This window comes from Coregonus clupeaformis, chromosome 29 (assembly GCF_020615455.1).
Source record: "Coregonus clupeaformis isolate EN_2021a chromosome 29, ASM2061545v1, whole genome shotgun sequence".
NCBI classification, from domain to species: Eukaryota; Metazoa; Chordata; class Actinopteri; order Salmoniformes; family Salmonidae; genus Coregonus; species Coregonus clupeaformis.
This window is the reverse complement of record NC_059220.1, coordinates 61,598,674-61,742,852: the sequence shown is the minus strand read 5'-3', so window position 1 is coordinate 61,742,852 and position 144,179 is coordinate 61,598,674. Positions and strand designations below refer to the sequence as shown.

General features: G+C 44.0%; 4 protein-coding genes across 7 annotated transcripts in view; 3 read left to right on the top strand and 1 right to left on the bottom strand.

The window, feature by feature from the left end:
* LOC121535968 (rho GTPase-activating protein 6-like) overlaps positions 1-9,988 on the bottom strand; it is a 69,623-nt gene extending 59,635 nt beyond the window's left edge. Inside the window, exon 1 of the mRNA XM_041843211.2 lies at positions 9,213-9,988. Coding sequence (XP_041699145.2) covers positions 9,213-9,731 — 519 coding nt within the window. The 5' untranslated portion in view covers positions 9,732-9,988. The remainder of the gene's footprint in view (positions 1-9,212) is intronic.
* Positions 9,989-13,119: 3,131 nt separating this feature from the next.
* Positions 13,120-22,687, top strand: LOC121535967 (male-specific lethal 3 homolog). 2 transcript variants are annotated; one of them, XM_041843210.2, is made up of 12 exons: positions 13,120-13,349; positions 14,051-14,133; positions 14,591-14,686; positions 14,781-14,878; positions 15,003-15,103; positions 15,253-15,372; positions 15,655-15,815; positions 16,106-16,264; positions 16,523-16,848; positions 17,145-17,354; positions 17,473-17,557; positions 21,670-22,687. In XM_041843210.2, exons 1-12 carry the CDS (start codon positions 13,251-13,253, stop codon positions 21,767-21,769), a joined length of 1,638 nt encoding a protein of 545 aa, XP_041699144.1. In that variant the 5' UTR covers positions 13,120-13,250; the 3' UTR covers positions 21,770-22,687. The 2 variants fall into 2 exon arrangements, with proteins under 2 accessions (XP_041699144.1, XP_041699142.1); XM_041843208.2 differs by having other exon boundaries at positions 15,250-15,372.
* Positions 22,688-32,048: 9,361 nt separating this feature from the next.
* On the top strand, positions 32,049-84,404 carry LOC121535966 (FERM and PDZ domain-containing protein 4-like). Of its 3 annotated transcripts, XM_041843207.2 has the most exons (16): positions 32,049-32,284; positions 64,701-64,817; positions 67,406-67,569; positions 72,713-72,815; positions 73,906-73,951; positions 74,076-74,180; positions 74,618-74,725; positions 74,962-75,093; positions 76,606-76,725; positions 77,096-77,232; positions 77,421-77,547; positions 77,800-77,889; positions 78,084-78,266; positions 78,736-78,871; positions 79,036-80,079; positions 80,324-84,404. In XM_041843207.2, the coding sequence occupies exons 1-16, from the start codon at positions 32,241-32,243 to the stop codon at positions 83,788-83,790; spliced, it is 6,123 nt and encodes a 2,040-aa protein (XP_041699141.2). In that variant the 5' UTR covers positions 32,049-32,240; the 3' UTR covers positions 83,791-84,404. The 3 variants fall into 3 exon arrangements, with proteins under 3 accessions (XP_041699141.2, XP_045065198.1, XP_045065199.1); XM_045209263.1 differs by lacking the exon at positions 67,406-67,569; XM_045209264.1 differs by lacking the exons at positions 32,049-32,284; positions 67,406-67,569 and adding an exon at positions 49,041-49,628.
* A 4,519-nt stretch (positions 84,405-88,923) lies between these two features.
* LOC121535964 (ribose-phosphate pyrophosphokinase 2-like) lies at positions 88,924-102,168 on the top strand. The gene is made up of 8 exons (XM_041843206.2): positions 88,924-89,210; positions 94,073-94,256; positions 96,111-96,209; positions 96,447-96,571; positions 96,895-97,068; positions 97,615-97,774; positions 98,042-101,118; positions 102,103-102,168. Exons 1-7 carry the CDS (start codon positions 89,089-89,091, stop codon positions 98,132-98,134), a joined length of 957 nt encoding a protein of 318 aa, XP_041699140.1. The 5' UTR covers positions 88,924-89,088; the 3' UTR covers positions 98,135-101,118; positions 102,103-102,168.
* The last annotated feature ends 42,011 nt before the right edge of the window (positions 102,169-144,179 follow it).

Sequence of the window (144,179 nt, the reverse complement as noted above, 5' to 3'; positions counted from 1 at the left end):
CAGACATGGACGAGTGTTGCTGAATCCAGGAAGCAGCCATGGACAAGCTTCATTCCCTCATCTACTATAAAAGTGTACAGAGAAGAACTGAATGATTCGGGCACGTAAAACATAACCTCCAGCACCCAAGAACGCTTTTTCTTTCTTCTTTTTAGGAATTATTGTATTAGGAATTATTGTATCTCAAAAAGTTAAGTACAAAATATGAAATTCTTGGATGTGGGAGTGGTAATCCTGTGCTAAAAGATATGTTTTTATTCTCCTTCATAGTGATACTGAGTCTCAGTAGGAACGGCATGCGAATGGAAACTAGATGCCAAACTTCATGTTCTCGAAAAACATGCACAAATCATTTCTGCTTATGCTGATCTTATCTCATTTGAGCAGAACTGTACCCATGTTAGAGAGTGCTAACACAGACAAATCCTAGATGGAAATTAAAGCACAAGGTAAATGAAGACTTATTGTTGTAATCATTTGCTAATGACACTTGTTTTTAGGCTTCTCTCTCCAAATAAGATATAATTCACAACACAAATAAATAAAAAAATTCACATATAAAAAGTAATTTGAAACTATATGTGAATCCCAACCAGCAGTAGCCTATAGTGAAATGGAAACTTAGCTGGACAAACAACTTGTGTGTCAAATAGAATGTCACTTATTAAACTCTACTGACCAATAGAAGTAGACCTGGCCTGTAAAACGCTTCCTTCCTTCAGGCTCATTCTCTAGCAGTGACAGGAAATCAAAACGGCTCGACTTACTCGGCCTGATGAAGTCCACAGGTCCCGCTGGCAGAAGGGCCGGCCCTATGGCCCTCTATTAGAGATGAAACAGAGGCACAGAGAAACAGTAACACCTCTAAACTATTCTCCAGGTGGTATGCAAGATGGTAATAACCATATAGCAAAATACGTGACTCCAACTCTCCATGCTTTGTGATCTTGAGCAAGTGTGTAGGTAGTCTATATACGTGTTTTACTGAACAGCCACAAACATGGTAATCAATGATATTGACTTGAGGGGAATGGAGGTCCTCTTACACAGCCACTCTTCTATTTCACATGGGCTGAAAGCCCAGGTCTGTTTGAAATCTATCACTCGTGAATTTCTCCATGTGAAGATTTAGCCTTTGTATATTGGATTGCCAAAGTCTATATTCAACAAAATGAATAAATACATTGAATTCATAAACACTCATATCGGAGGAGTGTGAGGGTTTGAAATGGCTTAAATCATATCCATGCTTTTCCCATGACTGACCACATTAATGTGTGAGTCCTTGTAGGAGAGACTTAATTGGCAACAGACACTGAGATTTGGCAACGGAAATTAATGTTTACATTACATGTGGTTCTATTTCAGTGATACCCCTTTTTCTCAAAGCAGAGAACACTTTCCATATAGACAAATAATAATCCAAACCATACCCAAAAATTCAATTTGTTTAGTGAAATGCCTGCTAATAAACAGTATACATTTCACACTACAGTGGTGAAACAAAGCACCCCAACAACGCTTTAAAGCACTGAAAATCGTACAAAAATTCAGCATTCAATATTACAAACTAACAAAATTATCACCCTCAGCCGGATCGTATTTGTCATGCAACCCTTTGTGGCATCCCACTCCTGTGTTTGAACAAACCCACAGTTTGGACTTGTCCCCAGTAAGAATGTTTTCCTCTCCTGACATGGAGATCAGATGGTGGTTATTTCCAAGCCGTAAAACATCATCCTAGTATGAGATGTGTGATATGATTTTCTACTGCATAAACATTCCACTGTTTCTCTCACAAAGACAGCACAGGAGCACTTCACTCTGTTTATTTCCTGAGGGAGCCATCTTGAGATAATGTAGAAACCAAAAGTCAGTAGCCTAGTGGGGATGATGGGCTAGCAGTAGTTGTATAGCCTGGCCCCAGATCTGTTTGTGCTGTCTTGCCATAGGATAAGAGTCGGAAGAGCACAAACAGATCTGGGACCAGGCTAGTAGTTGTAGGCATGGTTTGTAGATGTGTCGCCTGATAAAATAACAAATAGTCCCCTTCATACACAAATCTAATAACATGCAATCTTTATTTATAGGATTTTGTTTGTCTTAGGGTCCACTTTATCAGTCAGATAGCATCTGTAATTGACTGATAAATCATTGAGATATAAAATGCAAGCAACAACTCTAACCAACAATCTGACCTAGATAGGATGGTGTCGGTCGACAATAGCAACTACCACAACAAATTACATTCTGCGTGAAATTAGATTAGAACACTAGCAGCAGCAAATGCACAGTTGATTTCCCCAAGGAGAAGTATGTGAGGGGAAGAAATGCAAACCAGTTATTTCTGCTGGTGTGGCGTGCAGACGCACGGTCTTCTTTCTCCAATTAGCTTCATCATTTGATTGAAGTCCGGCCAGGGAGCAATAATTGTCAGATGACATTCACTGAGACTTCTTTTCGAGCTAAGACAGAGCTGTGATTCAGTGGACAAAGGGATGGCAGGTTGAACCAATCCAGACACTGCTACACACACTCTGAAAAACATTCCGGAGATGTCTCTGTCAAGGTCGTCATCCTCCGACGCATCTTTAAAAAGTGTGTGGGTAATGCTTGTGTGTCTCTGTGTGTGTGTGTGTGCAAAGTGTAAGGCGGGGCAGCTTTTAGGCAAGATTGAGTTGAAATCAAAACCCTTTCCAAAAAGATCCCAGTGTGATCTATCACAATGTGTTATCAATCAACTGGACTCGCCTAAACAGCGGTATAGCCTGAAGACAGACCTCACAATGACTATACTGAGGAGACAAGCTCAGTACACGTCCAGTACAGTGAGTCTACTTAACCTTCTTTGAACACATGCGTCCAGTTAGGCCTGCAGTCTGCAGTCTTTGAACAGGAACGGGCAGTTATCAATGGTCTTTGAACACATGCTCTTGATTGTTTTGACTGGAGGTCTTCTCTAGGTCACCTGACTGGAGAATGTCTCTCTGGGTGTCTGTCTACGCGAGCTAAACTAGAACATGTACATTATACTGTGCAAACTGTGTAAAGCGCCACTGAGCATCAACCAACCTGTAGCTCAGAGGAGTTTTCCTTATTCAATCTTACACTAACAGTGATTGCACAAACTTAACCTCCCCCCTAACCCTAACCTTAAACAATTGGGATTACATGTCTAAACTTAACCCATCACATTTCTCGCCTAAATAAACCATTTACATTTGTTTCTGCCCTAGAGACAGAGCTGCCATCATAACAAGATTGTATAAGGACAACTGCAATCTGCCATCCTGTAGATCAGTAATACACTGTTATCCTACTGTGACCTTATAGGAGTGGGAAGAACCCATTAGTTAACTGCAGCTAAATGGACCAAAGGGTTGCCAGTATAAATCACAAGTAAGGAGGGAAGGTGTAACTACATGGTGCCAGTTTGTGAATACCTCTTTGAGATAACGTCTAGTAACTAAATGAATACATTTTTATACAAAATGTGAGGGAGTATGATGTGGACATATCAGGGAAATGCACATGCTCCAACCAGAACTACATAAAGAGTAGAATTCCAAAACGCTATATAGCCATTTCTCTGAATGTTGGAAAATGAGCTTTTATTATTTTAAGAAATTATGAAAGAGATTGGTGTGTTTTTTTTCATGGCATAGGGTTGTTCAATGACAGAGATGTACAGTATTTGTTTAAAATCAGTTGATGGTTTCACTTCAGAGGGAGAAATAATCAATGTTCTTTTGCAAAATGCTATATTTCCACCTCACTCTCAGATAAATAAGTAGTTCTGCTATGTTTTACACAGTCAAATGTAACAACTAAGGCAAAGAAATTTACATCAATATTTTTTATATATAGAATTAAATACAGCAATATGAGATTTGTATGTAAAACATTTACATTTGACATTTTAGCCATTTAGCAGATGCTCGTATCCAGAGTGACTTACAGTAGGTGCATTAATCTTAAAATAGCTAGGTGAGACAACCACATATCACAGTCAAATATACAGGATACGAACGTTCCATTCCAGCTAAACAATGGCTATATAGCGTTTTGCCCCCCAAAAACAAATATATACACATCTAAAATCTATGAATTGAAAATCTGAGAACAGTAACATTTTACACACATACAGTATGAAGACACCCATTAGCAATCATTTCTGATGAAAAAACACAAATGTGAAAAATAGGTATATAGCGTATTGGAAATAAACTCTTCATATGCTATACTGTATGTGAATTAATTAAATTAAGTAATATAAGCCTGGATGAGTCTCAGGGCTACTTAGCAACAAGGGAACATAAACAGTAAACATACAGTATGTATTTTCTTGGTGTAGCCTGACTGAAGTTTCAAGCTGGCCTCTTTAGTAGAAGGACTCAATAAGATAAACTAAGACACCCTAGCTACTGCTTCTCTCCTTCTCTTCCCCCTTTACTTCTTTCCACTCATCCACACTTAAAACCATTAATGGAAGTGACGTCCAAAAATAGTTCCTGAATGTAAACCTTCTAGTTCCTCACAAACGTCAACAAACTGGTTTCACTTCCTGTTCGTGAATCAAATCGGAAAATAATAATTACTCTACTCTGAATCTCTTGGCTGAGTAGTTGGTCGAAATGTTCCATTCGGTATCTTGTGATTTCATTAGGCCTATCTGACACAGAATCAACGCAGAATCAACACCCACTAATCAACACCCAACACCCGCTAAGGGAATCCAAAGATAGACTGTCAAATGGCGATTTATGACAAGATAAGCAAGCTACAAAACAAAATATGATATGACAAAAACATGTTAGAAAAAACGGAATACACTACACCGTATATCCACCAGTTTTGCATGCCAGACTCATGGCATTCTATCGTCTGTAGGAATAGACTAGTGGGATACCACTACAGCATCTGAATCATGTGAAGAAGAGGAAGCAACCCTGCTTAATCTCAATGATACATAATGTATGCAGTGGTTGGATATCCAAAAACAGTTACGACCTTGTTAGTGTATAATATCATAGGACTTGAAAGTGATCCAAAAAACATAAATCCCAAACCACCTTTGCCAGTTTCGGTTTGCAATTAATGTTCCCTGAATTCTCAATAGGTGCCCCTTGGGGTTTTAGGCTGGGTTTCTGTATAAGCACTTTGTGACATCTGCTGATGTAAAAAAGGTTTTATAAATAGATTTGATTGATTGATTGATTGATTGATTGATTGATTGATTGATTGATTGATTTGATTGGTTGTACTGTCAGAGGAATTCAGGATGGGAAAATACACAGCCAAGGAGGCAACACCCAATTACACCCAGGTAGACAATTGATTGTAGACTTCAAAAGGAGCCTTCTAGAGATAATAGGTAGGAGATCAAACACATCATCACCCGAACTGAATCAGAGACCCAAAACACTTTATATGTTACATCATATCCTGTTAATGTCATCTAGTTTAGAACCTCTGCTAACGATGAACTACCTGTACTTTTTGTCGCCATATACCTGACAAACCCCATGGTGACGATGAACTACCTGTACTTTCTGTCGCCATATACTTGACAAACCCAGCAAACCTGACATGCTGGTTTTGAAATTGAATATTTTAAACTTGTTCAATAAAAGTACAAGTGTGCATATCACAACATGGCACCGTCATAGGATTCCACCTTTCCAACACATTTCTGCCCTGCTAGAGCTGCCCTGGTCAACTGTAAGTGCTGTTATTGTGAAATGGAAATGTCTAGGAGCAACAACGGCTCAGCCGCGAAGTGGTAGGCCACACAAGCTCACAGAGCGGGACCGCCGAGTGCTGAAGATTGTAGTCCATAAAAATTGTCTGTCCTCGGTTGCAACACTCACTACCGAGTTCCAAACTGCCTCTGGAAGTAATGTCAGCACACTGTTCGTCGGGAGCTTCATGAAATGGGTTTCCATGGCCGAGCAGCTGCACACAAGCCTAAGATCACCACACGCAATGCCAAGCGTAGGCTGGAGTGGTGTAAAGTTCGCCGCCATTGGACTCTGGAGCAGTGGAAACGCATTCTCTGGAGTGATGAATCACGCTTCACCATCTGGCAGTCCAACGGACAAATCTTGGTTTGGCAGATGCCAGGAGAACGCTACCTGCCCAAATGCATAGTGCCAACTGTAAAGTTTGGTGGAGGAGGAATAATGGTCTGGGGCTGTTTTCATGGTTCGGGCTAGGCCCCTTAGTTCCAGTGAAGGGATTCTGTGCTTCCAACTTTGTGGCAACAGTTTGGGGAAGGCCCTTTCCTGTTTCAGCATGACAATGCCCCCATGCACAAAGCAAGGTCCATTCAGAAATGGTTTGTTGAGATCGGTGTGGAAGAACTTGACTGGCCTGCAAAGAGCAATAATCTCAACCCCATCTAACACCTTTGGGATGAATTGGAACGCCGACTGCGAGCCAGGCCTAATTGCCCAACATCAGTGCCCGACCTCACTAATGCTCTTCTGGCTGAATGGAAGCAAGTACCCGCAGCAACGTTCCAACATCTAGTGGAAATCCTTCCCAGAAGAGTGGAGTCTGTTATAGCAGAAAAGGGGGGACCAACTCCATATTAATGCCCATGATTTTGGAATGAGATGTTCAACGGGCAGCTGTCCACATACTTTTATAGTGTAGCTCAAAGGGATAATACCAGTCTTCAAGTCTCAGGAAAGATACCGCCTCTACTCATGCATCCTAGCACATCAAAGTCACCATAGTTTAACTGTCAGCAAAAAAATGAAATAATTTATGTTGTCTCTGTTTAATGGATTTAAATATATATCACATTCAATTCTATTATATTCAATCATATTCAGGCTTGTAGGAAATTCCCACCATTCACACTGACTGAGTTTCCTGAATCATAGGTCTATGTCACATTAATTTCCCTGTTTGGGGAACAACAACATGATGGGGAGGGGTGTGCAAATCGTGAGAAAGCTTCTTTTTTTCATGTGTCTGTCTTTGACCCCATGACAGTTCAGTTCACACTCGTGAGAACCAACACAGCGCCATCAAAACTCGTCGTCGCGTGCTGCCAAAGCATCGTTACATGAGCTTAATTCTAATGTTAGTGCTAAACGGGATCCTTGGGACATCCCAACCCTAACCTTAACCCCTACATTTATCCCAGGGCTCTCTAACCCTGTTCCTGGAGAGCTATCGTCCTATAGATTTTCACTCCAACACCAGTTGTAACTAACCTGTTTCAGCTTATCAACCAGCTAATTATTTAGAACTTTACCCTTACCTCAACCACTTGAAATGTAAACTTCAATGGGGGTAGGAACGTCCTAAGGATTCCGGATAGCAAGGACCTTAATTCTAGGGAGTCCACAAGAGATGGGGAAAAACATCATCATACCTTTCAATTAGACTGGAGCATGTGGACAGCTGCCAAATATGCGGTCAATAAAGCCGCTACTAAAAATAGTCCCAAGTATGTTTTTGTAAGGATTTCGTTATGGGTCTGACTGCTGCAGACACCGTGCAGACCCTGCTACATGCACGCTTAATTTGGAAGGCCTAAAATTGCAGGCACTCTCTCCTTTATTACCTGTGAAAATATGAAACAAATCATCTCTAATTGTCAAAAGACAAGAAATGGAAAAATAAACACATGTAGCCTTTAGGTCTACACCAGACTGTTATACAGACTTCAGAAAGTCTTCATACCCCTTAAGTTATTACACATTTTGTTGTGGTACAGCCTGAATACAAAATGGATTAAGTCTTATTAAATGTTTTACCCATCTACACAAAATACCTAATAACGACAAAGTGAAAACATGTCTTTAGAAATGTTTGCACATTTATTGAAAATGAAATACAGAAATATCTCATTTACATAAGTATTCACACCCCTTAGCCAATACATGTTAGAATCACTTTTGGCAGCGATTACAGCTGTGAGTTTTTCTGGGTAAGTCTAAGAGCTTTGCACACCTGGATTGTACAATATTTGCACATTATTATTTTTTAAATTCTTCAAGCTCTGTCAAGTTGATTGTTGGTCATTGCTAGACAGCCATTTATAAGTCTTTCCTAGATTTTCAAGTCGATTTAAGTCTAAACTAACTAGGCCACTTAGGTACATTCAATGTTGTCTTGGTGAGCAACTCGAGTGTATGTTTGGCCTTGTGTTTTAGGTTATTGTCCTGATGAAAGGTGAATTTGTATTCTATTCCGTTTCTTTTTATCCTAAAAAACTCCCTTGACAAGCATCTCCATAACATGATGCGGCCACCGCCATGCTTAAAAATATGAAGAGTGGTACTCTTTGCCCAAAACCTAACACATTGTATTGCAGTTTTATTTTAGTGCCTTATTGCAATCAGGATACATGTTTTCGAATATTTGTATTCTGTACAGGCTTCCTTCTTTTCACTCTGTCATTTAGGTTAGTATTGTGGAATGACTACAATGTTGTTGATCCACCCTCAGTTTTCTCCTATCAAAGCCATTAAACTTTGTAACTGTTTTAAAGTCACCATTGGCCTCATGGTGAAATCCCTGAGCGGTTTCCTTCCTCTCCGGCAATTGAGTTAGGAAGGATGCCTGAATCTTTGTAGTGACTGGGTGATTGATACACCATCCAAAGTGTAATTGATAACTTCACCATGCTCAAAGGGATATTCACCTTTTTACCCATCTACCAAAACGGGGCATTCTTTGGGAGCCATTGGAAAACCTCCCTGATCTTTGAGGTTGAATCTGTGTTTGAAATTCACTACTTGACTGAGGGACCTTACAGATAATTGTATGTGTGGGGTACAGATATGTGGTAGTCATTAGAAAATCATGTTGAACACTATTATTTCCATGCAACCTATTATGTGACTTGTTAAGAACATTTTTACTCCTGAACTTATTTAGGCTTGCCATAACAAAGGTATTGAATACTTATTGACTCAAGACATTTCAGCTTTCATTTTTTATTAATTTGTAAACATTTCTGAAAACCTAATTCGCGGTATTGTGTGTAGGTCAGTGACACAAAATCTAAATGTAATCAATGTTAAATTCAGGCTGTAACACAACTAAATGCAGGAAAAGTCAAGGGGTGTAAATACTTTCTGAAGGCACTGTAATTGCTCAAAGAGAAAATTAGGTTGTTATTATGACATTCCTCTTGAATACCATGAAGTCTTATTTTGTATTGCGTGGAGTGCACACATCATCATATTTACCTCCGACTTCCAAACGATATAGGCGTGAGAACTGGACTGTTGCTGCTTCTTCTGAAGCCATCTCCGCGGTGAGAATAATGTGTTCGTGCTCCCAGTTGGAGTGACGCTGGGGCTCCTCACCAGAAACGGTAAATCCCACGCGGTATTCCGCTTTGCGCCCCTCACAGTAACGTCATAGTCAAAGTGAAAATTTGATATCGGGGAGAGGTCCGAGGGTGTGGAGGGACCAGATGAAGACGAGAGGGGTTGTTTTACCCTAAGATTTCTGGAACGGGGATCTGATTTCAACGCAACCGCGTGCTCAGGGGAGCTTGGCGAGGATGAAAACGCACCTGCGTCCTCAACGCTCAAACCCGGTAACCCCAAGCGGTCCCCATGGGTTCCATCTGTCTCGGTGCCACATTTCCTTATAATATCAGGGTCCAGGCTTCGAGTTTGTCGCAACTTCCTTTTGGAGATGGCTTTGGAGCCTGGATTGGAGCAGGAGAAGACGTTCAGTATTCCTTGACCAGATGACATCTCTATCTCCCCTCTGCACAAACGCAGAAGCGTTTTTTAAAACACTTTTCTCAGAAGTTTAGTTTAAGTGCCATAAAGAACCAAACCACGAGATAAGTCCCATCAATATACTCCTACAGTGAACCATTGGTCAGCGTAGCGCCATGGGCTACGTGTTTTTATGCTGTCATCGTCAGAATGCCTTGGTTCAGAAAAAGCGAGAGAGAGAGAGAGCGTGCAAATGTATTCAATTATCTGTGCAGTGCTCTTCTGCACGCAGCTCAGCTCATTCCCAAACTGGAGTCAGAGCGGACGGCAGGATGGGAGAAGTTTCGCAACTGATGACCCTCACCGCCGCTCCTCCAATCCGTCCAATGTGCTCTTGTGGCCGTTATGACTGCGCACTCATGTTGTTCCAATGAGCAAACCCAGTGCATAAAAGTGTCTTCCCCAGGTCTTTACCTGCATCTTTCAAGTTTGTATCATACATGAAATGTATAGCCTACATATGTTGGGCCTATGTGATGTATAGGCCTATAGCTGCATAGCCTAACTTTCAACACTTTGTTTAAATAAAGCACAACTAAAGCTGGACGATGGCATAAAGACCTAACACCATAATCCATAAATTAGGATTAATCCTAGTCTAGTCTATCCTGCTATAATTCACATGTTTGCATTACATTGGGGCACATGGCGCTTGTGTCTTACTCTTAAAATAAATATTATGGTATGATTATCTTGCTCTCTGCACCATGAGTTTCTCAGAAGTTGTGAGAAATACACAATGTTGCAATATATGGGTTAGCTGCTATGCAGCACATGTTTGGCCAGAATGAGCTCAGACTTGGCTCTTCCTTACAACTCAACTCTACTAGTGTTTACATTCTAAATGGACATTTCAAAGGTGTCTTCCTCTTTCTATCACTCTCTCTCTATCTCCTCCGTTCCCCCGTCTGTTTTTAGGCTGGTCAAATCTGACTGAGCCGTTATCAGTGTCATGCAGTGCAGCTTCATAAGCAGCTTTATCAGGGCACCCCCCTCCTCCAGTCTCCCATGGTGCACCATTTTTCCCATACCTTCACACACACATACACATGCATAAACGTACGCATGCACGTACGCAGAAAGGCACGTACGCACACTCACGCAAACACACACACAAGCAAGGCAATTATCCATCCCTTCTCATCAATGGTAAAAGCGCAGTAGTGTAGATAGAGGGATAGAGATTGTTGAGAAGGAGTTAGAGAGGAAGTCAGAGAGAAGCAATCTATCGCTGCTCTACCTCACGGCTGCAGGGGTTGTAAAAGGGGCCCCAGCACTGAAATCAGACACAAACACATGCAGCATATGACTATATGGCTGGTGTGTACCAGAGGTATAAATTATCACCACACATGTGAGCTCCCCCATGTTAACCCAATGAGTCCCACCGTGGACTTCTAACCCCTTCTAAACACCGTTGTAACATTAGATCCGCCTATTTCTTCTGGATCCATAGATACCAACCATTAGTCTGTGTGATTAATGGGGGCTGAGCTAGAGTGGTGTTTGTGAGACAAGGGCGGATCCCGATGGGGCCCTGAGCCAGGTCTTTTTACAAAAACGTCTGTAGAGTCCAAATTATTTGAGCTACAAACTATTAAAAGCTATATATGAAAAGCTGAGACTCTCACAAACACGCACATGTAACTCTATGACGCTCACAACCTACACAATAATCATTAGAAGGTAAGGGGTTCTTCTACATAGACGATCATAGGAAATCCCAGGACAGTGTCTATAATACTGTAATAAGCTCGCATAGTTGCGGTCACAAACTCCAAACAGCTGTCACTGACTAGTTGGATATTCATTTCCCACTGAGCAAACAATTTCTGTACTTACAGCATTCATATAAATTAATTTTTATCAGGTTTTTGCTGAGGCTGAGCGTTTATTTTATTTTTTGACATTTGTCAATAAAACTCATGAACGCAACTGTTTATGTCAAATTCCTTTGTGATCTACTTGTAGCCCTGTTCGTCCTGAAAATAAAATGGTAAAACACTTCATTGTGAGGCTAAATATAAGGGCTGGACATGCAGATAAATGAAAGTCAGATACATGAAAAGCCCATTTTTGCTGGGGTCTCGGGACTGATAGGGTTAAAAGCCACATATTTTATTAATAGAGGAATGGGGGTAAAACAGCCTGCAGGGGTTAAATTAGGCTGGGAGGGGTGCTGGGAAGGGACCACGTAGAATGGTTTCTAATATACTTTAGTGGGTATCAGCCACTAGAAACCAAATATGACAGAAAAAACTTGTATAAGAATGTGTTTATAGATAATAGCAGTCCAATTGGCTGTTATAGGAAGAGTAAAGATGTTTAACAAAGTAACTGTTCTGCTCTAATTCATTATACTTGGCGAACTCTGTCTCTTGTCTAGCCATATGACAAGAAACAGGTAGCCTACTTCATCAGTAACCTACTCTGGCCAACAGTAAACAAATGTAGTGTGTTAGGCTAATGAAGTAGGCTATGACATACAATCATGACCTTGTGAGTTGACTGAGCTAAATGTGTCACTCGTTAGAATTGCACTGTGAATGGAGGTCTTATTCATGTCACACATCGGTGTGGTGACAGATATGACAGCAGAGATAGCCTGATGGTTTCAGTCAGAATGGAAAAAAGCACACACTGGCACTGATAAGCGGTTTAGCATACAAGGCATCATACACACAAATGCATCTAGGCTATAAAAAGAGGGATTTCCTTCAGTCTCTCTCTCTCTCTTTCTCACACTCTCTTGCTCTCTGTTTTCTCATCTGAAAACGGAAATGGTGCCAGTGCAGTCTCCAAATTTAGAAAAGAATTAGCCTCATTAAGCTGAGTAAACATTCACAATCTGAACCTTTTCAAACTGTTTTTGTTTGCAATATGTAATAAAAAGCACGAGCTGGCGCACACCCAGAGAAAATTATTTAGTGTAGCGGTGCTGACTAATGGCAAATAAACTGTAAGATATACAAAATAAATAAAGAGAGTCGCACACTCTATATACATAAACTCCCAGTAATTTATTGGGTAAAACACCAACCATTCGGCATCACTGTGCCTTCCTCAGGGTGATGTAAACAGATATTCCTTGGTTTTAAACAAGCTCGGGTTGGAAAAAGCTTGTTTTTGTTGACACAACTCTTAATGGTTACTGCTTATCCTTTGTTGCGTTATTTATTAGCTACATGGACACACTTTTGATTTATTATAGGAGGGGCTACATGTCACCTCAACACCCTGGCACAGAAATATTAGTGGGATCATCTTTGAATAACGGGCGCTCTCTGCTGGTCAATTCCTGTACTGTTTATTTCTACGGCGTCCACGAAGGACCAAAGTAGAAATTCCCTATTACGCATTCGTTTGATGAGTTGTGTCCTAGCGCCATCTCCATATTTTTTTTCAGAGACCCCTTTGGATACAGCCCGGCAGGGAAAGGGTTAAGGAGCGGGGGGTCCAGATGCCTCCTCTCCTGCTCGCTATGACGAACAAATGAACTCCCGGGGAATGAAATTTAAATTCCACAAAGGAGAAAAAGTCCTCTGTTTCGAACCTGACCCTACAAAGGCTAAAGTACTCTATGATGCTAAGGTAAATGGCTTGTTGTTTAGCAAGAGTTTGTTTGCGGTCATAAGGCTGAAACTGCATGAAATTCCCAAACATTTTGATTGCCAGTTTTTATGGCTTTATTCAATACTGTAGCTAAATTAGACATTTTTATTTGATTTACCCGGATAGACCCGAAGGCCCGCCCGAGGTTGACATGCTAGTTAACTCCTAAAAGACTAACGTTTGCTATTAGGCTAACGTCACGTTATCACTGTGGCAGGTTTATGAAGATGAGGCCATCAATAATGGCTGCAGCCGTGTTATATGTTGCTAATCTCTGCACATGTTGTAGCCAAGTTAGCTCGGGTATCGTTTCTTAGCTAGCTCGTTAGCTGCTACATTTAGCTAACTGTCATAAAACAACAACTGTCCGCTACGTTGGAAGTAACGTTAAACTAGCTAGCGTTAACGTTAAACACTAACGGTGAATTAAAATAGGTAGCATGAGTTAACGTTAGCTAGCAACTGTGCAAGGCCAGGGCAACAAATTATAATCAGCCAACCCGTTGTTTACATAACGTTAGCTAGCTAGTGCCAATTAGTAATGTAACGTTAGCTAATTAACGTATTGTTACCTGTCTCGATGTGGTAATAAACATTTGCCTGCTGGCTGTGTTACACGCTAACTTGAGTTTAGTCGGCTACCGCTAACTAACGTTAATTTCTGGAATTGTACGTTTTAGGTCGTTGATGTTGTAATTGGCAAAGATGAACGTGGAAAGCGAGTCCCAGAATACCTGATTCACTTCAATGGTTGGAACAGAAGGTAAACTCACACACAAGACACAGTCTGGGGTGGTGCGTTTGAAGAAGGGGGGCTGGGCATCTCGGGTACTGAGGAGGATGGGTGGGACAGGTAGGAAGGTTCTCTAAAGGTGGTGCAGGGGAGGGGTGGATGGGATGGGAGGGTTACCCCTCCCCCATAAACAAAACAAATGCACCATTCCCTGTATCTATGAGTGGTTTAAGTTAATTTCCCATCCTTTGTGGGCTCTGCCTGTCGAGCAGCAAAATGGTTTTAGTGGAGCTGGGGGTCTCCTTGCCCCCCAGCACCAAATCAACATTTTATTGATAACGATCTATATGGTGGAAATCATTGAGTGTGGATAGCAACCTTCAGTGGAGCTTTGTCCTTGATATCACCTACACAATACTGTCATGTCGACTGCATGCAGCTTGAATTGGAAGGGGTGGGATTCATCATCTGTTGCTTTGTGTTACAGTTGGGATCGATTGGCTGCAGAGGACCATGTGCTCAGGGAAACTGACGAAAATCGCAAATTACAACGTAAACTGGCTCGTAAAGCTGTGGCTCGCATGTAAGTTTGACTCCATTGGAGAAGATCGGAAAAGCAAGCATTAGGCGTGACTGCAGAGTGTGTCGTGTCTAACTGTGTCCACTCCAACACACAGGAGGAGAAAGGGATGGGGGAAGAGACGTCGTCGTCTACCCGGTGTTGAGTCAGCTCTGAAGACACTTCCTGAAGAGAAGGAAGAGAGTGATGACGCATGTGAGTTTGACTGTTCCATCACATTCAAACTAGTGCTAGTGCAAAGTAGTTTATCGGAATGGCTTTTCATTGGAGATGGCTTGCAAGATAAAATTACATATACTTTTCGGGGGGTATCTTTCAGGTTTGATTTCGTCTTCAGACAACAGTGACGAGGACGATTCCGAGGATCCTGAATCTTTGAAAAGTGAGGAGAGCGACTCTTCCGAAGATTTGGACAAAATGGTAATGTGTTTTGAGTTAGAAAATGACAGACAACAATGTTTCTCAATACATAACCTATCAACTCGGTTGTTCTATTGACATTGTCAGAAATACAAATGTTGACAAAATGCCTGGATGGATCTGACTGTTTGCCCATCTATCTCCAGCAGGAAGAGCAGGAAGCTCACGCTAAGATGGAGAGTGAGGACAAGACCATCAACATAGACATCCCTGAGGTTCTCAAGAAGAAACTGGAGGATGACTGCTACTACATCAACAAGAGGAAGAAGGTGTGTCATTAAACAAAGATAACACCCGCTTTATTGTAGTGCCATATACCGATTCCTATTGCTCCAAATCCCTAGATATTGGTCATGTTCAGTAGGGAGAAAACTTATCAAAACGGGGAGGTACTAACTGAACTTGTCCAATAGGAACACAGATTTGTCATTTTCTGTTGCAAAACGTTTTGCCTCGATGTACCCTACTGAATGCAACCCTGCTTTTGACAGTTCAGCATCTCACTGCCAATGAGCTGTGATCATGAAGGGCTTTGTTCTTTTTCGCCCCAGTTGGTGAAGCTTCCGTGCCAGATGAACATATTGAACATCTTGGAATCGTACGTGAAGCACTTTGCCTTCAACGCAGCCTTCTCTGCAAATGAGAGGTACAGAAGTCACCAGAGCACCGCCCAGACCAGCCTCAGTCCTCACTATGTTCCTCCAGAGAAGAAGTGAGTCCCCAAAATACTAAATTTCCCATTAGCCTTTTCACCTCCCATGAGTCCCGTGGGCTACATAATGGTTTTGTTTGACATTGCAGCCGACATTGCAGGCGCCTGCCAACTGACTGATCTACAAATCACCTTGCATCATAAATAACTACACAATGTTATTTGTAGATCAAGTGTGTCAGTCACAATATTACCCACAATGCATCACAGATTTGATGCTCTCGAACACGGTCATCGTGGATGAAATTATCTTTGTGATAGTAAAGCTAACAGTCACCATTTTGTTTCAGTGAGGAGCTTTGCAAGGAGATGGTGGATGGCCTGAGAATCACCTTCGACTTCACCCTTCCCATGATCCTCCTGTACCCCAACGAGCACGCTCAGTTCAAAAAAGTCAGCTCCTCCAAGTTCTTCCTGCCTATCCGGGACAACACAGCCAGCTCCAACAAGTAAGACAGACATCAGGCTATGTATGCAATCCCCTTGAATAGTTAACATCGGTCATTTTCAGGCGGGAAGACAAAACAAAATGAAGTTGAAAAGGTTTCACTGTTGAAGACACTAAGTACATCAGGCCCTTTGTTCAGTTTGTAAGGTGAAAATGTCAGTGAGAAATTATTGTATGTTTCTTTGGTTTTGTGATTTTGGAGGTCATTGCCGGACTCTGGTCTTTCTTTGATCATCTCCTTCCTCCCTTCCTGTCCCAGGACCCTGCGTGAGCGCACCCCCAGCCCCTCGGGCCACAACCCCTCCACCCCCCAGTCTACGGACAGCCAGCCGGCCCTGAGCGAGGCCTCCACCACCACGGCAAACGCCGCCGCCTCCACACCCAAACGCCGGCGCTGTACCTCCATGGCCGACCCCGACGCCCCCCAGTCCCTGCGGCGCTCCACGCGCCACACCTCGGGGGGCGAGCGGCTGGCGGGCGAGGGGGGCAGCGGCAGCGCTACGACCTCACCCCAGCCCAAACGCCGCCTCGCCAGCCTCGACACGCCCGCCCAGCTGCCCAAGTTCTTCCTCAATCTGGAGAAGAGTGAGTGGCAAGAACACACACTCAAACACAGAATAAGTAGTTGATCGTGTAGTGCTTTACTTTATGCGAAGTGTCACTCGTGTCCTCTGTTGTAATGACCATATCCATTCACTAGATGGCACTCTTCCCTGTTGTCATACAGTACTCTCCCAAACACATGGGATATTGTCTATGCACAGCTTCTCAGTGCTACAGCACACTGTACATGTCTGTTGTTTCTGAAGTGTCCATGCAAATGTTGTCCACCCACTCCATCAGTTGATTAACCGCTGTCTGCCCTCCTGTCCCCTTCCCAGAAACCCCTGTCCACAGCGGCTCATCCTCACCGTTGCCCCTGACACCCAGTAAGGAGGGCAGCGGCATCTTCTCCGGCCTGGAGAGTCGACGGAACAACGAGCTCAACGAGGTCCTGAGCTGGAAGCTGACCCCTGATAACTACCCCCAGAGTGACCAGCCTCCCCCACCCTCCTACCTGTACGGCTCACAGCACCTCCTACGCCTCTTCGGTAGGTGTCCGCAAAAGCCCTTTCTGTGTGTGTGTGTGGGAAACTGGGATTGTTGTTTAGTTCAATGTAGCCTCCAGTCACTCATTCTCTTTCAATCTTGTTTATTCCCCTCATACAGTGAAGCTGCCAGAGATCCTGGGGAAGATGCACATCCCAGAGAAGAACCTGAGGGCCCTGGTCAAACACCTGGAGCTCTTCCTCCGGTACCTCCCATCTTATTATAGAAGAATCCATGTTTTCTTCTTTTAGTGATCAGCCACACATCATAACTAGGCTAGAACCAGGGCTACAATCATCTCTATTATGGCTGCCATAGTTCACCGCCATACGACCTAGGCCTGGAACGTTTCCTTGTGCTGCCATAGTAGCCAATGTCAGGTGGTTATTTTAGAAGAAAAGGTCTTCTCAATAACCTTCCTGGTTAAATAGAGGTCATCACGTTTTCTAAACTGAGCTCTGAATGCTGATTGGCTGAAAGCCATGGTATATCAGACCGTATACCACAGGTATGACAAAAAATGACCATTTACTGTTCTAATTATGTTGCTAACCAGTTTATAATAGCAATAAGGCACCTCGGGGGTTTCTGGTATATGGCCAATATACCACAGCTAAGGGCTGTATCCAGGCACTCTGCGATGCGTCGTCCCTAAGAACAGCCCTTAGCCGTGGTATATTGGTCATATACATTTACATTTTAGTCATTTAGCAGAGCGACTTACAGTTAGTGAGTGCATACATTTTCCATATACCACAACCCCTCGGGGCTTATTTCTTAAATAACCCCTCCTCAAGCCACAGTAACTCACAGTGGAACTGAAGATGCACAATTGCCAGTCTCCAGGATTAGTGACCCTGACTGGGCGAAGCCCGTCATCCCCCAGTCAATCACTGCCTGGTGTATTATTGGGCCGGCCGCCTCACAGGAAGAGACAGGCTGCCATTTAGTTGCCGTGCCGACGACAGTTCCATGATAGACTTCCTTTGATCACTGCAACACGATAATGCCCACGTCAGCATTTCTTTGGACGTACTCACTTAGCTAGCCTGGTGAGTGGTTTCCACTTGATGGGCTTATGACGTTGTACAAACATTAGCTTAGCATGCAGAAATGTTTGGACAATGCAGTAGCTTGATGGGCCTCTGTTGTAACATGAACATTGGCCTATAAAAAAAATCATTGGACAATGCAGTGGAGAATAGAGAGGTGGATTTTTCCCATGGGGCTTTTTGTATATCTTGGGGAGGGATGGGGGGTCCCTGTTGGGAGTACCTGGAGTGCAGTCCGCAGTGTGCGTCGATCTGCTGACGCACGCACGCGCACAATCCTCTCCGCCTATCCACTGTTAGCCCCGTTACCTGAAGTCTAGCTCATTCAACGGGGCAGTTAGCTGTGGTGTAAAACTACTAGGTAGCAACTCTCTCTGTGTGTGTGTGTGAGATTCATGCAGCTCACTGAGTGGAAAAAGTGCTCACTGACCTGTAAGCTGGCTCGCCCTGCCTGCCACGGTTATTTTAACTATAATATCATCTAACAGGATGTGATCAGACGATGATGGCTTGAGATGTTATTTATGCAGAGGGTTTGATTTGCTGTTTGTGTGTCTGTGCACGCGCCTCTGTGTGTGTGACCGTGTGTGCGCACGCACCTGCATCTGTCTGTGTGTGTGAGAGACTGCCAGACTACATTAAAGGGAGATGAGTGGGCGTTACACAAGCCTGCGATTCTAATCTTTAAATCCTGCCCAGCGATCTTCAGCTGGCCCCAAACCTAGGGGATTTATTCTCTCTCCTTTATTAATCAAACGCCTGCAATTTCCCCTCCAGCCACTACTCTGTGCTGTTGCACACAGAGGGACATATTACTTTTTCTTATCACAGCTGGGTACTTCTCAATAGTCTATTAGGGACTTCTTCCCCTCGTGCCATCTTTGTGTCTGTAAAATTAATTATGCAAGAAATGGCGTAATATCGAAGTAAACTTGGAGTTACGCGATGGCATTGTGTGTGGTCCTCCCAATGCAGTTTGTTAGGCTGTGATGAATGTGCACAGTATGAGCTTGATGCTAATTTCCAGTGAATATTGAAGGTCTTACTCTGGTGACATGATCGATGCTTGACTGCCGTTTGACAAATACAAATATTCTTATCATGTAGACTAACCTACCAGCACTATCTGTGAGCTGTTGGCTAAACCAAACGTGCCAAGACCAGACTAAGCACATTTGCTATTTAATGCAACAGTTTTTGTCATAAAACTATTGGTAGAGTTGAACATGCAATGAAAACACATTGAACTTCAGATTTTTATTAGATACATGAAAACGTAAGCGAAAAATTACATTTTGGTGCACTGATTTTTATCCGCAACTAGACAGTTTGGTGGAAACACCACTGGTGGGAAAATGCGCATATTGGCTTTGTGCAAATTCTGGAATATTCTCATGAAAATCTGTCGCTAATTGGATAGAAACCTAGCTACTTATCTGAAAATAAAGGAGAGGTGAGAGAAATAATGTTGGATGCTTTAAGCAATAAATTGATGCCTGCCTACAATGGGATTTAACTTCAGCTGTTCATGACCATTTATTTTAGTCTGTTACGGATATAAAAATAATATATTTAGAAAGGAGGTCTCTTCAGACTAGTGAGATACAGGAAGGGAAAAAACCTGAGTGGAGAGGTGCATGCCGGGATTGGGCACATGGACGGATCTCTGTAAGAGTCATGAATCGTGTGGTGTATTTCTGTGATACAGAGGGCGGGACAGTGGTGTAAAGTACTTAAGTAAAAATACTTTAAAATACCACTTAAGTATTTTGGGGGGGTATCTGTACTTTACTATTTATATTTTGGACTACTTTTACTTCACTACATTCCTAAAGAAAATAATGTACTTTATACTCCATACATTTTCCCTGACAAACAAAAGTCCTCATTTCATTTTGAATGCTTAGCAGGACAGGAAAATGGTCCAATTCACACACTTATCAAGAGAACATCCCTGGTCATCCCTATTACCTCTGATCTGGCGGAATCACTAAACACAAGTGCTTCGTTTGTAAATTATGTCTGAGTGTTGGATTGTTCCCCTGGCTCTCCGTAAATTAAAAAAACTAGGCAATTGTGCCATCTGGTTTGCTTAATAGAAGGCATTTAAAATGATTTATACTTTTACTTTTGATACTAAAGTATATTTTAGCAATTACATTTACTTTTGATACTTTCGTATATTTAAAACCAAATTCTTTCAGTCATTTACTCAAGTAGTATTTTACTGGATGATTTTCACTTTTACTTGAGTCATTTTCAATTAAGGTATCTTTACTTTTACTCAAATATGACAATTGGGTACTTTTTCCACCACTCAGGAGGGAGAGAGAGAGAGTGCCTATTGTGTATGAGAACGAGGATGCCTGTGTCCTTCCAGCTGCTCTCCCACAAAAATGTGTCCATATCTTATCTAACATCTGCAGAGAAATGTGGTTCAAGTTTACAGCCTTTGCTCTACATTTGCACTAACCAATAGATAGGACGACCAATAAATACGGACTAGTTCGGGGCTCCACAACGATGATGATGATGAAAATTTGTCGCCGGTTAAAGCGCCTCTTAATTTCTCCCTCTGATGAGGATAATTTGTTTGCAGTCAAATTAGAAGAGCCGGTAGAGTTAAGATGAGATGGCAAGATTTAGAGGATTTGGCTGAGCAGTGGATACTAAGAACATTCCGGATTATTTTCCCTACTGATTAGACGGGGAGATTTTCCCTCTCCAACTCTGGCGAATTGGGTTATTTAAGGCAAGTTACTAAAAGCACTGACTGACTGCAAGCCTGGAGGGGGGAATGGGCATTGACAAGCCCCCTGTTGGAAGGAAGACACCAGGATTGGGAGTGCTGAGTAACTAGTCTGGTCCATTACATTTTAGACATTTTAGTCATTTAGCAGACGCTCTTATCCAGAGCGACTTACAGTTAGTGAGTGCATAAAAAATGTTCATACTGGCCCCCCGTGGGAATCGAACCCACAACCCTGGCGTTGCAAATGCCATGCTCTACCAACTGAGCTACACGGGACTGACATCCACAGTAGTCGAGGGAGTGACATCAGCGTTTTGGTGCATTTTCCACAGTGGTCTTTGCTCCAAATGCATTAGCTAGCTGTCTGTTGATGGCCATGCTGTGTTAAGGCTAGTTCACTTCAGACTTCTACTCAGTGTGGTGAATTAGACCCTGTAATGGTGTCACATGTGTTATGTTTCTTGACCTCTCTCTCTCTCTCTCTGTCCCTCCATCCCTCTCTCTGCTCCCCAGGTTTTTGGCTGAGTTCCACGAGGACTTTTTTCCGGAGTCGTCGTACGTGTCGTCATCGGAGGCCCACTACTGCATGAAGCACCCGCGGGCTGTTTACTGAGGCCGTCTATCTCACCCTGCCTCGCCCCACCTCGCCCTGAACTGCACTGCTGGGAGGGGAGCTCCAAGCTGCTTCCCAAACCATCCCTTTCTTTCACTTGCTCTCTGAGACTGCGCTATTATGTCTCTCCCTCTCTCGGTGCACCCTTGCCCTCCTAAATCCAACCCATGCAGCTATTTGGTTTTGCCCGGCCTATCAGAAGGAAGGGTCTTGGCTTCTGATCGGCCAAGTACCTCTCTCTCCCCAGCCCCCAACCTGGCAGCCTGGCCTAGGATGCAATGATTACCTAATGGACGTCTACTTGTTATCCTAGGCTGTAGACCCTAACCCCCTGCTGGGGTCTTTCCCGTGATGCTGACTTTGTCTTGCTTTCTCTCTCTGCGCTCAAGGACCACGTTTGGCCCTCTTCTTTCTCTAGCACCATCTGTGTCCGATCCTTCTCTCTCCGTCCGCCTCAAGCAAACACAGAAAAGAAGAGTGGCTATTTGATATGTTCGCTTTATGTGTGACTATTGGAGACTAATGGCTTCTCCTCAGCTCGCCACGCTTGCTACTCCAAGCCACTCTTCAGTGTGTGCTGTCGATTAAGGTATTTCTAAACGCTTGTAGAATGCCCTTACTCTAGTAATGTCTACTGTCTGTGTTCTTCTTGCTTAGAGGGGCTGTGACGTTATGGCCACTGTGTGTTCATATTTATATTTGTCATGGTATTACCCTCAATGTTTGAAAAAGGTCAAGTGTATTGAATTCTGTTGATCAGTTGATGTATAAATTCCTTATTCTGTTTTGATTTTCTTTTTTTATACACTGTTAACTTGTAGACTCAAACAGGAACACACTGCGGAGGTGGAAATGTGAAAATATCAACTTTCAGTCTGTTTTCCATTAGTCTTATCCGAAATAAAAGTTGGAGCAATATTTTTTGCATGTGGTTTATGAGTGTTGCTCTTCTGTTGATTCATAAAGACCTAGGCCAGGATTCAATGCAAGGCGTGTTATATGGCAGCACACTATAAACAGGTAATTTACACTTTTGCCGAAGTGCGCAATGTTTACTGTGAATGCAATCTCTGCAAACGTTGTTGCCTTGAAAATATGCATTGTCGGCTGTATACATCGCTGTGCTATAACGCGCCATGCATTTAATCCTGGTCCTATTCTCTGCTGTTCTTCTCTCTTTCAAGTTGAGACCATTTCGTTAAAGAAACATTATTCACACTATAAAGGTTGTTCTAAACTACAGCAAAGTACAAGGGCAGATCGTTGGGTTTATCCTCAGGGTGAACCGGCTACGGTTTGAGATTGAACAGGGCCTTTGGTCTCAGAGGTGTGATATCAGAGAGTTGAGAAGGACAGGGGGGCAGCCCAGGGGAGGGAGATTGGACCAAAGGCAGTGTTCTGCAGAGGATGACTTCAGCCTCCTTTGATGGGCACACAGTGTTTTGGGTTGTGCCCTGTCCATCAGTCGCTGGACATTTGTGCTGCTCCATTGATTTAGGTGGTGCCAGATGTCCTGCCAACACGCTGTGCCCGTAGACCAGGGATCATCAACTAGGTTCAGCGGCGGGCCAATTTATTTTCTTGAGAGGATGGACAGGGGGCCGGAACATAATTAACAATTTGTAGACTGCAAATTGGCCGCAAGATGTCCAAACAGATCTAATATTTGACTAAAACATTCATTTCAAATCTTCCTTACATTTGTATGCGATCACATATACAGTATCTCTCTTATGAGTGGGAATACTTTGGAACTGATTTCCAAAAATAAAATCACTTGAAGCTGATTTGCTGGTGTCCAACAAAAAAATAAAATACATAATTTTTTGTGGGGTTTTTTAGAACTTGGGGGCCAAATAAAATCACCCGCTCGCCAGTTGGGGTACCCTGCCGTAGACAATGCCTCCCCTCTGTCAGCTCCCGATGTAGCTGCCTGTTGTAGAGTCCCTCTTAGCATTGACCAACACACACTCTGCCTCTGAATATGGTTTCTTGAGTGTAAAGGCCAATGTTGCAGTCACAACATACAGAATATTTTTGCCTCTGAACATCTCCAGTGGTACTGGTTGTTCTAACTGAAACCCCTCCCTCAAGCTATCACATTGCCTCTAGATCAGGGGTAACTCTTACCCTACGAGGTCCGGACTACTACTGGTTTTCTGTTCTACCTGATAATTAATTGCACCCACCTGGTGTCCCAGGTCTAAATCAGTCCCTGATTAGAGGGGAAGAATGAAAAAAAGCATGAACTGGCTTCGAGGTCCAGAATTAAGTTTGAGGGCTCTAGATTGTGTGTTTGGGGTTTTCTACTGGGGGGTTTTCTGAGGGAAAACGCTTAGGGTGGCCTTTGACTTGGGATTACAATGCTATCATGTGGTCAACATCGCTGGGTCAGAGGAAATGACTAGAGCCTCATCTCGCCATCAGCTAGCCTAGCCCTGACTCTCTTCAGAACAACCAGACAACTACACCAAGGTTCGGGGATCACTGGCAAATGTGATAGATTGTAATGATATGATACAGTAAGTAGGCTTAACCAACACAGTTTGCCTTGTGGTTAGTGTCTGCCCAGAGATTGGAAGGTTAGGGGTTCAGTCCTCGGTGGAGTCATACTTACAACTCAAAATGTCACAAGTTTGCTTGCCGTCCTTGCTGTCCTCCAGTGATACTTGTTGATGTATTTGTCCCCTGCATAGTTTTCATATCAGATTTCATTTAGAAAATACTCTGCTTTTTTTTCATCCCAATACTTCAAAGTGTCTCATACACTTTGACACTCACCAGTGAAAACAGGGACAAGGATATCGTCCACGTTTTGAATCAAACACATACTGTAATTTGTTTTCATTCAGGATTGCCATGTGGCTACAGTCGGTGCAGTACTGAAGCTTTCTGCTCAATAAACTAGGAGGATTTTCATAGCAAAACTATGCTCTTAGATCCCTCAGCCCTAGGGAGGTCAGCATTGCTACCATTACAGAGGCTAAATGGGTTTAGCGGTAAGTGCTAATGCTTTTTGGATAGAATGGAGTCCGATAATGAACCACTTCTAACTGGAATCCGAGATCAACACCCTGCTTCAGTGCTATCATATGGCCAAGATAGAGCTTCGAGTTCAACAATCTCCATCTCCCAGCCGAATAAATCGATTTCTGTCCCACCCTCTCGATATCCATTTGCCTACTGATTCAATTGGCTGGAGAGCTGTGTGTGATATCACCTGAAGAAGATAGCAACGCTCACCTCACAACTCCTCACCTCTTTCTTTAGTTTCATCTCTCCTCTCTCGGTCTCATCCCTCCATCTCACCATTATTCTCCAGTGTGGCTGTCGGGGCGTCATGGAGGGTGGTGATGGAGCACAGGCAGAGAAGATAGAGAAGATGGGTACTAACCCTGGTGTTGACGTGTCGGTGATGGATGTGGGGTGGCAGGAGACAGCCATTACCCAGCAGCCGGCAGAGTGAGTAGCCTCTAGCTAGCACTTGATGTTTGGTTTCTTCTCTAAGGACAGAGAGTGAGAACAACCCTACTTTCTTCAGTCTGTTTTCTCACTAGATGCTGGTTCCAAGCAAAGCTAATATTTAGGAGTAGAAATTGAGTGTTGAAGGACCTCATTGGTCATTATGGATGTACTGTACAGCAAGTATTGGTTCCATTCCTAATGTTGTAATGTCAGAAATAGTTTGGACCTAAATAACTGTTTGTCATCCACCAAACCATCAAACCTTTTGAATCTCAAAGTATTGTTGTGAAAGTTTTGTCCTCTGATTACCTGCTGTTGTTGCTACTTTTAAACACAAGTCCCTGACTTGATCCTGCTGGCTTAGCTAACTTCTCCCAGGGTGTCACTTTCTAAATCTCGGATGGGGGGGACCATCCTCCTCAGTGAATTTCATAACAATAGTGAAACATTAAAAAAGTTATCCTTTTTAGATAAAACTATACTAAATATATTCACGTCACCAAATAATTGATTAAAACACACTGTTTTGCAATGCAGGTCTACAGTATCCTCAGCAGCACTCTGTAGGGTAGCACCATGGTGTAGCCGGAGGACAGCTAGCTTCTGTCCTCCTCTGGGTACATAGACTTCAATACCAAACCTAAGAGGCTCATGGTTCTCACCCCCTTCAATAGACTTACACAGTAATTATGACAACTTCCGGAGGACGTCCTCCAACCTATCAGAGCTCTTGTAGCATGAACTGACATGTTGTCCACCCAATCAAAGGATCAGAGAATGAATCTAGTACTGAAAGCATAAGCTACAGCTAGCTAGCACTGCAGTGCAGTGCATCAAATGTGGTGAGTAGTTGACTCAAAGAGAGAGAAAGACAATAGTTGAACAGTTTTGAACTAATTAATTTCTTCCAAAATTAAGGAGAAGCAAGCGAGAGAGAGAACTAGCTATATTTGGCTGTATTTTTTTAAACTTTCACTTAGCTAGCAAATGCAGCTAGCTAGTTTAGCCTATTCAAACACCCGGCTCAAACAGAGAGGGATGCTATGTTAGCTAGCTGGCTATGGTTATCCAACACTGGAACTCTTCCAAGTCAAGGTAAGCTTTTAGTTTTATTAATTTATTGCCACCGGGGCCCGCCGGTGTAACTGACTGTACACTGTACTGCATGATTGTAGTGGGTTTACTAACTCGTTAGTTCTAGTTAACTATGACATGACAACGATGTAGGCTTTGTGTAGCGGTTAGTGGTCATGATATGAAGGTTTGTCTTGGAAAGGTTTTTTCACCTGGTCACAGACAGCTGATGTGTTGTGCACTGAAGTCCACAAGTGAAGGGAAAAGGTGAGAGGAGGAGAGGGCGTAGATAGTTGTGAGAAGGAATTATATACAACGAGCAAAGTGATCATGCTGTTTTTATGTGGCTGCTATTAAGTTAACTGTGTTTGCATGTGATCGGGGTGTATTCATTCTGCCAGAAGCAAACAAAACGAAACAGGGATAAACATACCTGAATTTGTCCAATAGAAACTCTAATTTGCAACTGTTGGACTAATGATTACATCCTAGATCAGCTAAATGCAGACAAGGGTGTGCAAGGCGGTATTGAATTTGTAACTGTCTGTCACCTTGATTACTAAAAATGATCTCGACCTGTGCACCTACGTTTGTAAACTTTTATCAACAGGCTAGGTTGTAGCAACCTCATGATGGGTACAGGGAAAATTAGATTATCATGTAGTAGCCTAAACCTATCCACGTTACATTGAACTAGGTGAATGGAATATGAATGACAGTCATCCAATTTGCTGTAATAGAAATAAGTCCATGCTCATAAAAAAAAGAATCATCCTCCCTCATCTTAAACTGCACTGACCGCCACTGGATGTGATATGTCCCTGAATAGTCGATACTGATCCAGTCTACTTTTTTTGTGTTTTTACTACTAAATTCCATTATAAAATACTTAGATTATTCTTTAGTATTATGGTAGTGATGGAGAGCATACTGAGTTGGGTGTAAGTATGGATATTGGGATAGAATGTAAGAGTTAAGGTTTGGCAGAGTCAAGCAACAACAATCGGGACATATAACATGATTTGAGAGCTATTAACGCTATACATCGAAAAGATGTCTCGCCAACTACACATAGTTTTGTAGTGTAAAGTAACGGATCTGGCGTCAAAATCTGACTTAGGAATCAGATTCCCAAGCCACCTCTGTAGGTAGTCCTGGATACTTCTACACCATATGCCCCCCTTATTGGGTAAAGCAAGGAGAGAAGAGCAACAATCAACCGTCACTCAACATCCTGCTCTACATTCCACCTCCAACGCCAATGTTTATTCATTTCATCTCGCTTTAATCACTCTTCACCCCACACCGGGCGCCAGTGATCATCATTAGAGGAGGCGTGTCCGAGCGTAGCCGCACGCCACGGGGGTTTAGATAGCCCATACATCACGGCGCGCTCTGTATTCGTCCACGTACGCCCCACTGCCCCATGGGAGGTCCCCACTCAGTCCTACTGCGACAGGAAAGCTGATATAGGGTAACGCGTTTGGCGTCGTTGAGTATAATACCGTATTTCATTGGACTCCTGATTTGACTATTTGTCATCCCTCTGACAGGTTATGACATGAAGCAGTGAGAAGGTGGTTTTAAATGTAAAGTGCATACAGTTTAAAGTGCTCTTTGGAAACAGAGGGAGAATAGGGATTGCAAATTCCTCTGGGTAAAAGTGAAGATGTCAATTTGTTCTGTTTACATCACAATGGTGTATTCATTTCAAAACGTGTTGACACAAAGCTTTCAAGAGATGTCTGTGAAGCACATTGCCGATCAAATTTGAACAACAACCTTTTTGGTTGTAGTCACCACCTTGCCACCACTGCTTATGATCGACAAGTACAGTAATTATTGACCCCTGAATGTCAAATGTCATACAACGATGGATTGTGTGAATGCAGTACACATATAGCTCCTTCAGAGCTCTGATAAATGGGGTCGATTCAACCATTGATCTCTCTTATCCTTTCAAAGTCTACCCTTATTGCAGTAATTCGCCCCACGCATGCTCACTGTCCATAACCTTGTAGCAGTCTTATCCTCTTCCTCCCACTACTCTTTCCCTCTCTCTTTCCCTCTCTTTCACTCACTCACCCCTTGTCCCACTCTTATGCTCTCCCAATCCCCCCTCTCTCTCTCTCTCTCTCTCTCTCTCTCTCTCTCTCTCTCTCTCTCTCTCATTCTGCACACTCATTCACTCTCTCTGAATTTCCTTGTCTTGTATCCAATGCTGAAACAGATCATGTGACGGAGCAGTATTCATTAAAGCCCTGGGTGGAGATAAAAGATGACTCTCTCTCTCTCTCTGGCTCTGTGTCTAAACCACAGCACAAGGAAACAGTTAATGTTCTTGCACTGTATTTAAAGTCTAAAGAGGTTACAGTGGTCAGGAGAGTTTAAAACTGATTGGGCCATCTGGAATGTGCCTGTGCCCGCAGCTGGCTGGGATGAGCCAGGTGAAGCGCTCCCACTCTCTCTCTCTCTCTCTCTCTCTCTCCAGATGTGTCTGTGGAGAGATACCGCCCCGCCTCACACCGCGCCCCTAACTTAATAGTTCCCCCTGACTCCCACCTAAGCCCTCCCAACGCAGCAGAGCCCCACCAGCTCTCACACAAACCGCACATTTTCTCAATCATACCCGTGCATTTGTTTTCCAGCACTTTTCGACATCCGTTGTAATTACTTAATCTCCCTCTTGGGCTCAAGCGGAGTGATTTTTCTGCTGTTGTTGTTTTGAATGTGACATGGCCTTTTGACCAGCCCTGAGGATCAGGGTATAGAAGCTGAGAGTGCTGCAGGATGATACTCTGAGTCATGAGGTAAGGATACATCTTTACTTGGAGTGAGGGATTTATGCTCTTTATTGATGTGAAAATGTGTGTGTATGTGTGTGTCTCTGTCTGTCTGGTTGTGTTCGAGACTGGAGAAAATCAAGAGTGGAGCAAATCGAGTCTGAGTCAAGACCGAGACGATATTAATGTAGCTTAAAAGGAGTGTTGATATTTGGCCTGGCCAAGCGGTTTTATGCGCTGACTGAATTGGAACTGATAATTATGAGTTATTGTACTCCACTGGTCTCGGCTGGTCTCAGGAAGAAATTAGTAGTCCTCATTGTCCAAGACCGAGTCAAGACTGAGTAAAAATGTATCCGACACCAAGACAAGACCTAGACAATAAGTGGTCTGGAGACCTAGAGCACTGCTGTCTGTGTGTGCATTTCTGTGAATGTGTGCCTCTGCACACGCAGGTCGGTCTCGCCCCCCTTCCGGGTCTTGGTCTTGACTTGGACTCGATTTTCTCCGGTCTTGAACCAGCATGTCTTAATGAGCTACAATGTATAGTAATTCTGGCTTGCGGGCGTAGGCAACACTTAATCACATCTAACATGTCACAAAGGTTAATTTGCCAATTAACCTGGGTGTAATCTACAAGCCTTTTTTGCCAGAAACTACCGGAGATTACATTTTAAATGAGGTGTGTAACTCAGATAATTAATGCAACAAACTTGGTCACATCCGTAGGCCACATCCTCTCATTAAACATTGTGTGCTTATAAAATATGGAGCAATTATTAAAAAAGAAAACAGTTTATTTCTGTAATGAAACAGCGGGTTCATAGCTCCTCCGGGTGTACTGTCTTTAGTTCCAGCTGAACCAACAACCCATTACCTTCCATAGAGATGGTAATTCATCTTTTAATTGGTTTTATATAACATTAATATTACATGAATACTGTCAGATCTGTGTCCTGTACACCAAATCAGGAGTAAGTTACATGCATGTTCTTTGAAACCATTTTGGAGGTAGTTATTTTCAGATAAAGGGCACAGTCATGGGCACTATCTTACTCTGAAGTAAAATCCATATACCTTTGACTATGTCTGCATGTAAATATTGATAAACGGTTCATGGATAGATGAGCAGACGGTTTGAGCTTGGTTAGTTTCAATGTTTCTGCATGTTGTCCATACTGTAGGGCTATCCTCTAGGTCTATGACATGTAGCAGAGTTCTCTCAGTTACCTTGTCTGTATTATACCTATATTAGCCTGCTGTTCTCCACACACACACACACACACACACACCATTCAATCTTGTTGTTTGTATGTCATGGGAAAAAAATGGGGCTTCTACCTCAGTGGTGATCCCGCCCCAGAGTCCTGTGGCAGGTCACATGACCAGATGAGTTCTGGTTGGAGCACTACATCCTGATGGATAGCATGCTATAGAATTCTGGCCTGTGCTCATTGGCTTTAAAAAAAATAATAATCTCAAGATGATGTCATGCAGCAGCAATGTCAGAGAGTAGAGAAACCTGCATGTATGACATTTGCTATAGACTGATTCGCTAACCTAGCATTTTAGATTAGAGGCAGTCAGCTTACTGCAGAGATGCCCAGCATCTGTCCCCTTAAGACAAAGCCCTTTACTACGCAGGAGCAGAGATCATCATACACACAGTGCCACCCACCATGCCATCACATCAAATTAGCATGGGCCATGAACTACAGTATGTTAATAATACTGTGTTAATGTTATCTACTCAACATGTGAGTCACATAAGAGTGAGGAGTACTTTGAGAAGTTAAAATAGATGTACTTTTTGACCCTGTTGGAATGAAGATCTGAACAATTAATGATAAATCGAGTGTTGATTGGTCAAGTCATTTAGGTTGCTGAGCGAGATATAGGCCAATCAGGCGAAATCAGGAAGTGCATTCCCAAGCCAAGCCACATAATGTAAAGTAGGCTCATGGTTAAAATAAGTGGATAAAAAATAAATAGCTTTTACTTACTAGACTCTTCATCTTGTTTTTCCTAGTAAACTGACAGTTACGTAAGGGCCTAGCGATTCCAGATGGATGCTGCCTGCCACAGACTAGAGGCACAGCAATCTGGTGAACAGTCAATGCGGCGTGTTGCATGGGGCACCGCTGAGCTGCGTTAAATGAGAGCTTTGCTCAGTGGGAGTGGTATTAAGCTACAGGGTCCATATGCAGGGTACTGATGTTCAGTCATCCTAGTTCACAGATCACAGTTTAGCTGCGGTTGACTGATGCTGTGTTGATCTTTTCACATGCAGATTTGTTTTAATTGGTTTTATACCGTTAGCAATAGCTGAAAATAGCCAACCAATTTAGTTGTTTTTCTCTTGTTCCTGGAGGTTTCAAATGGTCAATACAGTATGACCTATGCTTGATTATTTTAGGTACTGCGTGTGGGAGGGAGTCAGCGATAAAAAAGAATTGACACCCTAACTGTGAAACCAGTTATCCAGTCGTCGAGACACCTCTGGCATATTCAGGGTTAATAATACTGGCATCAGACAGCTGTCTCTAACTGCCGCTCCTGTCTCTGCCTCTGGTAGCGGAACGGTAGCGGATTTGGAGTGTGCTGGCTGGCACACATCTGTTCATGAATTGATCCTCTCCCGGTTTGTGTCGATCTCCCCATCCACACTCCCAACGTTCTCTCTCTCTCTCTCTCTTTTTATTGCTCTCTCTCTCTCTCTCGCTCTCTCTATCTCTCTCTATCTCTTTAAGCACTGGCCTGGAATGTGATGATGTTGTGTCATTATTCAGGGTGGGGGAGGCTGTCTCCCCAAGGGCACTGGCCCCTAACTCGCACAGCATGACACTGTGAGTGTTTCTGAATGTGTGTGAGTGTGTGTGTGTGTGTTGAACGTTTATCCTGGCTAGCCCAGATGCCCAGGCTAAATCCATCACCAGCGGTGCTGCGCAGCGAATGCTAAGCTGGAACATTTGGCACTGAGCTGAGGAGCAATACGGAGGGAGGTGAACAAAAAACACACACAGTTTTTCTCACAAACACCAGGCAGTGGAGGAAGTGGATTTTCAGAGGGACTCTCAGGGAAAGGCACAGGAGCACTTTCCCCTCTAAGCCTTTAGCGGGCTGGAGTGACCGTCCGTCCATCTGAAGGGATGGAACTGTGCGATGATGAACTGGGGGTATTCACCGTCATCCAGTAAGTACTGTACTCTGGTCTGTCTGCTTCACAGACATGCGTTGTTGTCCTCCATTATGCCTTGAATGATCTTTGTCCAACTACTGTCTTGTTTGAACTACTAGGTAGAGTAATGGGGAGGTTTTTAGGCCCTCTGAGGATGTGTGGCAGTGGAGACCAAACTGTCGTGCTGTATTCAGTGGAAGTATAATTGTTTTTCCTCCCGTTACAGAAAATACACATGATATCACGTGGAAAATCACGTTTCACATGAAATTTCACATGTGAAATCCTGTAAAAACGTGTTTTTAGAAATGTTTCACGTGCAGTTTCATGTTGCTTTACATGTTGTCAAATGTTATCACATTAACTTCATATAAGATCACAGGTTATCACAGGAAAACATGTGTTTTTGGAACACTTCACCTATTCACATGTGAAATTCATGTGGTTTTTCCGTACGGGTCTTCCCAAAATGTCAGGTTGTTGGGTTGGATAGTGAGCCTTCTGTTGCCTGTGTCAAGATGGAGAATGTTCTGTTTTAGCCTTGAGTTGGATCTCATAGTGTTGCTGAGCTTTGAGAAAGATCGCAGCAGTATTCCACATGCTTTAGGTACACGTCTTGAGAAAACAAACCAGCAAACTAAAACATTCAAAAACCTCAACCTCAACTGTCTCGAACCTCAGTCGATCTTTGAATGCCTTGTTAATCAAACTAATTAACAATCCACAAACCAATTTGCAATCCTTAGGAAGGCAGCATATTTTCCAATGTACTGTGGTGTATCGATATTTGATATCTGAGCGTTAACAGTCAGCATGGGGTACAATCCAAACCCTCAGTAGTCAATATCTCCCATACCAACAGTAGGACTTTTAAAAGCTTGTTTAGAGCTATGCAGTGGCCATCATTACCCAAAACACTCAGTGCAGGATTGTTGTTGCATGGCATGTTGCGCAAGCGAGCTGGTCTGATGGTAATTTCATATGTCATTGCGCTTTTCCTGAACTGCATTATAAGTGGCTAATATTGATCAATGACACTGTCCATGCAGGCAGATGGACACATGCCTTTCCTATTGGAAACTGAAAGTAAATGATAGGAACTGTCATGGAGTCTCATGTAGCTCCGAGGGACTACATACTAAAAGAAAGGAAGGTATTCTCAAGTAGAAGCTTAATAGTATGTAGTGTGAGGGGTGTTTTATAAAATTCTTAATTTGAATGTACCGTATTTTCCGCACTATAAGCCGCACTGGACTATAAGCCGCATGTGTTTTAATGTTTAATTACCATATGTAAGGGTTCGTGCACTGAGGGGATTGTCGGGAAAGAGACAAACTGTCTCACTCTCGTAATGTCTGTCTGTCTTGCTCTCGTTCTGTCTCTCGTTCTGTCTCTAGTACCACTCTCGGTTCCACTTTTACTTTTGCGCGCTACCTGTCTCACTCTTTTCCGGCCTCCAGCTTTTCCTGCTGGAGCCCGCCGCTTAAAGGTGTGGGGCGCGGACCGGTCATAGAGCCCATAGAGTTAAAGTTGGTGGACTGTAACCTGTAAAATCCATAGATTTAGGAGGTCTTCTAGTGGCCGTTAGCTGTAAAAATCCATAGATTAGCCGCACCGTTTAATAAACCGCAGGGTCGAAAAAAGGCGCGGCTTATAGTCCGAAAATTACGGTAGTAGTTATGTTAAGGTTTTGGTTACGTTGTTTTAAGGATAAAGATGAGTTGGACACCTACCACAACCTATCGCAACATTGCAGGATACAGAAACACAGATGCTCTCTTCACCTAAGCCAGAGAGTAACAATGGCATTAAAGTGTGTCAGTCCAACCTTGCTTCTTTTTTGGTTATTCAATTAAATAAGAAATCTCCTTCACTTTTTTTTTTTTTACCCAGGCTTGAACATCTTGAATTAATTGTATGCCGAGCTGCCACGGTACCACTAACCAGCATTTCCCAAACTGTTCCAGTTAGCCATGGTTATGTAACTGCCAGCTGAAAAGTACCAGTGGCCTGGCCCAGTGAGACACAGGTGCCGGCCCGCGTAGATGGAAACAGAGAAGTCTGAGCCTTTTGGGTAAAACACTGGGATAAATCCTGTATGGAAACATGTGCACATTCTCAGCAATTACGTAAGACACAGTAGTCAAAACCACAAGACTTGACGGCTTTGTAATTACTGTGCACACTTTTGTGATTACATCATGGCATTAGGGTTTAGCCCGCTCATCGGAAGCATGGACAGGTTACAGGGTCAGGGTTGTGTTGGCTTGGGTTCAGAGGGGCAGCAGTTTTGAGTTAGATTTACAGTGAAGTCACAGGTAGGATTATGGTTCCTCACATTGTTTTGATAAGAAACCAGTTGGTTTTGTTTACTGTAAGGGTGATGTCACAATGTATAAATCGCTCGCTTTGCATCTCAAAGCAGGGCTTCAAATTTGGAGCCAAAATGTAAGGGCATATGACATTAAAGATTTTCTCTGAAAAGTGAATAACACTCTTAACACTACTTTATGTTTGTGTTGGTGAGCATGTATATGAATCACTTTAGAATTAACATTTGATCAATTTGTAAAAACCATGTCTCCAAAGGTAATTGTATTTATGAAACATAAATTGGCAATGTCTAAAGACTTATCTTTGTCAATGAAGGGATCAAATAGAAATATATGAATATACTGTAGATTATTGGAATAATGCCACACCTTTCTCCCTCTATTCAATCATAACCAGTGACATATTTTGATTTTCAAGAACATTATTCTTGTGACATGTGGATACATCCGGTAGGATTGTGACTATAGGTTACATAATACAGGACAGACCAGTGTTCTTGATCACATGACTTTGAAAAAGAGATTGCGAGATCGCACATCGTTGTGGAGGATTACAACGATTGGGTGAAGGGTCACTCCCCATGAAACATGTGGCCTAGAAACCAGATAAATGAAATGCGCGTGTGGGTATTGGAATTGTTAGTGAGGATATTTTAAAGGTGTGTGAGGGCAATCACCAGCCAATGCTCTTTGTTTTTTCACTCCCCTCTACCATTGGTAGTTTCAACAGGAAATACAGATATGTGATGACACATTGATAACTCCTAAAAATTGATTGATAATTGATCGTAAAACGTGTCTTTAAAACATGTGTTATACAGGAGGGCATTCAATAGACCCAACTGTTCAGTGCTGTCTCCAGACACGTGTATGTCTCCACAGAGCTGGCAGGCATCTATAGTGCTACATCCTGCATCCCGTAATCCCATGTCTGTCCGGCTCTGGAGCCTGGTGCATTATGGGATCCTGCTTTAGATGTCGCTGGGCCAGGCCGGCGGCCAAAGCGGTCAAGGCCGATTGGTTTACACCGCAGAGGCTTCGACTCTGAACACGGTCAGCGTCTCTTTACCTCTAACTCCTCCCCCTGTTTGTGAATCGTCATGGTGTCTGGACCTGACGAGGTTAAAACTGCTGACCTCACATTGACCATGCTGACCACTGAATCACTAGGGAGTGCAGACTCTCGCAGAACTGTCAATACTATAGACCTGGCTTACACAGACAGGCTGGGTTCATGTTAGCCCGCTTGTCGCTTGTTAGCATGGAACACTTGTGGTTTTCTGCCCTACTGAGCTTTTTAGCACAGTTTTGCCTGTGCTAATCCAAAAGCTAACAGGGACGAGATACTGTTTTCTTTCTGGTGTGACGGCTGTATGTTTGACATAGCGAAAGTAATTTCAACATGGTGATTGCTGTGGGCAATGGGAAGGTGTTGGGAACATCTGACTCACTCATCATGCCCCAAAAAGAGAAGCGTTCCAGAGTTCATATGCCACAACAAATATTAAGTAGCCCCTAAAATGGCAGTTTTCCTAAACAAAAAAACAGCATCTCTATATACGTCACCAACAACATTATCATTTTAGAAGTGTGGCATTAGACAAATACACGATGTACTCGCCTACATCCCCGTAACACTGTGTACTCTCATCAGCCAATCATAGTCTTCTCAGTCCCTCATGGACGCAATAAGAGCGCCATTACAGTTCCTGTGATAAATAGGAAATAGAACAGATTCAGATTAATGAGGTTGGGTGAACACTGTATCCACACAATGGCAAGCAGATGGGTTCCTGTGTCCCGTGATAATAATCTGACAGTAAGAGGGTGTTTAGCATCCATGTCAGCCTCACATGGAGTCAATAGCATAAATGGGTCTACAACTCACGCTAGGTGGGGATTTACAGTGTCCATCTACAAAAGGCTCCTGATGTTTGCAAACTGTCAGAGATCTTTTCATAAGGCAGAGCAGACCATGTTTAGTCTGGTTCTCACACAACATATCATGGATAATATGGCCTCATTTCCCACCAATAAACCACACCAAAGGTTCAACTCCTGCATTTCTGTGGTTTTGTTGCCCTTACCTTTCTGATCCAGCTACTCCACAGCTGTTTTCAGTGTGTTTCAATGTGCAACCTGGCCACTTTTTAGTGTATAATGAATGGATCAGGATAGATAAGAGGAACATGTTCAAATACTAGCATGCTGAACTCTTCTCTGGCTCAAAAATAAGGTGTTTTGTTGGGGTTGTAGTTCAATTCATCGCTATCAAATGGGTCCAGCATAAATCTGTCCTTGACTAAGATTTGAATAAACACATCAAAACATTGTTTGGAGAACCAGCCCCTGGTGTAGAATGCAAAATGAAGTGCTCTGAAGTGGAGAGCTGACATGCAGAGAGAGCACCGCCAACTGGCTCTGAATACAGAGGATGTTTTTTTTTTTTACAGAATTACAATGTCTGACATTCAGATTCTGGTCTGGGGTCAGCATGTAGGGAGAGTGTCCACATGTTTGGTCTGGCATTGGTCTGACATACAGCAGGTCTAGATTCAGTATTTAGGGAATGTCAGTATGCGCACACATCTCAGAGTCTGTGTGTGTCCATGCATTTTGAATTAGTGTGTGTGTGTGTTCATGCTTCCATGCTTGCGTCCGTGTGTGAGCATGTGTGTGTGTGTGTGTGTGTGTGTGCATGTGCGAGCATGTGTGTGTTTGCGTGTGTCCCTACTTGCATGCATGGCTGTGTACCTGTGTATGTGTACCCTCTCTTCCTCTGCAGTGGTTCTGAATCTGGGGTGGCAAACAGACTGTGACCCTCTCATCCAGACTGTGAAGCGGCGATAAATGTCTGTGGCTCTGTGACTCTGTAGTATCTAAACGTGCCACATGGAGCTCCGCTATTGATGAGGCCATTTAGCATTCTGACAGCAACCGCACGTCACTGTTCTACACTCCTCGCTGTCACAGACCGCATGAGTCAGGGGAGAGAGAGAGAAGGCCCTGAATGCCAGTTATCCATTACTTTCCCTTCAAGAGGGAAATTCACAAAGTTATAGCCTTCGCTTGACTATACTGCAAGTCAGGATCAAAAGCTTTTCATTCCCTGCAGGTATAATTTATTGATGTGCATTTGCTTGAATAGAGAGATTAGAGAGATGAAAGTTATTCTTTCTTTCAAGACAGTAGAGTTTTTCATGTTATGATGTGTTTGGACTATCAATCCACAGAGAGTTAGACAAGAGGCCATAACTGGTACTGAAACATAACAGTATTACAGTATAGCCTATTTCTGGAGTGTTTTGTAACTTGAAATGGTCTCATTCCTTCCATTAGACAGCCTTGGTAGTGTTTACCGTATTCACAGAGCTCTGGACACAAATATATGAGCATATTTCTGTGCTCAGAAAGAGGTAATGGCATACATGACCCTTTATAGTCACAGGCCTATTCTTGAACCCAATCTACATTATATTACAGTAAAGTTGCTGACTGGTCAGATTCTGTTATGTCAAAGGCATGTGAGTTGGTCTTGAATAGGGCATCAGATCTCCCACATTAACAATGTTGCAGCATACATGTGTCCACAGGTACAGTGGCTTGCGAAAGTATTCACCCCCTTGGCATTTTTCCTATTTTGTTGCCTGACAACCTGGAATTAAAACTGCTTTTTGGGGTGTTTGGATCATTTGATTGATACAACATGCCTACCACTTTGAAGATGCAAAATATTTTTTATTGTGAAACAAACAAGAAATAAGACAAAGAAACAGAACACTACAGCGTGCATAACTATTCCCCCCCCAAAGTCAATACTTTGTAGAGACACCTTTTGCAGCAATTACAGCTGCAAGTCTCTTGGGGTATGTCTCTATAAGCTTGGCACATCTAGCCACTGGGATTTTTGCCCATTCTTCAATGCAAAACTGCTCCAGCTCCTTCAAGTTGGATGGGTTCCGCTGGTGTACAGCAATCTTTAAGTCATACAACAGATTCTCAATTGGATTGAGGTCTGGGCTTTGACTAGGCCATTCCAAGACATTTAAACGTTTCCCCTTAAACCACTCAAATGTTGCTTTAGCAGTATGCTTAGGGTCATTGTCCTACTGGAAGGTGAACCTCCGTCCAAGTCTCAAATCTCTGGAAGACTGAAACAGGTTTCCCTCAAGAATTTCCCTGTATTTAGCGCCATCCATCATTCCTTCAATTCTGACCACTTTCCCAGTCCCTGTCGATGAAATCATCCCCACAGCATGATGCTGCCACCACCATGCTTCACTTTGGGGATGGTGTTCTCAGGGTGATGAGAGGTGTTGGGTTTGTGCCAGACATAGCGTTTACCTTAATGGCCAAAAAGCTCAATTCTGACCAGATTACCTTCTTCCATATGTTTGGGGAGTCTCCCACATGCCTTTTGGCGAACACCAAACATGTTTGCTTATTTTTTTCTTTAAGCAATGTCTTTTTTCTGGCCACTCTTCCGTAAAGCCCAGCTCTGCGGAGTGTACAGCTTAAAGTGGTCCTATGGACAGATACTCCAATCTCTGCTGTGGAGCTTTGCAGCTCCTTCAGGGTTATCTTTGGTCTTTGTTGCCTCTCTGATTTAATGTCCTCCTTGCCTGGTCCGTGAGTTTTGGTGGGCGGCCCTCTCTTGGCAGGTTTGTTGTGGTGCCATATTCTTTCAATTTTTTAATAATGGATTTAATGGTGCTCTGTGGGATGTTCAAAGTTTCGGATATTTTTTTATAACCCAACCCTGATCTGTACTTCTCCAAAACTTTGTCCCTGACCTGTTTGGAGAGCTCCTTGGTCTTCATGATGCCGCTTGCTTGGTGGTACCCCTTGCTTAGTGGTGTTGCAGACTCTGGGGCCTTTCAGAACAGGTGTATACAGTGAGGGGGGAAAAGTATTTGATCCCCTGCTGATTTTGTACGTTTGCCCAATGACAAAGACATGATCAGTCTATCATTTTAATGGTAGGTTTATTTGAACAGTGAGAGACAGAATAACAACAACAAAAATCCAGAAAAAATCATGTCAAAAATGTTATCAATTGATTTGCATTTTAATTAGGGAAATAAGTATTTGACCCCTCTGCAAAACATGACTCAGTACTTGGTGGCAAAACCCTTGTTGGCAATCACAGAGGTCAGACGTTTCTTGTAGTTGGCCACCAGGTTTGCACACATCTCAGGAGGGATTTTGTCCCACTCCTCTTTGCAGATCTTCTCCAAGTCATTAAGGTTTCGAGGCTGACGTTTGGCAACTCGAACCTTCAGCTCCCTCCACAGATTTTCTATGGGATTAAGGTCTGGAGACTGGTTAGGCCACTCCAGGACCTTAATGTGCCTCTTCTTGAGCCACTCCTTTGTTGCCTTGGCCGTGTGTTTTGGGTCATTGTCATGCTGGAATACCCATCCACAACCCATTTTCAATGCCCTGGCTGAGGGAAGGAGGTTCTCACCCAAGATTTGACGGTACATGGCCCCGTCCATCGTCCCTTTGATGCGGTGAAGTTGTCATGTCCCCTTAGCAGAAAAACACCCCTAAAGCATAATGTTTCCACCTCCATGGTTGACGGTGGGGATGGTGTTCTTGGGGTCATAGGCAGCATTCCTCCTCCTCCAAACACGGCGAGTTGAGTTGATGCCAAAGAGCTCCATTTTGGTCTCTTCTGACCACAACACTTTCACCCAGTTCTCCTCTGAATCATTCAGATGTTCATTGGCAAACTTTAGACGGGCCTGTATATGTGCTTTCTTGAGCAGGGGGACCTTGCGGGCGCTGCAGGATTTCAGTCCTTCACGGTGTAGTGTGTTACCAATTGTTTTCTTGGTGACTATGGTCCCAGCTGCCTTGAGATCATTGACAAGATCCTCCCGTGTAGTTCTGGGCTGATTCCTCACCGTTCTCATGATCATTGCAACTCCACGAGGTGAGATCTTGCATGGAGCCCCAGGACGAGGGAGATTGACAGTTCTTTTGTGTTTCTTCCATTTGCGAACAATCGCACCAACTGGTGTCACCTTCTCACCAAGCTGCTTGGCGATGGTCTTGTAGCCCATTCCAGCCTTGTGTAGGTCTACAATCTTGTCCCTGACATCCTTGGAGAGCTCTTTGGTCTTGGCCATGGTGGAGAGTTTGGAATCTGATTGATTGATTGCTTCTGTGGACAGGTGTCTTTTATACAGGTAACAAGCTGAGATTAGGAGCACTCCCTTTAAGAGTGCGCTCCTAATCTCAGCTCGTTACCTGTATAAAAGACACCTGGGAGCCAGAAATCTTTCTGATTAAGAGGGGGTCAAATACTTATTTCCCTCATTAAAATGCTAATCAATTTATAACATTTTTTAAATGCGTTTTTCTGTATTTTTGTTGTTGTTATTCTGTCTCTCACTGTTCAAATAAACCTACCATTAAAAGTATAGACTGATCATTTCTTTGTCAGTGGGCAAACGTACAAAATCAGCAGGGGATCAAATACTTTTTTCCCTCACTGTATATACTGAGATCATGTGACAGATCATGTGACACAACAGGTGGACTTTATTTAACAAATTATGTGACTTCTGGAGGTAATTGGTTGCACCAGATCTTATTTAGGGGCTTCATAGCAAAAAGGGTGAATACATATGCACGCACCACTTTTCCGTGATTAATTTTTTTAGAATTTTTTTCAACAAGTTATTTTTTTCATTTCACTTCACCAATTTGGACTATTTTGTGTATGTCCATTACATGACATCCAAATAAAAATCAATTTAAATTACAGGTTGTAATGCAACAAAATAGGAAAAACGCCAAGGGGGATGAATACTTTTGCAAGGCACTGTACAATCATCGGTTGGGCCAGGTGGAAATGGACGTGCAGGAAACCCGTCCAGAGCCTTATCCATTTGTGCCCTGGTGTAAACATCCTCACCAGACACAAAATTGGTAGCTAGCTAGTTGGAGCTTGCGGAGGATATTTTCAATGAGTGTATTTCGCAAATTAGTGTGTGTTATTTTTATGCGCCATGACAGCTAACGTTAGCATTACAAGCTTTCAACCACTGACTGGCTGTGGCTATAATAAGTCTAGCTATCTGCGTCCGCATTGTGTCTGTCTCTGTCATGTTTTCAAGGGGATTATTTTTCAAGAGCACAATTCCCGCTCTAATTTTAAATCCCGCCTACCCAAACTCATGATTTGTTGGGAGTTGTCTTTCTGAAGAGCACCCTCCCCATGATTTTTTTTTATATCCCATTAAGAAGTGGTCCTTCTCCTTATATCTGTCAGGGGACCAGAGAATCACTGCAGCACTGTTTGGATCCCCCCCCACCCTCTCTATTTCTCTCTCCCCCTCTCTCCCTCTCCCTCTCTATCTCCCTTCCTCCCTCCATCCCTCCATCTCTCTGTAGGGAATGGCTGCATTGTTGTCTGGGGGATTAGGCAGCAGGCTTCCTGATAAGGAGAGAAAAATTGCTGCTTGGATTACGGGAGGTGGGGAGTGCAAATCTAGGATCTTATTGGTTAGACAGGACACAGAAGGCAGACATCCACTTTATCCCTAATAATTACAGCAGGGTCTTCAGAGAAGCCAGAAAAAAGGGTTCCAAAAGGGTTCTTTGGCTGCCCCCATAGTAGAACCCTTTTTGGTTCCAGGTAGAACTCTTTTTGGTTCCAGGCAGAACCGTCTGTGGAAAGGGTTCTACATTGAACCCAAAAGGGTTCTTCAAAGGGTACTCCTATGGGGACAGCCGAATAACCGTTTTAGGTTCTAGATAGCACCTACCATAGCCGCACCCTCAGCACCCCATGAACAATTATTTATGTATTCACAAAAGTAGTGCACTAGGCCTTCAGTAGTCCTGTATTAGCGGACTGATATAGCCGTCTGTAGTAACCCCCACCCCCAAACATCTTCCCACGGCTTTGACTACTACTACTACCACTACTATGACTACTAAAAAGGGCTTTATAAATACATTTGATTGATTGACTACTAATGTAGCCTGGTCGCAGATCTGTTTGTGCTGTCTTGCCAACTTCTACAGTCATTGTCATGCCAAACATTTTGCTATTCACACAGTCACCCAAACAGATCTGGGCCCAGGCTACTAATACAGCTGCTGCTACTACTTTGGTGGGCTTAGCTGTATAGTCGTTCTGGAAGACATTCTAAATCATTTGAAGTGTATTGTTACTATAAGGTTTAGAAAGCAAAGCAGTTACTCCAATACACTATCTATTATGTACTGTTGATGATCCAACACCAAAGAAACCAGTTAGTTAATGGAAAATTGGTACTACACAGTGCCCATCGCAGTTCCACTGTGTAGAGTTAGTCTGTGTCCCAAATAGCACCCTATTCCCAATGTAGTGCACTACTTTTGACTAGGGCCCATAGGTCTCTGGTCAAAAGTAGTGCACTATATAGGGAATTGGGTGCCATTTGGGACCTACAGTACAAAGTGTACAGGACACTTCAGTATAAATCACATAATGTTCCAAATAAAGCTCATTAATCATAAGATGGAGAGATATGTGATATGTACGCTAGGTGAGAGAGCGCTGCCAGACAGTCATGTAAGAGCAGAGACAAGGCGTCACTGATGATGAATTAGCCACATGATGTTGTGTTGATTCCTTTGTTAACATTCATTATCAGCACTGCTCTTTAATTAAATGCCACTATAAAGTCACACCCTGTAGGATGGTCATACTGTACCATCCAAAGAGTGGACCACCAACAATGTTGCAAATGCATCCCCCATGATATTTTCACTTGCAAATAGACCTTGACAACAAAAACATGATATGTTCATCAGTGGTGTAAAGTACTTAAGTAAAAATACTTTAAAGTACTACTTAAGTAGTTGTTTTGGGTATCTGTACTTTACTTTACTATTTATATTCTTGACAACTTTTACTTTTACTTCACTACATTCCTAAAGGAAATATTGTACTTTTTACTCCATACATTTTCCCTGACAACCCAAAGTACTCGTTACATTTTGAATGCTTAGCAGGACAGGAAAATTGTGAAATTCACGCACTTATCAAGAGAAAACGTGGTAATCCCTACTGCCTCTGATCTGGCGGACTCACTAAACACAAATGCATATTTTGTAAATAATGTCTGAGTGTTGGAGTGTGCCCTGGCTATCCGTAAATTTAAAAAACAAGAAAATGGTGCCGTCTGCTTTGCTTAATATAAGGAATTTGAAATGATTTATACTTTTACTTCTACTTTTGATACTTAAGTATATTTTAGCAATTACATTTACTTGTGATACTTAAGTATATTTAAAACCAAATACTTCTAGACTTTTACACAAGTAGTATTTTACTGGGTGACTTTGACTTTTACTTGAGTAACTTTCTATTAAGGTATCTATACTTTTACTCGAGTTTGACAATTAGGTACTTTTTTCCACCACTGGTATTCATACATTATATTATATTTCCTTTAATTGAAACGACTGGAAAGATTACAGACTGTGTCTTTAAATGTGATTTTCAATACACCCATTTGGAGGAAGAAGAACTGACAGACTATGCATAAAATGCAGGAGATTGGGCGTTGTTACGTAATACTGTAGAAGTGAATCAATCTAACACAGGCCTCTGTCAATCGCATGAGACACAATTACAAAGTCATCCTAATCAAACAATAGATGTCTCCTAAAGAAATGTTCCAAGTCTCTTTGGCATTTCAATACCCCCATGAAAAAAAGATTAACAAAAGGAACATTATTTGTTGCGGCTGACGTACTACAGTATTTGAATAGTTCATCTTGTGGTAGTTATTTTATCACTCATATTATTGAATTATATTACAATCAATGTGTGGCTATCTGACCTAGGACTGTATCCTCAAAACGTCTGAGAGTAGGACTGCTGATTTAGGATCAGGTTCATATAATGTTATTCATTATGACATCAAATGTGAAACTGATCCTAGATCAGTTTCACATCTGAGAGGCTGTGTTCATTTGTATCGCTATAACCTTCCTGCACATCATAGGACATCTGCAGGTTCAGCTTTTACTGCTACAACTACATACTGTGTGTCTGAACTGATATAATTCATAGTGCTATATAACCTTGCATGCATATTGCAGGAGACCTACAAGAACATCCAGGTCTTACAACTCCATCTAACTCTTTTCACAGGCCCATAGCCGTTTCACCTTGTGTTCAGTTTACACCATTCTGGACCATTCCTTGGGTCACAAGGAGAATACCAAAGCAAAATGCTAATGTCATTTTTAATAAAACACACAGTCTCCCGTTGTGACCTTGGGTATATTGGTTTCCCCCCCGTGGACAGTGTAGCCAATCACGTCTTCCTTATCTCCCTGCAATACAAAGCATCATTGACTTTATATCTAGACGAGCACCGCTGAGCACGTCCCTTGGCCCTATACGGTTTAGAATCAGTGCAGGTGGTCTATTAAACCCAAGCCCAGGGCTTAGTGCTAGAAGGTCTCTTGTGTCTTGTGTAACTTTGATGTAGAGGCTCTTGGCTTCCTGTATGGATGGATTCTTTGGTTCTCAGAAGTTCCAATAGCTGAGTTGACTTTCATGGCATGCTTATGGTATATGGCAGGGGCGCAACTTTGGTTTTAGAAATGGGGGGGGGGCCATATTATTTTATATCCAGTTTCTATAAACACTCCAAACAGCCTACCCGACCGCTCGGAGGCATCCGCATGGTCCTAAAGCACAACGTTGCCTTGTTTTGTATCACATTCCAATGATAAAACTGGGGGGACAGTGAAAGTTGTGCCCCTGGCATATGGTCTCTAAATATGCTTTGTGTCTGAATCCCTCCCATTCAACACAGAAAAGATAATCAAGAAGAATGTTGAACCTCTTGGAATCTACTTGACACTCTTGGTGTTGCCTATGTTTGAAAACATAGGAACAGGCTAGAGATGAGAGAAAGAGTTTCACGCTTCAGGCTCCTCTTTGAGATGGGTTGTCATGGCGACCCCTGCAGACAGCGCTCAAACACAGGTAGAGCTCTTTAGGAAACGCCGGGGTCCTCATAAAAAATGGATGTGACAGAAAATAACCTCCCTCTCCCACATCAAAGCTGTCTTCTCCACTGCCTGACTTAAAGCGCTGTTTAATTCAGCTTCCCGACACTGTTTTTAGAAAAGGGACGCTCCGTTCTTAGGGTGCCTTTGATTCACGGGGTGATGCAGAGAACGGCATAGAACGTTGAGCCATCAACCTCCATGGGATGAACGAAGGGTTCTGCAGCATTGTTTCCAGGAGCAGAGTTCAAAGTTCAGCAAGTGCTTGGACCTCTTGGCGTAACAAACCACGGACACTTCCTATGAAGTCACTTTGACCATAGACTCACTATAGACTCCAATACAGGTGTGGGTATCAGTTTGACTTTGTTGAAAGTAACCCCAGGTCAAAACAAGGTATACAGGTCTGAGATCAGGTTGAACATGTTAAGAATATACACTGACCCCAGGACAGTGGTGGGTGTGTGTTCTGGTGCTGAGGAGATGAGCTGTGTAAAGGAGCCGCTAATATAACTGACACATTAAGGGCAGACCTGAACCTGTGCATCTCAGAGTAGGAGTCCTGATCTAGGATCAGTTATGTCTTTTAGATCGTAATGAATAAGATGACATGGACAGCGGGGACATGTTCAGCCCTCTGAGACGCTTCATGAATACTGACCCTGAATTCTACCTAGGGGTGAAAGTAGAATCAAATTCACATAGACATGTGAGTTAGAGATCTGTCATTCTCATTGAAAGCAAGTCTAAGAAGCGGTAGATCTGTTCTATGTGCGCTCTTTCTATGCTTCCCGTTCTTAAGTTTAGGTTTTGTGCACTTCAAACAGCTGAAAATACAATAGTTTTGGTTATGGAAGATATATTTCACAGCGGTTTAGATGGTACAATGATTCTCTACGCTATACTTGCTTGTTTTGTCACATAAACTGAAATTAGGCAAACTATTAGAATTTAAGCAACCAGGAAATAGAGGAGCAATTTCTGCATAGTGCATCTTTAAAAATAAAATGATGGGCTTAATAATGGAATCACACATAGAATCCCTATTAATTTAATGAAAAGCTGTGAAAAGATCCAAAATGTTTCTGATTAGTATTTCAGTTCATCTTGGAAGCATACTTTGATGTGGTTGAAAATGAAATACTGTAATATTTTATGTCGTTGAAAGAAATTGCACGTTTAGGCTACACAACAGGTCCCTAAGCGCGCATTCTCAATCTCTTAAGATGCTCAAATAAATAAATAATGTTTCTCCACTCCTGTTCCCGAGACAAAATTAACATTTGGTTCTAATTCTGCCACAGTTAATATTATAATAGGCTACATGTGAGGCCTACAGTCAGTGTCCAGACATTTACTATTCCAACTATTAGGCTACTTCAATTCCAGCATCCATAAAGTGCCATTTGATAAATGCAAAGAGACCACTTACAAAACAACAAAAAGTGTTATGAATGACATTCAGTGATTGTCATTCATTAGACCTACACAAGTCTTCTAACCTGAATTGATGCGTACACTGCTGCGGTCTCGGTGGAGCGTATTCCACAAGTTTTCAAGTCTATTCGCTCATTTTTCAAGTTTTAATTATTGTGATAGGCTCATGTTTTACCTGTATGGGTTACCCCACTATTTATTTTGCCTGTACGCCATACGGGACTGTTCCATGCAACAATGTCAATGATTTTACTGAGTTACTGTCCATATAAGGAAATCAGTCAATTGAAATAAATTCATTAGGCTCTAATCTATATTTCACATGACTGGGCAGGGGCGCAGCCAGGTGCAGGGCATCCAGCCAATCAGAATGAGTTTTTTTCCCGCAAAAGGCCTTTATTACAGACAGATATACTCCTCAGTTTCATCAGCTGTCCGGGTGGCTGGTCTCAGACGATCCCGCTGGTGAAGAAGCCGGATGTGGAGGTCCTGGGCTGGCGTGGTTACACGTGGTTTGCTGTTGAGAGGCCGGTTGGATTCTCTAAAACGATGTTGGAGGTGGCTCATGGTAGAGAAATTAACATTACATTCTCTGGCAACAGTTCTGGTGGACATTCCTGCAGTCAGCATGCCAATTGCACACTCCCTAAAAACTTAAGACATCTGTGGCATTGTGTTTTGTGACAAAACTGCACATTTTAGAGTGGCCTTTATTGTTTCCAGTACAAGTGATTCTGTGTAATAATCATGTTGTTTAATCAGCTTCTTGATATGTCATATTGTCAGGTGGATGGATTATAACTTCGCAAAGGAGAAATGCTCACTAACAGGGATGTAAACAAATTTGTGCACAAACATTTGAGAGAAATAAGCTTTTTGTGTTTTTTTTATTTAACCTTTATTTAACTAGGCAAGTCAGTTAAGAACAAATTCTTATTTACAATGACTGCCGACCAAAAGGCAAAAGGCCTCCTGCGGGGACGGGGCTGGGATTAAAAATAAAAATATAGGACAAAACACACATCACTACAAGAGAGACACCACAACACTACATAAAGACAGACCTAAGACAACAACGTAGCATCATGGCAGCAACACATGACAACACAGCATGAGAGCATTATCACTCTTTGTCATGCCAAAAAACGCTTGGCATGACAATTCCATAAGGAGTTGGCAAGAGAGTTGAAACAGACACCCAGGCTAAAATGCATCAAAACCGTGAACAAAACACCATAGCACAGCAACAATCAGAGCAGAACTGAACAGACTTGCCTTTTGGTTGTGTTGATTTGCGTTTGTGTGTTGATTTGTATTACATGGTACGGTAAATAGACTTAGGCTGTTTTGCATTCGATTACAGTGTGTTGCTGCTGAGAGGCACATTCATATGGCTGCCATGTTCTGTCCCTGGCCCCTGCGGGCTCAATCACAGAAGGTAGAGCAGTGTGTGTGTGTGTGTGTGTGTGTGAGTGTGAGTGTGAGTGTGTGAGAGAGAGAGAGTTGAGCTACAATTATTTCTGAGACTCATCAAAGAGTCGTCAGGCATAGCTCTGTTTCAGGTTTGTAATTAGATGAAAGTTAGCAGTGTGCTGGTGTTCTTTCTATATGGTCACTTAGCAACATGAATAAACCAGAGAGACAGGGTCCTGCTCCCATCAGCCTCCCTCTCTCCCTCACTCGTTCTGCAGAGTCAGCGCTCCTCTCCCAACGCTCGTCACATGTCTCTCCTTCTCTCTCTCTCTCTCTCTGTCTGTCTGTCTGTCTGTCTGTCTGTCTCTCTCTCTCTCTCTCTCTCTCTCTCTCTCTCTCTCTCTCTCTCTCTCTCTCTCTCTCTCTCTCTCTCCCTCTCTTTCTTTCCATTCCTCTGCTGCACTCCCTCCTCCCCAGGCAGTCCAATCACCCCTCCCTCCCTTTCTCTCTCCACACCTCTCACTTTCGTAAAGGGGTGAAGACCAGGGGGACGGATGGCTCCTCTCTTCTCCGCGGAAGACGTGTGAGTGCTGGGAGCATCCGTCATGTGATTTGCGTCCCTCCTCCTTTCCTTCCCCGCCCTCTCTCACTCCTTCATCCCCCCTCCTCCCTCCCTCCTTCTCCTCATCCCCTCCCTCTCCTTCTTCGCTGGCTTCTTTATTCTCCATATAGCTCTGGACCGGCACAATCTTCCAGCTCAGCTGAGATGGAGACCACACAGAGAGGGCTCAGCGTTGCCCACCGCGGCCAGGGGGAGAGAGGGGTAGAGCGGACTGGCTAGTCAGAGGGGGGTCCTTCAATGGCCCACCCTATACCCTCTCAAGGGCATTACTCTGGATAGGAGACAGGACAGGTCTTAAGGCTTTGCGCTTTCAGCAAGGAACTACACTTCTGCTCGTTGGACTTCTCTAACGTTTTAGCTCCGTTCCTTACTGAATCCTGATTATGGCGTTTGTGTGAATTTGGTTTTCCCTACTCTGGGTTTGAATCTGGATCTAATCGCAATCTGGCGTGCCTGAGTTTTTACCTCCGTAACTAAAACGCATGGACGTCTTTGGTTTCGCGAAGATGGCAAAGCTGTCAGGGTGAGTGTGTGTACCGTACCAGGACAACGGTAAATGATGCGGGCGCGCGGGGAGTGGGTGAGGGTGGCGGGGATTGTCTCTGCATGGGAACAAGGAGCGTGTGACCAATGAGAGAGCAGTCTGTTGTGCATGGGAGTGGAGTGTGGACTGCACACGAGCAGTGAGTCAGGACTCAAGCCACGGCTTTGTGGCTGATCCAAAAAGTTCTGAGAGCGAGAGAGAGCTGAGTGACTGTGTTTGGCCGGATAGTTAGATATGTTGCAAGAGAGAGTTTGACATAGAAAGTGGGAGAGAGTAAGATAAAGACTAAGGGGAAGTGAAGGTGTGTGAACTAGAGAAGAGTCATCATTTACAGTGGGGGGAAAAAAGTATTTAGTCAGCCACCAATTGTGCAAGTTCTCCCACTTAAAAAGATGAGAGAGGCCTGTAATTTTCATCATAGGCACACGTCAACTATGACAGACAAATTGAGGGAAAAAAATCCAGAAAATCACATTGTAGGATTTTTAATGAAATTATTTGCAAATTATGGTGGAAAATAAGTATTTGGTCACCTACAAACAAGCAAGATTTCTGTCTCTCACAGACCTGTAACTTCTTCTTTAAGAGGCTCCTCTGTCCTCCACTCGTTACCTGTATTAATGGCACCTGTTTGAACTTGTTATCAGTATAAAATACACCTGTCCACAAGCTCAAACAGTCACACTTCAAACTCCACTATGGCCAAGACCAAAGAGCTGTCAAAGGACACCAGAAACAAAAATTGTAGACCTGCACCAGGCTGGGAAGACTGAATCTGCAATAGGTAAGCAGCTTGGTTTGAAGAAATCAACTGTGGGAGCAATTATTAGGAAATGGAAGACATACAAGACCACTGATAATCTCCCTCGATCTGGGGCTCCACGCAAGATCTCACCCCGTGGGGTCAAAATGATCACAAGAACGGTGAGCAAAAATCCCAGAACCACACGGGGGGACCTAGTGAATGTCCTGCAGAGAGCTGGGACCAAAGTAACAAAGCCTACCATCAGTAACACACTACGCCGCCAGGGACTCAAATCCTGCAGTGCGAGAAGTGTCCCCCTGCTTAAGCCAGTGCATGTCCAGGCCCGTCTGAAGTTTGCTAGAGTGCATTTGGATGATCCAGAAGAGGAATGAATGGGGCCATGTATCGTGAGATTTTGAGTGAAAACCTCCTTCCATCAGCAAGGGCATTGAATATGAAATGTGGCTGGGTCTTTCAGCATGACAATGATCCCAAACACACCGCCCGGGCAACGAAGGAGTGGCTTCGTAAGAAGCATTTCAAGGTCCTGGAGTGGCCTAGCCAGTCTCCAGATCTCAACCCCATAGAAAATCTTTGGAGGGAGTTGAAAGTCCGTGTTGCCCAGTGACAGCCCCAAAACATCACTGCTCTAGAGGAGATCTGCATGGAGGAATGGGCCAAAATACCAGCAACAGTGTGTGAAAACCTTGTGAAGACTTACAGAAAACGTTTGACCTGTGTCATTGCCAACAAAGGGTATATAACAAAGTATTGAGAAACTTTTGTTATTGACCAAATACTTATTTTCCACCCATAATTTGCAAATAAATTCATTAAAAATCCTACAGACAAAATTCTCATTTTGTCTGTCATAGTTGACGTGTACCTATGATGAAAATTACAGGCCTCTCTCATCTTTTTAAGTGGGAGAACTTGCACAATTGGTGGCTGACTAAATACTTTTTTTCCCCACTGTATGTGAGTGAGACGGGACAGAAAGCAGACATTGAGATGATGTACCAGAGAGCTACAGAGGGAGGAGGGAAGGTAGAACAGAGTAACAACAAGATAAAGCAAGGGAAGTAAAGTGACCAGAAGTAGAAAGAGGAGAAGGCCAAACAGGGAATGTGAACATGATAGAGAGAGAGAGACTCACTATAAATGAGAATTGACTTGAAGCAGAGGAGGTTCCATAAGTAGAATGTTGTTGTAATGATGAACAGCTCAGTGCACAATTCTTCCTGATCTATGTGACTTTACACTCCAGTCACCCTGCTTCTTTACACTCCAGTTCTGTCATACAAGACCAGAAATAAGCATGTTTGAGGTCAGGTTTTGCTGGTTTCATCGAGGAAAGAAATCATAACCATAATTTCAAATTTTACCGCCACAGTCGACCTTTGAATTATTCTATGAATCTGTTGTTTCTCAGAGCAAAGTGCATGCAGCGTCACACGTTTGACTATAGAGCAGCCAGCCGGGAGAAACCAATCGGTTCGCGCAGGCAGACCAGCCTGAACGGGCTATCCATGCAGCCCGTAAAGTTGCACGATTTTCTTGATTTGAGTCGCGCTAATCCTCCTAGGGGATTTTGGCTGGTGATCACCACTGCACACATGACCCCCGCTTCATTCAACTGGATGAAATCGCTGCAGCATGTCTTCCTCCGTCCGTGTGTCTGTCAGTCAGCGAGAGGAAAGGGAGAGAGAGAAAGGAAGGACAAACAAGAATAGAGGACACATAAATACACAACAGTGATCCACAATGTGGCCTTGTATTATGAAAGAAAAGATTGAGGGATTTTAAGAGGAGGTTGTTGCTCGTGGAGCTCTGAGTAGGGACACTGTAAAGACACCCACATGTTGTGTGGGTAGTTAGTGTTGATTATGTAGTGTCTACGTAAGGGATCATGAACGAGGGACTATGCGTTCTATGGAAAATAATTAACTACGTGGAAGGAACACATGGAGCCCTGAGTTGATTATCCCTTTTATACCATGGCTATAATTTAACACATTTGCCACGTGTTCATTTGCTGGTAGAAATGTGTTCAACATCCACTGAAGTAGCTAGCGAGTTAATGTGATAGCGATAGTAGTTGCCGTGGTAAACAAACAAACATTGCTAGTTTAGCTAACCAAACCATCAGTCCTAGTTTGCGATTATGAAAATCGAATTCAACAATACCAATAATGTTTTCAATTCGACTTTTGCTTTAAAAAGCAGCTCAAACTAAATATGTGAGAATGAACTATAGCCATTGAATTCTATGTTAAAACCACATTCCAGCCGGTGTCTATTCCACAAGTTACCACCAGCTAAATCTATTACCTTAAAATGCCCATTTACTCTGTTCCATCTGACTGCGCAATCCACTGTCTCATCAACCCAGCCAGGTACTTTATAAACTTCATCTCCACTATAAAAAGCATCTAGACATTATCTCACATTTCTTTTAGACTAACATTTCGTTTTCAACAGCAGAGATTTGTATAAACCTTGCTGTCTGTCTCTCCGACATTTGCAACGTTGTTTCAATATTCAAATTCGATCTCCAGCTGTCCCATAGTAATGAACATGTCAGGAGTCGGGAGGAGACAGACAGGCAGCGTTTCTCAGTCACACTAAATCATGAATCAGCTGGCATCATTTTTATGGATATATACAAAGAAATGTCAGTTGAAAAAAGGTAAAAGGAAACTAAGTGCAGCTAGTTTTCAGCCTTTCCAGCTTCCGTTTGAAGTGATTGTGTTAGCTGGGTTGTTGGCTAGCTCCTCTGAACAACAGTGTGCTGACAAGTGAGCACATTTTCTATGCCAGACGAAATCACGCCTCATTAGCTCATTGTTATGGATGTATCCAAATAAATGTCACTAGAAAACAGCTTAAACAAATGCAAATGCTCTACTTGGCTGTTATTCTGACTGCACATTTTGATGTGACTGCAATTTAGCCGTAGTTGGCTATCTAGCAAGCAAGGGATAAGAACGTTGCCAGCCAGTATGGCAATGGAACATTTAGAATGAACGACTGGGTCGTGTCTTTTGATACAGAGCAAAAATACTGAATGACTGGGTCCCGTCTCTAGCAACCGAACCGATAAAATTATTGACCAGCTGGCTTGGGTAGCAACCTTAGATTTGTGTCAGGACTATATGTTGTGGAAGGATGAAATAGTATGAATAAATTAATCAAAATAACGTTTTTAATCATTATTTTTATATGTTGGTAAACCGTTGTATAAAAGTGAGAATGCCATTCAAGCCAATAAGAAACGAGTATTCAACAATGCCATGGTATAATGTTGGTTATGTAGTTTCTAGTTGATTATGTAGTTTCTACTGTTGATTATGTAGTTTCTACTGTTGATTATTTCCTAATAGGCATTGTGGGAAATATTAGTCACTGGGTTTCGAATGCTAGTCTAAGTCAGAGTTTCCCAAACTCAACAAGAAGGAAACTCATGTTTGATTCTCCCGCCCACCTTCTGGTGATATAGAGTAACAAATAGTTAGCAACCTTCTCTGACAAATCATAATCTCGTGGAGGTGGAGCTCCAAAGCATTGACTGAAACTAGAAAGTCATCTTCAGCCAAGGAAATTAAGTCCACTGCTTGGAACCAATCAGTTTGCTTGTTTTGTTTTTAGTGGAAGCAACATTCGTCTCGGCGGAAGCCACTTGCACCAATTCTTAAACCTTGTATCAGATGTGGTGTCGAAGAGACAAATACGTCAGAGAACGAGACTAGTTTTTCCAAAATAATAGCCAGTATAGACAGAGGATTAATCATACAGTAGCATTTCTATCTTCTGGTTACACTGAAGAGACCAAGCACATCCTCTCCCCTCCTCTCCTCCATTTATCACAAGCGTCCCCCAGATGAATTATGGAAATAAAGCAAGCAAACAACCTTTTTTTGCTTTCAATTTAAATTCTAGCTTATGCTGCTCAGGCAGGAAAATAAATTAGCTTTCAAGGAGAGTGCGCTGGCTAACCACTTACATGGTGATTGGCACCAAGCGACTGAACGGAACAGAAGTGAACTTTGGTCCCTGGTTAGTCCTCTGGTTAGTTTTAGATGTTTGGCCTTTTTTTTTTGGCCTTGTTTTGACAGCAGTTTGTGTCAAAGTAATTGTCAGATTTCTGGCTGATCCCAACATGCTCTTCGATAGTGCCTTTTAGCAGATGCTATTTCCAGCTGCTCTCTGTTTTACTTTCCATGTATTTGTGGGGGGGAGAGTGCAGTGTTTCTGCTCCTGAGCGCTGATCAACTTAGAGTTATCCTGTTTGGAAAATGTAGAACGTGTTTAATGTTGACCTTCACGTTTCAGCTGGGGGTTTTACAGTTAAGTGGGTGCTCTCAGTTTCTATTTTAGATTACAACCACAGCCTTCATTTCTGAGGATATTCAGGTCGCTGTTTTAAAAATATATAACTTCTTGTTTTAGAGTACATAGAAAGGGCCTATCTGACTGGTGGGCTAAAGTAGGATTTATAACTAAGCCTCTATGTTTGAAGAGAGACAGAATCATCTTTAAGGGACATTTTGGCACTCTGTGCTCAACCAACCTGGCCTCAGGGCAATTTGTAAGATTTAGTAGGTACATTTCTTTCCATCCATTTAGGATGATATATTACCTTAAGTTACACTATGAATGGAATAGTGGTCGTACAATATGATACGAATTAGAGAAATTATAGTATCATACACTTACCCGGTCGTACAATATCATAGGAATTGGATGATGTAACATAGCATATATTTAGGGACGTATGGTAATATAATTATTTCTCTGAGAACAGGCTGCTTGTTGCGCTGTAACAACAAAGGACAATTCCGAGGATAATTTACGTTGCTGGTTAGGAGAACTAACGACAAAGGTTAGGAGAATATACGTAGCAGTTTAGGTGAATTAGGTTAAGGTTAGGAAAATGGTTAGGGGAAAGGGAAAGGTTAGCAAAAATTGTACAGTTGTCCTCGAACAAGCAACCTTTGGGTTGCTAGACGGTCCCTGTAATCACCCCCGACCCAGGGCCGGCGTTAGGGGACTGGCCCGCCCTACCGTATCTCTTTGCCCCTCCAAATAAAATATGGAAATATTGATCATTTATTTGACCAAGACGCGCGACGACAGAAAGACTCATCAATCTCAGTTAAAGCGAGCGAAACAACGCCACTCTGTCTCAGTATGTGTAGACCATGTATCTGACTGTCTGGACCAAAAGAGTAGGACATGTCATACTATTTCTGGCCAGACAGCATCAGATACATGGGCTACATATAGAGTGGCGCTGTTTCGCTCGCACGGATGCGTTCTCCGGTGATATAGGTTCAGCAGAGAGGAAGAGGCGAAGCGAGAGGGTTCACTCACAATCTGTCCAGTATAAACCCAATGCGTTTCTATGGGAATAATATGCAGACCTAACCTTGTCGCCTGCCTTCCCGCCTTTGGGACAAAAACTCCCATTGTTAGAGCGGAGACATGAGCATCTCCTCATTATTATACAGATCTCTGGTTTTAACCTCATGCGAATTGGAAAGGAAAGTGGCCGGTGCGCTGTTAGGATGCTGGACTGTTAGGGCTTCTTTTTTTTTTTTTAATAGCTGTTGATTGTTTCAAATCACAAGTGTTTGGGAAGGCCGCAATTTGGGTAGTGCGCGTGGCAATAAATAGGTCGATTGAGTTGCGGCTGTCAGTGAAAGCGTCTAAAATATGTGTGACAATTTAAAATGTATAAATTAAAATGTTGCATCAAGTAGAAGGGGGGGAGTTTGGCGAATATATGGTGCGTCTCTCTCCATAACGCATGCATATTTGAGTGCCTATTTGGCAATGTCTTATTTCTGATTGTCTTAACTCACCACATAACACCACACATTTTTTCTTCGCCTCACACAAGTCAACGAAGTCTTTTTTTTTTTACATCCATTGAGAATGACACTTCCTCAGTATTTGACAAGCCTCGATAATAACCAAGCCTTGGTGTGAAAAAGCTAAATATCATGATCTGATGATCCCATATATCCAATGGAAACGTAATTAAAAAACAGATTTTTGTCCCGAGCTCACTGGCGCAGGAAACTCTGGGGGCCCAAAATAGGCTATTTGATACAATGTTGCATGTTCGCTGGTGACAGCTTCTCTGAGTTCTATGCTCTCATTTCTTTAGCCGCCAATGGATCACAGTGTATCAATGTGTCAATTTGGCAGAGGCTAGTGTTCTCGCCATAGTTGAATTTTAACTTTTAGATTTGTATCATGTTACGTGGTTAATCATTTACTTTTAATGATTACCCACGTGACAATGATTTTTTGAAACGAAAACGTTATTAATGAAATGAAACTGTTCCACGAAAATGTGCATAAAAAAAGTTCATAACTGTTGGTAGAAATGGTAGGATAAATTGTAAGCTTCCCCAAACTTGAAACTCACGAGCTGCCTGTGGTCTTTACTATTACACCCATTAAAACATTGTGAACGCGCAAGCACGTGCACACAGGAGATCCCGTGAAAAAACGGCCCCGCATATAGAAACCAAACGCCCTTCCAACTGATTCGTTCTGGCACCGGGTCTGCACGGACCACCTCCCTACTTTCGTTTCTGTCATTTCTTTCGTTAATGTACCCATTCCGTTGTTGATGTAACGTAACATATGATACTTAATGGAGGTACACACATTTACGTAAAGCAGCCTTTGTCTGTCCAGTGAGTCCAGTCTGGCTCAACAAACAGCTATAATAAAATGAATTATATCATTCATATTTTTTATGCAATTCATTCAAATAGGTAATTTGCATCACATTATCTTATAGTTACGGTCTCCTGTTCTACAATGTGTCTAGGACCTATTTGGTTTACTGTCCAGTCTAGCTTTTGTCAGCTAATGATGTTAACTCACTCAGCGATTTGTTCCGCTCTAGATAGTATCACTCACTCACCACATGGTTTCGCAGTCAACGACAAGCTGAGAGAAAGAGACCCAAACATTAGTGGACTTCAACATACACGCACGCAGGCACAAGCACACGCGCCTGCCTGAGCATTCGAAATGTAACAAGTACGTTTAGGTGTCAGGGAAAATGTATGGAGTAAAAAGTACAGATTTTCTTTAGGACTGTAGTGGAGTAAAAGTTGTCAAAAATATAAATACAGATACAAAAGTACAGTAAGTATTTTTAATTAGTTCGTTTACATCATTAAATACAATAAATGACATTACTACTGCCGAAACAGCACTGAAACTGCACTGCTCTTCAGTAATAATGATTATCATCTTTTGTGGTCTTATTTAGGATATATTTGTCATGCTTGTTCTGTGGGATTTGTATCTGTGGGATTTGTGGGATTTGTGCTCCAGTGTTTTGCTAATGCAGATGTTGCATTCATCTGTGTTTAACACTGGCCACCGTGATGCACCCCAACCCCACCACAAAATCTGAAGCTGCTACCATCAGCTGGGGCTTTGTCAAACATAATCTGCACAGATCTCTTCATTATCTCTTAATTAGACTTGTGTTTCCTAATTGTTTAATAAGTCTAAGAACCCAATCTGGCTTCCCAGAGAATTTATAAAAATGACTGAACCCAATCTGGCAACCCGGAGCATTTATTAAAATGGGTGAATATCAAAACAAGCTTTTATGAGCCATTTAGGAGATCTAGGCCTACAACATATGACTGCAATATATGCGCTCCCTTTTTCGTATGTGTGTGATATGTTTAGTCAATTTTCAGACTTAAATGAATCATATTATCTGGCTATCATGCCAACTCCCTGTCACTCATTGGCATGCCAAACATGTTTGCACAAACAGGTCTGGGACGAGGGCTAGGCTAGAATCATACTGTCTGGAATGTGTTCTATTTAACCCCAACATCAGTTTGAACAGAAAAGAGAACATGTACAAATACATCATGTTCTACAACTGATAATATATCAATAATGTAACAAATGTCATCTATACAGATCATGTCCACATTGTACTACTAAAAATAGAAATGATCAGGTTATCTCAGGGATACCAGTACATTGAAGTGGGAGGAGAACAATTATGTGAGAAATAGCTGGATTCAATTATTTTCTAACAAATAAAATGACAGAGATGATCTCTAATCTGTGGATTTGAAATATCCCTCTTGAATGACCTACAGAGTTTGTGTTATTCAGAATTGGCATGGCCATTGCAAACTATCACAGATGTGACCTAGCCCTCTGAATCACTTTGTTAATGAGTGAGGTGTGTATCAGCCAGCCAAATAATGGGCCAAATAATGGGCTATAATTCAATGTCATAACTCTATGTTAATGCATTTTTTAAATGAAGGACAATACAGGTTGAAATATTCAATGGACAGGTGCCTCTAGATTATAGGAAGTCAAGCCAAATATGTTGAATGCCCCAGTAGAATATTTCCTTTCCACATGATTCAGTACTCAAGGACACCCCTTGAAGAGGGCATTTGGCCCATTGATCATTGTTTAAAGGACTAGGACGAACAATATAGAGAGAGCACTACAAAGCAAACATGGACACACACCATACTGTTCACACACACACACACACACACACACACACACACACACACACACACACACACACACACACACACACACCTTGCCATAAGACTAAGGGCAAAGGATCAGCTCCCTAGAGAACCATGCTTCAGAACAGAATCTCAAAGGGTTCAGCGCCAGCCTTTGAGTCTTGAGCTGAATACTGATAGTCTCCCTCCCTCTGTGTGTGAATGAGTCTGACTGGCTGGCTGGTGGAGCCAACTGAGGATGTGCTTACTGTTCTACTGCAGAGGGTCATGCTGTGCTGTGCTGTGGGCTGCCTGCCAGACCATGTGCCAGAGTTAAACCATCAACTCCCACTACTACCACCAGCCTCTATGGCAGCTTCCTACTGTGTACACACCCCCAGGACCCTGTCTCTCTTTACGCTCCCTATGTGTTTCCTGCTACTGTCACTAAGGGACAGGAAGAGGGGCGTGGCTTTGTTTTGTTCTGCCTTTCATGTTCGTCTCCTTTTGATTGGTGCTCCATAGAAGCACAGTGTGATAGGTGTGGGTGTGTCATTACAGGTTACGTCATTTATTGTAAGATCAGAGCAATCAGCATCAATGGAGGTGTGTGTGCGTGTGTGTGCGTGCGTGCACGTGTGCAGTATACACACACTTGACTTGATGTGACTAAACTACACAGAAACGAAGACGTATCCTGGCGTCACCCACAGAATATAGCTGTAACTGTATTATTGCATTCATTACTGAGTATCGAGACTGTTCATTTGGACATACCTACTCATTCAAGGATTTTTCTTAATTTTTACTATTTTCCGCATTGTAGAATAATAGTGAAGACATCAAAACTATGAAATAACACATATGGAATCATGTAGTAACCAAAAAAGTGTTAAACAAATCAAAATATATTTTATATTTGAGATTCTTCAAATAGCCACCCTTTGCCTTGATGACAGCTTTGCACACTCTTGGTATTCTCTCAACCAGCTTCACCTGGAATGCTTTTCCAACAGTCTTGAAGGAGTTCCCACATATGCTGAGCATATGTAAAAATAAAGAAAAACCCTTGAATGAGTAGGTGTCCAAACTGTTGACTGGTACTGTACATCCTTATATATAGCAGAGCCATGAATGAATAGCAATGAGAATAAGAGCATGGGGAGGCCTGTGGGAACCGTAGCCTGTCATGGTCTGTGTGTGTCGGCAATGAGGCCAAAAGGCTCAGGTGCTGAGAGAGAGAGAGAGAGAGAGAGAGAGAGAGAGAGAGAGAGAGAGAGAGAGAGAGAGAGAGAGAGAGAGAGAGAGAGAGAGAGAGAGAGAGAGAGAGAGAGAGAGAGAGAGAGAGAGAGAGAGAGAGAGAGAGAGAGAGAGAGAGAGAGAGAGAGAGAGAGAGAGAGAGAGAGAGAGAGAGAGAGAGAGAGAGAGAGAGAGAGAGAGAGAGAGAGAGAGAGAGAGAGAGAGAGAGAGAAGAGAAGAAAGTATTTGCAGGCTTTGTGGTTCCTGCAATGTGCTTTTTGACCTTCCACTGTAGTAAATTGCTGCATCAAGGTGATTGCAGTATGGTGACTGGGTTGAGCGCTAGTGCTGTCCATGGTGCTGAAATATTCAGGGATACTGGTGGTGCTGAATGGAAACCTAAACCCCTTGTTTTACATAGCGCAACATCATGCTTTTGCCATACTCTAAAGCAATGAACTCTAAATGCATAGCAATTAACTCTTGAGTAACATAATCCCAATAAAACTGCCAGGTTATCCACTTAAAATGTTCATTTTTGATAACTCAAAGCTTCCATACATTGCATTTTAACGACAGCTGCCTCTGCGAAACGCCTGCAGTTTTTACGTGGTCGTCAGCATTCCCTCATCTAGGCCTATAGTGTATCCTCGCTGGACAAAATGTTCAGAGCAGGGCATGGGTTGTGGTATGGACGGGTTACATAAAACATCGCCGTGAGAGCTGAAACATGTTGTCTTCTTCAGAAAGCCATGCTGTATTAATAGAGAGCACTTTGAGGGTATCTTTTAAAGACATGGAGGGATGTTTCATTTATGACTATCTGAAGCACCACAGACCAACATGGGAGGGGAGAGGAATCTCTAGCAGGCTGCTGGTGGTGGAAAAAGTTCATGGGATGCCTTGAGTCACAGCAGTTGGATGGAGATGAAGTCAAGATCATAGATTTACAATGTGTAGAATTTGCATTATACGTGGTCGACGGCGGCCATATTGGTGGGTCTATTTGTATCTCTAGCTTGACTGATTTCTTACCACATTCTGACCACATGACCTGTCAAGATGTATGCCGTCTATATAGGTCTAGGTAGAATTTAAAACCTTGTCCATTCTGCCATGTCTATTTCTACGGTTTGGAGCAGAGTGCAGAAGTGATAAAATGGCTCCTGGCGGAGTGTTTTAGTTCCACAGGAAACATTGTAGAACCACATAGGGACACACTGATGCTCTATAGCCACTAACTTTGTGTCCGTTTCTATAATTCATGGCAGGGAACCAGACCTCTACACACTTTAGATGGAAGATCCGCAGATGGAGGGAGAGTAACTTGGGTTGTTGGGGGAAAATAGCCTAAAATATACTCACTTTAGCCTTTGCTCCCTGCAACTGTGGAACTCCTGCCAAACAAGGGAGGCCTTTTAGCCAATGTATAATGAAAAACAACTATATTGTGAAAATATGCTGTAAAGAAAGACAAAATTGAGGCAGATTTTTCTCAAATGTTGTTAATGTTTCCTGTCCCCAGAAGTGCTCGCTTTGGTTCCTTAAGAGACCGAGATCGAGACTCGTCTCAATTTTATGACTGAAGTGCTCTCTTGTCGTTGAGTATTTCTATGTCCTCCATCCAGTCTTGGGGAAAAGGGGGTATTAGCCTAGTTATTCCTTAGAGTGTAAAAAGAGAGGCAGTGCCCAGGGAGGGAGATTGTAGTATCTCTTTTTGACATTGTGCTAACGCATCATGGAAATGCTATTAACTTGAGTTTGGCTAGCTGAATATCTGGGTAGAGGTCTAAGTGGTGGGGGAGAAAGATGAAGGGTTTCTATCCAGCTCTCCCTCCTCTCTCTCTCTCTCTCTCTCTCTCTCTCTCTCTCTCTCTCTCTCTCTCTCTCTCTCTCTCTCTCTCTCTCTGTATCTCTCTGTATCTCTCTGTCTCTCTCTCTCTCTCTCTCCCTCTCACCCCCCATCCTCTCTGTATATGTCTCTCTCTCTGTCCAGCCTCTTTACCCCTGCTTGCTGGAGCATGGTGAGTGAGTAGCCGTCCAAGCTGAACATACTGCTGTGTGAAGTGTGACGAAGCCTGCTAGCACTAATGGCATGAGGTCTCCTCAGCCATCCGAGCTTGACAAGAATGCTATTCTCTGAACCAAGCTTTAATTGTTCTGATGATCATAGCTGGCGGTGGTGCCACAGAATAGCCCACAACTAGATGGGTATACGAAGATGGGAGCACTCAGAAAAAGAAAAATGGCTTTTGACACGCTTCTTGCTTGAAGAATAGGACAATGCTAGACTCCATCCTCGCGAAAACCTTTCTGCTCCAAAAAAGATGGTTTTAGAAATGTTTGGGTGGACGCTGGAGAGTGTGCGTGACACATATGATCTGAAAGATCCTTTTCAAAGCATGTAGGTTAGACATAGCGAAGATATTACACTGAGCAATGCTTGCACAATGAGTAAACACAAGGATACAGACACACACACACACACACACACATACAGTGCAGGGAGATTGCTGATTGTGTAATTTGCCACTGTAGGCCATTGTTTGTTTCAAGCGTTTTATGGACCTGATCAAAAGAAGGGAAAATCAATGGATGGAATGGCAAGCTTTGAAGGTGTAACCATGCAATAGGATGTAAGACTTCATGCAGGAGGCTATGGCCATCATACAACAGACTATGTGTCATCATGAGACTGGCTGTCATTCACAGCCAGGTATTAGGCTATAAGCCCAAATCTTAAAACAACTTTGGGAAATGACTCGATTCACCATCATTCTGTTCAGAATGGCCAATAGATAATCGTTCTGTTTTTGAATTTGTCGCTCAGTTTGAGTTCTTTGGGGCCATTTGCAGTTCAATCAGAATGATTGGTTCAAGGCCTTGAGTGGTTCTGCTTTCTTTGTTTTTTTTTGCAGCACATGATGGCAAAAGCTTTTCAGAAAATACCAATTCTACCTCTGAAAGGGAAAGTGCTTTTCGATTTCCTTGAAAAGTATTGCTACATGCCCACGTTTCATATTGATTAGAGGCTTCATAGTTCAACGGTTGCTTTTTTTATTAATGCATGGCAAAGTACAGCCACTATCTGTTTTATGATGATGATGATGATGATGGTGATCATTAAACTGATCATTTGAATCTTTTATCATCATAGTCTTCTCCTTTTTAAATCACTCCAACAACTTTTCCTTCCTGCAAAAACAATGATCATATTTGTACTGAGACAACAGGGTTCCCACTTCAATAGTTAAAACCCTTTTCCTTCCATTCAAAAACAGTTTATGAGGAACAGTCTCCCCCATCTGCTCCCTGCTAGGCTGTGACATCAGATCTCTAGTGGAGTGGCATTTTTCATACACTCCCTCTCCTCCTCCTCTCTCCCTTTAAATCCTCTTACTCCACACACACACACATAAACACACACACACACACATCAACACACACACAGACAGTGGTGGATTTGTTTTCGCTCTGAAGAGGAGGATTAGAAGATCAAGGAGGGGAAGGCCTCAGCTCTGAATCCGCCACAGCAGTTTGGTTTAGAGTTTAGACCAAAAGCCTTTTCAACACAATGAGACACACGCTGAAACTCAAGCATGCCGACCGACTGCATGGCTGGCTCTCTGAAACCCACCCCCATGATGGGATAATGGGGGTGATATTGTCCCACTGATGGCTTAATGTAGTCAACCCATTAAGTCTATAAGGAGGATATTTTCGAGGGATATTTAAGTATTAGAAAACATGTTTTCTGATCTTGTTTTCATTGTTCCACATATTGCTGTATGTGTAAAGTCTATCTTCATCAGACATCAATGTAGTGTAGCGTGTCGATGTGAGGCTGGAGGCTAGAGTGTGAATGAATACACTGTGACACATCAATCTGTGGGTGTTTGTCGCACACAATGTTCCATTGTGCCCTAGCTTGGCATTGTCATTGAACTATCACGACAGTGTTCTTTCTACCTCAAGGCTTGAAAGTCATCTGGAGAGTGATAGTCTGGAGGCCAATCTTTTGTATGTGAAAAAATCTAAAGATGGTGGCTATTGTTCTGTATGATCTGGCCTTGTGAAGGGTTGAGAGTGGCAATGATACATTTTGATTCTAGGCACACTTTATGCTAAATTAATCCAAGTGAGGATGCCAATTTTGGTTCTGTTAATACAAAACCAATTTCACGGATCCCCAAGCATTAGTTTGAAGCCTGTTGTGCCTTGACGTCTCGATTACATCATTCATTTCATTTACAGTGAGCCATCTGACGGTCGTCTCGGGGTTCTCTGACTGTCTCATGCCTTCACACTCGTAACACAATTTAATGGCAGGATTTCACTACAGCAGCTATGTAATGGCCATAGTAGCCAATTATGTTAAGCTATGTAGATATCCAGCTCGAAGGACCATGAAAAACAATGTCCCACAGTCCAGTAGTGGGTAGGCTCAGAGAAAGGTGCTGCTTACAGCAACATCACAATTTAATAAGTAGGGATATTGTCCATACGATCATCCTTATACCTCATTTTACTCTGCTTCAGCCACAAGAACAAATCATCGGGCTGGCCTCCCCCCTCTGGATCCTGGGGCACCCTGCCGGGACCCCCCTATGGCTGGGACATGGGCTCTTCCAGGGACGGCCGAGACTACTTCAGCAAGTAAGTACCATCCTTCCCCAGTGTCCAGGCCCAAACCACACATCCCCCCTAACAGTTGCAAATCATTCCACTTCTAGGCCTAATTCAAATCTACCTCACTCAGCTATTAACATTCAAATCACTTGTTTTAGCATTATAACACGTGACACACTGTCGCTCAGGGAGTGTGCCTTAGAATATAAGTAGTGAGTGTGATCACATACATTGTTTGATTAATAGTCCTGTAAGCTATAAAAACAAATATGTATAAACCCCTAGTAATTTATTGGGTAAGAAACCACCAACGTTTCGGCATCACTGTACCTTCTTCAAGGTCCTGCCATAAACTTTAAATGATCCTCTGATCAAATTTCCCACACATGCTTCATAGGGTGTGACAAAGTGTGATTACTCAAAACGTTAGTTATGACAGGTGCTAGTGAAAGCGTACGCTGTAATGGAGATTCCTAAGGAATATGAGGACTAGTGTAGAGTTTGTAAAGGTCAGTCATTCCTATTTTGTCTGGATATTCCGGACACGTCAAGTTCTCCCATGTCCTGTAGCAACAGTATGCCAATGGAATAGTGATCACCCCCCCTCCCCACCCCCGTCGCTTCATCCCCGTCTGACGTAGACTGCCTCAGTGTCTGGAATTCTTTCGGAATACTGATTCCCATTGCTACTTCTGTGGACACATAAAACACACCTTTTCCCCCCTGGGTGACGCAGGACTTCTGAACAAGGAAAGGGTGATGTCTCCTATCTCTAGATGTGTCACTAACATGAAGGCTTCTTTGATCCCAGTGAGAATGGGATGACGTTTCCAGAGATGACACCGTAGTGCAGATAAGGGAGCGTCACAATTGGATTTCTAGGCGTGATAAATAAATGGATGAGGACAGGTAAACAGAAGAGATTGTTCTCCTAACCTAACCTAGAATAACCTACTGTTACAGGTTTAGTGAATGTTGTTGTTCTCCTTCATGGCAAAGGGGAATGTGTGAGTGTGCTTGCCTGCCTACGTGTGTGTGTGGGCGTGTATGTGCATCTCCATCTTTAAGCGAGCCGTACCATCTGAGGTGTAGGACGGGTATTAGGAGGATAATATATGGCTGGTCTCAGAGCAATATATCTGCCTTTGTGGCGATATATTTCTCTGATTGGCCTGAGTATAATAGAGGGGTCTCCCTATTGGGCATAAAGGACTGAGTGGATTTCAAATATATCACCCTCTCTGTGCACTTGGGATAATGATAATACACTGAACCCTCTGAATCCTGAATCCCAGACAGTCCACACTATTGATATTATCCTTTGATATCCAGGGAATATTAGACATTCCAGTGTATACTGTGCCTTTGGTGTACCCATGTATGGATTACCTGGTCCCGGTCTGTGTGGATCCGCTGCAACATCAGCATCGGACCTTCCAGGGCACAGACGCCAGTGAACTCTGAACTCTGACCCTTTGCCCAGCTCTTGGAGATTAAACCATGATCAATATACCTGCGTGTAGATCACCTAGGGTACGGGACTGAAGACAAATCATCATGAAAGCTACAGTAAAGTAGTGAAGCTGTATTGAAACTAGCCCTGAGAAAATGGACCTGAACAGAGAATGGAGATGCCTAAAGAGTGAATGGATTATATAACCCAGAGATACTTCATATTATCACAGAATCAATAGACATTAGTTGAAAAGGGGAATGGACAGAACCAATAGGAATAGGTAAAGAGAGGGCAAAAAACGATTACCATGGAGGATGTAGACTGTGGGTATGGTGCAGTGGGTACATCAGAAGCACAAATGTAGGATGCCACACCCAATCACATCACTGATGCCAGACGGTGAACCTTAACCTTTGACCCATTGGAGATAATAATGGTCAGGTGTGTGTGTGTCACAGGAGGTTGGTGGCACCTTCATTGGGAGGATGGGCTTGTGGTAATGGCTGGAGCGGAATTAGTAGACTGGTATCAAATACATAGTTTGATACCATTCCATTTGCTCCGTTCCAGCCATTCTTATGAGCTGTCCTCCCCTCAGCAGCCTCCACTGGTGTGTGTGTGTGTGTGTGTGTGAGTGAGTGAGTGCAAATATGTCAGATGGTTTAGTAATGTTATGTAGCACAATTTAAATTAAGTGGGAAGTGTCTATTTTTAGAATGTTGACCCCACCCAGATATAGGGTGCCAGACTGCTGATTGTTTCTGTAAATCAGGTCATCACTGTAAATAAGAATGTGTTTTTAATTGGCTTACCTGTATAAATAAAGGTAAAATAAAAAATAATAATTACTGGAGTTAATAACAGAATTCCACACTGATCCCACTACCCTGTCACCGGTTCCTCTCAATTGTGAGTATGAAATGACTGAACACTCAGGCCCCCTGGCATCAAAAATGTCAATTGAAAAATAAGTAGAAGCCAATTTTATTAGGCAGGGAACAAAAGAGTTTGGCTTGAGGCCCACCCAATAGTAGGGAAAACACTGTTCTAGTCAGGAGAGTCCTATGTCCTTGGTCTCCTGTTGGATCAGTTTGCACTGAGAGGCTGCTCTATTGAGTCTGTCTCTGATGATGCGTTGCCTGTTCCTGTTTCCCCTCAGCCATGTGTCCCAGAGCAGCTCCCTGGAGGAGGTGCACCGTCTGGATGGGGTGCAGCTGGTGCCCCCTGCCCCCCGGCTGTTGGAGATGAGACGGGATCCCGTCCTGGGGTTCGGCTTCGTGGCCGGGAGCGAGAAACCAGTAGTGGTTCGCTCCGTCACTCCTGGTATGCATCTAAGTCCCACCAACTGCCTACATCTTACATGACCCCTCCTGGTATATCCCTCCGCCTACATCTCCCATGATGATCACTGACCAAACTCTCCTGAAGATCTCTAATTTAAAGCCATATCAATATACATGACACTCATATCAGAACAGGGCTGTAGCTGTTTCATGGGAACATATACAGATATATACAGAACCAGTCAAAAGTTTGGACACACCTATTCATTCAAGGGTTTTTCTTTATTTTTACTATTTTCTACATTGTAGAATAATAGTGAAGACATCAAAACTATGAAATAACACATATGGAATCATGTAGTAACCAAATAAGTGTTAAACAGATTTAGATTTTAGATTCTTCAAAGTAGCCACCCTTTGCCTTGATCACAGCTTTGCACACTCTTGGCATTCTCTCAACCAGCTTCACCTGGAATGCTTTTCCAACAGTCTTGAAGGAGTTCCCATATATGCTGAGCACTTGTTGGCTGCTTTTCCTTCACTCTGCGGTCCGACTCATCCCAAACCATCTCAATTGGATTGAGGTCGGGGGATTGTGGAGGCCAGGTCATCTGATGCAGCACTCCATCACTCTCCTTCTTGGTAAAATAGCCCTTACACAGCCTGAAGGTGTGTTGGGTCATTGTCCTGTTGAAAAACAAATGATAGTCCCACTAAGCCCAAAACAGATTGGGATGGCGTATCGCTGCAGAATGCTGTGGTAGCCATGCTGGTTAAGTATGCCTTCAATTCTAAATACATCACAGACAGTGTCACCAGAAAAGCACCCCCACACCATAACACCTTCTCCTCCATGCTTTACGGTGGGAACTACACATGAGGAGATCATCCGTTCACCCACACCGCGTCTCACGAAGACACGGCAGTTGGAACCAAAAATCTCAAATTTGGACAAATTTCCACCGGTCTAATGTCAATTTCTCGTGTTTCTTGGCCCAAGCAGGTCTCTTCTTATTAGTGTCCTTTAGTAGTGGTTTCTTTGCAGCAATTCGACCATGAAGGCCTGATTCACACAGTCCCCTCTGAACAGTTAATGTTGAAATGTGTCTGTGACTTGAACTCTGTGAAGCATTTATTGGGGCTGCAATTTCTGAGGCTGGTAACTCTAATGAACTTATCCTCTGCAGCAGAGGTAACTCTGGGTCTTCCATTCCTGTGGAGGTCTTCATGAGAGCCAGTTTCATCATAGCGCTTGATGGTTTTTGCGACTGCACTTGAAACTTTAAAAGTTCTTGAAATGTTCCATATTGACTGACTTTCATGTCTTCATGTCTCGTTTCTCTTTGATTATTTGAGCTGTTCTTGCCATAATATGGACTTGGTCTTTTACCAAATAGGGCTATCTTCTGTATACCCCCCTACTTTGTCACAACACAACTGATTGGCTCAAACGCATTAAGAAATTCTACAAATTAACTTGTAAGAAGGCACACCTGTTAATTGAAATGCATTCCAGGTGACTACCTTATGAAGCTGGTTGAGATAATGCCAAGAGTGTGCAAAGCTGTCATCAAGGCAAAGGGTGGCTATTTGAAGAATCTCAAATCTCAAATATTCCATATGTGTTATTTCATAGTTTTGATGTCTTCACTATTATTCTACAATGTAGAAAATTGAAAAAAATTGAAAAACCCTTGAATGAGTAGGTGTGTCCAAACTTTTGACTGGTAGTGTATGTTCCTACATGTAGTTTAGAAATCTACTGAATATCATATTGGTACAAAGTGTTCCAAGACATTTCAGTCAATGCAAATTACATTGTAGTGTATGTGTCATGGATACCTTTACTGTTGAAGTCGGAAGTTTACATACACCTTAGCCAAATACATTTAAACTCTGTTTTTCACAATTCCTGACATTTAATCCTAGTAAAAATTAGGATTACCACTTTATCTAAAAAATGTGAAATGTCAGAATAATAGTATAGAGAATTATTTATTTCAGCTTTTATTTCTTTCATCACATTCCCAGTGTGTTAGAAGTTCAAATTAGTATTAGTACACTCAATTAGTATTTGGTAGCATTGCCTTTAAATTGTTTAACTTGGGTCAAACATTTTGGGTAGCCTTCCACAAGCTTCCCACAATAAATTGGGTGAATTTTGGCCCATTCCTCCTGACAGAGCTGGTGTAACTGAGTCAGGTTTGTAGGCCTCCTTGCTCGCACACGCTTTTTCAGTTCTGCCCACAAATGTTCTATAGGATTGAGGTCAGGGCTTTGTGATGGCCACTCCAATACCTTGACTTTGTCCTTAAGCAATTTTGCCACAACTTTGGAAGTATGCTTGGGGTCATTTGCGACCAAGCTTTGACTTCCTGACTGATGTCTTGAGATGTTGCTTCAATATATCCACATAATTTTCCTTCCTCATGATGCCATCTATTTTGTGAAGTGCACCAGTCCCTCCTGCAGCAAAGTACCCCCACAGCATGTGCTTCACAGTTCGGATTTTGTTCTTCAGCTTGCAAGCAACCCCCTTTTTCCTCCAAACATAACGATGGTCTTAATAGCCAAACAGTTCTATTTTTGTTTCATCAGACCAGAGGACATTTCTCCAAAAAGTACGATCTTTGTCCACATCTGCAGTTGCAAACTGTAGTCTGGCTTTTTTCTGGCGGTTTTGGAACAGTGGATTCTTCCTTGCTGAGCGGCCTTTCATATTATGTCGATATAGGACTCGTTTTACTGTGGATATAGATCATTTTGTACCTGTTTTCCTCCAGCATCTTCACAAGGTCCTTTGCTGTTGTTCTGGGATTGATTTGCACTTTTCGCACCAAAGTACGTTCATCTCTAGGAGACGGAACGCGTCTCCTTCCTGAGCGGTATGACGGCTGCGTGGTCCCATGGTGTTTATACTTGCGTACTATTGTTTGTACAGATGAACGTGGTACCTTCAGGCATTTGGACATTTTTCCCAATGATGAACCAGACTTGTGGAGGTCTACAATTATTTTTCTGAGGTCTTGGCTGATTTCTTTTGATTTTCCCATGATGTCAAGCAAAGAGGCAGTGAGTTTGAAGGTAGGCCTTGAAATACATCAGAAGCTTCTAAAGCCATGACATTCTTTTCTGGAATTTTCCAAGCTGTTTAAAGGCACAGTCAACTTAGTGTATGTAAACTTCTTACCCACTAGAATTGTGATACAGTGAATTATAAGTGAAATAATCTGTCTGTAAACAGTTGTTGGAAAAATTACTTGTGTCATGCACAAAGTAGATGTACTAACCAACTTGCCAAAACTATAGTTTGTTAACAAGAAATTTGTGGAATGGTTGAAAAAAAACGAGTTTTAATGACTACAACATAAGTGTATGTAAACTTCCGACTTCAAATGTATATCCTTGGATTAATTCTGGCTTTTCCATCGACCTTTGAAGTGTCAGTAACACTTCAGTGTCTATATTTTGGTTAATAAGAGCAGTTCATGCATTGTCACATGTTTGTAGTATGACATTGATGCCGTGGGGTTTTTCACGCGCAGCACTTTGTTAGCAGGGACACTTGTCACATCTCTATCAGCCTAGGGGGTGTTTCAATAATCAGTGTTTGATCAACAATACAATATAATAACCACTATTGTCATGATCCAGTATTATTAATGAATATAATAGGAATATGAGGGTCGTGTTAATTCTAATGAGACTTTTGGCCCTGGTGTGATGTCATCTATCTGCCTGACTAAATAAATGCATGAGGCAGCCACTGCCATGGACTGTATCTCGCCTAAAGCACCCTCTAAGCAATTATGGATTCTTGACGTAACAATTATCTCTTGATCTTAATCTCCACTACGCTGTACAGTGGGGAAAACAAGTATTTAGTCAGCCACCAATTGTGCAAGTTCTCCCACTGAAAAAGATGAGAGAGGCCTGTAATTTTCATCATAGGTACACGTCAACTATGACAGACAAAATGATATAAAATACTTATTTTCCACCCATAATTTGCAAATAAATTCATTAAAAATCCTACAATGTGATTTTCTGGATTTTTTTTCCTCATTTTGTCTGTCATAGTTGACGTGTACCTATGATGAAAATTACAGGCCTCTCTCATCTTTTTAAGTGGGAGAACTTGCACAATTGGTGGCTGACTAAATACTTTTTTTCCCCACTGTATGTGAGCTCAGTGAAACACAGTGCTATATTGGTAGCTTTTCTCTGATCATTAGTGTGACAGTTACTAGGCTGTCTTCAATGGCACAATGCAATTGGACATGCAGTGACACCAATCAAATTACTTTTGTTCTCATATGACAATTTTACTGAGGTATAGTGATTGTTAGTCGTGAGTAACACTAATCACTGATTGATTACATGATGGACGTTGGACAATCGGTCATTTAGGTATTCCATGCTGTTTTCATTTTAACCCAATAATCTACTGAAAGACCATGACATATTAAACATTATAAGTCAACGTTATGAGTGTTGCTCATCCAGTGCTTAGTGTAACTACAGACTGAGACTACAAAACAGTTGTCATTATATGACTAAGTGAGGCAGAGGGTTCCTCTCTCAGCTTCTCTCTATTCTATTCAGATGTGTGGAGAGTTTCTGAGGCCCCCTACACTCTCCCCACATCTCCTCTCCTCAGCCAGTGTCATCCATCAATCCATTCATTCAAAACTCCACTATCGCGGGAAACAGACTTTCCTGTTGGAAAATAATTAGCGCTTTCAGAATCGGTGCAGGTGTTGGGAACAAAGGCCCATCTTCATTTGTCTTGTGTTTCCACAACACAAGCAGAGAGATTCAATTGCCAGCGCCGGCTGAGAAGCTCGTAATCTCCACAGGAGAGAGTGGGACGCAGACAGTGTGTTTTTGAGAAAAATGTCATGAGTTAATTTTCTTTGGTGTTAGTGGGCAGTGCTGATGTTTGAAACCAGATTTGAACACAAGATAATGTGAACATGGAGCATTGTTAACGACAAATGTATGTTCAAATTCCTGACAATCAGTGTGTGTGTGTATGCATGTGTGTATGCGTGTGTGTGTGTGTGTGCGTGTGCCTGTGCATTCATGTGCCTGTGTGTGTGTGCGTGTGCGCGTGTGTGTGTGTGTGCGTGCGTGAGTGTGCGTGTGTGTATGCGTGTGTGTGTGTGTGTGTGTGTTTGCAGGAGGTCCGTCGGAGGGAAAGCTGATCCCAGGAGATGAGATCATCATGATCAACGACGAGGCAGTCAGCTCAGCGCCCAGGGAACGAGTCATTGACCTCGTCAGGTAACCCTGTCTGTCTGTCTGACTGTCTGACTTAATGTCTGTTTATCTAGGGTATTCAGCATAGGTAACTATGTCCAGTTGTGCCAATAGCTGTTATCTCCCATGGTCCTTCAGGCGCCAGACTTTTCAGGCACTTTTTGCTTTGAGGAAATAATTTCATGACCAATTATTTCTGTCAGCTTAACAAAGTAGAGGTGTTACAAACGATTTGGTGATTTGATGGCTGTAATTTCCAAGACACATCCAAACCATGCCCTTAGGGGAGCACATCTTGTGTCCTGTCCTTCATGTTGTAGTTTTTATTTTGTGATTATGCGCTCAGAAATGTGTCTAGTGTAGTGTAAACACGGCTGACATGTTGTATTACTGAGGGATGACCAGACTTGATCAAAGGGACATAATGTTGTGGAGCTAGCGTCTGCCTTTGGTCGTTTTTCTATTCAACTCTGAAAAGTGAACATTGCATTTTCGTGACTGCATTACTTGATTGGGCAGCTCTCACATTTTCCTATCCAATTATTACTGCATAAAACTCAGCCAAAAGCTTGGGTAATTATATTTTCTAACATGGCAGACATATGACATTTAATTAGAAATTGATAAATGTCAGAGTCTGAAGTGAGGCTGTGTTCTTGTCTGTTTGTTTGTGGAGACGTGAAAATGTTTAATAACATTTCATCCCCCCAGATACCAGAATATGGTTTGTGTGTGTATGTGTGTATGTGTGTGTGTGTGTGTGTGTGCACGTGCGTGTGTGTGTGCAGCATGTGCGTGTGTGCATGTCCATGCGTATGTGTGCCTCCGTGTGTGTGTGTGTGTGTGTGTGTGTGCATGTCCATGCGTATGTGCGCCTCCGTGTGTGTGTGTGTGTGTGTATGTGTGTGCACGTGCATGTGTGTGTGCACGTGCGTGTGTGTGTGCACGTCCATGCGTATGTGTGCCTCCGTGTGTGTGTCTGTGTGTGTGTGTGTGTGTGTCCCTTAGTTCATTACATTGGATTGGAAATCATTGATTTTCTGTTTACGTTGCCATTAAATCGAAGTCATTCACTGTAACTATCAGTCAATTAAATGTGCTTTTCTACCTCCAGAAACTGTAAGGAGTCCATTATGTTGACTGTTGTCCAGCCATACCCTGTGAGTATGTTTATTTTTTTAGAACTGGTCATGTTCTTTATAATAACAAGATGTAACATTTCTGCACACCTGACACAAGGATTGGTTTCATCCTGACCGCCATGCTAAATCTCTCTGTTCTCAGTCGCCCAAATCAGCGTTCATCAGTGCAGCCAAAAAAGCCAAGCTCAAGTCCAATCCGGTCAAAGTGCGCTTCGCAGAAGAGGTCATCATTAACGGTCAGGTTCCGGTAAGTTCTCCTCCTGTCACATGGTTGACAGTTGAATTGATCCATTTGACCTTTGACCTCCAATTGAACTGACAAAACTGATTAGTGTAGATTTAGTTCATATGAATGATATCTACTTTGGGGGTTTTGTATAAGTAAGGCTCTGTTCTAATATCCACACCAGAATATCACTTCAAATGAAGCAACGTATTGGGGATGCATTCTAAATAGTATGGATACTGGAACACAGCCTATAGTATGTGTTGGTATACAATTGTTTATCTGGCTACATCCAGACAGGTCAACAACGCTAGCAAGCAATGTAAGGTCATTCCTTTGTACTGGAGGTCTTTTATGTCCTGTTTCCACCTAGAAGGCAGTGAAGGACAACTCTGTCCTCTTCATGTAGGCTAATGTATGTCTTGTCTGTCATTCTTCTGTGTCTCGTTTCCACCCAGAACACAGTGAAGGACAACTCTCTCCTCTTCATGCAGAACGTTCTGAAGGTGTACCTGGAGAACGGGCAGACCAAGTCGTTCCGGTTCGACTGCAGCACTTCCATCAAGGTGTGTGTGACACTTTGGGGGGGTGTCCCTGTTTCCATAATCACTGTAGCGAAATGAGAGGAAATTAATGGAATATGGCATGGGGACTCAACCTTGACTTGAAATGCAAATTGCATTCTAACCACCTTAGCTACACGGGGGCAGAAAATGAGAACCAAAATAAAAGATAGTCTTGTTATTTTTTTAATCATTTGGTATTAGGACATTGAAATTGACCTTTGGTTATGATGTGATAGGATGTTATCATGACCCTACAAGAGAAGCTGTCCATCAAGTGCATCGAGCACTTCTCCCTGATGCTGGAGCAGCGGACGGAGGGATCGGGCAGCAAGCTGCTACTCTTGCATGAGCAGGAGATGCTAACTCAGGTAGGAATTACTGTAGGCATGCTAACGCTAAGTCATTGATTTGACCTTTACTTATCCAGGAAGTCCCATTGAGGTCAAGAGACCTCTTATGGTAGATATACCTAGCCAATTCATGACAGAGATCAATCAATGAATCAATCAACCAATCAATTTATATAGCCCTTTTTACTAGTGCTTTGCAGTTTACACTTATGCATTTCATCTAACAAGAAGCAACTGGAGCTTCTTCTTTCTGACATAATTCCTACTAATTTGAAAAAGAAGAAAGAGAATCCTAAATGTAACTGAACTAGACACCCTCTATCCTATATCAGGAGGATAGGTCTCAGTATAGCTGCAGGTCCAGGTTATTAACATCCCAGAGAGAATGGAGAGAATGGCAGTCATTAATCTGTTGCTAGCCCAGAGTCACACTAGTGATCCCGTTCTACTTCCTAAACGCACTCCCACCTCGGCCTCTTCAGTAGCCTATAGATAAGAGGGAATTCTATTCCAGCACTACACCACAATCACACTCCAAGCTTCTAGCTGAGACAGCCAAAGTATGCATCCGAAATGGCACCCTATTCCCTTTATAGGTCACTACTTTTGACCAGTGTCCCATAGGGTGCTGGTCAAAAGTAGTGCACTAGGGAATAGGGTGCCATTTGGGACGTACACAAACACTTCCTGCTCAGTATTCACAGAGCGACTCAAGAGCACAGCATGATTTATCAAGTCCGGCACAGCAGGGCGCCTCTGCTTTCAATGGTTTAATGAAAGTGTACTGCGATCATAGTGAGGATACTTTTAATATGCATCACCATCATCCTGCATAGACAGCCCTGTGATGGTAAGCAATAATGGAAATAACCGATGAATAACAAATTACATTTTCAAGGACGAAAAGAGATATGTAATATGTTTTGTTATGATTCTTGTAAGGGGCTGAAATCTGTAAGCTCAAGACGTTATCTAGAACTTCAAAGGGTTCTTCGGCTGTCCCCATAGGAGAACCCTTTGAAGAACCCTTTTTGGTTCCATGTAGAACCCTTTCCACAGAGGGTTCAACCTGGAGCCAAAAGGGTTCTACCTGGAGCCAAAAAGGATTGTACTTGGAACCAAAAAGTGTTTTCCTATGGGGACAGCCGAAGCACCCTTTTGGAAGCCTTTTTTCTAAGAGTGTACCTGTGAAGGAATTAGGGAAGGAGGACAACCTACTGACCAGTGTAGCACTTACAGTATATCTCCCTCTGCGTGTCTTAATGAATTCCTGTCCCTTGACAGAGGCCAAGAACCTGTCCAATGGATCCAAATTAGCCTGACTGCAACAATGACTCACCCTGTCCTTAGCACTGACCTTACCATCCCATTATGTACTTAGGAATGCATTTACCTGAGCATTTTATGAAGTTTGACATCATACCTAGCACCTTGAGGGACCTTGCATTTGATGTTTCCATTTTGATGTGTCTGTATCTCTTTCACATCAGACTTTCTTTCCTATCCCTTTCTCCCCCCCCTTCGTTTCAGGTGACACAAAGGCCGGGGTCTGATAAGATGAAATGTTTCTTCAGAATCAGCTTCGTCCCCAAGGACCCGGTGGATCTGCTCAGACGGGATGCGGTGGCGTTCGAATACCTCTACGTTCAGGTGAGAGCACCAAAGGAGACCCAATCATAGTGGAGCATAACACAAGACTGCGCTCCTGTATTCTCAGGTGAGCTTGTCTAACAAGCATTGAGACTTTAGCTTGTCAATAATGGCCTTTTGATCAATTACATGCATATCAAGTTCAAGGTTCCCATCCAAAATTGGTTGGTTGTCCAAGGTTTTAGGCTTAGTCAGATCTTCATAATATTTGCTGTGCGCTTGGGATTGACTAATCAAAGCAATATTGCTTCTATGTTACTGACAACAATGCCAGATTCTAGCTTGGCCTTCCTCTACTTGTAAATAGAACAAAATGCATATATTTTGAATGGCTTGAGGCCACTAGTTCTAACTGTCCCTCCTGGTCTAGAGCTGTAACGATGTGGTTCTGGAGCGCTTCGGCTCGGAGCTCAAGTATGACGCCGCGCTCCGATTGGCCGCTCTGCAGATGTACGTCCTCACTATGACGACCAGGCAGATGCAGAAGGTCTCGCTCAAATACATCCAGTAAGTTCAGCTCCTTCACATTCACCTTACTGTTGTTGTTGTTGTTGTTGTTTTGCACTGACAAATGGGCGATGGACCTGCTCAAAAGGACTCTTTGTACTGGTGCATAATAAGCATGGTTAAAAAGGTGAACACTAATTAGCATTATTTCCATGACCTTGAATATCAAATGCCTTCTTAATTTCCAGGAAGGAGTGGGGTCTGGCCCTTTTCATCCCACCAGCAGTGATGACCAGCATGAAGGAGAAGAACATTAAGAAAGCACTGACGCACATCCTCAAAACCAATCAGAACCTAGTGCCTCCAGGAAAAAAGGTACAGTACGGATTCCATCGTCAAAGCTCTCTCTCTCTCTCTCTCCGTAGATTGTCTGCTTGGCAAAGCTGCCCTCTAGAGGAGTGTAGCTGTCTCTGTTTGCTTTCTTTTTTTTTGCTTCATCATCGACGATAATGTCGATGATGTATTATCCAAATCATAATTGAGACAGAGAAATACAGTCAAACCTATAAACAGTTAGTGTATTTTTGTTAACCCCAATATATTTTCCTCTGTCTTTCTTTCCTGTAGTTGACTGCGTTGCAGGCAAAGGTGCACTACTTGAAGTATCTCAGTGACCTGAGGTTGTATGGAGGGAGAGTGTTCAAATCCATACTTTTGGTAAGGCCACTAGTTGTAGCTTTCCCTATTTCAGTTATTGGTCAAATAGAAAACCAATCCGTATCCCAATAGATATCGTTCCTAATCCATATCCTGCCTTCTCTCTCTCTCTCTCTCACACACACACACACACACACACACACATACACATGCACATGCACACACACCCTCACCCCCAACACCCACCCTCACAGCAGGGGGAGAAGCAGACAGAGGTGACCTTGCTAGTGGGGCCCAGGTACGGCATCAGTCACGTGATCAACGCCAAGACCAACCTGATGGCCCTGCTGGCAGACTTCAGCCATGTGAACCGCATCGAGATCCTCACAGAGGATGATATCAATGTCCGCGTGGAGCTCCATGTCATGGATGTCAGGGTAAGGAGTGGGGCCTGGGGTGTGGAGTTGACACAGTTAAGAGAGTGGCTTGAGGCTTGGGCGGCAGGTAGCTTAGCGGTTAATAGCGCTGGGCCAGTAACTGAAAGGTTGCTGGTTCGAATCCCTGAGCCGGCAAGGTGGAAAAATCTGCTGTTCTGCCCTTGAGCAAGGTAGTTAACCCCCAACAACTGGGCACCGATGATGTCGATTAAGGCAGTCCCCCGCACCTCTCTGATTCAGAGGGGTTGGGTTAAATGTGGAAGAAACATTTCGGTTGAATGTATTCAGTTGCGCAACTGACTAGGTATCCCCTTTCACAAAAAATCAGCAGATACCCATAAGGCATCATGCCCTGATCAATATTAGCTGGCTAATAAGTAGAAAAACCAGTCTGTACATAAATACTATTCTTGCAAGAGCACATCCTCGTATTCTCTAATATTTGTATTTCTTTATATTTGATCTGTAGCCCATCACGTTGATAATGGAGTCTAGTGATGCCATGAACCTGGCGTGTCTGACAGCAGGGTACTATCGACTCCTAGTGGATTCTAGGAGATCTATCTTCAACATGGCCCACTGCAACAGCATCGCTGAAGAAATGGGTCGGTCAACCTAGTACTATGTGGTGTGTGTGTGCGTGTGCGTGTGTGTGCGTGTGTGTGTGTGTGTGTGTGTGTGCGTGTGCGTGTGTGCTCTTCTGTATACATGTCTATTATATCCAGTATTTTGTCAAATTGTTGAAGTGAGTTCTTCTATTAAACAACAGATCAGGACAATCTTCTGGAGTGGCCGTACAGCACTTCGTTAGGCAACTGTGAGGACCCCAATGCTGCCAGCCAGGACGAGCGTTACAGCGGTGACATGGACTTCTCTAACAATGGAGGGAGAGAGAACAACCTCTCTCCCTACATCCCCGAGCCCCAACACCATACCCTAACCCTGCAGCAGAACGAGAGGCCGTCGGAGAGGCAGAGGAGTCTCCAGCCCCCACCTCTCCCCCCCGCCAGAAACAAACCCCAAGACTCCCCCCGGAGCGCCAAGGTCTCCTTCATCTTCGGAGACCCCCCTTTGAACACTGTGAACCCCCAGAACTTAGGTTACGAGCGCCTGATGGATGAGAGTCCCGAGGTGCCCGAGCACAGGCCCACAGCCTACTTGCACAACAACGTCAACAACACAGGGGACTTTACGACCCAAGTGCCCGTGCCCTTCCAGTTTACCGACGGCAGGCCGCACGTAGTCTACAGCAACATCGGCGAGGAGCTGGTGGATGAACCGCTGCTAAGGGACCTTTGTTATGCAGACACCATGGACGACGCCGAGGATGAGGACGACGCCAGCTGTGAGGAAGACTCTACCGGGATGGGAGGGGGGGAGGATGGCAGCGTAAGTGTAGGGGGCGGGGCTACATCGGTGAGCAAAGCCACGTTCCTCACCCTCTCGGGCTCCAGCGATGACATCATCGACCTGACCTCACTTCCTCCCCCCGAGGGGGGCGATGACGAGGATGATGATACCGACGGCGTCCTCCATTCATTAAATCTCGCCATTGCCGCCCCGCCCCCGGGGTTCAGAGACAGTTCTGATGAAGAGATCCCCGAGGGTCGCCCTCTGGCCACTGCCAACAACAGTGACATGCCCGTGTCGTTGATCGACGCTGTCCCCACGGGGACGCATGGCGAGGGGAGCGGCAGGGAAAGGAGGCTGGAGGATGCCATGGTGACCACCCTGCAGGCGCTGGAAGCCCTGTCCGTGTCCGAGGAGAGGCCACACCCACGCCCACAGCGACCACAGCCCAACAGTAACCCAGGTCTTTACTACTACCATCATTATGCCTACATCACTTAGGCCTGTAGTTTACAGCAGTCATGGCCTTGCTCTAGTTTTGGTTTTTCATTGTTCACTGTTCAATGCTGTGCTTTGTGATCAGACCTGGACAAAATTAGGATGTCTTCAAACTTTGTTTAAAGTGATATAATATAATTGTATTACTTTTATGTAGATAAGGTTGAAAGAAGCTCAACTGATTATTTTCTTCTCTCTGGCTCACGTAGGTGTGCATATATCTCGAGCTTTCAGTCCTGAGTCTTCCTCTGACTCAGGCAACGAGACCAACTCCTCAGAGATGACTGAGACCACGGAGCAGGCCGCCGCCCACAAGCTCATCCACGAGAACCACAGGCGCCTCCTTATCGCCACCTCAGAGGGCTACCAGCCTCTGACGGAGGAAAAGACAGACTTCCCCGTCTCGCCCAGAGGGGCCACCCAAAACAAAGCCCACAGCCCCTCCCACTATCGAGACGGAGGGCCGCAGTCGTCCGCCACGCTCCCTAAACAGACCCTCCATCCAGATGCCATAGAGCTGGATCCAGAAACCACTGATTCTCTGACTAACCTCTCCTCCGGCTTCAGCAAGCGACCCAACTCCGTGGTTGTTGGAGGGAAACGTCTAAAAAAGTTGGCCGACACCAACGGGAAATTCAACACGTTCAGTACCAGAGATGGCCACAGGGGGAGCCAGCTGGATGTGGAGCGTACCTCATTCTGCGAGAGGCTGCAGAGAAGGCCGCCTCTTCCTCTACCAGAGAATTCCATCTCCATCATGGCGGAGAACCTGGCGGTGAACAGCCTGCCGAGGAGTCACCACAGCCTGCCGCGCCCCCCTCCCCCACACCCTGAACGGACAGAGCCTGAGGAGGATCCAGGGGAGGCTGCAGGGGGGGACACTGGGGCGATGGGTGGCCAGGAGGAAGAGTACCTGGGGGGAGCGGCAGGTCCCTTCCCCTCCTCTCCTAACAAGAAGCCCCGGGACCCCCGCGGTGTGCAGGGAGATGCCCCAGGAGAGCAGCTGCAGCAAGTGAGGCAAGGGGTTGCCCGGCTGTGTGAGTACCACCTAGCCAAACGGATCTCGTCCCTCCAGAGCGAGGCCCACAACTCCCTGCAGGGCTCCCAGTGCTCGTCACTGGACGCGGGCTGCAGCACGGGGAGCAGCGCCTGTGGCACCCCAACGGATTCGCCCCTCTGCGCCCCCGACGGTAACCGCCACCCACTTTCCGAATCTTCCTCGTCCCTCAGGGTTTTCACCTACGAGGACAAGGCTCCCCACAGCACCCCGGGCCAGATCCCTGGGGGTAGGGACCTCCACCCCCAAGCAGACCCCGCACTCCTGCGGAAGATGCTGCCCAACATACACCCTCCTGGGTCAGACACCAGCAGAGAGGGTTCCCTCCGGTCTGCCAAGATGAAAGAAACCACAGGTAGTACAGCTAGAAGGAGTAACCTTCAAAATGATCTGCATGCCAAGACAGCCTGTGTAAGGGGTGCTAACCCCAAGGAGGGGAGCGAGGCCTATAGGCAGCTCATTAACTACCTGACAGTGAGCCAGATGCACCAGGGAGGCAAGTTGCACAGTGCAGGCCTGGGAGGGGGAGTCAGGAAGGACACTAGGAGATATATAACCAGTAATCCCCAACTGATAGAGATGGTTAGGAGTAAGGGGAACACCGTTGGCCGATATCCCTGCATGCCCCCCTCATCCTCCTCACCCTTCCTCAGCCCGAGTCTAGTGAACCCCAATGCAGCCACCTCACGGGGCGACAAAGGCCCCCGACCGTATCACTCCGCCACGCTTCCCGCTAAGTTGAAGAGCAATCCTGACTTGCATGCTCAGAGACCCGCTGACAGTCTTGAAGTAAGGCCCAGTGGCACAGAGAGGAGGAGCTCCTTTTCGGGCCTCGAGAGTGAGTTAGAGAGGGGCGCCATCGACCCTGAGGTCGAGCGGTTCCTGTCCCTGAGGGACAGCGTCCATGGAGGGGGCGGGGGCATGCTCCACAGGCCCCCCTCCAGGGCGCGGAGTGTGATGTCCCAAAGCGGTGCCAGCATATGTGGCCCAGAGGAATGGCTCAGGTCTGACTGCAGGACAAAGCATGCCGTCCGACAGGCTCTTAACGATTCTCTCTGTTTCTCTACTGCCCCTAGTGTAGCTCGCACAGAGCAGCTGGGGACGTCACTGGGAGCGGAAGCAGGAGACCACCCATCAGCATTCACTAAGCAGGCCAGAGCCTGTGCCACGCCTCCACCCCCCCCTCCTCCTCCACCACCTCCTCCACTTCCCCTACCAGCCAACATGAGCACCCACAACTCCACTGTGCCAAAGCAGGAGTCCACCGTCACACACAGACAAAACCACATCCAGTCAGTCACAGCCAACCCCCACCACCAGTGCGAGCCCAATATGAACAGCCTCCAGCGAGGCAGGGACTCCAATATGAACAGCCTCCACCTGGGCAGGGACTCCAGTACAAACAGCCTCCACTTGGGCAGGGAGCCCAGCACCAACAGCCTGCAGCGGGACAGGGAGCCCAGCATCAACAGCCTCCACCTGGGCAGGGAGCCCAGCATCAACAGCCTCCACCTGGGCAGGGAGCCCAGCATCAACAGCCTCCACCTGGGCAGGGAGCCCAGCACCAACAGCCTGCAGCGGGGCAGGGAGCTCAGACGGAGCACCAGTAATGTAACTGCGGGCTCCGGGAGTGTGGATGTGCTCTTCGACAAAGGCAGAACCAAGTGCCAGCAGCAGCAAGGACCAGTTGACCCCAAACTACAGAGGAGACCCACGAGGAAGAGGCTGTCGAAGAGCTACTCGCAGGGCTCGGTAGCATCCACATGCTGGTCGGCTGGGGGCAGAGACAGCCGGAGGGCCTCAGTGATGTTCCCCCTGCAGAAGGATGCCAAGCACATGAAGGGCTCGCAGAAACTGGACTCGGGCAGCCCCTGGAGGTGCCACGGTCCCTTCAGCTACTGCTTCTTCAAGAGGAAGAGCCAGGCGGAGGAGGATGAGGTAGAGGGGGGCGAGAGGGACGAGAAGTCCAGGCGCTGCCGTGGCGGGGAAATGGAGGAAGCAGCGTCAATCTACGGCCCGGCCATGGACGCAGCAGGCGACCAGCTCTACAGCGAAGTCCTGACCAACATGAGCTTCAGCGACAGGCTGTCGCGCATCAACACGCTCAAAGACCGCATGTACGTCTTCCCCGTCGGCTTCTCAGACGTGCGCCGCGACGCCAGCGAGCTCATCGCCCTAGTGCGCTCGAGCGTCGGCAGGGGGGACCGCGGCGGCCAGGTGCCACAGATCACGGCAGACCTGTCTCAGTACAAGCAGCTGCTGTCCATCGAGTCTAAAGAGCTGGGGCGGGCGTGTCGCAGGATGGCCCAGTCCCACGGCAGCCCAGAGGAGATGCTGCTGGCCATCACCTGCAGTTTCCAGGTGCTGTGCTGCCTGTCTGAGGCATGCATGTGCCTGGTGAGGGGCCTGGGGGCATCAGCTGCCCAACAGCAGAGGGAGGTGGTGGCCAAGGTGGACGAGCTGGTCATTAACTACATCTGCCTGCTGCGCGCAGCTGAGACGGCGTCCATCGGAGTGCCCAGCGACCACAGTGTCAATGCCCTGGTCCGCCACTCCAGCACCATGTCAGCCATCGCCAACGCACTCACCCGCTCCCTCAAAACGCTGCTTAGCAAGTAGTAGGATGCCCAGCCGGCGGCAACGTCTTTTAGTGTTATGTACATTATGCAAAGCCATACAAGTCCAGACCTTTGTAATAAGAACTGATGTTATTATAGACTGTGTACAATTTATTTTCTATGTATAAAATGTACATACAGTACATATGATACACTATATGAATATATAAATTGCTATAGACATTTTGAGAGGTCATTGGGAAGACATGTACTCTTTAATGTGATATTGACGATGCAGTTTTAGGTTGCAATGTGGAGAGGATTGACCTACCGGAGCACTGAAATTGCACTGCATTTAGCACTCCTTATTGTAATTTCTAAATTATTTTGACATGTTTTTTAAAAACAAATACAGAGGGCATAAATATATAATGAAAATACATAAAATATGTAAGCAAGTATCTCATTAAAGAGCTTTTAAGTCGATCAGGCAGTGTGTAATGTTTCATCATTTTTTACATTCTTTCATTGTATGTGTTTTAATATGATCCTCTTGGATTCAATGGTGTCCTTGAACATCTATGTATCAGATGCCATTTTATTTATCCGACCATAAACATAAAAATCCACTCAATATTTTTTCAGCTTCTCTGACCCATTAAAATGTTTTACATATCTGAGTGTAATGGTGTGTCTTCACATGCTATTTCATTTGCTCCACTAACATCTCGTAGAAGAACTCCATTCAGTAAAACAAATATTAACTCGTGCACTGTCTCATTTTTCTACACCCTAGGCCTAGTAGCTAGCTCTAGCTACAAAAAAATGCTAATGCCATTTTGAACATTACATTACATCTTATTCATTTGGACATAAAACAATCTATTAATTTAAAGTGAACAGGAGGCCCTTTTTTCCTAGCGTGGTGCTTCTCATGTGAGCATAGTAAGAGGGAGTGTATCTCCAAGGGGTTGACAAAGGTTTCTGTGTGTGGATAAAAGAGGCACTTGAGGTATCATCTGACTACAATCTCAGAGTTAATTCAAGTTAAAACACACAGATCCAAAGTTCTTCAAGGGTAAAGGGGGACTGTGAGGACATTTTGAAAGGCCAAAATCTGTAAGAGACCATTCCTTTCTGACTCTTTGGCCAATGTGCTTTTCAAACCAACAGTATGTGTAACTATTACACCTTGATTACACCGATAACGTCATTGCGCAAAATAGTATGCAGCATCATCTGCATATGTGTGCAAAAAAAGTTCAACATTCACCTTCTGCTACCATTTCTGTCAAGCAGTCTACGCATACAGTTTGACGCATACGTTAGCTAAATGCAACGTATGCACCACACAGAACGCACTGCAACTGCCTCTGCAACGCAATGCTGCAAGGCAAACGCAGCGTTCCATTGGATATGAATGTACTTCTGGTGTACCAAAATGCAATGACGCTGTCAGTGTGATCGAGGCGTTAGTCAGTCATAGTGTGTGGCAGGACATGCAAATACATTAGTGCAGTCAAAATTTTGATGTTCCTGTTTTATATATATTCCCACAGTATGAGGTTGGAATAATACTGTGAAATTGTGAAAATTATGATAATGCCCTTTTAGTGTAAGAGCTGTTTGAAAAGACCACCTGAAATGTCAGCCTGTTTTGGTGGGATGGGGTTTTGGCCTTCCATGGTGATATCACCATGCTATAAATTAGTTAAAGTTTCAATATGTAACTTTTTAGGTGACCCGACCAAATTCACATAAAAATGTGAGTTATAGATCTGTCATTCTCATTGAAAACAAGTCTAAGAAGGGTTAGAGCTGTTCTATCTGCACTATTTCTATGCTTCCCATTCTTGAGTTTTTTTTTGCGTATTTTACTTTCGGTTTTGTACATACACCAGATTCAAACAGCTGAAAATACAATATTTTTGGTTATGGAAAATATATTTTACAGCGGTTTAGATGGTACAATGATTCTCTACACTATACTTGCTTGTTTTGCCACATAAACTGAAATTAGGCAAACTATTAGAATTTAAGCAACCAGGAAATGCCGATTTCTCCATAATGCACCTTTAATAGACCAATAAGAAAGAGAGTTCGAAACCTCTCTGCCAATAACAGCTACATTTCAGTTTTTCCCTCCCCACTCAGACCACTCACAGACAGTCCTAGCAAAATCCTTGCTTGAGAAATTGCCCTTTGCTAACCAGCTATTTTTGTTTCTTTTTGACCATTTTCATTGAAAACAATCACAGTAAGGTACTTTTTTGTTCCCCAGAAATTATTTGATATTGCGATAAAAAAGTCTGCATTGGACCTTTAAGAAAGGAAGAAAATCATGATAGCTGCACCCTGTAAAATGTGTAAAGTGAACCTTTGCAACTGCAATGTATTGGCCATAACTTTACCAAATGCTCTATTGTTGGTTGAACTGAACAGTAATATTCTCATAAGGAGACAGGAAAATCACAATCAGTAGAACCTAGGTCTAACATGTTGTACTATTAGGCCTACTAGCATTATTGTGATCTGCACAATGAACAATAGGCTGAAAGACACATTCCACACTACATTGTTGTCAGATCCCGCTATGCCCTCCGACGAACCATCAAACAGGCAAAGAGTCAATACAGGACTAAGATTGAATCGTACTACACCGGCTCTGACGCTCGTCGGATGTGGCAGGGCTTGAAAACTATTACAGACTACAAAGGGAAGCACAGCCGCGAGCTGCCCAGTGACACAAGCCTACCAGACGAGCTAAACCACTTCTATGCTCGCTTCGAGGCAAGCAACACTGAAGCATGCATGAGAGCACCAGCTGTTCCGGATGACTCTGTGATCACGCTCTCCATAGCCGATGTGAGTAAGACTTTTAAGCAGGTCAACATTCACAAGGCAGCTTAAAAGTTTTCAACATGTCCCTGACTGAGTCTGTAAGACCAACATGTTTCAAACAGACCACCATAGTCCCTGTGCCCAAGAACACTAAGATAACCTGCCTAAATGACTACCGACCCTTAGCACTGACATCTGTAGCCATGAAGTGCTTTGAAAGGCTGGTCATGGCTCACATCAACACCATTATCCCAGAAACACTAGACCCACTCCAATTTGCATACCGCCCCAACAGATCCACAGACGATGCAATCTCTATTGCACTCCACACTGCCCTTTCCCACCTGGACAAGAGGAACACCTACGTGAGAATGCTATTCATTGACTACAGCTCAGCATTCAACACCATAGTGCCCTCAAAGCTCATCACTAAGCTAAGGATCCTGGGACTAAACACCTCCCTCTGCAACTGGATCCTGGAGTTCCTGACGGGCCGCCACCAGGTGGTAAGGGTAGGTAACAACACATCTGCCATGCTGATCCTCAACACGGGGCCCCTCAGGGGTGCGTGCTCAGTCCCCTCCTGTACTCCCTGTTCACCCATGACTGCATGGCCAGGCACGACTCCAACACCATCATTAAGTTTGCAGACGACACAACAGTGGTAGGCCTGATCACTGACAATGATGAGACAGCCTATAGGGAGGAGGTCAGAGACCTGGCCGTGTGGTGCCAGGATAACAACCTCTCCCTCAACGTGACCAAGACAAAGGAGATGATTGTGGACTACAGAGAAAAAAAGAGGACTGAGCATGCCCCCATTCTCATCGACAGGGCTGTAGTGGAACAGGTTGAGAGCTTCAAGTTCCTTGGTGTCCACATCACCAACGAACTATCATGGTCCAAACACACCAAGACAGTCGTGAAGAGGGCACGACAAAGCCTATTCCCCCTCAGGAGACTGAAATGATTTGGCATGGGTCCTCAGATCCTCAAAAGTTCTACAGCTGCACCATCGAGAGCATCCTGACTGGTTGCATCACCGCCTGGTATGGCAACTGCTCGGCCTCCGACCGCAAGGCACTACAGAGGGTAGAGTGTACGGCCCAGTACATCACTGGGGCCAAGCTTCCTGCCATCCAGGACCTCTATACCAGGCGGTGTCAGAGGAAGGCCCTCAAATTTGTCAAAGACTCCAGCCACCCTAGTCATAGACTGTTCTCTCTGCTATTGCACGGCAAGCGGTACCGGAGTGTCAAGTCTAGGTCCAAAAGGATTCTCAACAGCTTCTAACCCCAAGCCATAAGACTCCTGAACAGCTAATCATGGCTACCCATACTATTTGCACCCCCACCCCATCTTTTTTACACTGCTGCTATTCTGTTAATTATTTATGCATAGTACTTTAACTCTACCCACATGTACATATTACCTCAACTATCTCAACTAGCCGGTGCCTCCGCACATTGACTCTGCACCGGTACCCCCCTGTATATAGCCTCCCTACTGTTATTTTTATTTTACTTCTGCTCTTTTTTTCTCAACACTTTTTTGTTGTTGTTGTTTTATTGTACTTTTTTATTAAGAAATAAATGCATTGTTGGTTAAGAGCATTTCACGGTAATGTCTACACCTGTTGTATTCGGCGCATGTGGCAAATACACTTTTATTTGATTTGAGATGTGTCTCACCACTGTTGTGCTGTAACAATCATAGTCCCCTATGATTAGCTCTGGTTACAGTTACAGTAAAAACCATTGAGCTATGGTAAGTAAAAACCCATAGGCTAAATGAAAAGCATTGATGCACCAATAACGTTGGGGTTAGTGCTATCCGGGATCCTTGGGACGTTCATCGATTTTGTCCAATGAGGAAGAGGATGGCAGCCGCACAGAAATTCTTGAGTTTGCGAGGATTTACATTTTTACATTTTAGTCATTTAGCAGATGCTCTTATCCAGAGCGACTTACAGTTAGTGAGTGCATACATTTTTCATACTGGCCCCCACAGAACAGTTGCAGGGGGTGTTAAGTGGTAGTTTTCTGTCCTCCCAGACCGTTGGTCTGGAGTAGGATTAGATAGGGTAAATAGTGGAATGGGATGGTGTTTTTGTTATTTTTAAAATTGAGAGGGCTAATAGTTGGCAGGGTAATTGTTCCTTTTCCCCAATTGTATAGTACCGTATCACAAATAATGTAATGTAGGTAGGCCGTGAATAGCCTCACACCCCAGTACAGTAGGTGGCAGTGTGTGCACCTGAAATCGGATGCGATCCTCCAACACGATCCCAAAGAAGAAGAAGGAGAAGAAGAAGAAGAAAAATTAGGAAGTAGCACTTCCGCTCTTCCATGCAAACAAGATTTTCACTTCCTTTTCAGTTTTAGGTCTCCTCTCGTGCTGAGCTGCTATGCGTGAGCTACAGCGATAACAAGTTAACTTGTTAGCTAACTCGCCCCTTGGGGGATAATTGTTGCATCCAAAATCTCCTACTCTCAAATTACACAGAAATATTTCGGACATGCCGAACATCGTGCTTTTCAGCGGGAGCTCCCACCAAGACCTGTCACAAAAAGTGGCTGATCGCCTCGGACTGGAATTGGGGAAAGTGATAACGAAAAAATTCTCCAACCAAGAAACATGGTAGGTCTATTTTTACGCATTTCTCGTCCGTCTTTTGATAAATACATGTTTAGTTAACTTACAGTTGCGTTAGCTGAGCTAGCCTAGCAAGCTAGCTGGTGCTGGACGTTAACTTACTGCAGCCTGGGTCATGCATGCACATGTGCGCAGGAGTAGTAAGTTTGCCAACTATGCTAACGACACTTAATACCGTTAGCTTGCTAACGGTATTACATCAATACCTAAATTGGCTAGTCAGTTATAGCTAGTTCTTATGTAATCCTACGGTCCCGCGTGCAAGTTTTGATTGTTGAGTCGTAACTTTGCAAGATACTCCATGCTAGCTAACTCGCTAGTTTGTGAAAAGACTCACGTGACTTGATAATAGCCAACATAGTTCGGGTAAACAGAACCAACTAGTGCAGCAACCGAGAACCAAGCCACGTTCAGTAGGCAAACGTCTTGAAATGTTGCAGATATAAATGTCATGAAAATAACTGAGTGATAACTCTGCAGGTAGCCCAGTGGTTAAGAGGGTTGGGCCAGTAACCGAACAGTCGCCGGTTCGAATCCCTGAACAGACTAGGTGAAAATTCGGTCGATGGGCCCTAATTGCACCTGTAAGACGATCTGTATAAGAGCCTCTGCTAAAATGACAAAAATGTTAAATAAGAATGTATACATTATTTTCAATTATACATAATTGTTCTTATCTGAATTGTTCCTATATTTCTTTGCCATGCTGCCACCCCTGGTTCCATCTCAGCCAAAATGATGTAATGCACTTAATCTGGGTTCATGTCCAGCTAGTAAGCAAGTTGACCTAATTGTTCAGTAGAGATAGTAGCTCCATAAACCTGCACTGGTGCATGTAGACTTTACAATACTTGCAATATGATGCAATGTGTGTGAGCCAGTTCACTGCACTGCCCCATGCACCAAGGTGAGCTAAGGTCTTCTATTGATTTAGCCTAGCTACATTACTTGTCCCCTATGTGCAATAGTGGGTCTTTGTCAGCTATATTAATACAATAATCTGCTTTAGAATTTATGGATACTTTTGGAGAAAATGTGGCCTGATAGTGGGAGTGAGTGTACAAGGACACTGATAAATAAGATATTATTGTGGGATGTCTTCCTTGCAAGGACATAGTATTAAGCATGAAACACACCGCGAATCTCACTGCTAATAGGTACTTATCACAGTGGGAGGCCGTTCCTTCTCTTGCAAGAACAAAAGCGGGCCCTGTAGCAACAAACCTACTGATTCTACTTGTAGAATCGCAATGCTTGTCAGTGGCCCACAATTTGACTTTGAGCCAATCAGAGAGTACAAACACCCACGTCAGGGAGCTAACAAAAAAGGAAAAAACTGGCATTTTCTCCGTACATTCATGGATGAGCCAGTCACACTTCATATGCAATGTAGGCTATGGGATGGTAGCTAGCTAAGTGCACAGACGCAATGCACACAACAGTAAATAATTTTCTAAGCTAGCTAACCACTGTAGCTAATAACGTTATAGACATTAAAATTAAATCACAACAGATTAGCTCGTTTCTATGAAACAGCTGTTTTTGTTAACTGCCGTGTTAGTGCAGTGTCCCACAGCTAGATAACTACGTAGCAAGATGACGAAGAAACAATTGAATGCACTCTCCATAATCCCATACTGCCAGTGCCAGCCTGGCACATTTTCAACCTGTCCCTGACTGAGTCTGTAAGACCAACATGTTTCAAGCAGACCACCATAGTCCCTGTGCCCAAGAACGCTAAGATAACCTGCCTAAATGACTAGCGACCCGTAGCACTCACGTCTGTAGCCATGAAGTGCTTTGAAAGGCTGGTCATGGCTCACATCAACACCATTATCCCAGAAACCTAGACCACTCCAATTTGCATACCGCCCCAACAGATCCACAGATGGTGCAATCTCTATTGCACTCCACACTGCCCTTTCCCACCTGGACAAGAGGAACACCTACGTGAGAATGCTATTCATTGACTACAGCTCAGTGTTCAACGCTATAGTGACCTCAAAGCTCATCACTAAGCTAAGGATCCTGGGACTAAACACCTCCCTCTGCAACTGGATCTTGGGCTTCCTGACGGGCTGCCCCCAGGTGGTAAGGGTAGGTAACAACACATCTGCCACACTGATCCTCAACACAAGGGCCCCTCAGGGGTGCGTGCTGAGTCCCCTCCTGTACTCCCTGTTCACCCATGACTGCATGGCCAGGCACGACTCCAACACCATCATTACGTTTTCAGATGACACAACAGTGGTAGGCCTGATCACCGACAACGATGAGACCGCCTATAGGGAGGAGGTCAGAGACCTGGCCGTGTGGTGCCAGGATAACAACCTCTCCCTCAACGTGATCATGACAAAGGAGATAATTGTGGACTACGGGGGTAAAAAAGAGGACTGAACACGCCCCCATTCTCATCGACGGGGCTGTAGTGGAACAGGTTGAGAGCTTCAAGTTCCTTGGTGTCCACATCACCAACAAACTATCATGGTCCAAACACACCAAGACAGTCGTGAAGAGCTCACAACAAAGCCTATTCCCCCTCAGGAGACTGAAAAGATTTGGCATGGGTCCTCAGATCCTCAAAACGTTCTACAGCTGCAACATCGAGAGCATCCTGACTGGTTGCATCACCGCCTGGTATGGCAACTGCTCGGCCTCCAACCGCAAGGCACAACAAAGGGTAGTGTGTACGGCCCAGTACATCACTGGGGCCAAGCTTCCTGCCATCCAGGACCTCTATACCAGGCGGTGTCAGAGGAAGGCCCTCAAAATTGTCAAAGACTCCAGCCACCCTAGTCATAGACTGTTCTCTCTTCTACTGCACGGCAAGTGGTACCGGAGCGCCATGTCTAGGTCCAAAAGGATTCTTAACAGCTTCTACCCCCAAGCCATAAGACTCCTGAACAGCTAATCATGGCTACCTGGACTATTTGCATTGCACCCCCCCCTCTCCCAACCGCTCGTTTACGCTGCAGCTACTCTGTTTATTATCTATGCATAGTCACTTTAACTCTACCCACATGTACATATTACCTCAATTACCTCAACTATGGCTATATAGCCTCCCTACTGTTATTTTATTTGACTTCTACTCTTTAATTATTTGCTATTTTAATAATTTTACTTTTAATTTTACCACTTTAATTTTATTTTCTTACAACTGCATTGTTGGTTAAGGGCTTGTAAGTAAGCATTTCACTGTAAGGTCTACACTTGTTGTATTCGGCGCATGTGGCAAATACAATTTGATTTGGTCGATAGGCTGTGGGTTGACCAATGGGGTTTTATGTCGAGCGGTCGCAATTTTAGATTTTTATGGCACATAAGACACTGATTCACGCCTGTCTCAGTGGACTGCACAAGCAAATTAGCCTAATTGTAGCTTCGGTCTTACTTACCGGTACACACAGCCAATACCTGATACTCTTCTTAGGCCTACTTAAGACAATGTTGAAAAAGTTTGCAGTATAGCAGCATTTAGTTGTAGAAAGGGATTGACGCCAAAAAAGTGGAACGCAAACAGCGGTTTTATTACCATAGTTCGACAACGAATATGACATACCATTTGAAAACATTAAATTAGTCTATTTGGTTTTTCTAGTTGCATGCTAAAACATTGACATGTTTTATACGCTTGACAGCAGCTGCTGCAGTAGTGCTCTCCAACGAGCTGAACTGAATCGTCAGTGAGCGCTTTCTCCCGCGTTGGATAGTGGTCGCTGTCAGTGGTTCTGAAACCATCTTCAGTGCGCCGTTGAATTGGTTTGCAGTTTAAACAACACAATTCTTCATTTTTACTTGGCCTTCTCAAATATAGTTACAACCAGGCCTATTACCGGCAACTTCAGGAGCTTTACGGCAGAATCTGCGAAGGCCAGCAGTAGGAGGAGGAGGGTCAGGAACAGGTTTTTTCCAACTGGTTATCTTGTGTGTATTTGTGTCTTAATTATTTAATCAAACAGTGCGCTTAAAGCATCAGACAAGCTCAGTGCATATAGTTGATTTTATTAAAACTTAGGGTGTGTCTATATGGGAAAATACACGTTTAAAGATGTTGATTGGTCGAAAGAACCGACTCTCGGTCTAACCAATAATTTTTTGCTCGGGGACAGTCCAAGTCTGTGCAGTAGCGGTGGGTCTCGTGTCTCCTCGTGTCTGGCTTACGGTCTCCCCTTATAAATAGAACACAGGTTCCCTCGTGCCTCCTCTTCTGGGTGGTTCAGAGAGGTAGACCGGCTGTTGCGTTAATTGCCCCTCTTGGTCAGATGTGATCACATGACTCCAGCGGAGGCAGGGAAAAGGGGTTGTCCTGTCTGGAATGTTTCACACGTTTATTTTTTTGCTTGTTTTGATGCCTGCAACTTGTGGAGAGATGGGGTGTGTGTGTACTGATTCTTGGAAGAGTCTGCTTTTCCACACACACTTTCAAATGAGAGCGCTCATGTGAGGCTTGTTTGGCAACGTTACGCTCATTCTGGTCACTCCAATTTACTGCACCAGACCTCCATTAGTCCTCCGCTTGTGGCGTGCAATTATGATACTGTGTTGTTAGAAAGTGATATTGGGTGCTGTATCGGTTGCCCTTTTTCTAAGCATACCTTGGAGGGAGGGAGATGGCCTATTTGATAAATGTCCATGGTGAGAAGATTATGATCAGCCTTCTCTGTCGGGGTATACGAGGTATAGGCCTAGCGTAGTTATAAGAGTAGGGTGATGAGGACGAATGGATGATCTTCTCTACCTCAGTGTGGAGGTTAGAGGTTCCATGACGGTGGTGAGAATTATGAGCTTCATCCTTTCCTTTAGATGACACTAAAATGAATGATGCTTCTTCTTCTCTTGGTCAGCGTGGAGATCGGGGAGAGCGTGCGCGGCGAGGACGTCTACATTGTGCAGAGCGGCTGCGGCGAGATCAACGACAACCTGATGGAGCTGCTGATCATGATCAACGCGTGCAAGATCGCCTCGTCGTCCCGCGTCACCGCCGTCATCCCCTGCTTCCCCTACGCCCGGCAGGACAAAAAGGACAAGGTAAGCCTACCTACCCCCCCGCCGGGCTGCTCCCAGGCCCAATGAAGTCACTACTATGATTCCCTCTGTTAGGTGGTCAGTATGTAGTGTTAGGTGGTCAGTATGTAGTGTTAGGTGGTCAGTTGTTTTATGTTTTTTTCAGTATGTAGTGTTAGGTGCAGTATGTACTAGTATTTATTAGTGGTCAGTATTAGCGTTAGTGAGTAGCGTTAGGTGGTCAGTATGTAGCGTTAGGTGGTCAGTATGTAGTGTTAGGTGGTCAGTATGTAGCGTTAGGTGGTCAGTATGTAGTGCACGAGGAAGCATATACTGTGTGTATATCTCTCCTATTGAACGGTTTCCCCAGACAGACTTGAAGGCATGTCATCCAATAACTTCTGTGTTACTACACAAAAACCATAGGAAAAATACAGCCTCAACCAAATATTGCTGTAGGTTTGAATTAGAGTATGGTTCATCACCCGACAACAATTAAGCCTAATTCTCGTTAACAGTTCATTTTACTTAAGTCAAGGGTGACGTCAGGCATTCCAAGAGGGGAGAAAAGGTTCACACACCGCTTATCTGGTAAATGATTGTCACACACTGTTCCAGTTAATAAAGTAACAGAAACAACAGAGTTTCCTCATGTAGCAAGCCACAGTTGTTCTGAGGCCTATCCTATATTCCACTGTTTCTTCCTCTTTCTCTCTATCAACCCAAAGACAGTGTATCAAGCACCAGTTACTATCATGAGACCCTAAGCACGAGACCTCTAACGTTTTGGAGCATATCATGTTTTCTCACATGAAGGTGTAACATGCCAGACCTCAAAGGCCCCTCTAACCTAGTGGCATACTGTAGCCCAGCGTTTCCCTACTCCAGTCCTCCAGTGTACCCCCTACAGCACACATTTTTGTTGGAGCCCCAGACTAACTTACCTGATACAAGGTCATGTCTAGAAGGGATCCTGTTAATGTCAAAATGATGTCATAACTTGCATATTCGAGGTCACGTCGGGGAGAATATGAGCACTTTAGCTAACCCTTTTCCTAACCTTAATTTAATGTTCCTAACCTGCTTTGAAAAGTCACTTCTGACATTAGGGGCATCCCATCTAGTCAAAACCCTGATTCAACTCATTGAGGGCTTGATGATTAGTTGACAAGTTGAATCAGGTGTGCTTGTCTGGGCCTAGAACAAAAATGTGTGCTGTAGGGTCTACTGGAGTTGGGAAATACATCTGTAGCCTATACAAACACGCAGAACTACAAGTTCTAGAACAGGACATTACAGATTTCAGACAGAGGGTCTACTTATGTTTGTAAATCAAAGTTTAATACAAGAAGGATTTAGACGGGTATGTTCGCTTATACCAAATTATGGATGTTTAATTCCACATGTAGGCCTATCACTGTTGTCTTTTCCCTGAGGCATTTTAAATCAATTCATGGCACTGTGGAATGTGACTTAGTACAAAATAGGTGTTGAAACAAGCATCCTGCCAGAGTTGAACTTGTACATAAAGGAAACTGTGGGTTGAAGTGAGTCATGTGATTTGTCCCCTGAAACCACAATCTCAACAGTCACCTTGTGCTGCTGTTTGGTTACATAGGGCTGTGTGTGCATTAACCACAGAGGACCGAGACGTCTGTGTTGAACAAGCGAAAACCTGTAGCCAATCACCATCGTCTGTTGTCCGTCACCTGACCTGGATTGTGTTCCTTGTGAAGGAAGACAACAGAGCAGAGGATTTAGACTTCACTAGTTATTTAAATCCAGGGCAGTTACTGTAGTACTACAATTGTTGCCACGCTGAATAATTTAAATTGGGTGCTTCATCTGAAAGAGCCTTTAACTCCCTCTGTGTCCCAGAGTCGCGCTCCTATCTCAGCCAAGCTGGTGGCCAACATGCTGTCTGTAGCCGGCGCCGACCACATCATCACCATGGACCTCCACGCCTCGCAGATCCAGGTAGGCAGCAGTCGGCACATCATCACCGTCACAGCAATGCAATTGCAGGGTGCAGTTTCCCTTGCCGATAAATGAAGTTACATTGAATTGAAACGACTAGTAGTAGTTGCTCAATTTGTCTCCTTCCTAGTTATTGCAGTGAAGTCTGAAGTTGTCACTGCATGTTTTTGCACAATACTAGTCTGTATATTATGTTAAAGGGGGAAATGTTTGAAGCTTTTTCTGATCTCTCTGTAGGGATTCTTCGACATCGCCGTGGACAACCTTTATGCAGAGCCCGCGGTCCTCCAATGGATCCGGGAGAACATTCCAGAGTGGAAGAACAGCTGCATCGTGTCCCCTGACGCTGGAGGAGCCAAACGGTAATAACCAATTCAATGTGGCAGGGTCACGTGAAAAGCAGATATGGCTGGTCCTGAGGTCTTCAACAATATGGCAAAGCTATGGGGAAAGTCAGAAATGTTTGGACCTGTTCATCTCTCCATTGTGTTTAACCTTCCATCTGTGTTTCTTTGTACTTGTCCATCTTCGAGATGAGGTCCGCTAGACTTATGGAGGTCGTGTGTTTATTTTCAAACATTTAAACGACGGGGTTCGGTTTGCGAATGGAGACGCTGTTTCAGCTGGGCACTGTCATGCCTCTCCCTCTGTCTCATATCTCTTGGTTTTAATTTCCTGGGTCCAGAGTGACCTCCATCGCTGACCGTCTGAACGTGGAGTTTGCCCTCATCCACAAGGAGAGGAAGAAGGCCAACGAGGTGGACCGCATGGTCCTGGTCGGAGACGTGAAGGACCGCGTGGCCATCCTGGTCGACGACATGGCCGACACCTGCGGCACCATCTGCAAAGCCGCCGAGAAGTGAGTCCCAGCAACTATATATATACATACACACACACACACACACTAATATTCCCAAAGTTACGTTACTTTACCATGGCCTTGATGTAGATTATTTCTGTTTGGCTTGTGGTCTCAATGCAAGTCAGTATTCATAGATGCTTGCTATGAAGGCTCATCTGTTGAGCAGCCATGGATATCAAATCACAGTATGGTTTATTGACCTGAACCATTGTATCAAACTTAATGACATAGATTGTGTAGAGGGTGAGAAGTGATGTGGAGACTCAAAATCAAGTCAGGGTTTTTTTTCTGCATCAAACATTTCCTGAAATTCTACACATCTTGCCATGGGGCTGAGAGAAAATGTTTAGTTTTTAAGTTTTACTATCTTGAAAATTATTTTTTGCAACCAAAAAATATATATTATTGTTATTTACTGTTTGGACATTCACTCTTCTATTTGATACTCATGCACATTTAATTTTTGTACTTTGCTCGTACACTTTATTTTATCCGACCTTCAAATGCAGTATTAATATTAGTCAAAAAAATATCTCTCTCTAGATTGATTGATGCCGGTGCGATCAAGGTCTATGCTATCCTCACACACGGCATATTTTCCGGTCCGGCCATCGCGCGCATCAACGACGCTCCCTTCGAGGCCGTGGTGGTCACCAACACCATCCCCCAGGAGGAGAAGATGAAGTCGTGCCCAAAGATACAGGTACCCACTGTCCAGATAGGCACTCCCTGTTTACTCACACGTCCTGGTACATTTTAGCCAATGAGGATTGAGGAATCCCTTTGTGATACTTGCAGCATTTTGCCACTCCCATGTCTCGAAATAAATGTAGCTTGCTGTTGTTGTTAGAGCTAACCCTTCCAACCAAGATTGATTGGCTGCCCTATAGGTTACCTGACCTGAGGCACTGGTTGATGGCGGTCTGCCATAGAGATGTATATGATGTTGTATTTCTATGGTCTCCACCAGATCATAGATATAGCCATGATCCTGGCCGAGGCGATCAGGAGAACCCACAACGGCGAGTCGGTGTCCTACCTCTTCAGCCACGTGCCCTTGTAAAGGATAGCCACGAGAAGAGGGCACAACGGCCAATGGTGGCTGTCTCTCTCTCCTCACGGTCCAATCAGCTCGCACCTTCAGCCACCATGCCCTCGGGGAAGTCCTTAAACCCTGCGGGTGTGGGCCAATTACGCGTGACCGAGTCCTAAAGGCCACGCCCACTTTCCCGGCTCCATTGTCCGTGTAGAGACCCAAGAAAGAGTATCACCTCTTATTTGAGACCAGCAACTTTCTATTTATGCGTATTACCATGTTAAGACTTCCTTATTGTGTTTGTTTCAATAACATGCTTTGCCAGCCTTGCCACCCAAGGGATCTGGCTGTCACTTTAACCAAAGGTCCATTGCCTAACGATGTTCCTGTTTGTTGTTCCTCATTTTCTGTCCATTTCACTATAAATGAAAGCATTCCATTGTGTGATGTCACTTATTGATTTATCTGACTGTTCTAACCCGCACCGTGGAGAATCTGCACGGTGGTTTTAGAGGCTAACCACCTTTCTGTTTCATCAATACACGCCCGTTACGAAATACCAGGGTCCTATTCACTAGACTCAAAACGGTAGCAAACGGTGAGGGACTATCTGTACAATAACAAATTCCTGTCTTCACTTTCTGTTGCGAGACATTTTGCTACGGTGTGTGCTAATCAATGCAACCCAAGGTTGTTAAGTCATTAACAGCTGATCATTCCTTTAACCAGCAACATTTGGTTAGTGTGGGAGTACAGTCAAAAACATTTTATCAGAATGAACCAGAGCAGAGGCTGTATTTGTTTAACCAGTAGACATATCAGTTCTCCATGGTACCTACCTACATAATGTTTACCTCTTTCTAGCATTGTCTCCTTAAGGTCCAAAAATTATCATGGATTTCTATTTGAGATATGAGAGAGAGACAATTGTTGTAAGTATTTCCACATTTTCTGACATTCTAGTTAAAACGTTGTAGTTTCTTTAGTGCCACGTGACAAGGCCAAATCTGATTAGCCATTTTAGTTTCCTTAATTTAGTGTTCACCTGGTGTTGCACTCCCTCTAGTGGCGGAATGGTGTCATTGCAGGGCCTCATGCTCACCTTTGTATTTCTGATCACATTTGCTCAATAACTATCTTGAAATTGCTAATTTACTAAAACTCCATCACCACTTATCTCTTGCTACACAGGGCCCAGTTTTGCAAAAGTTATCGGATTTTGGCAATCGAATAGGATTAAATGCATAGAAATAGATTGAGTAGAACGGGTATCCCCATTCAAGTCAATGATTTATTATATTTATATGCATTTAATCCGATACCTTGAAAAACTGGGGACAGTTCCTCTGTATATCAGGTGTATCCATCTATTCAAAGGGTCGAACAATCCTCATCCAAAAGGTCATGAACTTCAAAGTTCTACTTTCCTCATGTCTTCAGTCTTATTTTTTTCAATTATTTGTAGAGAAGAGAAAAAGTAGGAGGGTAACTCATCAGTGTTCATTTTCTCATGATGTAAGGTGATAGTGCGCCCAAAAATGAGGCAGTTGATTGGTTGAAAACTGCTGGTGTTTTTTGTTTTTTTTACACTACCAGGTAATTTCATTGTTAATAAAAACTTTGACAATGACATCTACATACTGCTGACTGTCTTCCTTTGACCTTTGGTTACTGGGGGTCCTCGGATGAATTGTTAGACAATGCACTTACTTTTCCCCTTACAACAGTATTCCTAGGGGGAGGAGTTGCAAGGGATATGAGTGGGATTGCATGATCCCATTGGAAGATGGGAGTAATTAGGTGGCCATATGAGGAGCATCAGTTGCTACTTTTAGCACCAGAATCTTGTGGTAGTGCCATGGGAAAGTAAGAACCTTGGTTGAAAGTTTGTCAATCACAGGTCTAAAAAGGGTGAGTTTACCAAACTAGGCATGCAACACCACCACCATCTAGGATCAGGTCTTCCTTGAGCATGTAATCTTATTAGTTGTGATCTAATAGGCAAAACTGATCCTAGATCAGCACTCCTTGTCTGTTGTCTGAGAGCTTTGCCCTGGACTCCCATCTAAGGACCAACCAGGGAGAATATCCTTGTTTATGCTCAGACTGAGACAACTGCCTACAGGGGAGATGCAGGATGGTGTGGTTGAAGGCTACAGCCATATATAGTATATCATATATATATATATATATATATATATATATGCTTACTACCCTGATGTGGGGGTACCTTATTAATGCCTTGTCACGTTCTGTATGGGGAGTTGGCAACAGTTACTCAGTAGACATGAGGACTGTCTGATTCATTTTTCATTCCTTAGTGATGGATAGTGGCTGATGAAAAGATCAATAGCTGGCATCCACGTGCTTACTAGTTATTTCTTCTGGACCAGGCCAAACTCACATAACCATAAAAACATACTTCACAAAGAGGATCAAGAGAAAATAAGACATGTGCTATTAGATACTAGTAAGACATTTGAGTTGTTATAACTAACTATAGATTCACTTTGCCAGTGGGAATAACCATATGCGTCTGTTCATAGAGACTATATGACTACTTGCCCACACCGAGTTAATAGAAGGGACATGTTCTTTGCTCTTTAAGAAATGAAAGGGTGCAATAAAAAGTCACATGATAATGGTGATAAATACAATGTGGTACATACCTCCATTATCCGGCAGGTGGCGTCTTGTTCATACTTCTCTCTCAGTGGTGCCTGAAACTCGGGGAATAAAGTGATAAAAACACACGTATCACGTCTCCATAATTTGTTCAAATTCCCGCCGTTGAAAAATGAGGGTCAAATTTTGTAATCTAATTTCAATCTGCCATGTATTTCATTTCCAAATCTCTCCTGATGGGAGATTGATGATGGGAGCTGTATGGTGACGTCAGACTCTCTCATTTGCATATTGCTCAGTATATGTCCTATGCTTGCGCAAAGGCGCGACACACTGCTGCAACGCAAAGCCTGGAGAAGTACAACTAGTCAATCAGTCCAACTTTGGTAAGCACTGATATTCATATTAACTTTATGGCATTGGTCATATAACAGTATGATACCTGATCTCTGCTGAAATGCTGCAAGAATAGTGGAACTAAGCTGAATTTATTCTTGCGAGAACATTCTAACCTGTACAATGGCAAGGACAAAAGATGTGACTATAAAGATGTTTGGATGGATACATCTAACTAGAAAATCGAAACGAATGGATATGTGTTCTATTTTAGGTTCATTGTGGAACACTAACCATATCAGTCCATATCCTTTGTTCAGATTCTTTGTGGTGGTGATGGTCTACAGTCAATTGTCTAAGTCATGCGTAATAACATTTGGAATGTGCCTTTAGATTGTATGTTATGACACGTATAGTCACGTATAGTCATGAATGGGCCTATTTGAGGGAGTTGGGGTACTATTTGGGAGCCAGTCTTCGAAGATAAAGCGGATCTGGGCGGTGGTTCTCCAGATTGCGCTCCAATCTGTCTGCCGGAGGGAGAGGCGAGTCGATTTGACAAGTGAATTGGCGAATCTTAGACCATACACGTGGAAATAAAGTCTGATCAGCATTCTAGACAAATATTTGTACATTTTAAAAAAACATTTAATATACAGCATCTTTATACTTTTGGGAAAAGCCGTTGATGTGAACGCATGGTTGGTTATGTGTGGCCAACTGCTTTTTCTCTTTTCGGCGTTCTCAGCATGGGAACGCGTATTGTTATGTAAATGTCATTTTTGGGGGGCATATTAGGCGCCATTCATTGTGGGGTGCGGTTTTGTGCCCCTGTGTGTGACATGGTCCCTGACTTGGGTAACGGGATGTGAGGCAAATGGCACCAGGCTCTGCTTGAGGCGAACAAAAGAATGCAGGCGCACCACTTACACGTTTTAGTCACGTCGCTAGTTGCGCACTTGAGGAAAAGCTATTGTGGCTGCGGTGCTGTCAGCGCATATGTTTAATTAAAATATTGCTTCTCGTTTTGACAGACACTTCGCAATCATGTCTGACAAGCCAAATCTCGAGGAGGTCGCCAGCTTCGACAAGACCAAGCTGAAAAAGACCGAGACGCAGGAGAAGAATCCGCTGCCGACTAAAGAAAGTAAGGATACAGACATTTATGCAATAGTCTGACATTATGATATGACACATGTATACTATATTTTAAAAATAATTTTTATTTTTGAATAAACTTATCCCACTGGGCACACACTGTTTGAATCAACGTTGATTCCACGTCATTTCAATGAAATTCCGTTGAACCAATGTGGAATAGAAGTTGAATTGACATCTGTGGCCAGTGGGATACATCATAAGAAGGCTACTGTACTGTAGGCTTACTGGTACTGCTATAGAATATAATCCTACCTTTTCAATGTTAACATTTTGGGTCTCAGGTACGCTACAGTAGACATGATAGGCCTAGGCTAAGTGAAAGACCATTTTTGCCTCAAGGGTGTTGCCAGTGAGATTCTCATCCCTGTCTTTTTGTCACTCTCTCTGTCTCTCTCTCTGTCCCCAGCCATTGAACAGGAGAAGCAGGCGTCGTCGTGAAGACTATCCATCCGTCATGCACTGTTCACCCCCTCCTCCTGCATTGCCTTCTTTTCACTCACTTCTTTTTAGCTGTATAACTTTGTAACCCGAAATGTCAAGAAAAAACCCACCAACAACAACAACAGAGCTGCACTGCGATGGATGACTATCCATGTCCAGGCGCTGACCCCGCCCCTCCTACCACCTCCACCAATAGAGGAGCAGGCCCTCGCCAAGCCAGGAATGAGGAGGTACTACCAACCAACCAGGGGCGGTATGGTGGACGGGCCCAAAGGCGTGGGGTGTGGTGTCCAAACATCAACACGGGGTAGAGAGGGCTACAGGATGGGGGCGTGGCCTTGGATCTAGGAAGTTACATCCCTCGCTCCACATCCAATTTCCTGTGTGGCCTCTTGTCGACCTGGTAACACGCCCCAACCGAGGTGTCCGGCGTTTTTTATTTCAATTTCGGAAAAATGCACAACGTTTTTTTGTTTTTACGCTGGTAATATGATTAACGTACCCATCGGTTAATACACGTTTTCTGTCAGATATTTTTTTATCGAAGCAAGGATGAAAAAAAACGGAATCCATCTAGTCTTGGGAGATACTCGTGTGGACTTTATTTACGTTGATGTTTTTAAAACGTTTATTGTACGTTGACCTTTTTTATCGATGTGATTTGGGATAGCTTTTTGTGTTGCACCCTGTCTCTGAATTGTTTAATATTGTAAGGAAAAAAGATAATTACTGGGAATTAATTCCATGTGTTCTGCTTTCAACCGTACAGTCTATCAAATTATTTGGAGTTTTCTAAAGTCCCAACAGTCATGTTATTCAGACACATACCATTACCAATAATGGAAACAGTGAAATGTTGTAATAAAAAAAGAATTTGTTTCTATGAAGTGAATTGCGACATGTTTTCTTTATCCATGCATTCTTTGACATTGAGGGATGCATACTTAGTGGACCACCCACGTTCTGTATGTGTCAACTAAGGCCAATACTGTGGTCTGCCAACTAACCCAAATTTCAACCCTGCTCGTACTCCACACGACCCATGGGCCATGACCCTTGAACCTGCAAAGCGATGAGGCTGTTTGCACTGGGAAAATCCACTCAAAAACCACAGTATCTTTGGGTATTTTACTCATTAGTCCACTGTTGATACAGGCCCAAAAATGCATTTTGCATCATCATGATGATGTGGCAGGTGATACTTTGCTTCTTGAAAGTCCTATATCTTGAAAACTTGACTGCTGACATGCAAAACATTTTGGGACTGTATCAACAGTGGACTAATATTATTATATTTTTTTAAGAGAGAGTTTTTGAGTGAATATCCAGGAAATTTCAATTCATAATGGAGTCCTCTAGTTCCAGAAAGATCTGTGGGCACGTTGATGATTAAGGCCTTTTATCCCATGTTTATTGGGGAATAAGATGTCTCAGACTCAGCCTTGATTATCACACACATTCAGAATCAGTTCAGGCATTGTAGACACTTAGAGTTGAGTGAAAAAAGGAGTGGTTGCGTTCATATCTACTGTTATTCATGAAGTACACATTCATTCATAGAGTATTTATTTGTAGGCCATGTGAACAAATGTATGGATGTACAAAGTTCACACAGTGTAGATATAAACTCTGACAGAATAATTTAATTATTTCAAATGTTCAAAGAAATATAATAAGCGCATAATAAACATGAAGATTCACCTCTCGATTAGATTTTGAATGAGTTAGCAGTTCTTTGTCCTCAGTGTGGTCAATAGGGTGTTGCCTCTCTCTAAGTTGGAGATTTATTTAGCCCAACTCCCTTCAGCTTGAATTAGTGTTTGCCTGCAAAGCCTAATGGTATTATCATGACATCAGACACTCCACTTCCTGTAGATGGACAGACGAAAAACATATCCCCTCCATCCATGCACAAGCCAGGCCTGTTCCACTTCACTTCCTTATCAATATAAAAAGACAAGTTGCGGATTGGGCCTTTAATGATGACACTGCTCATACTGTATGTTGCAACAACAATCAATTATGGTGACTGAAAATAATGAAATCTTGAGATGAATACTGCAGTCTACTCTGTTGACATTTCTATCCATCGGCCATGTGCTGGTGAAAAGACAAAGAATACTGAGTACTGTATAAGGATTTCAATCCATTCCTCATTCCGGCCTGTAGTGTCCACAAAAGGTGCAGCTAGTTTAATACCTAACAGTAGGTTAATCACACATGTCAGTGGATTGATGTTAAGTCAGTTACTCTTAATAAGGCATTAATCTGCTGCCCGGGCTGGACAAGGCTGAGGACTGCTGAGACAGACAGAGAGAGAAGGCCAGGGTCACAGCCTCATTCTCACGCCTCACGCTGCTCACATGCATGGGCACTGTGACCTCACTGGATTAACCCCATAACTACCTAACTAACTAACACTCTCTCTCTCTCTCTCTCTCTCTTTCTCGTTCGTAGTCACCAACTGACCAACCCCATTGAAGGATGTTATTTACCAAGATGAATGTACTGTATAAATAATCTCTAAATAATATTAGCAATCTAATAGTGGGGTGACTCATAGCTTATGTCTTAGTATGTGCATATATGATATGTCTATGTGCATTTGGGCGTGCATAATGAGGTGGGGGCGGGGAGGGGACAGGGCTGTACATCGGGTCAGATGTGTCTGGGGGCTGAGGACAAGGCGGGGATGACCTACACCGTAACCCATGGTAACAGCTGCATGGAGCTGCTGCTGAGTCACTTCCTGGTTTATTACTCTGATGCTTGTTGTGGATGATCACGGTGTCCTACCAAGCACTTTCCCTGGGTTTGCAGTCTAAATAGAAAAACCTTTATTGTTATTTCTATCCATTTTAAAGCCACAATCTGGACTTTGCGTTTTATTCCAATGACAGTCAATGGGTTGGCTAATCAACGGGTAGTCCTATATCATTAATTTAAATTATCATTGAACAGCAGGAAATATCCCATATTGTTCATTTAAAGAGCTGTGTGAGAAAGAAATACATAGGCAAACATTTAGGGCGTCCATCTAGAACGAGGTCATTCCATCTGTTACGGATACAGGTATCCTGTGTTTTTGTGTGTTTCTCTCCTTCTGCCCTAATCACAGGTGTCCTGTATGTTCCTGATTGGTGGTCGTTGAGGTGTCTGCTGATTGGACCAATCAGTGAACATTCCTGTGAATTGCACCACCTGTTACTCGTTTGTTCAATCACACATCCCATTTTATAAAAACCAGACTTGTGGTTGTTGCAAGAGAGAGACTTTTTCCATATGTGAGTATGGACACGGTGGTGTCCTGTGTGTTGTGTACTCGCTAAGTTGCTGATTACCCTGTTTAGTAGCTTTGTGTGTTTTTTGGGAAAAGGGGGGTTTAAGCTAGATGCCCTTGGGCGTACAGTACCCGTAGGAAGAAATCTGTCTATAAACACCAGTTAGACCTGAGCGGACCACCCACTGTATTTTTGTATGGTAGCAGTAGCCTAGCGGTTCTTTAGGCAGGCTAGATCAGTTTAGGGGGTTTTACACTATTGTTTCATTTCTTGGGTCCTGCTCAGCCCTTTTTCCCAAACCCTTACCGTGTGTTCATAAATAAACACTTTGTGTTTGACGGTAGTTCATGGTTGTTGTGTCAGTTATGTTCTCACTGTTCCCAGCCACACTTATAATTTACATGAATTTATGTTACGGGTCTCATGTCCATCCACCCTAGATGTTTAGAGCCACGGGGCTCGTAACATAAAGTGGGGGCTCGTCTGGGATCTATCCCATGCTACTCATGTAAATTAGTAAGTGTCTGGTTCAGTGTTGAGCTTGGCAGCTGTACTACCTGTTTTTTTTGTGTGTTCAGTAGTTGACGGCTCGTGTTGCTAGTAGGATGGCTACTTTTGAGTTGGAGGCATTTTTGGAAAACCCTACGTGGGGGGTTTTTGAGAATTGTCGTAGAGTGGATCTACAGGCTTTGGCTGACCACTTTTCTGTACCCATACCGAGGGGTTTAGTGAAAGCAGAAGTTAGGGAAGTAGTGTTAGCGATATTGTTAAACGAGCGAGTGCTTGAGTTACCGCCGCCTGAGTCTGCTGCTCCTGTAGGGGATGTGGTTGCTGTTCCTGTAAGCCCATCAGTGTCTGAGGACGAGGCTAAGGCTCCAGCCACATTGCCCCGTTATGACCCACTCTCCCCACTGACTGACAGTGATGCCAGGATCGATGTCCGCTCGACACGGCTCCAAATGGAGGCGGAAGAGCGGGCACAAATCAGGCAAGACAAGCTGGAGATGCGTAAGCTAGAGGCAGAACAGGAGACGCGTAAGATGGAACTGGAGACGCGTAGGCTTGATCAAGAACTGGAGACGCGTAGGCTTGATCAAGAACTGGAGACGCGTAAGATGGAACTGGAGATGCGTAAAATGGAACTAGAGGCAGAAACAGCGAGGTTAGTCTCTGCTAATACTATGCCTGCTAGTGAGCCATCCTCACCAGCTGTGTCATCTGCTACGTTTGATATTAGTAGGCAGATCACCTTGGTACCTGTGTTCAGGGAGTCAGAGGTTGATTCCTATTTCAGTGTGTTTGAACGTATAGCGGTAGCATTGAAATGGCCCGAAGAGGTATGGTGCCTATTACTTCAGTGTAAACTGACAGGTAAAGCCCAAGAGGTTCTGGCAGCGCTACCTCTTGAAGACAGTTTGAATTATGAAGTGGTCAAAGCTACTGTTCTTCGTGCCTATGAGCTTGTTCCTGAGGCATATCGACAGAGATTTAGGTCTCATAAAAAGTCTCCTACTCAGACTTATGTGGAGTTTGCTAGAGACAAAGGAAATCTGTTTGACAAATGGCACAGTGCTAGTAAGGTAACTGATTTTAACTCTCTACGGGAGTTAATCTTGTTAGAAGAGTTTAAAAATTGCTTACCCGAACGCATTGTAGTTTATCTGAACGAACAGAAAGTATCCTCACTGTCGGAAGCGTCTGTATTGGCAGACGAGTTTGTGTTGACACATAAGAGCGTGTTTTCGGCTCGTACGGAGAGCAGGGCTGCGGAGTTGCTAACTTCCTAGTCCTAGTCGACCAGCAGTACATCCAGCACGCCCAAAAGATGTGCGTCACTGTTTCTATTGTCATAAGGTGGGACATATGGTTAATGATTGCTTTCTGCTAAAAACGCAAACCGGGGATACCTCAGCACGCCAGGCCGCCAACGGGTGTTGGGCTGATTCGTACGGTTGTCAGGCCGGAATCAAGACAGAAGCCTCATAGTGAATGTGGTTTGAAAGTCCCTGTCCCAGATCACAGTTATGAACCGTTCATTTTTGAGGGTTTGTTTCTATATCAGATGACGAAGCGTCTCAGCGTCCAGTTAGAATCCTCAGAGATACTGGTGCGGCGCAGTCGTTCATACTAGCTGATGTGTTGCCCTTGTCTAATAATACATATTGTGGTTCCAGTGTGTTAGTACAAGGAATTGAAATGGGTTTCGTCCCCAGTGCCATTGCACTTTGTGAACGTACACTCTGAGTTAGTCAGTGGATTGTTCAGAGTTGGCGTACGGCCGATGTTGCCAGTAAAAGGGGTGACCTTCATAATGGGCAACGATATTGCCGGAGGAAAGGTAATACCCGTATTGGAGTGTAATGGATAAAAGTGACCAGTCTCTCTCCGAGGAGCTGGCACAGGGTTATCCAGATGTGTTCCCGCTTGTGCTGTCACACGTGCTCAAGCCCGACAAGTGGGTGAAGTGGTAGATTTGTCAGACACGATTCTATTCAGAGAGTGTGACCCAGAGGATAGTTCGGGTGCTACTTCTGGTAAGCTGGTGCAGTCTGACCAACAGCCCAGAGAAAGGAAGAAGGATGTGGAACTTGTTGCTGAGGCAATACAGTTACCAGTTACTCGTGAGCAGCTGATCGCTAACCAACAGGTTGACATTAGTCTGGCTAAATGTTTTTCTAGTGTTGTCTCAGAGGACGAGCTAAAGAAGAAAAACATGGCATACTTCATTGATGGTAATCTCCTCATGCGTAAATGGACATCCCATGTTGACGCTGGCGGAGATTGGAATGCTGTTTACCAAATAGTGATTCCTACAGCCTTTCGGCAAAATGTTTTATCCCTCGCTCATGATCACCAGTGGTCCGGACATCTGGGAGTCACCAAGACTTATGATCGAGTTTTGCGACATTTCTTTTGGCCTGGTTTAAAACAAGATGTGGCTCAGTTCTGTCGAACTTGCCACACCTGTCAAGTAGTTGGAAACCGAACCAGGTTATTTCCCCCGCGCCTCTTTGTCCCATACCGGCCATAGGTGAACCATTCGAACATGTGATGGTTGATTGTGTTGGACCATTACCAAAGACAAAATCTGGTAACCAGTTTATGTTGACGATTATGTGTGTGGCCACCAGGTACCCAGAGGCCATTCCTCTGCGAAGGATTACTGCTCCAGTGGTGAGTAAAGCGTTGATCAAATTCTTCTCAACTTTTGGATTACCTAAGGTGATACAAACTGATCAGGGTACGAATTTCCTTTCTAAACTTTTCAAACAAGTGTTAAAATCCTTGTCAGTTACACACCGTGTGTCAAGCGCATATCACCCAGAGTCTCAGGGTGCGCTTGAACGTTGGCATCAGACCCCTGAAGTCTATGCTCCGTAAATATTGCTTGGAATCTGAGAAAGATTGGGATGAGGGAGTTCCTCTAGTGTTGTTTGCTGTCCGTGAGACAGTACAGGAATCCCTAGGGTTCAGCCCAGCTGAACTGGTGTTTGGACACACCATGAGAGGACCTATGAAAGTCCTTAAGGATCAGTTTTTGTCACAAGAGTTGTGTGTGAAAGAAAATGTGTTGGACTACGTTAGTCGCTTTCGTGAGCGCCTACATGCTGCCTGTGCTCTAGCAAAGGAAGCGCTGTCTTCCTCACAGAAACGGATGAAACGACACTATGACACACAGGCTGTTTCTCGTTCACTGCAGCCAGGTGACCGAAGTTCTTGTGTTGTTGCCTGTGCCAGGAGCGTCATTGTCAGCACGTTTCTCTGGTCCTTATGTCATTGAAAAGAAACTAAGTGAAACTGACTACGTGATACAGACTCCTGATAGAAAACGCCAATCTCGTGTGTGCCACGTTAACATGTTGAAGACATACCACAACAGACCCGTCACTCAGGTAGACAGTCCAGAGAAACTGGCCGAGTCGGCTGTCTCTGTTGCTGCTACGGCTGTAGTGGGAGGTAATGTTAATGATGTGGACGGAGATGGTTTGGAGTTGCGCAATACTCAGCAGCAGTGTGCTAGATTGCCCAATTCAGAGATGCTGCTGTCTCTCCCGTCAAGCCTGATTCATTTAACGGACAGACAGTCAGATGATATTGTGAGACTATTACACAGCTTTCCATGTCTTTTTAATGATGTTCCTACATGTACAAATGTGTTAGAACATGACATTAATGTTGGAAGCGCTGCACCTATCAAGCAACATCCTTATCGTGTCAACGTCGCTAAGAGAAAGATAATGAGGGGGTGAGGTCGGTTATTTGCTGGAGAATAACCTGGCTATGCCAAGTTCAAGTCCTTGGAGTTCTCCGTGCATTCTGGTTCCTAAACCTGATGGGACATCCAGATTATGTACGGACTATCGGAAAGTCAATGCTGTCACAGTGCCCGACTCGTTCCCGTTACCCAGACTGGATGACTGTATTGATACTGTTGGTGCTGCTACTTATGTAACCAAACTAGATCTTCTAAAGGTTACTGGCAGGTGCCGTTAACCCCACGTGCCTCCGACATCTCTGCCTTTGTGACCCCAGATCACTTCCTACAATATGCTGTCATGGCATTTGGGATGCGGAACGCACCAGCCACTTTCCAACGCCTGGTTAACACAGTATTGGCTGGAGTTCGTAATTGTAGTGCTTACCTTGATGATCTGGTAATTTATTCAACTGAGTGGTCTGATCATGTTAACACTCTAAGGGTAGTGTGTGAACGTCTAGCAACCGCTTCTCTAACCCTGAACTTAGCAAAGTGCGAGTTTGGGAAGGCCACTGTTACGTATCTTGGTAAACAGGTCGGCCATGGTCAGGTGCGCCCTGTAGATGCCAAGGTCTCCGCTATAAACGCATTTCCCGCACCTACCACCAGAAGAGAGCTACGCCGTTTTTTAGGGATGGTTGGCTACTACCGTAGTTTCTGTAAAAATTTCTCTGCGGTAGTTGCTCCATTAACGGATTTGCTCAGTCCGGCGAGAAAATTTGTATGGTCTGAAAGATTGTTGTACTGCTTTCAACACTGCTAAAGCACTCTTGTGTAGTACTCCTGTTCTTGCTGCGCCAGATTTTGAGCGGCCGTTTAAACTGGAGGTAGATGCAAGTGCCAGAGGTGCTGGTGCTGTTCTACTGCAGCAAGACCAGAGTGGAGTGGACCATCCTGTCTGTTATTTTTCACGGAAATTTAACAAATGTCAGACAAACTATTCCACCATTGAACAAGAAGCTCTAGCTTTGTTGTTAGCTCTGCAGTACTTTGAAGTTTATGTTGGTTCCAGTGCATTACCAGTGGTAGTGTATACTGACCATAATCCCTTAGTTTTTCTCCACCGGATGTACAACCAGAACCAACGCCTTATGCGTTGGGCACTTGTCGTGCAAAATTATAATTTGGAGATCCGCCACAAAAAGGGGTTGGATAATGTGTTGGCAGATGCTTTGTCTCGTGTTTGATGATCTAGGTTTTTTTTTGTTATCCCGATAGAATGATTTGTGAATTTGGGTGTTGTGATGGTACGTGTAGCAAACCATTGTGGTTTGCTCTTTTAAGGGTGGGAGTGTTACGGATACAGGTATCCTGTGTTTTTGTGTGTTTCTCTCCTTCTGCCCTAATCACAGGTGTCCTGTATGTTCCTGATTGGTGGTCGTTGAGGTGTCTGCTGATTGGACCAATCAGTGAACATTCCTGTAAATTGCACCACCTGTTACTCGCTTTGTTCAATCACACATCCCATTTTATAAAAACCAGACTTGTGGTTGTTGCAAGAGAGAGACTTTTTCCATATGTGAGTATGGACACGGTGGTGTCCTGTGTGTTGTGTACTCGCTAAGTTGCTGATTACCCTGTTTAGTAGCTTTGTGTGTTTTTTGGGAAAAGGGGGTTTAAGCTAGATGCCCTTGGGCGTACAGTACCCGTAGGAAGAAATCTGTCTATAAACACCAGTTAGACCTGAGCGGACCACCCACTGTATTTTTGTATGGTAGCAGTAGCCTAGCGGTTCTTTAGGCAGGCTAGATCAGTTTAGGGGTTTTACACTATTGTTTCATTTCTTGGGTCCTGCTCAGCCCTTTTCCCCAAACCCTTACCGTGTGTTCATAAATAAACACTTTGTGTTTGACGGTAGTTCATGGTTGTTGTGTCAGTTATGTTCTCACTGTTCCCAGCCACACTTATAATTTACATGAATTTATGTTACGGGTCTCATGTCCATCCACCCTAGATGTTTAGAGCCACGGGGCTCGTAACACCATCTCTTAAATTCTGTGGATTTTGACATCTGTAACTGCCTCCATGGGTCCAGTTCCACAGAAGTCCTCTATTGTTTGAAACTGGGCACAGATAGAGCGATGGCCATATTCATTGATGGATTGATTGATTAATGGTCCCTGTACAATCGCTCCTTCCCTGGCTGCAGACATACCCTGCAGAGGCCAATGGGAGGCCGGTTAGCTCTTCACAGGCGGTTGCACAGGATCAGCGCTCTTTAATGTCCAGGGCGCTGGGCACTAAATAGATAAATGAAGATGGGTGTGAGAGTGGGTGTCGATGCTCGGCAGCACAAGAGAACAGCACCAGCTGCTCTCTCTCAGGAGTAGTGTTGTTGTCACGATCGCTGACAGATGAAGCGGACAACGGCGCAGCGTGATAAGCGTACATACTTTATTGCGTACACAACACGAACCAAAACAATAAACCAAACGATACGTGAAGTCCTAGGTTATACACAAAACCTTACGGAACAAGATCCCACAACCTAACATGCCAACAGGCTGCCTAAGTATGGTCCCCAATCAGAGACAACGAGCTACAGCCGTCTCTGATTGGGAATCACCCTGGCCAAACATAGATATAAACGATCTAGAACAAAACATAGAAAACTATAACATAGAAAATCCACACCCTGGCTCAACATTTAATAGTCCCCAGAGCCAGGGCGTGACAGTACCCCCCAAAGGCGCGGACTGCGAACGCGCCACACCAACACAACAGGGTAGGGGCCGGGTGGGCATTCCTCCTCGGAGGCGGATCCGGCTCCGGGCGTGACCACCACTCTCTCTCTACCACCCCGTAGCGCCCCTGGTCTGGTCCCGCTGGCCGGAGCTGGACTGGACACCGGTGGAGCGGATTGCTCTGGCTCCGGTGTGGAGCAGCTGACCGGTGCCGGACCAGGTACCGGTGGAACAGGCACGGACCGTGCCGGACTGACGACGCACACCACTGGCTTGGTGCAGGGAGCAGGAACGGGCCGGACCGGGCTGATGACGTGCACCACTGGCTTGGTGCGGGGAGCAGAACGGGCCGGACCGGACTGGCGACGCGCACCACTGGCTTGGTGCGAGGGGCAGGAATGGGCCGGACCAGGCTGACGACGCGCACCATTGGCTTGGTGTGGGGAGCAGGAACAGGCCGGACCGGGCTGGCGACGTGCACCACTGGCTTGGTGCGAGGGGCAGGAACAGGCCGGACCGGGCTGGCGACGCGCACCACAGGCTTGGTGCGAGGTACAGGAACAGGCCGGACCGGGCTGGCAACGCGCACCCCAGGCTTGTTGCGGGGAGCAGGAACAGGCCGGACCGGGCTGGCAACGCGCACCACAGGCTTGGTGCGGGGAGCAGGAACAGGCCGGACCGGGCTGGCGACGCGCACCACAGGCTTGGTGCGAGGGACAGGAACAGGCCGGACCGGGCTGGCGACGCGCACCACAGGCTTGGGTGGGCATGCAGCCAGGACGGAGTGTGCCGGCTCAACGCTCGTGGCCTCCAGTACCCCTCCTCGGTCCCGGATATCCTGCGCCAGTGCCACGTGCTGTAGTGCCAGTACGAGTGCACAGCCCTGTACGTCCTGTGCTGATGCCTCACACAGATTGTGTGGAAATAGGCATTCAGCCAGGAGGGGTTGTGTCAGCTCTCCGCTCCAGACCTCCAGTCCGTCTCCACAGTCCAGCCCGGCCTGTTCCTGTCCCTCGCACCAAACCAGTGGTGCGCGTCGCCAGCCCGGTCCGGCCTGTTCCTGTCCCTCGCACCAAGCCAGTGGTGCGCGTCGCCAGCCCGGTCCGGCCTGTTCCTGTCCCTCGCACCAAGCCTGTGGTGCGCGTCGCCAGCCCGGTCCGGCCTGTTCCTGTCCCTCGCACCAAGCCTGTGGTGCGCGTCGCCAGCCCGGTCCGGCCTGTTCCTGCTCCCCGCACCAAGCCAGTGGTGCGTGTGTCCAGTCCGGCACGGCCCGTGCCTGTTCCACCGGTGCCGGTCAGCTGCTCCACTCCGGAGCCAGAGCAATCCGCTCCACCGGTGTCCAGTCCAGCTCTGGCCAGCGGGGCCAGACCAGATCAGGGGCACAACGGGGGGGTGGAGAGAGAGTGGTGGTCACGCCCGGGATCCGCCTCCGAGCGGAATGCCCACCCGGCCCCTACCCTCTTGTGTTTGTGGTGGCGCGGTCGCAGTCCGCGCCTTTGGGGGGTACTGTCACACCCTGGCTCTGGAGACTCTTAAATGTTGAGCCAGGGTGTGGATTTTCTATGTTTAGTTTTCGATGTTTTTTGTTCTAGATCGTTTAGTTCTATGTTGGCCAGGGTGGTTCCCAATCAGAGGCAGCTGTAGCTTGTTGTCTCTGATTGGGGACCATATTTAGGCAGCCTGTTTTGCACTAGTCTTGGTGGGATCTTGTTCCGTAGGGTTTTGTGTATAACCTAGGACTTCACGTATCGTTTGGTTTATTGTTTTGGTTTGTGTGTGTACTACTGAATAAAGAATGTACGCTTATCACGCTGCGCCTTGGTCCGCTTCATCTGTCGACGATCGTGACAGTTGTTGTGCCATAGGTAGGCATAGCTACTTATTGGGGACTGTACATGGTATGTAGGCTACGGAAGATGATTATAGATGGTGTGCAATAAAATGTGTTCAACTATGCCATATCGTTGTGAAATATTTGGCTGATTTGTGTTTACTAGCTTGAGACCATTGATATGCTCCATTGACACAATGAAAAATAACCAACAATCTGTTTTCAATCTTACAGTGATTGTTCAAGGATGCTTGATTTCTTTCTCCCCAAAGACAACACAGGACGTATGTGGAAGGGACTCCAGACAATCACGGATTATAAAGGGAAGCCATGCCTCGCTCCCGGACCAGTTAAACACCTTTGTCCGCTTCGAGGAAAACAACATCGAGCTGCTGGAGTGGGCCCTCGACGCTCACGAGGACTGTGTGCTCTCGTTCTCTGTGGCCGACGTAAGTCATTTAAGCGTGTTAACCCTCGCAAGGCTGCTGGCCCAGACAGCATCCCAAGCTACGTCCTCAGAGCATGTGCAGACCAGCTGGCTGGAGTGTTTATGGACATATTCAATCTCTCCATATCCCAGTCTGTTGTCCCCACTTGCTTCAAGATGTCCACCATTGTTCCTGTACCCAAGAAAGCAAAGGTAACTGAACTAAATGACTGTCGCTCTGTAGCACTCACTTCTGTCATCATGAAATGCTTTGACAGGCTAGTTAAGGACCATATCACCTCCACCTTACCCGACACTAGACCCACTACAATTTGCATATCGCCCCAACAGATCCACAGACGAACCAATCGCCATTGCACTGCAAACTGTCCTATCCCACCTGGACAAGGGGAATACTTATGTAAGAATGCTGTTCATCGACTACAGCTCAGCCTTCAACACCATAGTGCCCTCCAAGCTCATCACTGTGCAACTGGGTCCTGGACTTCCGGATGGGAAGGTAGGCAACAACACGTCCACCACGCTGATCCTCAACACTGGGGCCCCACAGGGGTGCATGCTCAGCCCCATCCTGTACTCCCTGTTCACCCATGACTGCGTGGCCAGGCACATCTCCAACTCAATCATCAAGTTTGCTGACGACACAACAGTGGTAGGCCTGATTACCAACAACAATCAGACAGCCTACAGGGAGGAGGTGAGATCCCAGTGGAGAGGGTCAAAAGCTTCAAGTTCCTCTGCGTGAACATCACTGACAACCACACAGACGTGAGGCTGAAGAAATTCGGCTTGGCCCCTAAGACCCTCACAAACTTCTACAGATGCACAATTGAGAGCATGCTGTCGGGCTGCATCACCACCTGGTATGGCAATTGCAACGTCCGCAACCGTAGGGCTCTCCAGAGGGTGGTGCGTTCATCCCAACGCATCACCGGGGGCACACTGTCTACCCTCTAGAACATCTACAGCACCCTGTGTCACAGGAAGGCCAAAAGGATAATCAAGGACCTCAGCCACCCTAGCCAAGGCCTGTTCACCCCGCTACCATCTAAAAGGTGGAGACAGTACAGGTGCATCAAAGTTGGGACCGAGAGACTGAGAAACAGCTTCTATCTCCAGGCCATCAGACTGTTGAACAGTTACCACTAGCCGGCCTCCGCCCAGTACATTGCCCTGAACCTTAGTCACTGTTCTAGCCAGCTACCACCCGGTGCTCTACCCTGCACCTTAGAGAGTGCTGCCCTATGTACATAGTCATTGAACACTGGTCACTTTAATAATGTTTACTGTACATACTGTTTCACCCACTTCATACAGTGCCTTCAGTTTTCACACCCCTTGACTTTCTCCACATTTTGTTGTGTTCGAAAATGGGATAAAAATTGGTTTAATTGTCATTTTTTTGTCAACGAGGTACACAAAATACTCTGTAATGTCAAAGTGGAAGAAAAAAAAAACATGAAAAGAAACACGCTAATATATCTTGATTGCATAACTATTCAACCCCCTGAGTCAATACATGTTAGAATCACCTTTGGCAGTGATTACAGCTGTGAGTCTTTCTGGGTATGTCTCTAAGAGCTTTGCACACCTGGACTTTAAAATTCTTCAAGCTCTGTCAAGTTGGTTGTTGATCATTGCATGGTCAAGTCTTGCCATAGATTTTTAAGCCATTTTAGGTTAAAACTGTAACTAGGCCACTCAGAAACATTCGATGTTGTCTTGGTAAGCAACTCCAGTGTATATTTGGCCTTGTGTTTGAGTTTATTGTCCTGCTGAAAGTTGAATTTGTCTCCCAGTGTCTGTTGGAAAGCAGACTGAACCAGGTTTTCCTCTAGGATTTTGCCTGTGCTTAGCTCTATTCCATTTATTTTTATCATAAATAAAAAAAACGCCCTAGTCCTTGCCGATGACAAGCATACCCATAACATGATGCAGCCACCACCATGCTTGAAAATATGAAGAGTGGTACTCAGTGATGTTTTCTGTAGGATTTTCCCCAAACATAGCGCTTTGTATTCAGGACATAAAGTCAATTTCTTTGCCACATTTTTTGCAGTTTTAATTTAGTGCCTTATTGCAAACAGGATGAATGTTTTGGAATATTTGTATTCTGTACAGGCTTCCTTCTTTTCACTCTGTCAATTAGGTTAGTACTGTGGAGTAACTACAATGTTGTTGATCCATTCTCAGTTTTCTCTTATCACAGCCATTAAACTCTGTAACTGTTTTAAAGTCACCTTTGGCCTCATGGTGCAATCCCTGGGCAGTTTCTTTCCTCTCCGGAAACTGAGTTAGGAAAGACGCCTCTATCTTTGTAGTGACTGGGTGTATTGATACACCATCCAAAGTGTAATTAATAACTTCATCATGCTCAAAGGGATATTCCAATGTCTGCTTTTTTTTAACCCATCTACAAATAGGTGGCCTTTTTTGCGAGGTTGAATCTGGTCTTTGTGAATGAATCTGTGTTTGAAATTCACTGCTCGACAGAGGGACCTTACAGATAATTGTATGTGTGGGGTACAAAGATTAGGTAGTCATTAAAGAATATCTAGTTAAAAACAATTATTGCACACACATGCAACTTGTGACTTCTTAAGCACATTTTTACTTGCCATAACAAAGCAGTTGAATACTTATTGACTCAAGACATTTCATATTTTTTAATGAATTTGTAAAAATTTAGAAATACGTAATTCCACTTTGACCTTATGGGGTATTGGGAGTAGGCCTTGGCAAACAATCACAATTTCATCTATTTTAAATTCAGGCTGTAACACAACAAAATGTGGAAAAGTCAAGGGGGGTGAATACTTTCTGAAGGCACTATATGTATATACTGTATTCTAGTCATGGCTCGTCCTATGTAACTTATTTGTTTTATTTTTCGGGATTATGTGTGTATTTTTTTTTACAGTATTATTATTATTGCTAAGTATTACCGCACTGTTGGAGCTAGAAACACAAGCATTTCGCTGCACCTGCGCAAATCTGTGTACGGGACCAATGAACTTTGATTTGATTTGTCTGAGGCCAGTATTTTCTTATCGTCCCACCCAGACAGTCTGTCTGAGCAAACAGTAGTACGCCCTAACCCCTACACATAACCACTCTGAGGTAGATTGTATCAGTAATGACTCTGATGTGTAGCTACACTGCATTCGTGCAAAGACCTGACAGTAGCACATGTATCCATCCAAGATACGGAGTGTGAACTGTTCTGCACTCCGCAAGACCTATCCCTACTTGTATAGATCGACTGTTACTTTGAAAGATATCTGGAGACTATTTGCCTGTATTACAACGTCACTGTTTGATTACAAGTGTCTTTTTCATATAGGTTGTGATTGAGCTGTAAGGTATTAGCCTTGATAAGAGGTACAGTGTGTATGATGTCATCATGGGGTCAAAGATCATGTTTGTTTGTGATCACATGAAGTGACTTCATACACCCTTTGAAGACATATGAACTGCAGGGATCTCTCAGGAATCCTTGTCTTGCCAAGGGATAGGTATTTTCATAATGTGAATTAACGCAAAAGAGGGAGGCAGGGCTGTACTATCCCTAATAATGCAGTTGGGAAATTGTAGCTTTACTGTTGTCAGCATTTATTACCCATGTTGGTTTGCTACGTGATACAATCTCTTAGCAATCTTTTATCTGTCACCGTGTCATTGGTTGTCTGTGTATTCCTCATCAAATTTCATGGAATTTCTCAATCCATGTCCTGGCCTTAAGCAAGAGCCATGACTGACATATTCATCGCTGCAATCAGTTGTATGTTGACTTGGCTCTGAGATCATAGAAATAGATTTTTTCTGTTTTCTCTGCTCTGCCCAGAGGAAGGAAGGTGTGTCAATGCTTGGGGAGAAATGGCTCTGCCCTCGTCTCTACATGCTGTGTGTGCAGGAGAAAAGGGGGTGGCACTATATCATTGGCTATAGTAAAGAGACTATGGACAGCACTCCTGTAGTCTACTCACTACTCTATTAGACTAGCCCCAGTAGGCTGGAGATCAATGATGGCTAGAGGTGTTGACTGTGCTCCATTCCATGTCTGTACTGTAATGCATTAGCCGAAGTAGAGGGGAAATCGATGGGCACTGCTTGGACAGCACAGCTAAGCAGAGCATCAGTCCACCCATGGCAGATAGACTCATGGTGATTTGATGAAGTGGCATGCTGGTGCTGCTGACAGTAGTTATTGACTCAAAATGTTGATTTATTTGATGTTGACTCAAGATGTGACCCCCCCCCCCCAGTGTCTGTCTGTCCTTCTATACAGTATGTCTGTGCCTCTGCATGTAAACGTGTGTATGTGATCAAGTCTCATGTTCTGCATTCAAGTGTGCGTGAATCACCTTTAGCAGAATCTGCCTGCCTGCGCTGTTCCACCACTCCTCGTTAAGAGGAGGGAGGTGTAAACATGGACAATCTCTCTTTATAACTGCCTCCTTGGGGCTTTCAGTGAGTGACAGTGATGACATTTCCACTCAGCAGGAAACTGTGCTCGACACACTAAAATCAAGTGTGCCTGTGTGTGCCCCCATGCATGTGTGTGTGTGCATGCGTCAAACCACAGAGATATCTGAGCTATTTCTCAGCTTCTTGTTCCTCTGAGACAATGCAGCTCTCTTCACTTTCAGATTTGTCTCTGTCTCTGTGAGACTGTGTGTCTGGTGTTGGGTTTGCAGTGAGACTGTGGAGTCACAGTATTAATTATGTTGTCACAGTAAGGCCTGAGAAGGATAGAGAAAGACAGTTCTGGTTAATTACCACCCCTCATGGCATGTCTATCTTTGGGTTATACATTAATTAAAGCAACATTATATACAGTGCCTTCAGAAAGTATTCAAACCCCTTGACTTTTTCCAAATGGTGTTGTGTTACAGCCTGCATTTCAAATGGATTACATTGAGATTTTGTGTCACTGGCCTGTACACAATACCCCAAAGGGTCAAAGTGGAATTATGTTTTTAGAAATGTTTACAAATTAATAGAAAATGAAAAGCTGAAATGTCTTGAGTCAATAAGTATTCAACCCATTTGTTATAGCAAGCCTAAATAAGTTCAGGAGTAAAAAATGTCTAACAAGTCACATAATACTTTGCATGGACTCACTCTGTGTGCGATAATAGTGTTTAACATGATTTTTTAATGACTACCTCATCTCTGTACCCCACACATACAATTATCTGTAAGGTCCCTCAGTCGAGCAGTGAATTTCAAACACAGATTCAACCACAAAGACCAGGGAGGTTTTCCAATGCCTCGCAAAGAAGGGCACCTATTGGTAGATGGGTAAAAAAAAAAAAAGCAGACATTGAATATCCCTTTGAGCATGGTGAAGTTATTAATTACACTTTGGATGGTGTATCAATACACCCAGTCAATACAAAGATACAGGCGTCCTTCCTAACTCAGTTGCAAGAGAGGAAGGAAACCGCTCAGGGATTTCACCATGAGGACAATGGTGACTTTAAAACAGTTACAGAGTTTAGTGGCTGTCATAGAAGAAAACTGAGGGTGGATCAACAACATTGTAGTTACTTCACAAAAATAACCTAAATGACAGAGTGAAAAGAAGGAAGGCTGTACAGAATAAAAATATTCCAAAACATCCTGCATGTAATGAGGCACTAGAGTAAAACTGCAAAAAATGTGGCAAAGAAATGTACTTTATGTCCAGAATGCAAAGCGTTTTGTTTGGAGCAAATCCAACACAACACATCACTGAGTACCACTCTTCATATTTTCAAGCATGGTGGTGGCTGCATCATGTTATGGGTATGCTTGTCATCGGCAAGGACTGAGAAGTTTTTTGGGATAAAAAGAAACGTAATAGAGCTAAGCACAGGCAAAATCCTAGAGGAAAACCTGGTTCAGTCTGCTTTCCACCAGACACTGGGAGATGAATTCATCTTTCAGCAGGAAATTAACCTAAAACACGAGGCCAAATATACACTGGAGTTGCTTACCAAGGCAATATTGAATGTTCCTTAGTGGCATAGTTACAGTTTTGACTTAGATTGGCTTGAAAATCTATGGCAGGATTTGAAAATGGCTGTCTAGCAATGATCAACAACCAACTTGACAGAGCTTGAAGAATTACAATCCAGGTGTGCAAAGCTCTTAGAGACTTACCCAGAAAGACTCACAGCTGCAATCACTGCCAAAGGTGTTTCTAACATGTATTGACTCAGGGGTGTGAATACTTATGTAAATTAGATATTTCTGTATTTATTTTTCAATAAATGAGCAAAATCTTCTAAAAACAAGTTTTCACTTTGTCATTATGGGGTATTGTGTGTAGATGGGTGAGAAAAAATATATGTAATCTATTTTGAATTCAGGCTGTAACACAACACAATGTGGAATAACTCAAGGGGTATGAATGCTTTCTGAAGTGAAGTCGATATATACCTTAGTTAACATATAACAGTGGATAAAGCCTCATGTGATGGTTTAACACTCAAACTATTACCAGAACATGTCTTTGCCATTGGATTGACACAACTAATCATTGGGATAATGAAATGAGCAGAATAATCATGCTTGTTTGGGAATATATGAAGGAATAGCTGAGTGGAACTGGAACGTTCAATGTGAACATTTCGAGTGGATAAAACTGGGCCCTTTTTCCATTTTGTGAGTGCATGTGTGTCTGTATGTACACATTAATGTGTGGTGTGTGTTTTGTCTGTGAAGGTAAATATTGTGCCAACTCACTGTAGCATTGCTCACCTCGAATGCTACTGTGTCCTTGTGTGAGCATGATCCCCTAGCGCTAATTGATACTCAGTCACTGTTTGTGTGTGTTATAACACAAACTATGTGCCACAAAATGCTATTGTGTTCCCTTATAACACTCTACTTGTCTTCTTGAATTAGGAATAAGCATTAGGCATCAATCCTCCTGAATCTGCTGTTTGGGCCCATGTGCTATTCCTTATTCCTTAAAGCTACAATCTGGGATTTGTTGTATAGCAGAATAGCAACTAACCATTCACTTGTTTTGGTTGAACAGATTCCCAGACCCCAGACTGTAGCTTTAACTAAAGCAGTGGAACCCAGGAATGAATGTAGTCTTTCATCGTTGGCCCAAACATTGCTCAATGATATGTGTTCATGTTGATCTCTATCTAGGTCGAATATGTTTCAGCCTGGTTCTGTCTGCTGCCTCTGGAGATGGTTATTAGTGTAATGATGACGAATAGGGACACATAAAACTGTCTGCTTTTTGGCTCCTTATCGATGAATCATCTCTTGCCAGAGCCCTTGAGCCAAAAAGTTGATAGCTTTCTCATTCCCGTGTCAATTCTGAAATCAAAATTCTCAGCATCTTATTTCATTGACTAAGACATAAAAAATTAGACTTGTGTGGGCTGTTCGGATGACACGTGTTGAAAGACGTATTGTACAGTATATTATAGGTCTCCTGAAATGTATACATACAACAGACTACAACGCCAGAGGCCATCCATGAGTCATGTGACTGGAATCCACAGTATGGGGAAACAGCGCCACTGACCGCCCCACCACCGTTGTTATAGATTTTGTTACCGAGCTGAGGAGCGCCGCACATCATAGGAATTTTTTTTTGCAGTACATACATATTGTGCTCTTCTATCAAGTGTGCAATGATGTCCCAGGGGAAAAAACTGTGTTCGTTGTTTGCAGTACAGGAACTAGGAGTACTTTGCTGTTGTAATATCTCAAACGGACGTGGCTGTGTCACCATTAAGGATTCCAGCTTTAAGTCACGCACACATGAGAAAGAAAACATTTGACTGTCTACATTTGAGATGGGAGCCCTTAGGCAAACTGTATATACAATGACATCACAGTGTCCAAATGCATCCTGGGGAATTCTGCCAGAAGGAAGGGTCAACCGCAGAATACTCTGGATGCATTTGGCTGTGTGTGTGTGTGTGTGTGTGTGTGCATGCATGCAATGTGCCTGTATGTGTTGGTGGGGGGTTCAAAGATTAATGATGAGATGACTGTCAGTCTGATTAAAACACATGATAAGACTCCTCCCTAACACCTTAATGTGTTTATTCTGAGTTTCCATTTTGGGCGCGAAGGCTGGTACAACTGCGATAGCGCCTTCTGGTACGTTGATTACTCATACAGGTCAAGGTCGGCATGAAAGCAGAATCAACAAAATCAGACACACATTTCTCCAGCGCAAGGTAACCAATCCAGGAAGTTGGTCCAGAATCATGGGCAGGGGAACTAGCTGTAGTGGACTACATGCAAAGTCAAGGTGAACAGCAAGGCTACACTTTGAAAATGAATATTAGTGTATATGCAGTGAGTCTCAAGGAGGAAGCTGTTTTGGGAGGTTTTCTGAACTAAACCAGGTACAAATGTGGGAAGGATTGTAGCATGCAGCAAGCATATAATGTCTCACATACTTACATACATACATACAGTTGAAGTCGGAAGTTTACATACACTTAGGTTGGAGTCATTAAAACTCATTTTTCAACCACTCCATAAATTTCTTGTTAACAAACTATAGTTTTGGCAAGTCGGTTAGGACATCTACTTTGTGCATGACACAAGCAATTTTTCCAACAATTGTTTACAGATAGATTATTTCACTTATAATTCACTGTATCACAATTCCAGTAGGTCAGAAGTTTACATACACTAAGTTGACTGTGCCTTTAAACAGCTTGGAAAATTCCAGAAAATGATGTCATGGCTTTAGCTTCTGATAGGCTAATTGACATACTTTGAGTCAATTGGAGGTGTACCTGTGGATGTATTTCAAGGCCTACCTTAAAACTCAGTGCCTTTTGCTTGACATCATCGGAAAATCAAAAGAAATCAGCCAAGACCTCCGAAGAAAAATTGTAGACCTCCACAAGTCTGGTTCATCCTTGGGAGCAATTTTCAAACGCCTGAAGGTACCACGTTCATCTGTACAAACAATAGTACGCAAGTATAAACACCATTGGACCACGCATCCGTCATACCACTCAGGAAGGAAATGCGTTCTGTCTCCTAGAGATGAACGTACTTTGGTGCGAAAAGTGCAAATCAATCCCAGAACAACAGCAAAGGACCTTGTGAAGATGCTGGAGAAAACAGGTACAAAAGTATCTATATCCACAGTAAAACAAGTCCTATATCGACATAACCTGAAAGGCCGCTCAGCAAGGAAGAAGCCACTGCTCCAAAACCGCCATAGAAAAGCCAGACTACGGTTTGCAACTGCACATGGGGACAAATATCGTACTTTTTGGAGAAAAAATTGAAAAATAGAACTGTTTGGCCATAATAGGGGCTGCAGGTAGCTTAGTGGTTAAGAGCATTGTGCCAGTAACCGAAAGGTCGCTGGTTCTAATCCCTGAGCCGACTAGGTGAAAAATCTGTCGATGTGCCCTTGAGCAAGGCACTTAACCCTAATTGCTCCTGTAAGTCGCTCTTGATAAGAGCGTCTGCTAAATGACTAATTATTTATTATTTATAATGACCATCGTTATGTTTGGAGGAAAAAGGGGGCATCTTGCAAACCGAAAACACCATCCCAACCGTGAAGCACGGGGGTGGCAGCATCATGCTGTGGGGGTGCTTATGTGCAGGAGGGACTGGTGCACTTCACAAAATATATGGCATCATGAGGAAGGAAAATTATGTGGATATATTGAAGCGACATCTCAAGACATCAGTCAGGAAGTTAAAGCTTGGTCGCAAATGGGTCTTCCAAATGGACAATGACCCCAAGCATACTTCCAAAATTGTGGCAAAATGGCTTAAGGACAACAAAGTCAAGGTATTGGAGTGGCCATCACAAAGCACTGAACTCAATCCTATAGAAAATGTGTGGGCAGAACTGAAAAAGCGTGTGCGAGCAAGGAGGCCTACAAACCTGACTCAGTTACACCAGCTCTGTCAGGAGGAATGGGCCAAAATTCACCCAACTTATTGTGGGAAGCTTGTGGAAGGCTACCTGAAAAGTTTGACCCAAGTTAAACAATTTAAAGGCAATGCTACCAAATACTAATTGAGTGTATGTAAACGTCTGACCCACTGGGAATGTAATGAAATAAATAAAAGCTGAAATAAATAATTCTCTCTACTATTATTCTGACAGGTAGCCCTATTTGGTAAAATACCAAGTCCATATTATTACAAGAACATCTCAAATAAGCAAAGAGAAACGACAGTCCATCATTACTTTAAGACATGAAGGTATGTCAGGAAAATGTCAAGAACTTTGAAAGTTTCTTCAAGTGCAGTTGCAAAAACCATCAAGCGCTATGATGAAACTGTTTCTCATGAGGAACTCCACAGAAATGGGAGACCCAGAGTTACCTCTGCTGCAGAAAATAAGTTCATTAGAGTTACCAGCCTCAGAAATTGCAGCCCAAATAAATGCTTCACAGAGTTCAAGTCAGAGACACATCTCAACATCAACTGTTCAGAGGGGACTGTGTGAATCAGGCCTTCATGGTCGAATTGCTGCAAAGAAACCACTACTAAAGGACACCAATAATAAGAAGAGACCTGCTTGGGCCAAGAAACACGAGCAATGGACATTAGACCGGTGGAAATGTGTCCTTTGGTCTAGAGTCCAAATTGGAGATTTTTGGTTCCAACCGCCGTGTCTTTGTGAGACACGGTGTGGGTGAAAGGATGATCTCTGCATGTGTAGTTCCCACCATAAAGCATGGAGGAGGAGGTGTTTTTGTGTGGGGGTGCTTTGCTGGTGACACTGTCTGTGATTTATTTAGAATTCAAGGCACACTTAACCAGCATGGCTACCACATCATTCTGCAGCAATACGCCATCCCATCTGGTTTGGGCTTAGTGGGACTATCATTTGTTTTTCAACAGGACAATGACCCAACACACCTCCAGGCTGTATAAGGGCTATTTTTCCAAGATGGATAGTGATGGAGTGCTGCATCAGATGACCTGGCCTCCACAATCCTCCAACCTCAACCCAATTGAAATGGTTTGGGATGAGTTGGACGACAGAGTGAAGGAAAAGCAGCCAACAAGTGCTAAGCATATGTGGGAACTCCTTCAAGACTGTTGGGAAAGCATTCCAGGTGAAGCTGATTGAGAGAATGCCAAGAGTGTGCAAAGCTGTCATCAAGGCAAAGGGTGGTTATTTGAAGAATCTCAAATCTCAATTATATTTTGATTTGTTTAACACTTTTTTGGTTACTACATGATTCCATATGTGTTATTTCATAGTTTTGATGTCTTCACTATTATTCTACAATGTAGAAAATACTACAAATAAAGAAAAACCCTTGAATGAGTAGGTGTGTCCAAACTTTTGACTGGTACTGTAAGTCTTGAAACAGGAGACAAGGGAGCCAGTGTAAGAAATATAATAATGTCATTGAGCTCCTAGTTCCTGTTTATCATCTCTAGCTACATAAAGGGGATGTTTATGATGTTTATGATTATATTCACACATTTACAGAGCCCCGCCCACTCTTCAAACACATGCTAACATGCGTGCATGCACTTATGCGCGGACACAAACACACACACACACACACACCATGGGTATGCCATGGCAAGGGACCAAGAGGGCACATTGCCCTCATTACCTCAAATTAAGTCACCAACGGTAGGCTGTACGCCAACCTCGGCGCCCAAATAAGGAGGGGCCTCCTGAAACAGCACATGGAAAGCCCCTTGACCAAACAGTACCTCTTGTCCAGTAGATAACTTGGACAATAAAAAACAAATATTTAGTTAATCTACAGTAGGGTCTTGCTAAGTAAATATTTATCCTGCGTTGATAAACAAACATAATTGATAATTGGTCTATTTTGTCTGCAAGGACAGCCTTGGCGGTTCATGAACTTCTTATTACACATGTACGTGCACAGAGAACGTACACAGAACGTACACAGAACGTACACAAAACGTACAAACAACGTACAAACAACGTATACACAATGTTTAATTTACTAGTTTGCAGGCATCTTAGGAATTTCAGCCACATGCTGTTTTGTCTGAGGTGAGTGAATTCTCTTATTGATCCACACAGACGTTGTGGGAATTGGCCAAAGAGCTTGACCCAACTTAACCACAGAGGACATTCAAGGACGTTGTTCTCCTTAGAAATGTGTTTGTTGCCGAAATTGAGTTGAAACACACAGTATGTTATCTTTAATCCATAATGAATGGTGTTTGCTGACTTCATCATGCTTTTTATCAGGAGGACCAGTGTCTTCTCCTCTATGTCAGAAGGCCGGCCAGAAAATTGTGTACTTTAAAGTTTTCAAAATAACTTAAGAAATAGGTTTACCAGCATTTGAAAACTGCATACAGTATATACAAACGTTAAAAACCACGTCTGCTATATGGTGTGTCTGAAATAATGGACATCTCTCTCTCTCTCTCTCGCTCTCTCTGTCAGAACAATCTGTCTGCTGCATGGGCTGAGCACCAATCACAGCCAAGTCTTGCTGAGCTTCCTCCGTTCACACCAGAGGACAGAATGTCCCTGAATGTACTCTCTTCTCTCTTCCTCCATCACAGATGAATGAGGCTTTGTCAGCTCGGTCTAAACAAAAATAAGAAGTTGAAGATTTCGCTTCCTCTTAGGATATATCAGTTGAAGAGTTTAAAAGTAACAGGAGCTATTTGAATACAGTTTGACAATTGCATTATATGTTATACTGTATGTTGTGTAGTCCACTGAAAATGAAGACATTGAATGCTGCATGTTCCAATAACACCTGAGAAGCAAAAGACATTCAAGTTCGAAATTCAATGTGGGGTCACATCAGGGTGAGGGGGTGGAGTGACTCTCAAAGACTCCAGTGTCATATGAGGCAAAACAGGAAGTTGCACAGCAGTGGAGCTCCAAAATGGACTCTTAGTGTTTGGGGGCTTTTTTCTTCCCTTATCACTGCCCATCTCCTCTCAGATCCGAAGAGGGACTGCCTGGGCCTCAGCGCTGTCTCCATGGCAACCGACCAGCTAGTCCCCTCAGGATGTGTTGAAGATATAAACCTCAGTCTGATAGCTGTGATAGGGCTGGGGGCAGTACTGTATCTAACCTGACCTACTGGAGCAATCATTTCAGGTGTGAAACCCTCTGAATTCGCTTCAATATGAAATGATTGTGAGATAAGTGTAACAGGGTTATTTGATAGGACAATTCAAGAATTTGCCATCTCTGATATACACTGAGTGTACAAAACATTAAGAACACCTGCTCTTTCCTTGACATAGACTGACCAGGTGAATCCAGGTGAAAGCTATGATCCCTTATTGATGTCAATCAGTGTAGATGAAGGGGAGTGGACAGGTTAAAGAAGGATTTCTAAGCCTTGAGACAATTGAGACATGGATTGTGTATGTGTTCCATTCAGAGGGTGAATGGGCAAGACAAAAGTTGTAAGTGCCTTTGAACGGGGTATGGTAGTAGGTGCCAGGCGCACCGGTTTGAGGGTGTCAAGAACTGCAACGCTGCTGGGTTTTTCACACTCAAGAGTTTCCTGTGTGTGTCAAGAATGGTCCACCACCCAAAGGACATCAAGCCAACTTGACACAACTGTGAGAAGCATTGGAGTCAACATGGGCCAGCATCCCTGCGGAACGCTTTCGACACATTGTAGAGTCCATGCGCCGACGAATTGAGGCTGTTCTGAGGGCACTATCGTGATAAGTTAATTCACCTTGTTGCCAACATTACCAGTAGGCCTATCTATGAGTCATTGACTATGACATTGATAAGGCAATCTACTTTAGACTGGAACTCATTGTCCCACAATACAGCAACCATGTAGGCCAATCGGATATCAATGTAGATAAGACTGGTTGACTGTGTCTGACTCCGTGCACCAGAGGAGGCTGGTGGGAGCGGTATGGAACGGTATCAAACACATCAAACATATGGAAACTACATGTTTGACATATGGAAACTACATGTTTGATACAATGAGCCCATCCTCCTATAGCTCATCCTATAAGCCTCCTGTGCCGTGCACATATTCATAACAGTTGTAAAACCAATGATACACTTGATGTCAGGATGTGGCTGATATTGAAATCTTTAGATTTGCAACTATTCGTGCCGCACTGATAAGGCATTACTTAACATAATGAAGTTTGAACACAGGAGGTTGCTGGCACCTTAATTGGGGAAGACGGGCTCGTGGTAATGGCTGGAGCGGAATTAGTGGAATGGTATCAAATACATCAAACACGGTTTCTATGTGTTTGATGCCATTCCATATACTCCGTTCCAGCCATTACTATGAGCCGTCCTCCCCTCAGCAGCCTCCACTGAGTTTGAATAATGCATAAGTTAAATCAGAGGAACTTTCCCATGTGAACCACCTATTAGCATGCAGGTGTTCACACTACATTTTCTACAAAACAGGACATCATCTGAATCCTGGCTGCTCTTCAAGATTACATGGATACAAAACTAGTATAGTGAGGGTATACATTGTTTCTCTGAGAGGTTTTGTTGGTTTGAGGTTGGAAATTTGGCAGTGGTCCTCCTCTAGACTTCCTGAGCTCAGGTCTGTGTGACTGTGAGCTTGAGAAGACCCTGTGGTTCCTCTCTGTGTGAATGTAAAACAATATACACCGTGATGTGTCTGAGGTTCTGTTGTCTCTGCACAAGGAAGTCGGCTTCAAGGAGCTGATTGCACTTCCTGTTTTGGATGAGATTCTTTGGCCACCTAGCAGCCTACTGTTCTCCTTTCGGACCAGTTTCCTCGTTGTTATCAAAAGGTAAACCACTACACTGTTGAACGGTTGTACAGTCGACTGAGCATTGGCCAACGCTCTTCAGAGTTTCAGATACTATAGTCTCTTGTGACAGACCAAACATTATAATCAAGTAGCTGGTTATTGGTGCCGAGATTACAAATACTCAATTGCCCCACATGATTTGCAGGGACAAGAGCGGGTCAAAACAAATGGTACACCCTCGGGTTGATAATGACAGTACTGTGCGTACCACTACAAATGAGCACGCATCTGCTAATATATTAATTAAGCATGTGTTAATTAATTTGAATTTGAAAGAAAGTCAACAAGGGTTGCTCTGGGAAAAGGAATCCAGATACCTTGAGCTTTGGCGGGTGAAACAGGCGTCCCCTGTGTGTCTCTTTGTCCGTTGAGCCCCCCTTCATCAGAGAGGCCTTAGGTCGGACGTGTGCCTGCATTCTTCCCAACCCCCGGGGCCTGCCTCTCGCAAAACTCTGCGCCCAACTCGCCCTCTTTGCTTGCCAGCCTTGCGCATGACCCGGTCTGGTACCTGGTGCCACGGGCCGCGCTCCAAACTCCCTCACGGGCCATTGTTCCCTTCGCCCAAAACCTCCCCCCATGCCCCCCATCAACCCCATCCCAACGTGGCCACGGTGCCAGACTGTCCCCAACAACAATAGGCTACCCACTCAAGCATAGCTAGAGAAAGGAGAGAGCAGAGCGGACACAGTCGAGTTGTGAAGTCTGTGCGCCGAGAAAATGTTTCCTTGATTGAGTCTTTTGTTTAATTTCAAACATTTTCCAGCCATTCATATTAAATACATTTATCAGGGATGGCTTGGGGGAGAGGGAGTAATCTGTGTGTGGTGGAGTAGAATAGTAGGAATACGGGGGGAACCGGGAATAAAGTGGAAGAGAGGGAATGTCAGCCATGGAGCACCCTATAGGGAGGTGTTGCAACAGATATTTTACCCAGGCATCTCACAGCACGAAGACAGATGATAGATGAGATAGAGGATGAGGTCTGACGGCCTGTCTTTCCCCTGAAGGTAGCTGATGCTATACCTGTCTGTGCAGGCAGTGGAGTGGAGTGTTGGGAGGCCTCAGCCGTAGGCTACACAGCCTGTGTTCTGCACGCAGGGTGTTAGAACTAATCCATCTTTCAAGTCCCCCCATGACTTCAGGGGATATATTTTCAATCAAACGTGGAGTTCAGAATAAGTTGTCCTGATATTCTAGAGGGCGTATCAGTTGACGACTAAAGTCAACTTGAGTAGTCTGCTGCGTACCAACTCATTGAGCCAAACATAATTGAAGCGTTTTAGGTAAACTTTGAGTGAATCCCAGAGAGCACAGCCTTTGCGGATTTTCCTCTTCGGTTCTATAATTAAACTGAGTGTATTTCTCTGTGGACTGGCCGGGGATACGCTTCTTGGTATGAACATTACTTGGCATTCAGTTCCTACGGGAAATGTGAAGGGAAATACCAAAGGATTAGCTGAGAGAGCGAGAGAGCGAGAGAGAGAGAGAGAGAGAGAGTTGGAAGAAAGAAAGAACGGCCTCCCTCCCTCCAAACAGAATTCTTCCAAACCCCCATGTTCTCTCTCAGAGAGGTCAGACTCAGGGTTACTTCCCAGAAACGATCCCACCCTCCACAGCTTTCCATAGCAAAGCTCTAGAATACTGATTAGGATAATACTGGAATTCTATTGTATTCCCTTTTAGGACAATTTATACAAACATTAGGGATGTATTACCACACTAAGTGTACTACGTGGAAAACAGGAAGTGTGGACCAATGTTAAATCAAAACAAACATTCTACCCTGACAGCGATCTCAACCATCTGGTTAGGATTTGTGATTTCGCAACATATTGTTGCTACCACACTAGATTATATCCTCATCTGACTCAGTCTACTTAAACTGGCTTTATTATGAAGATTTCATCATGTATTTCATGTGGACTTCATCATGTGTTTCTATGTTTGTGTACACCTATGGGCGTTTATTTGTCTGTTTGAATCCCCAGTAGCCATTTGCAGGTACTTTAGCAATAGCTAGTGTGTGTGTGTATATATGTGTGTGTGTGTGTGTGTGTGTGTGTGTGTGTGTGTCTGTTAGAGCCACAAGCATTCTGAGGCCGTGGGCTGGTCCCTCCCATTCACACTTTTCACCTAATGTGTGTAATGGTTAAACTCTTGGCAGGCCGGGGTCATAACAAAATGCCCTTAGGGGCTTTTACAGAGCCTTGTGTGGTGTTCCAGTAATGTACAGTGGGGGAAAAAAGTATTTAGTCAGCCACCAATTGTGCAAGTTCTCCCACTTAAAAAGATGAGAGAGGCCTGTAATTTTCATCATAGGTACACGTCAACTATGACAGACAAAATGAGAAAAAAAGTCCAGAAAATCACATTGTAGGATTTTTAATGAATTTATTTGCAAATGATGGTGGAAAATAAGTATTTGGTCAATAACAAAAGTTTCTCAATACTTTGTTATATACCCTTTGTTGCCAATGACACAGGTCAAACGTTTTCTGTAAGTCTTCACAAGGTTTTCACACACTGTTGCTGGTATTTTGGCCCATTCCTCCATGCAGATCTCCTCTAGAGCAGTGATGTTTTGGGGCTGTCGCTGGGCAACATGGACTTTCAACTCCCTCCAAAGATTTTCTATGGGGTTGAGATCTGGAGACTGGCTAGGCCACTCCAGGACCTTGAAATGCTTCTTACGAAGCCACTCCTTCGTTGCCCGGGCGGTGTGTTTGGGATCATTGTCATGCTGAAAGACCCAGCCACGTTTCATCTTCAATGCCCTTGCTGATGGAAGGAGGTTTTCACTCAAAATCTCATGATACATGGCCCCATTCATTCTTTCCTTTACACGGATCAGTCGTCCTGGTCCCTTTGCAGAAAAACAGCCCCAAAGCATGATGTTTCCACCCCCATGCTTCACAGTAGGTATGGTGTTCTTTGGATGCAACTCAGCATTCTTTGTCCTCCAAACACGACGAGTTGAGTTTTTACCAAAAAGTTCTATTTTGGTTTCATCTGACCATATGACATTCTCCCAATCCTCTTCTGGATCATCCAAATGCACTCTAGCAAACTTCAGACGGGCCTGGACATGTACTGGCTTAAGCAGGAGGACACGTCTGGCACTGCAGGATTTGAGTCCCTGGCGGCGTAGTGTGTTACTGATGGTAGGCTTTGTTACTTTGGTCCCAGCTCTCTGCAGGTCATTCACTAGGTCCCCCGTGTGGTTCTGGGATTTTTGCTCACCGTTCTTGTGATCATTTTGACCCCACGGGGTGAGATCTTGCGTGGAGCCCCAGATCGAGGGAGATTATCAGTGGTCTTCCATTTCCTAATAATTGCTCCCACAGTTGATTTCTTCAAACCAAGCTGCTTACCTATTGCAGATTCTGTCTTCCCAGCCTGGTGCAGGTCTACAATTTTGTTTCTGGTGTCCTTTGACAGCTCTTTGGTCTTGGCCATAGTGGAGTTTGGATTGTGACTGTTTGAGGTTGTGGACAGGTGTCTTTTATACTGATAACAAGTTCAAACAGGTGCCATTAATACAGGCAACGAGTGGAGGACAGAGGAGCCTCTTAAAGAAGAAGTTACAGGTCTGTGAGAGCCAGAAATCTTGCTTGTTTGTAGGTGACCAAATACTTATTTTCCACCATAATTTGCAAATAAATTCATAAAAAATCCTACAATGTATTTTCTGGATTTTTTTCCCTCAATTTGTCTGTCATAGTTGACGTGTACCTATGATGAAAATTACAGGCCTCTCATCTTTTTAAGTGGGAGAACTTGCACAATTGGTGGCTGACTAAATACTTTTTTCCCCCCACTGTATGGTTGTATATCAAACATACTGATTTTATGAGGTAAAACTAGCGTTCAGGGAAAGACCTCATCCAAGCTGTCCATAAAAAACTAGAATGTGTGAAACAAACCTCCTTGAAGTTGAGTGCTTTTTGGTAACAGGGTTGAAAAGGCATCAGTTATTGCATGTTGACATTCTGGTTGACATGAGATTCCAATAGCACTACAAAGAGGGTACTTTAAACAGCAGAGAGGTGCTAGACCAACATAAACCAACCAATAGAATAGAATAGAATAATATAAAATAATGAGAGCTGTGGATGTGCATTGGCAGATTTATCGTCCCAGGACCCAGGTGTGGACGTCAACATGTTTATGAGGATTCCTAACTCCATTTCTTCTAACAGTCCCACGACAGATATATAGATGAGATTAGCCAAGTCACAACAAGAGCCAATACAATACAGTCTTTATCAGTCTCTATCAGTCTCTATCAGATGGGCACTATGAGATACTGAAACAATTGTCTAATGTAATGGGCGAGCTGGCTGGTAGCCGCCTCTGGCATTCCTGCATTGAGCAGTCAGATAGATAGAGATAGACCCACTGACCATCCATTCAGCCCCATTAAGAACCCAATCAATTTGCACAGGGATGGGAAGAGCCCTGTTAAATGTGTCCACTCAGTGTCACATTCTGGTGGTGATGGTATTGTTGGGGTGGATGGGTACTGCTAGAAGGCTGGTCCTCTGTAGCTCAGCTGGTAGAGCACGGCGCTTGTAACGCCAAGGTAGTGGGTTCAATCCCCGGGACCACCCACACACAAAAATGTATGCACGCATGACTGTAAGTCGCTTTGGATAAAAGCGTCTGCTAAATGGCATATTATTATTATTATTATAAGGCTGCTATAGCCCAGAGGGGTCATTGGGCCAGTTGAGTATTCGGTTCAGTAATATAGGGCAACTGGTGTTGCTATAGCTACAATAACAATGTAATTTCAGTCTGAATATAAGTGAAAAAAAGTCCATGTGTAAACTGAAACTAAGAGCCTTGTTATTGTCTGGGAGAAAACAAGTGTGTGTGTTCTCATTAGGAAGTTGGTGTTTTGAGGTTTACTTTCTTTAGTTTTAATATGCTCCTCAAGAGTTGTCTTTAAATCCCATGTTCCAGAGTGTTATTATCAACAAATATCGAAACAATGCCAAGTGGTTCGTATGAACACTTCAGATCTAATCAAGGGAATTCAGGCTTGTGTGTTAATTACTTTGCAATCTTCCACTCATCTGATCTGGTGTTCAAGCACTTCAATTTTGACATGGCGTTCATTTATGAAGTGTGAAGCGTTTCATCATGTACTCATGGTACAGGATGACACGCTTCACACATCATAAATGTCACTCAAGCTTCCATACGTCCCGAGGGTTTAGAATTGGGTGGAAACAGACTGGTTACATAACAGACAGGCTGGATCCAAGAGCCTGAGGCAGGGTATATTAACTCTCCCTAAAGTAAAATACCCGCATTCAACTCAGCTATTCTGTGAATAGCAATATGAATACATTACACAGTAACATGGACACTGTAATGTAAAGTGTTACCAAAGTGGAAAAGCTTCACCCTTTTGAATGAACTGTTAACCCAAGTTAATGGGCCTTAGTTTTCAACAGTGCCGTATGAGACTACCTACTCACACAGTATAGCCTTGCTAGGACCTGGTGTTTTTCTGACCCTATGACCTGACCAGGAATATACAGTGGCTTGCGAAAGTATTCACCCCCCTTGGCATTTTTCCTATTTTGTTGCCTTACAACCTGGAATTAAATGGATCTTGGGGGGGGGGGTTGTATCATTTGATTTACACAACATGCCTACCACTTTGAAGATGCAAAATATTTTTTATTGTGAAACAAACAAGAAATAAGACAAAGAAACAGAACACTTGAGAGTGCATAACTATTCACCCCCCCAAAGTCACTACTTTGTAGAGCCCCCCTTTGCAGCAATTACAGCTGCAAGTCTCTTGGGGTATGTCTCTATAAGCTTGGCACAGCTAGCCACTGGGATTTTTGTCCATTCTTCAAGGCAAAACTGCTCCAGCTCCTTCAAGTTGGATGGGTTCCGCTGGTGTACAGCAATCTTTAAGTCATACCACAGATTCTCAATTGGATTGATGTCTGGGCTTTGACTAGGCCATTCCATTTAAATGTTTCCCCTTAAACCACTTGAGTGTTGCTTTAGCAGTATGCTTAGGGTCATTGTCCTGCTGGAAGGTGAACCTCCGTCCCAGTCTCAAATCTCTGGAAGACTGAAACAGGTTTCCCTCAAGAATTTCCCTGTATTTAGCGCCATCCATCAGTCCTTCAATTCTGACCAGTTTCACAGTCCCTGCCGATGAAATACATCCCCACAGCATGATGCTGCCACCACCATGCTTCACTGTGGGGATGGTGTTCTCGGGGTGATGAGAGGTGTTGGGTTTGCGCCAGACATAGCGTTTTCCTTGATGGCCAAAAAGCTCAATTTTAGTTTCATCTGACCAGAGTACCTTCTTCCATATGTTTGGGGAGTCTCCCACATGCCTTTGGCGAATACCAAATGTGTTTGCTTATTTTTTTCTTTAATCAATGGCTTTTTTCTGGCCACTCTTCCGTAAAGCCCAGCTCTGTGGAGTATACGGCTTAAAGGTCATATGGACAGATACTCTAATCTCTGCTGTGGAGCTTTGCAGCTCCTTCAGGGTTATTTTTGGTCTCTTTGTTGCATCTCTGATTAATGCCCTCCTTGCCTGGTCCATGAGTTTTGGTGGGCGGCCCTCTCTTGGCAGGTTTGTTGTGATGCCATATTCTTTCCATTTTTGAATAATGGATTTAATGGTGCTCTGTGGGATGTTCAACGTTTCTGATATATGTTTAGAACCCAACCCTGAACTGTACTTCTCCACAACTTTGTCCCTGACCTGTTTGGAGAGCTCCTTGGTCTTCATGGTGCCGCTTGCTTGGTGGTGCCCCTTGCTTAGTGTTGTTGCAGATTCTGGGGCCTTTCAGAACAGGTGTATAGTATATATACCGAGATCATGTGACACTTAGATTGCTGTCACGTTCGTTCATAGACGGGTCAGACCAAGGCGCAGCGTGATATGCATACATGTTTATTTGAACCGAATAAACAACGACAAAACAACAAACTAAACGAAACGTGAAGTCCAAGGTACACAAACAACATACCTCACACGGAACAAGATCCCACAACCCACTAGTGCCAATAGGCTGCCTAAGTATGGTCCCCAATCAGAGACAACGAGCGACAGCTGCCTCTGATTGGGAACCACACCGGCCAACATAGATCTAGACATACTAGATCTAAACATAGAAAATACAACATAGAAAATCACAACAAGGAATATACACACCCTGACTCAACATATAAGCGTCCTCTGAGTCAGGGCGGGACAGTACCCCCCCCAAAGGTGCGGACTCGGCCCCGGGTAGGGGCCGGGTGGGCATTCCGCCTCGGAGGCGGATCCGGCTCAGGGCGTGACGACCTCTCACTCTTCGCCTCCCTGTTGCGCCCCTGGTCTGGTCTAGACCTCGGCGCGTTGCTTCCCCTCTCCTTCCTCCCATTATATTCCAAGCCCTGTCTGGACCCTGGTGTGGGAGACCCCGAACCTGGAGAGGGGCTGACGTCTGGGTCTGGACTGGAGCCGCTGACCGGAGCTGGACCGGGCACCGGTGGAGCGGACTGCTCAGGCTCCGGACTGGAGCCCGTGGAGCGGACTGCTCTGGCTCCGGAGTGGAGCAGCTGACCAGAGCTGGGTCAGGCACCGGTGGAGCGTATTGCTCTGGCTCCGGAGTGGAGCAGCTGACCGGAGCTGAACTGGGCACCGGTGGAGCGGACTGCTCTGGCTCCGGAGTAGAGCAGCTGACCGGTGCCGGACCAGGCACTGGTGGAACAGGCACGGGCCGTGCCGGACTAGACACACACACCACTGGCTTGGTGCGAGGAGCAGAAACAGGCCGGACCGGGCTGGCGATGCGCACCACTGGCTTGGTGCGAGGGGCAGGAACAGGCCGGGCCGGCGACGCGCACCACTGGCTTAGTGCGGGGAGCAGGAACGGGCCGGACCGGACTGGCGACACGCACCACTTGCTTGGTGCGAGGGGCAGGAACAGGCCGGGCCGGGCTGGCGACGTGCACCACTGGCTTGGTGCGAGGGACAGGAACAGGCCGGACCGGGCTGGCGACGCGCACCACTGGCTTGGTGCGAGGGGCAGGAACAGGCCGGGCCGGCGACGCGCACCAATGGCTTAGTGCGGGGAGCAGGAACGGGCCGGACCGGACTGGCGACACGCACCACTTTCTTGGTGCGAGGAGCGGGACTGTGTTCCTTTATTAACCCCCGCTCCTTCTGCTGCCTTACCAGCTCCTCTCGCTGTGCCTCTACACCTTCCTTCTGCTCCCTCTGAAACAATGGCCCCCGTAATCTGGTGGCCTCCTCTCCTAACCAGCAGATCTGCCCTGTCGCGGCCTCCTGCTGCCTCGTCGTCCACACCGTGTGCCCCCTCAAAACTTTTTATTGGGATTGCCTCTCCACCCTGATCAGGGCCTCCATCTTTCTTGCCAGATCCTCTCTCATCTCCTGCCAAGTCCATCCTCTCTGCTCCTCCTCGGCACACTGCTTGGTCCAGGTCTGGTGGGATCTGGTGGGTTTTCTCTACTCAGTGTTTTCTCTGCTCAGTATTTTCTCTGCTCAGTGTTTTCACTCCTCAGTGTTTTATCTGGCCTGTGGCCTGTGGTGAGGAGAGGAGTGTAGTCTCCTTGCCTAATGATCTACATCACAGTGGTTAGGTTATAAATAGCGGAGCGGTCATGGATGATGGCAGTGCAGTGGGGGAAAACGTTGTGCTCTCTCTGTTGAGAGAGATACTCAATGGGGATGGGGAATACGGCATAGGGCGTTGCCACGGCAACATCAGTGGGCAAATTAATTTCCCAAGTCATCAGGGCAATTTAATTCAAATAAGTTGCTATGAGGGAGCATGTCATATTGATGGCATGAGCATACAGTACGCAAATCAACTATATTGCTCATTCAGTATGCTAGTAGAATGTTCCTAATTCACACTGCTCTGGAGTTTCCATTCTATATCAGTACAGAAAACGTATAATAATAAGCATTTCCTTGACATGTAGCTTTTTCTTTCTCAAGCTCATACATGTATGCAGCCTCTATTACTGAACAGTGTGTGAGAGAGTGTTGTTTGTATTAATGTTCCCCATGCAGTATATACATTGGGGAAACTCTTTATACACTCTTTATGCATTCACATTCTTATACAAATCACTGTTGAGGAATTTCAAAGAGGAACTTCCCTCTGGCTTCCTTTCTCTGTTTTAGCTGTCTCTGGCCTAATGTGGAATAGCGTGCACTTTGTCGCAGGCTTTACTTATAATAGAGTTACAGTAGTTTGAAAGTGGTTTATGATTGATCATTTGCATCTTATCATGCAAACAGGTGGTACAATAGCTGTGTATTATCATAGTGAATTCCTCAGGTGGAGAAAGACGGGAGTACAACCAAATCAAAGTACGTCTTCTATTATGAAAAACAATGGATAACCAATCCCATTATCAATTACAAATATATTATTTGAGAATATATTTTTTACAAAGTGATGGAAATTAGATTTATATGTTTAGCGAATAGTGAACAGATTTCATTGGGGTTGAATTAGTAGCCTATATCTTTCTATGTATCAAACCGGTGTTGTCATGGAAATGGATATTGAGCCAACATACAACAGATGGCATGTGAAATCAGTGGCATCGTTTCAACACAGTAGCTTGCTAACAGTTCTAACCAGAGAGGAAGGAGTGCATTATGTTTCTCTACACAGCCTACACAGGCTAGTTCTTTCCCAAGTCTATGAAAGTATGTGAGGGAGAGCAAGTATGCACAGGTCTGACTGTGTTTATCACCCAGCTACATGGGTTATAATCTCTTCTCCAGTAATGTCAAAGCTGGGTGTGACTTACTCTGCTGAGTGTTGTGGCTATCACAGCAGCTCCTGGAATAACTAGGCCTAACTTAGTGGAAATAATTGGACAGTAGTTGTACCAAGGTTATTTTGCTGGACATGCTGGGTCAGTGTTTCCCATACCATTGTACTGTATAGGCGGGGCGCTCCCTTCCACTACCTAGCTTTGTTCCCCCTGCCTAAAAGTGTTTCAATTGAAAAGATCTGTGAATAAGAGGCCCTGGATGTAGGTGTGGGGGGCCTAGGAATGGGGAATGACTGACTGTTTTTGTACAGTGCCCAAAACTTCCAATAGTACAGCAGTCAGGACTTAGCAGGCCCCCTCAATACACACACACACACACACACACACACTTTTGCCTGGCTCTGGACCAAGACCAGATATAATTATTAACATTCCACCCCAAACCCAGGCCTGCATCTCAGGTTAAAGCTTCAGCAGGAATTCCACTATTCCACTGACGTCATCACAGTCCCCTATATGGAAGTGGGAGACTTGTTTAATTAAAGTTAGGTCAGCACAACACCTATGTGTGATCTGATGCACTATAAATGTGCATTACTGATGTACATAGTTCCTTCTCAATCGTCCAATAAGATAACCACAAAAGTACAGTGGGAATTATCAAGTAACTATCATGTATCATGCTGTCAGTCCTGTCTCTCTTTTTCCTGTATAATTGCTTTACATTTCTAGGAGGCTTCAAAGCTAAATCTGATGCTTTCCATTCTTACTTCCCTGAAGGAAAGGACACAGTGAAAAAAACCTTTCTTCAATCAATGTATTATTTTCTCTCTCTCTCCTTGTACAGTATTAGCATACCCGTGGCGGGAAAGTCTGGCATGCTATTGTCTGATTGGGGGGAACCAACGGCGAGGAGAACAGCCCACCAATGAGAGGACCACCTGCAGGGACAGCTGCCGTGCCATTCAAGTGAACTGAGGACATTTCTGCTCATTATGTGTGTGTGTGTGTGTGTAAGTAAAAAAGAAAGAGAGAGAAAGAGAGAGAGATGGAGAAAGATAAATTGAGAAAGTGTCAGGGGATTTGAATGATTGAAAATAGATAGACACAGTTGTTTTTCCAAAATACTGATTATCCAGCAGCTGGAGCATGAACCCAGTGTAAAATTCCACTTTTCAACACTCTTTCAGTGTCCTTTCAACACTCTTTGTAGTGCCATCTGAGGCCACTGGCTCGTTCCCTTGTTTTCGGGGGTAGGCGTACAAATGGGCCTTTTCCTCTTGGAGGCCTGAGTGGAACACATTCACATGGGGTCCAATCTCTCTCTCTCTCTCTATTCTCACTTTGTGTCTCTCTCTTCTCTCTTCCTCTCTCTCCCCAGGTAGCACATTTGGTTCCTTGGAAGTTGTGGGAACGTATGTTTTTGGTTTCCCATTTGTTCTGGGAATTAAGCCATTAGTTTCCTTACCATTAAAAAAGAAAGTTTTCTAAATGTTCTGAGAACGGAAGTGAAAATGTCGCCTGTTCTGGGAACGTAAATTTGTAGGTTGCAGGGAGGTTCTGAGAATGTTTTTTTCTATGGTTCACTGAACGTTTTCCTGAGAGGTTTTATTAACGTCCTGACAACGGAAATTATAGGTTATTTGAAGGTAATTAAATAACGTTCTGAGATCATGTTTCAATAAGACCTTTAATAACACTGCTAGTATAGTTTGGGTTAACTGTTTTGAACTCCAAGCACAGATAGAAATTCAATTGATTAGGCATTAATCATGCAAACACATTCATTTTTTTATTGTGGCATGGCGTCTGTGAGACTCAAACCTATGATCTTCTGCTCTCTATCCATGGAATTAGTCCACTGCGCCACGAGGATGGAGCTACCATGCCATGTTCTTTTTTTTATTCATACAATCTTGTTCATTTTAGCCTATTCAAACAGACCCTATTTCAAAGGAAACAAGCACTCATTAAAATCAGGTATTAGTATATAGGTTATAGGTTGAGAGCTTTTGTGAAAGAGCACAGTTAGAAAGATATAGCATATAGAAGCAAACCGGATGGACATCATGAAAATGATCGGAGAGGTTGAGGGTAGAGGAAGTTCAGGAGTAAAAACAAACAAAATATAATTATTGTAAAATTGACTGTGTCTATAATAATAATAATAATATGCCATTTAGCAGACGCTTTTATCCAAAGCGACTTACAGTCATGCGTGCATACATTTTTTGTGTATGGGTGGTCCCGGGGATCGAACCCACTACCTTGGCATTACAAGCGCCGTGCTCTACCAGCTGAGCTACAGAGGACCACATATATAGTATGTATAAGCTGGAAGTAGAGCTTGGTCGCAAATGGGTCTTCCAAATGGACAATGACCCCAAGCATACTTCCAAAGTTGTGCCAAAATGGCTTAAGGACAACAAAGTCAAGGTATTGGAGTGGCCATCACAAAACCCTGAACTCAATCCTATAGAAAATGTGTGGGCAGAACTGAAAAAGCGTGTGCGAGCAAGGAGGCCTACAAACCTGACTCAGTTACACCAGCTCTGTCAGGAGGAATGGGCCAACATTCACCCAACTTACTGTGGGAAGCTTGTGGAGGGCTACCCGAAACGTTTGACCCAAGTTAAACAAAGTTGTTGTTCACTAGTTTAATCCAATTAGGGAAGGGGTAGTGGGGTTGGAAAGTAATAAAGGATATGTATATACAGTTGAAGTCAGAAGTTTACATACACTTAGGTTGGAGTCATTAAAACTAGTTTTTCAACCACTCCACACATTTCTTGTTAACAAACTACTGTTTTGGCAAGTCGGTTAGGACATCTACTTTGTGCATGACACAAGTAATTTTTCCAACAATTGTTTACAGGCAGATTATTTCACTTATAACTCACTGTATCACAATTCCAGTGGGTCAGAAGTTTACATACACTAAGTTGACTGTGCCTTTAAACAGCTTGGAAAATTCCAGAAAATTATGTCATGGCTTTAGAAGCTTCTGATAGGCTAATTGATCTAATTTTAGTCAATTGGAGGTGTACCTGTGGATGTATTTCAAGGCCTACCTTCAAACTCAGTGCCTGTCATGGACGTTGAAGGACGCGTCAGACCAAGGCGCAGCGTGAAATGCATCCATGTTTATTAAACCGTATAAACATACAAAAAACAACAAAAGTAAACGAAACGTGACGTCGGAAGGCTAATACATACACAAGCCAAACTCACCGAAACACAAACAAGATCCCACAACACAGGCAGCAAAACAGGCTGCCTAAGTATGATCCCCAATCAGAGACAACGAGCGACAGCTGCCTCTGATTGGGAATCACACCCGGCCAAACACAGACATACAAAACCTAGATCTAAACATAGATCTACCACCACATAGAACTCAACATGCACACCCTGACCAAACTAACTAGAGTTCTGTAGGTCAGGGCGTGACAGTGCCTCTTTGCTTGACATCATGGAAAAATCAAAAGAAATCTGCCAAAAAATTGTAGACCTCCACAAGTCTGGTTCATCCTTGGGAGCAATTTCCAAACGCCTGAAGGTACCACTTCATCTGTACAACCAATAGTACGCAAGTATAAACACCATGGGACCACGCAGCCGTCATACCACTCAGGAAGGAGACGCGTTCTGTCTCCTAGAGATGAACGTACTTTGGTGCGAAAAGTGAAAATCAATCCCAGAACAACAGCAAAGGACCTTGTGAAGATGCTGGAGGAAACAGGTACAAAAGTATCTATATCCACAGTAAAACGAGTCCTATATCGACATAACCTGAAAGGCTGCTCTGCAAGGAAGAAGCCACTGCTCCAAAACCGCCATAAAAAATACAGACTACGGTTTGCAACTGCACATGGGGACAAAGATCATACTTTTTTGAGAAATGTCCTCTGGTCTGATGAAACAAAAATAGAAATGTTTGCCCATAATGACCATCGTTATGTCTAGAGGAAAAAGGGGGTAGCTTGCAACCGAAGAACACCATCCCAACCGTGAAGCATGAGGGTGGCAGCATCATGCTGTGGGGGTGCTTTGCTGCAGGAGGGACTGGTGCACTTCACAAAATAGATGGCATCATGAGGAAGGAAAATTATGTGGATATATTGAAGCAACATCTCAAGATATCAGTCAGGAAGTTAAAGCTTGGTCGCAAATGGGTCTTCCAAATGGACAATGACCCCAACCATACTTCCAAAGTTGTGCCAAAATGGCTTAAGGACAACATAGTCAAGGTATTGGAGAAAATTTGTGGGCAGAACTGAAAAAGCGTGTGCGAGCAAGGAGGCCTACAAACCTGACTCAGTTACACCAGCTCTGTCAGGAGGAATGGGCCAACATTCACCCAACTTATTGTGGGAAGCTTGTGGAGGGCTACCCGAAATGTTTGACCCAAGTTAAACAATTTAAAGGCAACTCTACCAAATACTAATTGAGTGT

Coding starts and splice junctions, on each gene's coding strand:
- LOC121535966 (XM_041843207.2), top strand. CDS start 32,241: ATGGAACTGTGCGATGATGAACTGGGGGTATTCACCGTCATCCA. Junction 74,181..74,617: donor TCATTAACGGTCAGGTTCCG/GTAAGTTCTCCT, acceptor GTTTCCACCCAG/AACACAGTGAAGGACAACTC. Junction 78,872..79,035: donor CAGCATCGCTGAAGAAATGG/GTCGGTCAACCT, acceptor ATTAAACAACAG/ATCAGGACAATCTTCTGGAG.
- LOC121535967 (XM_041843208.2), top strand. CDS start 13,251: ATGAACTCCCGGGGAATGAAATTTAAATTCCACAAAGGAGAAAAAGTC. Junction 15,816..16,105: donor TATGTTCCTCCAGAGAAGAA/GTGAGTCCCCAA, acceptor ATTTTGTTTCAG/TGAGGAGCTTTGCAAGGAGA. Junction 17,558..21,669: donor CACCTGGAGCTCTTCCTCCG/GTACCTCCCATC, acceptor TCTGCTCCCCAG/GTTTTTGGCTGAGTTCCACG.
- LOC121535964 (XM_041843206.2), top strand. CDS start 89,089: ATGCCGAACATCGTGCTTTTCAGCGGGAGCTCCCACCAAGACCTGTCA. Junction 94,257..96,110: donor GGCAGGACAAAAAGGACAAG/GTAAGCCTACCT, acceptor TCTGTGTCCCAG/AGTCGCGCTCCTATCTCAGC. Junction 97,775..98,041: donor AGTCGTGCCCAAAGATACAG/GTACCCACTGTC, acceptor GGTCTCCACCAG/ATCATAGATATAGCCATGAT.